This window comes from Cervus canadensis, chromosome 1, assembly GCF_019320065.1.
Source record: "Cervus canadensis isolate Bull #8, Minnesota chromosome 1, ASM1932006v1, whole genome shotgun sequence".
NCBI classification, from domain to species: domain Eukaryota; kingdom Metazoa; phylum Chordata; class Mammalia; order Artiodactyla; family Cervidae; genus Cervus; species Cervus canadensis.
The window spans coordinates 29,637,888-29,782,066 of NC_057386.1; the positions used below are offsets into that span (position 1 = coordinate 29,637,888).

The 144,179-nt window shown below is 42.6% G+C and overlaps 1 long non-coding RNA gene across 5 annotated transcripts; it reads left to right on the forward strand.

Annotated features, from left to right (window-relative positions):
- Window positions 1–23,846: 23,846 nt before the first annotated feature.
- Window positions 23,847–75,931, forward strand: LOC122444982. Of its 5 annotated transcripts, XR_006270407.1 has the most exons (7): window positions 23,847–23,982; window positions 25,299–25,456; window positions 25,958–26,026; window positions 53,352–53,461; window positions 62,825–62,876; window positions 74,443–74,503; window positions 75,838–75,931. It is a non-coding gene; the product is annotated as an uncharacterized LOC122444982 (long non-coding RNA). The 5 variants fall into 5 exon arrangements; XR_006270412.1 differs by lacking the exon at window positions 62,825–62,876; XR_006270406.1 differs by lacking the exon at window positions 75,838–75,931 and having other exon boundaries at window positions 74,443–75,753.
- The last annotated feature ends 68,248 nt before the right edge of the window (window positions 75,932–144,179 follow it).

Consider the following 144,179-nt stretch of genomic DNA (forward strand, 5'->3'; position numbering starts at 1 on the left):
TGTGAAGGCTGCCTAGAATTAAATCCACGCTTAATACAAGGGAAATTGTTGCCCTGTAACTGTTGATTTTCACCTTACAGTTCTAAGTGGAAAGGGTAATGAGATTTTGCTCTATCTATGAGAGTTTATAGGAAAAGTCAACTAGCTAGCGTGTGACATGAAAAACAGCTCATCTGGAAATATAAAATTTCAGGTCCCACTTCAGACCTTCTGAATCAGAATCTGCATTTTAACCATGCCCCCCAGACGATTCGTAGGCACAGTACAGTTGAGAAGCACAAGCATTCTGACTTGAGTTGCAGAAGAAGAATTTGCCCACTAAGAATGTGCCTTTGACGGTCAGCCTTGTCCCCCCTCATAACTGATTGTAGGAACTGGATGCAGAAGCTCAGTGCACTCACTAAAACCATCTGGCTGTGTTTTAGGCAGCTTATCTCTGTTCTAGCATGAGAAAACAATGGGTGTGCACGCTGGGTGTTAGCACACCCATCTATATAGATATGCTTCCTAGAATTGATTTCAGTTTGTGAATTTTTCTTCTCCCTCTTGACTTGGTGTAAATTTGTTAGACCTCTTATAGCTCTATAACCAAAGACTTCCTGCTGTTCAGCTGCTAAATGGTGTACGACTTAGACATCAGCATGGACTCAATGGACATGAATTTGCAGCAAACTAGGGGAAGTAGTGGAGAACAGTGGATGCCTGGCGTGCTATAGTCCATAGATTTCCTCATGCTTTCAGACTGGATTTTACAACTTGCTTAGGGATTGTTGACTTCTCGGCCATAGCTGACTGGTTCCCATCCTTTCTGCCAAAAGACTAAATCTTCCTGCTTTCCTATAATCTCCTGCATATGAATTTTTTGCTCTTGATGGAGTTACTAAGCTGATCAAATTGTCATCTTAAGTCAAATATCAACATCAAGGATTATTTCATGTTACAAGTATTCTTTTCCCAAAAGCAAGACGATCTTATCCCAGGTTCCCAGAAGGATTTGAATATGTGTTTACTTAGCTCATGTTGTCCAAATGTTTCTGGATCTCACCAGTCCAGGGTTGGTTATAGGGTTTTTGAAGTTGGACAAGACTGAGGGCAGAAGGAAAGAGGGCGTCAGAGAATGAGATGGCTGGATGGCGTTAGTGATGCAATGGAAAACTTTGGGAGATGGTGAGGGACAGGGAGGTCTGGAGTGTTGCAGCCCATGGGGTCACAAAGAGTCGGATATGACTAGGTGACTGAACAACAACGATCTGTGCACAAATTCTAATCCTTGGAACTCAAGTAAGAACAAAGCCTCCTCTCCTTTGTTCATGAGTTACTTTCAAGTGGTCCCCAAGAGGTTCCTCCCAGGTGTGTCAAAACCAAGCAGTCAGCTATGGTTGCTGTGCAACCTCTTCTGTCCTTCCTTGTCCTGTTGCAAAGCCTAACTATTAACTACATCTTCCCTAACAAGTAGGACTTCCCAGGTGGCTCAGTGGTAAAGATGCTGCCTGCCAATGCAGGGGACACGGAAGACTCAGGTTCGATCCCTGGGTTGGGAAGATCCCCTGGAGGAGGAAATGGCAACCCACTCCAGTACTCTTGCCTGGGAAATCCCAAGGACAGAGGAGTTTGGTAGGCTACAACCCACGTGGCCACAAAAGAACTGGACGTGACTTAGCGACTAAGCATGCATGCCTTCCTAGTAAGTAGACAAATGCATTCGGGCTTATTAGTGAATAAGATATCTGAGAAGTGTGTGGCAACTGGCACTATTTGAGCTTCAGTTCAGATGGTGCCAAATGCAAAGTACCACCCTCGGAGACTTTATGGTTGGACCTTGATTATGTGTGACAATAAAGGGGAAGGGACAGTGAGTGGCCTTGTTTCCATCTTTTCCAGATCTACATGTGTTCTTGAAGCAAATTCAGCCACGCTTTCAACAAAGACAGTCTTGTTCTTCCATGCTGTCAGGAGAATTACAGTTCTAGGGCCCCCTGCAACAGACGAAGCATCAGGACTGTTCTGAGAAGGGGGAACCATATGATGGTTTCTACTGACCAACAGAAGCTTAGTACAATATAGGACAGACACTGTAGGTACCTAGCAATCACCGGTGAGTAGGGAAATCCTGAATATTCACTGGAAGGACTGATGCTGAAGCTGAAATTCCAATACTTTGGCCACCTTATGCGAAGAACTGACTCAATGGAAAAGACCCTGATGCTGGGAAAGATTGAAGCTGGAAGGAGAAGGGGACAACAGAGGATGAGATGATTGGATGGCATCACCAACTTGATGGACATGAGTTTGAGAAAGCTCTGGGAGTTGGTGATGGAGAGGGAAGCCTGGCATGCTGTGGTCCATGGGATCACAAAGAGTCGGACACAACTGAGTGACTGAACTGAAGGGAAATCCAGGTCCTCTGGTGGACTCAACATCCCAAGCCTCCAGGAGATGGGTGTGAGGAACTGACTGGTCTGGAACCAGACGGTGGTTAGCAGAAGGGAAGGAAACCATGACATCACTTACCTTGTTTTGCGCCCTCATTTCTGTAATGAGCTTAGGAGTCTGGATGATAAAAATCATGCTTATTTTTCTATTAGGCTGCTCTCTCTCTTTTTTTTTAATCTTATAATTTTATATTGGATTATAGCCGATTATCAATGCTGTGAGTTTTCAGGTGAACAGTGAAGGGGGTCAGCTCTATATAAACATGTATCCATTCTCTGCCCAACCCCCTCCATCCAGGCTGCCACACAACATGGAGCAGAGTTCCCTATGCCATACAGGGAACCTGTATGGGACCGTAGGACCTCGTTTGTCATCCCTTTTAAAGACATCTCTTATGCTCTTTCCTTATTTTACACAAGATTCCTTCTGTTCCTACCAACCTCTGTTGTTTAAAATAGTGACTTTTCAATCATGACCTTTGTGAAAGTTTTACGTCTTCACACAACCAATTCCCTATTGAAAAGTTCCACGTGGACAACCTTTCTTTGGTTTGTCAAACTCGAAGCCAAAGCAGACTCCATCATCCTCTCCAATCCAGTTCTTCCTTCTCGGTTTCATATGTGGTTGGCAGGTGTACCCATCCACTCATGCAATTGCCCAATACTGAAAACATCTTTACCCTTTATCCTTTCTCTCACTGGTAGCATCCAAACAATTTTCAAAAATCACTGAGTCTAGGACTTCCCTGGTGGTCCAGTGGTTAAGACTTCGTGCTTCTAAAGCAAGGGGCACGGGTTTGATCCCTGGTTGGGGAAGTTCCGCATGCCATGCAGTCAAAAAAATCACTGAGTAGTCTCTAAAGGTGTTTCAAATCTATTCACTTCTTTCCATTCCTTGACCTGCCTACTGGCACCAGGGCTGCCTCGTATAGGTGTGGTTTGTCTGTAACCCCAAGCAGACACGAGCCATTGTGTTCTGAGGCAGGCCCTTGAAAATCATAAAGTCTCAGAGATGCACAGAAATTAATTCTAAAGCACAGCCCATGCGAGTGGGAGGCCCATGGGGGCAGGAGGCGGGCAGATGGGTCTCTGGGCTTCTGAACACACTTTCATCTGCTGTTGCCTGATTTCCACGAACTTAAAAGCTACTGGGAACTCGAATGTCATGTGTTATTTACATTCTTCTAAGTCCAAATGACAGCTTGGAAACCCTCCAGCTAATTCATTTCTGGGATAGGCAAGCATCTGAAAAGATTGCAGGATATGGATCCGTGTCCAAAATATTATAATAAATTGTCAGTCACATTTGCATTCAAATGTTAGGCTATTTATTCCAAATATGGCAGGGCTGTGATTATGTGATCAACATGAAGTAGGCTAAATGGTTATTTACGTTTTTTTCTTCAGTTTTCCAATAACAGTGTTTGAGCTTAGCGATCTTGTTTTTTTCTCTCTCATTCAGCTGGTTGTCATCTTCTCTGAAAAATCATATAAATAACCAACCCAGAAGGAAATAATGTTTCCTGCATTTTCTCTTTCTTTTTACTTACATCACGACTCACATTTTACCTTTCCATCTTGTTTTTGTTTTGACCGCATGACTTGGGGGATCTTAGTTCCATGACCATGGATGGAACCCAGGACCCTGGCTGTGGAAGAACAGAGTCCCAACCACTAGACCGCCAGGGAGGTCCCTACCCTTCTTTCTTGAATGGACTGCCTTAAGCAAAGGTAAGATATGTTGGGTCATAATTAGAATAATGGAATATTTACTTAAATATATCACCAGACGAGACAAACTATCTGTGGCCCGAAAGTTACAAGGAGAAGGTGTATGGCCAGAAAACCCTGGATCCCAACTCATGAGACCAGAGGCTTGAGAACTGCACCTGCCCCATGATCACCTTCAGGAATGTTTTAAACTTTATTCTGTATCCTATACATAATGCATATTTTTGTAATTAGAAAATAAGAGTTAAGCAAAAACAAACCACCAACGTGAAAACCATTTCAATAGAATTATGCTGTATTATTTGTTTTTTTCACATTATTCCATGTTCACAAATAAATTTCTATAATATCACTTTATTTTTAAATGTGATCATTCTTTACTAAACAATATTGATGTGTGTGTTAAGTCGCTTGTTCATGTCCTTGGACTGTAGACACCAGGCTCCTCTGTCTCTGGAACTTCCCAGGCAAGAATACTGGAGTGGGTTGCCATTCCCTTCTCCAGGGGATCTTCCCGATCCAGGCATTGAACCCTGGTCTCCTGCATTGCAGGCAGATTTTTTAAAAATTTTTTAAATTTGCAGGCAGATTCTTTACCATCTGAGCCGTCAGGGATCCCATGACTGCAGTACATTTGTCGAAATCAAGAACCTGATGTTGATATATTAAGCTTAACTAAACTCCAGGCTCTCTTTGGATTTCATCAGTTTCCCACTGAGGTCCTCTTCCGGTTCCAGGAGCCAGTCCAGGGTGTAGTGTGGTAGTCGTGCAGTTGTTGTATCTCCCAGGCACCCCTGGTCTGTGACACCTTCTTGTTTTTCATTATTATGACAATCCTGAGGAGAATGAGTCTTGTGGGGAGAATTTTTTTTTCACTTTAAACTTTTTATTTTATATTGGGGTATAGCTGATTAACAAACAATATTGTGAACAACGAAGGGACTCAGCCATACGTGTACCTGTATCCATTCTTCCCCAAACTCCCCTCCAGTCCAGGCTGCCACATAATGCTGAGCAGTGTTCCCTGTGCTACACAGTAGGTCCCTATTGGTTGTCCATTTAAAATATAGCAGCAGTGTGTACATGTCCATCCCAAACTACCCCTCCCCCACATTGTTCCCCCATGGCAACCATAACTTTGTTCTTGTAAGTCCGTGAGTCTCTTCCTGTTCTGTAAGTAAGTTCATTTGTATCATTACTTTTTAGATTCCATAAGGGATCATTCATCAATATTCTTCCACTATGTGTGTTAATGTGCTAAAATATAGCAAGATAAAGAATTTTGACATATATATATATGACATACTATACTTCTGTTTTATAATTTTTAAATTGGGATATCATCCTTTATCATCACTAAAACAAACAAACAAAAAGACTGGTTTCAGAATATTCCATTGTGAAAACTAAATCTTAATCTTTAGCCAACCTTAGATGACAGATAGCTCCTTAACTTTTTATACTACGATTCCCAACTCTGCTGCAATGCACATCCTTGATCTAAATTTCCAGGTGTGTCCCTGATCATTTTCTAAGGATAAATATTAAAAGTTTCTAAAGACTTTTCTCTAAAAAAAAAAACAGATCTAATTGGCCCACCAGGTCTCCAAACAGTTTTTATTTACCCTGCCAGCGTCCATGCATACACTTGCATGTCACCAAGTTATGCTTTCATCAACAACGCAGAGTGTTGTTGCCCTGAAGCTTAGACAACGTGACAGAAGAGAAGTAGCTGATTACACGTGCGGCTGAGTTCTCCTCATGTCTATCAGCCACAAGGCTTTCTTCTTTTTAGAGCCGTTGGGCTTCCCTAGTGGCTCAGATGGCAAATAATCTGCCTGCAATGCAGGAGACCCAGGTTTGATCTCTGGGTCGGGAAGATCCCCTGGAGAAATGCATGACAACCCACTCCAGTATTCTTGCCCAGAGAAGCCCACGGACAGAGGAGATGAATGAGCTGCAGTCCACTGGGTCGCAGAGTCAGACACAACTGAAGCAACTGAGCTCTCACGTTAGGGTAGGAGGAGAAGGAGACAGGTCATCTCTTCCTAAGTCATTTATAAAAATCTTATTCTGTACTGAGAGATTCTATATTGATGATATTTTGAAGTTATTTCTTCCTCAGTTACTGTTTTCCTTATTTTGCCTGTATTTTTTTTAGAAAGGGATCTTACAAATATATCATGCACTCAACAATCATGTTTCCTGTGACAATTTCTGCTAAGTATCATAGTCATAAGGCCTTTTCTCATAATATTTTTCTGTTGTTATTCACCTGTATTTTATTCTGATATTTTCATGTCTCTTTATTTCTAAATATTTAACCCACTTGGGGTTTATTTTGGTTTGAGATCGGGTTCTAACTTTGTTTTTCCAAATGGTTCGCCAGCTGTCTCAATACTGTTTGATGAACAACCCAGCTTTTCCCCCACTGGTTTGAAAGTCTATTTTAACACCTCATATTTGGGGTCTGGCAGTAGACCACCTGTTAAGCAACCAGGAGAAGATTCCAACAAGGAAAACAGGAATAGACGAGAGCTGGAAACTCTTCCAATTTTGTTTCTATGGCCACTTCCAGTTAAATTATCAGTGTCTGCCAAAAGATAAGAGTCCAAGCCAAATCCAAAAGGACATTTCTATTTCTGCTCTTTCCACACCGAATCTCTCTCTTGTTCTATGCCTTCTCCCCAGAGGTAGAGATATCTGCCTTTGGGAGCAGCTCAGGATTTTAAGGCTTCCCTAGTGGCTCAGATAGTAAAAAGTCTGCCTGCAATGCAAGAGACCCAGGTTCAATCCCTTGGTCAGGAAGATCCCCTGGAGAAGGGCATGGCAACCCACTCCAATATTCTTGCCTGGAAAATCCCATGGACAGATGAGCCTGGCAGGCTACAGTCCATGGCGTTGCAAAGAGTCAGATATGATTGAATGACTAACACTTTCAGGACTTTAGGCACCTACTGTTTGCAAAACTGCACATGTCCTCTGGAATGAATTCTATTAAAAGCTTCCCCAAACTTTATGGTAAACTACTTTATGGCCTACTTCTGCCATTTCTATACCTTTCTGCAGAGAAGAAACTCTATTCTCCTAATTGAGAAGCCTGTCACAAGTAGTTACTAAGTACATAACAGCTTATAAGCTTAGTTGCAAATTCATTGATTTGAAGAATTAAAATCTACCTGATAATAACTATCTAGAGACCAGGCATTAGAATAAAAATTTTAAATTTCCCCCAGTGCCATTATTGTTCCCCCATTGTACAGGTGAGAACTGGAGGCACAGAGAGGTTAAATAACTTTCTGAATGTCATGCAGTTCTAAGCAGTGGAGGAAGAATTCCAACTCTATCACAGCCTATGCTGAAGGCCACCACCTTTATTCAAAACTGAAGGTTGATATGTTCCCTTGGGGACAATGTCAGGTTCCTTGTATGGCCTCTGATTTCAAGTCTGAAAGATTTTAGTAACTACCAGTAATAACTTCCTGATTATCACTTGCTTCACTCTTGGAGTGTTTTTTTTTTGTTTTTTCTAGTTTGTGAAGTGAAATCTGCAGGGACTCCAAGTCTTGAGTTAGAGTGTGGTTTCCATAGATTGCAGTGCTAAGCCATTTCTTTAATGAAACAAAAATAACATCGGTAGAGTTTTATTGAGTTTTGAAGCTTTATACCTGCTCTGGTTCCCTTGTGGATTGTACCATGTAGCAGAGCCAATGACTCCTCATGTTTCTTTCTCCAGACCTCTCTGTGTGTCCTCCTGTCTGATCACAATGAGAAGCTTTATGTGATTCAGTACCTTTGTAGTTATTCATTTTCAGAGGATATCAATTAGAATAGGATCTAGTCATTTCCTATCTTGTACAGTTCTGTGTAGTCTTGCCCCCGCCCCTTCTTAATCTTTCCTGTTTCAATTAGGTCTTTACTGTTTCTGTCATGTACATGTGTGAGAGTTGGACCATAAAGAAGGCTGAGTGCTGAAGAATTGATGCTTTTGAACTGTGGTGCTGGAGAAGACTTTTGAGAGTCCCTAGGACTGCAAGGAGACCAAGTCAGTCAATCCTAAGGGAAATCAACTCTGAATACTCATTGAAAGTATGCTGAAGCTTCAGCTCCAATACTTTGGCCACCTGATGCAAAGAGCCAACTCATTGGAAAAGACCCTCATGCTGGGAAAGATTGACGGCAAAAACAGAAAAGGGCAGCAGAATATGAGGTGGTTAGATATCATCAGCAACTCAATGGACATAAATTTGAGCAAATTCCAGGAGATAGTGGAGAAGAGAGGAGACTGGTGTGCTACAGTCCATGGGGTCACAAAGAGTTGGACATGACCTAGCGACTGAAAAACAACAGTCATCTCCTGCTCAAAGTGCTGAAGGGGTCTTTTCCACTCACCCTCTGATCTTACAGATTAGGAGGCTGAAGTTGGTCAGAGTAAATGATGTGTCCAACGGACCCCAGCCGTAAGCAGCAGAGGGTGATGGATCCCTCAGATCTTCTGACCTCCGGACTTTCCTTTTTGTCTGACAGCTTGCTGCCTTCAGCCCTATGGCCAATCCTGCTTTTCGATGACTTTTTTTTTTTTTTTTTTTGCAGTCACTGGATGGCTGACTCAGGTTTCATGTAACCAAACACAGCTTGAAAGCTCTCTTCCCTGTCGCTTACAACAAAGTGCCCGTGGAAGAGTTTATGGTGCAGACGTATGTGCTTGACTTCAACCTTCTCATCTTTTCTTAGTAAAAAGACATACAATATATACTGCCGCACCGCCCCCCTCCCTCAACTCCACAGAGGGATCAGAATCTGGATAATTTGTAAGTACATCTCCTCACTCTCTTTAATGGTGCGACGTCACAAATGCTCTTTCCAAGGCCTGCGAAACACAGTTCTTGCATTTTTGGTTGTCACTGCATTCGATCAGTGCACTCTGCAAAATATGCTTTTAATTTTCTACACAAAATACTGCGTAGGAAAACTGCAGTTGGCTCACTTGGCATCCATTTCCAGCCTCTTCGTTCTTGCCATCATTCACTCTGCAGTCTGGAAAATTGAATACTTTCTCCTCGGCATCCTTTGTTGGCATGTGGGATGGAAACAAGTCTGTTGAGGGGGTTACTGGGAAATGGTCCTGATGAGGAGGAGGTCGAGAGGCAGAAGGTGGGCTCTCTTCCTGTTTCTTTCTACCAGGAGTGTTAGTGGTGATGCCCGGAGGTATGACAGCCATCTTGTAGCAACGAAGCAACAAACATAAAAATCAAAATCGAAAAGCTATGGAAAGCAGTATCAAAAGTTAAGAAAGGCCGGTGTCTCAGATGACATCACTAAGCATCTCAAAGAACTAGAGATCTCTAACATATATTGATTGTTTTAAGGACAAAAGGGTGGTATTAACAATATATTTTGAAAATAGGAAAATATATAAACAGCTGATGAATAAAAATCATAGTTGCAGTACCTGATTTTAAAATGCTGATATTTTATATATTTTCTCAATATGGCATTTCTCTGAACATTTTTAACCTATTAAAGTAGCATTAGTGTCTAAACTGTTGTAATTGACTTTTTGTTTTTTATTTCACGATGATTATGAATGTTTTCCCATGGCATTAAGTATTCTTATATAACATGGCTTTTAATAGCCCCAATGTATTCTATTCTGTGAATATACCAGTATTTCTTTGACCAATTTTTCATCATTGGATTCTCTAGTTTTTCACCTCTTCCTGCCATTATTAATATTTACATTATAAGCACTCTTATTCACTCATCTTTATGTTAATCTTCTTTTCTTTAGGGTCAGTTCCCCAAAGTGGAGTCATTCGGTCAAAAGGAATGATCTTTGTTACTTTTTATGCTTATTGGCAATGTTTCTGCGAAAAAGTGTATTAAGGTGGTTCCTACCACGACTGTATTTGGAAGTTAGTACCTAGCATAGAGCACTCATCTAAAGTTTTGTCACTTTCATCTTATTAAAGGACTAATTATGAGGGCTCCCTTTGTTCCACATCCTTGCTAACATTTGTTATTTGAAGACTTCTTGATAATCACCATTCTGACTAGTGTGAGGTGATAGCTCACTGTTGTTTTGATTTGCATTTCTCTAATAATTAGTGAAATAATTAGACCTAACAGAAGCAGAAGATATTAAGAAGAGGTGGCAAGAATATACAGAACTATATAAAAAAGATCTTCATGACCCAGATAACCATGAAGGTGTGATCATTCACCTAGAGCCAGACATCCTGGAATGCAAAGTCAAGTGGGCCTTAACTAAGCTAGTGGAGGTGATGGAATTCCAGTTGAGCTATCAAATCCTAAAAGATGATGCTGTGAAAGTGCTGCACTCAATATGCCAGCAAAATTGGAAAACTCAGCAGTGGCCACAGGACTGGAAAAGGCCAGTTTTCATTCCAATCCCAAAGAAAGGCAATGCTAAAGAATGCTCAAACACAATTGCACTCATCTCACACGCTAGCAAAGTAATGCTCAAAATTCTCCAAGCCAGACTTCAACAGTATGTGAACCGTGAACTTCCAGATGTTCAAGCTGGATTTAGAAAAGGCAGAAGAAATATAGATCAAATTGCCAACATCTGTTGGATCATTGAGAAAGCAAGAGAGTTCCAGAAAAACATCTATTTCTGCTTTATTGACTACACCAAAGTTTTTGACTGTGTGGATCACAACAAACTGTGGAAAATTCTTAAAGAGATGGGAGTACCAGACCACCTGACCTGCCTCCTGAGAAATCTGTATGCAGGTCAAGGAGTAACAGTTAGAACTGGACATGGAACAAACTGGTTTCAAATCGGGAAAGGAGTACATCAAGGCTGTATAGTCTCACCCTGTTTATTTAACTTATATGCAGAGTACATCATGCAAAATGCTGGGCTGGATGAAGCACAAGCTGGAATCAAGATTGCCAGGAGAAATATCAATAACCTCAGATAGGTAGATGACACCACCCTTATGGCAGAAAGCAAAGAAGAACTAAAGAGCCACTTGATGAAAATGAAAGAGGAGAGTGAAAAAGTTGGCTTAAACCTCAACATTCAGAAAACTAAGATCATGGCATCTGGCCCCATCATTTCATGGCAAATAGATGGGAAAATAATGGTAACAGTGAGAGACTTTATTTTGGGGGGCTCCAAAATCACTGCAGATGGTGACTGCAGCCATGAAATTAAAAGACGCTTGCTCCTTGGAAGAAAAGCTATGACAAACCTAGACAGCATATTAAAAAGCAGAGACATTACTTTGCAGACAAAGGTCTGTCTAGTCAAAGCTATGGTTTTTCCAGTAGTCATGTATGGATGTGAGAGTTGGACTGTAAAGAAAGCTTAGTGCTGAAGAATTGATGCTTTTGAACTGTGGTGTTGGAGAAGACTCTTGAGAGTCTCTTGGACAGCAAGGAGATCCAACCAGTCAATCCTCAAGAAAATCAGTCCTGAATATTCATTGGAAGGACTGATGCTGAAGCTGCAACTCCGATACTTTGGCCACCTGATAGGAAAAACTGACTCACTTGAGAAGACACTGATGCTGGGCAAGATCAAAGGTGGGAGGAGAAGGGAACAACAGAGGATGAGATGGTTGGATGACATCACCAACTCAATGGACAAGAGTTTGAGTAGCATCTGGGAGTTGGTGATGGACAGGGAAGCCTGGCGTGCTGCAGTCCATGGGGTCATAAAGAGTCAGACATGACTGAGCAACTGAACTGAACTGAATAATTAGTGAGGTTGAATATCTTTTAATCTCTATGTCTTCTTTGTTATTGATGTTTAGTTGCTAAGTCATGCCCAACTCTTTTGTGACCCCATGGACTGTAGCTCGCCAGGCTCCTCTGTCCATGGGATTTCCCAGGCAAGAATATTGGAGTGGGTTGTCATTCCCTTCACCAAGGGATCTTTCCTACCCAGGGGTTGAACTCATGTCTCCTGCATTGTCAGGCAGATTCTTTTCTACTGAGTCAACAGGGAAGTCCTGTGTCTTCTTTGGAAAAGTGTCTATTCAGGTCTTCTGCCCATTTTTTGATTGGATTGCTTATTTTCCTGATATGGAGCTGTACAAACTGTTTGCATATTCTGGATATTACCCCCTTCTTGATTTGAGAAGAGTATTTTTTCATATTTGTTAGCTACTTGTATCCTTTATGCAAATCATCTCTTTGGGACGTTCTCTAACTATTTTTTGCTTACAGTATTCATGTTTTTCTTAGTGATTTATAAGAATCATTTATATTTTAAAGATAGCCATCATTTGTGTATACATGTTACAAATTTATTCCTATCCTGATTATATAATGTGCTTTTATTCTCTCCTATATATGACTTGTTTTTATAATTAATTAATTAACTATATGATTAATCTATCTGGAATTCATTTGGGAATATTATATCTGAAGACTCCTAATTCTCTTTTACCTGTTAGTTAAGTAATTATTCAACATTTGTTGAAGAAGTCTTGCTGATTTCTGAAAATGGTTTTTCTCTACTTGACTATTCTGTGATGTGAAACACTTTAACATTTTACACTTGTAAACTATTAAAGCCTGGACATCTACTTTGAGGAAGATGGAATAGATGTACACTTTCCTATTCCCCCTGCCAAATACAATGATAAGACCTGGAGATTTTATACAAAAAAAAATCATAAGAAGGCTCTCAAAGATGAGAGAAGGTAAACTGGCTGGGACCTGAAGATCCAAGGAAAAACACAGTGCTAAATCCTCTGGGTTTTTCTTTTTTCCTTACATATACCACACTTAGAATTAAAAAAAAAAAACACAAAAAACAGTAACTAAGAAACACCAACAGGTGCATACAAGAAAACCCAAACAGAAACACAAATCAAAGCCACAATGAGATGTTACCTTATACCTGCCACCATCAAAAAGAACACATATTGGCAAGGATGTGGAGAAAAGGGAACCCTCATACACTATTGGTGGGAATGTACGTTGGTGCAGCCACTGTGGAATATAATATGGAGGTGTCTCAAAAACCTAAAAATATAGCAACCATATGACCCAGGAGTTCCACTTCCAGGTATAAAACTAAAAAAACAAAGGCACTAATTTGAAAAGATACAAGTACCCCCACGTTCATAGCAGTACTACTTACAATTGCCAAGATGTGAAAGCAAGCTAAGGTCCATATAATGGATAAAGAAGCTGTGGTATACATACACAACGGAATATTACTCAACCATACAAAGAATGAAATTATACCACTTGCAGCAACATGGATGGACTTGGAGGGTATTGTGCTTAGTGAAATAAGTCAGAGAAAGACAAATACTATATGATAGTGCTTATATATGGAATCTAAAATATACAACAAACTAGTGACTCTAACAAAAAAGTAGCAGGCTCACAGACTTAGAGAACAAACTCGTGGTTGCCAAGGAGGATGTAATATAGGGGTGGGGAGTAAGAGGTACAAACTCCTGGGTGTAAGCTAGGCTCAAGATGTATCATACAACATGAAGAATAGCCCTTTCTTATATCTGAGAAGTCGTAGAAATACATTGCTGTAGAGATTTTGAACCCTGGTAGATTTTTTTTTCACACCTATAGTTTCTTTAAACTGTGTGTTTTATTTGCTTCTTTATTTTCAGGGTGGGTTGGAGAGCTGTATGGACGAGGATCTGGATGTTGTAGGAAACTGTAATGAACAAGGCACAACAAATTTAACAGGCACGTTTTGGTTGATTATCCTGTACCAATTCTTCTTGAAGACAGGGTACCTGTTCCATCATAAGACAGGTAATTACCTTTGCTTTATAGAATGTTCCTCTCTTGTATGTTTGAATATTTTAAATCTACTTCATTTGTTTAGTTTCCTTTTGGGGATTTCACCCACCATGTGCTTGTTTATCCCCCATGTCTCATTTTCTTTGTCACTCTTCACATATTTTGTTCATTTCTTTTTCCTAAGCCTGTCTTTCATGTCTCTCTTACTCAGCAATATTTATTTTGATTTCTGAAGATTCTGGGTTCTTGAACTGATTTTTGGAGTGATTTTTTTTTCTCGTCCACGTTTTCCCTGGCACTCTTTCAGCTCACAATATTTCTTTCTGTTGCCTCATCACATCTCCTTTGATCCTGTATCTCTTCTTTGAGTTCTGAGTTTCACAGATGCCATCAAAAATTCACTGACCCTGAGGATAAATGTTTGTTTGTACTGTTGTTTGCAGAGTAATTCTTCTGATGTATATTCTCCATCTGGATTTTGTTTGGCATGTTTCTTTCTTCTTCCTCTCTAGCTATATCCATGCCATGGCTCCTTTCTGATTATGATTTATCTCTATATGGGGCTTCCCTAGCGGCACCTTGGTAAAGAATCCTCCTGCCAATGCAGGACATGCAAGAGATGTGAGTTCGGTCCCTGGGTTGTGAAGAGCCCCTGGAGAAGGAAATGGTAACCCACTCCAGTAATCTTGCCTGGAGAATTCCATGGACAGAGGAGCCTGCCCGGCTCCATGGGGTCACAAGGAGTCAGACGCAACTGGGCATGCACACACGGAGAGGTGAAAAAACAGGGAGCTGGGGAGACATGCTTTGTTTTTTTCCCCTTGGGTGCAAGCTATCTTTGTGTAGGAAACAGAAATAAATACAGCAGAGAACACTTTCTGCTAATTCCATTCAATTTTTGGAAGTGTCTCGACAATACAGACATTTGTCAGATTTGAGGATAGTTTTTGGGTTCAGGGACCCATGCTCAGTTTTAATTAAATCTGTCCTTTCTAGATAAGCAGTGACATAATTGCCATAAATAACATCATATCTCTTTTCAAATGCAATTGCTGGGGTTTTTTTTGTTGTTGTTCGAAGGGAGCCTGCCCATTTGAAAAAATAAAACAAACGAGTGTTGGCATCTGCAGCACCACTGCTGTAAGGCACAGCTGATAACGCTAATGTGGTTTAGATAATAGTTGCCATTTATTGTTTCAGTATGTACTATTTGAACATAACTATATTCATAAGGTTGGAAGGAAATGTGGAGACCAAGAAATAATCGGCAGGAGCCTGAAATCACGTTGAGAAGACAAGATAGAGTAGTGATTAATTAATTGGTTAATTAATCAATTCTTGTATCTAGTCACTGAGTGTGTGCTGCCAGACATCATGGTAAATAATGCAAAACCAGACTCCATCTTTGAAGCCTTCAGTCTGATGCTGGAGACAGGAATCAAATGACCATAGACACAGACATAAAATTAAACTGTGAGACAGCCAAAAATTAAAAATAAATAGTAAAAAAGTTATTAAAAAGTAGTAAACCATGAGGAGTGGCTTGCCATGTGTGATGAGAGTACAAATTTGCAGTTACTGCCTCATATTTGCATGCAGTGCTAAGTCACTGCAGCCATGTCCAACTCTTTGGGACCCCATGAACTGTAGCCCGCCAGGCTCCTCTGTCATGGGATTCTCCAGACAAGAATACTGACGTGGGTTGCCACGCCCTCCTCCAGAGGATCTTCCTGACTCAGGGATGGATCCCGTGTCTCTTTCGTCGCCTGCACTTGCAGGCGGGTTATTACCATGAGTGCCACCTGTTAATAATATTTGCGTGAGGGTTTGTCAAGTGTTATGAGAGTAGTGTTTTAGCAGTCTCAGAGGTGTCCAGATTAAGACATGGTGAGCTGATTCCTTCAATAAACAAACACTACTTAAAAAATACATATGAGATGAGAAGTCTGAGAATTCGTTAGAAAAGCTGGGGTCTGTATTTAGGACAAAGGTTTGGAAGTGAGGGTGTCGGCATGTAGTTGAGGATCAGTCACAAAACAAGAGGACTAAAACTCAAAAGTGTTTTACAGAAGAGGAGAAAGAATTCACGCTGGAGGGGTCAGGCTATATGGAGGTTTGAGTGCCAAGCTCAAAGTTTTGTGCACAAGCTCTAAAGGTTAAGTTTCCCCAAACTTGTTGCTCTCAAATCACCTAGATAATTTTTTTTGTTTTATAAAATATATAGCTGTCCAGGTGTCAAGTTAACCCAGTTAAGGAAGCTCAGGTGTCAAGTTAACCTCGGGCGATTTTGCACCAGAAGACATTTGGGAATTGCTTTAAATTTAATGCATTCATAGCAGATTTGAGGCACAAGAAGGCCAAGAGATCAGAAAACAATGTCCGTAAAAGATAGTTTATTACTCACAGTTCTCAAGGGGAGGGGGCACACCATGGTGGGAGGTCAATAGGGAAAGCACCAGGGTCAATCAGGGGACAAAAGGAGAAGCGGAACCATGGAGTCGAGCCTTTACTGAGATTTCCATGGGAAGGAATGAGAGGCAAGGTAAGCAGGTTTAGAATTGGATTTAGCGTGAATCATTTCACCAGGCTCAGGGGCTACAGGGGTGTCCCTAACTGTCTGATACCTGGTCCTGGAATGAGCAGAGCAGGTGGATAGTGGCCTGAAGTGTGGGAATTCCATATAAGAGGTAGATGGAGTTTGGGCTCGGGTTTGGTGGATTTGTAATTGAAAAGTATGCCTGTGGGTGATCTGTTTATTATTTCTTAGAATTAGCTAACCAGTATTTGGAGGAACATTTCCAGAGTTAGCAAGACCCTGGATGTCAAAGTATCAGAACGACAGAAAATAGAGGATGTGGTTGTGATGGGGTGCATGCTACTGGCGTCCAGAGAGAGGAGGCCGGCGCTCTCACTAGACATTCTACACGCACAGGACGGTCCTCCTGCAAACAGCTGTGCAGCCTCAAGGGTCAACGTTTCCCAGGCCAAGGCACCTTGGAAAATTGAAGAGTCCTCAAGGGCAATCCTGGAATTTCTTCATGTAATTTTGAAACTCCCAAGGGGATTCAGGAAATTGTGAAATCCATCAGAAGTCGATGTTTCTCTATATCCTAATATGAGAGATCGCAGCGAGCTGTCTGTGACATTTACGCATAGATGTTTATCATGAAGGAATTAACCCTCCATCCTTTCATCACACCCCACTGAGAGATACCTCTTCTACCAGCATCACTCCTCATGAGATGTGATGTATGAAAAGTGCCTCGTCAATGTTTACGCGAGTCCAAGGTGGCACTTGTGGTTTTACTTTCATGACGCACATCGAAGCTCTAACTGTGGCTGGAATTTCACGTAGTTTGAAGGATGACTTCATCTGTGTCTGCCTGCTGGTGTATAAGCTGCCTGAGGTCAAGACAAGTACATTTTGCCCACAGTAGCATTCAGAGTACTTATCACAGTACCTGAACGCTTGAGGGAAAGTAAAGTGAACAAATATGGAGAGACCAAGGGGCATATGAAAAATAGAAAGATGTCAAGAACAGTGCCTAAATGGGGCTTCTCTGGTGGATCAGTGGTGAAAGAACCCTCCCGCCAATGCAAGAGACACGGGTTCAATCCCTGGGTTGGGAAGATCCCACATGCCACAGAGCAACTAAGCCTGTACACTGCAACTTCTGAGCCTGAGCTCTAGAGCCCAGGAGCAGCAACGACTGAAGCCCACGCGCCCTCAGAGCCTGTGCTCTGCAACGAGAGAAGCCGCACCGATGAGAAGCCCTCACACCGAAACTAGAGAGTAGGCCCCGCTCTTGACAGCTAGGGGAAAGCAACAAAGACCCAGCACAGCCAAAAAAATAAATAAATATAATTATAAAAAGTTACAGGCTTATTTTTTTAAGTGCCTAAATAAACCATGTGACCATAAAATCAAATAAGCCATCCTCTTTGATGACAATTCTTAAATTATCATTTTGTTTGAAAAATTCAGTGTATGCTGTTTAGTGCTAGCATTAGTTGGTATTTCATGAGCATTTTCTATGTGCCAAATACTACACTAGTTTTAACTGTATTATCTCACTGAACCCTTAAAACTGCTATAAGAAATAGGTATTATTAGTCCGTTTCCTCAAAGGCAACACATTTTAAGTGAAATTACTCAGAACAGCTGAAAGGAAAGCTGAGAAAGATTCACCCACAATGACAAAGACAGATAACTGCAAATATTTATACTGAAGTAAAATGAAAGATGCAACACTTTACACAGGAGAAAAGGAATAGTATTATGTCCTATTATATTTCAAGAAGAACACTCCACCATGAAAATATAACACATACACACAACTGAAAACATCAAATTAAAGCATATAAAGAACATCGATTAAAAATACAAGGAGAAAGGAATAGAAACACAATAATATACTATTCTTTTTTATAGATGAAGGAAGTCACAAACAATCAAGATTATAATGAATTTAAGTACTAAAACTAATGATATTATAAGCATACCAAATTTGAACCCTAAAGATGGGAATCCTCTTTATTTTAATAAATGCTCATGACATATTAATACAAACTGATGATACACTTTTTTAGCCAACCTTAGTATACTTCTTCCCCAAAGTGGAAATTTTAGGATAACATCATCTAAACATACTATGGGACTTTCCTGGTGGTCCTTAGTCTCAATGCAGGGGGCCCGGTCCAATCCCTGGTCAGGGAACTAGATCCCATATCCCACAGCTAAAGATCCCCCAGGCCACAACTAAGACCGGCACAGCCAAATAAATAAATATTTTTAAAAAGCCATACTATGCTTAAAAAAAAAAAAAACCCTGTAAATTAGTAATGCCAGTTAAAATAACACAAGCTCAATCTCATAAAATTAAGATAAGATACTGTTTAAATAGCTATTGTGCTTTTGAGGGGAAAAACTGTAATTCTGAACTACAGCCATCCCTTGGTACTGGATCCAGGACCTTCTGTGGAGACCAAAATCCACAGATGCTCAAGTCTCCTCATCAGTATCTATACCCATGGTTCTCATATTTGAACCTTATTATTGTAACTGGACCAATAACATGAACAAACTAACACAGCTAATTGAAACAAGAGAGAGAAAACAAATGTACAGAATCAGTCACAAGGGAATGACGCTGTGGACAAGAGTTTAAAAGCATTATAAGAGAACACTAGGTTACTGCTCTATGCTAATCAATTTGAAAATCTCAATGAAATGATGATTTTCTAGGAAAACAGAAATGACCAAAAGGGACTCAGGATAAAAGCAGATGACCTGAATAGGAAAAAAAAAAAAAAAACAGGGAAGAAATTGAAAGTGTCAAAGGCTCACCTCCAAAAAAGGCTCCTGACTCACATGTTTTTATGAACAATTTTTTCCAACTTTTAAGAACAGATAATTCTCGGACTCTGTAAACTGTTTGAAAGGGAAGATCTGAAGCTTCCTAGTTAGTAAAGCTATCTTAACCCTGGTTCTAAAACTTGACAACCACAGCATGAGAGAAGAAAAACACAAACTCTGTTCCCATTGTAGAGAGAGAAAACATCAGGAATGTGAGTCTGATATGACATCGAAAAATAACATTCGAGGCCAAGTTGCATTTTCTTCTAAAGAATGAAAGGGTGTGTTAAAGCTACTATTAAAATATATTACATAAACAGGCCAGGGGGCGGAAATCTTCTAAGTATGATAAGAAAAAAACCTATTAGGTAGAATCAAATACCGGTATTAGCAAATCAAAGAAAAATTTGATGTAAGAAAAAAGGATATGTTTGAACCCAGTGGAGATTACATGCAATGGTGAAGCACACGAGGAGTGTTCATTGAATCAGGTACATCTGCCATCACCACAATTACACACTATTTTTTGGAAGTTCTACCGAGAGCAATAAAACCAATGACTGAAAACAGAGTGAGTTTTAGTGGCAATAGGACCAACTTGTCATTTCCAGGTGATGAAGGATTTTTCTCCTTGGAAAATCAAGAGAATCTACTAAAAATCTACTTGGACTAAAAAGTTACATAGAACGTGGGTGAAACAAAATAAATAAGCACAAATTGAGTCACTCAGTCGTGTCCAACTCTTTGTTGGCCAAAGTACTGGAGTGGGTAGCTTTTCCCTTCTCCAGGGGATCTTCCCAACCCAGGGATCAAATCCAGGTCTCCCGCACTGCAGGCAGATTCTTTACCAGCTGAGCCACAAGGAAAGCCCAAACTAAGCCTCCACGACCCTTTAAAAATTTCAAAAAGCCAAGAAGCATTTTTTAAAAAGAGATTTATTCAAAGGAATAAAAAATACACAGAGTAGCTAGGAATGAATTGTAAAAGAAACATTAAGGGTCTATGTAAAAAAAGTACATGACCAAACTTTATCACAATGTAGTAAAGAAAGGAAGAAAAGTAAAATAAATTTTATTCCTAGAAGGAAAGATATTATTTTATAAATGTAATTCTTCCCTCCAATATTAGGTAACTTTAAGGCTTTTCTAATAGATTTCAGAATGGCATTACTTTATAACCTGGAAATGTGATTCTGAAGATTATCCGAAAACATAAAAGAAAAAATGCAGGCAATTTTACTTAAAAGAGGAGCAACTCAGAGACATGGCTAAACTGTTTATAAGACTACACTCATCAGAAAAACCTGGTAATATCATAGGATAAAGAGCACCATAGGAGAGAACAGAAAGCCATAAAAAAGCATATGATGGACGAAAATTTTCAAGAAACTGGAGAAATGATGCCTTAATTAGTAAATGTTACTGGAAAACTTGGTTATTACATACTCAAAGAACATTTAAAGACATGAACAATGCTTACAATAAAATATTTTGAAAAAAGCTAGATAAAAAATTATATATGAAGCATGAGTTTTATTTTCTAAATATGAACACATGTCCTTATATGTGTATATACTTATCAGAAATACTGTAAGCATAGAATTAAATATTAATTATGGTTATCTCTCGGTTGTGAGACTACGAATGAATTCAATCGCTACTTTTCTGCAGTGTTTTGTTTCAGTTTTCCAATACACAAAAATGATTTTTATAATCTGGGGAGGGGAGTCACACTCTCACTTAATCACTAATCCTCTATCATGAATGTTCCCCACACCTCTGCTCTGATAATGTTCAGATTCCACGTTGCTGCCATGTCTGATTCTGACCCAGGACTCCTCCTTGAGAACAGCCAGGAGCAGACCCTTCAGGGAACTGCATAGTCTTTGCAATCTTGTTTTTAGCCACCTTTCCCATCAGCTGCTCTGCTCAAAAGGCCACCTGAACATCATTTAATTATTACACCTAGTTCAACATACAGTTTACCTACCACTGCGCATAGCCCGGGCATTAGGGTCTGTGGGTTACAATTCCAAAGGACATAGCTCCTGTCTCCAGGAGTGACACACACATAGGAAAAGACCTGCCCAAAGTTCTATTCGGTGTCACATCAACGCTGACAAAGGTCACCCCATTATCTACCTCGCAACCGATAACCTCAACTTCTGGAGTGCCAGGGTGGCCAAATTTAGCAAACATCACGTGGGGCACCCTTAAACGATTATTCAAATTTATTCGAAATTCAAGTTTAACAGGGCCTCCAGTATTTTATCTGGCAACTTGCTCTGTTCTCATATCTAATCAGCAGAGTCTAAATTCGAACCTAATCTCTTGCTTTTAGTCTAATTGCCCTCAGAACTGCTGCATTTGGGGGTCTCGTTTGCTTTTGCAATTGTGTGTGTGTCTGAACATTTCAACAGGTTTGGCGCAGCTGAATTCTTGTTTGGCTTCTGCAGTGGCGTCAGGCGTCACCTCTGGTTAATGGCCCTCGGTGAATTAGCTGAGTAACCTCAGGGGCCCTCAGGGCACTCAGAGGGGAATGCAGGTCAGGGGAGCTCTGTGCTGTCCTGGGCCCTGTAGGCGGGCAGCTTGCCTTCCTGCGTCTCCTGGAGAGCTCTTCACCCCACCGCCGGGCTGTGACTCCCACAGAGAGCAGCGCTTTTCCTGCAAAGACGCCTTGTGGTCCACGTCCACCTCTGTGGGGTCTGGTCTGACAAGATGCTCAATGCTGCCAGGAGAAGCAGCCCCCATCTGCTACCTGCACCCCCTGCCTAAAGTCCAGGAGTGGAATGAATAAAGAAACGCTTCCAATGGCATCCATGTGGCTGCAAATGGCATTATTTCATCTACCTCCTCCCCCACCTTTTTTAAATAGCTGAGTAGTAGTCTGTTGGTCTTCCCTGGTGGCTGAGTGATAAAGAATCCACCTGCAATGCAGGAGGCTCCGGGTTCAATCCCTGGGTGGGGAAGATCTCCTGGAGAAGGAAATGGCAACCCACCCCAGTATTCTTGTCTGGAGAATTCCACGGACAGAGGAACCTGACAGGCTACAGTCCATGGGGTCGCAGAAGAGTCTAACAGTGACTAAACAAAAAGTATTCCATGGCATATGCATATGACATGTTTTTAAAAAATGGAGAATAAAGCAGTGCTTTACACTTCTGTGTCAGCTTCTGCACCACAGCCAAGCGAATCAGCCACACGCACCCGGGTGCCCTGTCTCGTTTGGATTCGCTTCCTGTTTCATCATACTAAGTGAAGTAAGTCAGAAAGAGAAAGACAGACACCTTTTGATATCACTCATATGTAGAATCTGAACTGTGACACAAATGAATTTATCTACAAAACAGGAACAGACTCACAGAGAGCAGACTCGTGGCTGCCAAGGGAGTAGGGGGAGGGGAAAGGCCTGGACTGGGAGTCTGCGATTAGCAGGCACAATCCTCTGCATCCTATATTACACACAGGATGGATAAACAGCAAGGTCCTAATGTATAGCCAAAGGAACTATATTCAATATCCCGTGATAAAACATAATAGAAAAGAATATTTTTTAAAAAAAAAGAATGTATTTAAAAAATTAAGAAATGCTTCCTGTTGAGCTGGGATCTCATTTCTGTGCTGGGCTTTGCCTCCCAGCATTCTCATTTGTTCTCTGAGAGGCGGACCCTGATCCCAGTGATCTAAGATGAACTGCTTCAGGATGGGGGGGGGCACCATCTGGGAAGCCCCCACTTGAGTGGTGGACTCGATTCTGAGGGATGGCATTTCAGGGGTCTGTTGAATCTATAGCGCTGGTGGATCCCATTCCAGGCAGCAGGATACACACGGGAATCCACGCAGCTCAAGGCCCCACCCGGCCCGTGGCCAGCAGGAATGTCATCGTAAACCCCAAGGTTTAACTGGCCCTGGGAGTGTGGCTTGCATATTGGCAGAAATCATCCACTCCCTTCCTAACGCTCAGTAAGCATGAGATCCCTTATGTATCAGGTGACCTCAATATTCAGAGAGATCTGGAGGCCAAGGAGGAAAAGCCACACCTCTTAAATTGTGCTGACTTTGTGCCCAGAGCAGGGACACACAGGGCACCGAGGTGGCAGGGGCTATTTCATCATCCTCGTCCATTTCTCACCATCCATCTCGTGTACTAGAACCTGCTAGAGAGGGGCCAGCCCTCTCCTCTCTGTTGTTCTCTATAATGTCTGGTGTAGGGTGCAGGTGGTGTAGGACAGATACAGTTATCTCTGAGCCTGGCAGGTGGGAGTCCAAAGGTGTTGTTTGCGCTTTTTCAAGTCCTCTGCCAGGGACAGCCTTGGCATCAGTTTGCTGGCTGCCTGGCTGGCATGCTGAGATTCTTGGCTGGGAAAGGAGCATTTCAGGGTCAACCAAGAGGACAGAGTGTAGAGATGGTGGCCTGGTGCCAACCTGGCATGCAAGTTGAGTGCTTGGTCACCTGGAGCGATGCTCAGCCACCTGCTCATCGGTCTCTCCGTCCCCACCCGCTTCTTCCGGCAGTGGAGGGGGTGCTTAGGCATCTGTTACACCTCAGCAGACAGGGGGTGGGCGGGCCTCAGACCCTGCTCTGTCTCAGAGCTGTTATCACTTCAGCATTCAAGTTCTATCAGGTAGGCGCTGAGCCTGAGACATGTGTGCTGTTTCCAGGACAGGGCGCCAGGGGACAAAGCCAACGTGAGAGGCAGTGACACTTCTGGTCAGTGCGGCCCCCTCTCTGTCTCTGTCTGTCTGTCTGAAGTCAGGGCTGGTGAGCGGCAAGCTGAAGGGGTGTCCAGGCTGGGGAGGGTGGTGGGCAGGGTCTCGCTAGAATTTCATAAGCTGAGCTTTGAGAGAGATTTGGAAAACAGCCGAATAAAACCCCTGAACCTGTGGCGAGCCTTGTGTTCATTAAAAGAGGGTTGATTCTGCTCCTACAAAAACAAACAACTCCTCCAGGCTCGGGCTCTTTCGTGTTATTGTTAAATGCCAGGATACTGTGACTTTTTGAGAAAAGAATTATTTTAAGGCCAGCCCCAGGAGGTGTGGCTGACTTCAGCTGCAAACATAAATTTAAAATGACAGAGTCCTTAGATTTATGGTTTGGCTTTTCGCAGTTCTTTAACATGCTGCATTTAATAAAAGTAATGGGGTCAGATTGAAGTTGTATGTACATCAAAGCTGAGTTCAACTCCTCTGACTTGACCTCTACTGTTTGTTACTGAACAAACAGTAACACCCTTCTGTTGTGTGGCTCAAAAAAAAGTTCACTATTTGAGGTTGACAATTCTTATCTTTCTCTATCTCTGTCATTCTACGACTTAATGAGCATCTTCCTTGTGTTGAAATCAGCCTTGCTATCAGTCAATCCTAGAGAAGCTCGTGAAGGGAGACAGATTCAAACAACTATGAGAAATGAAGTATTGAAAATGCAAGGCTGGAACCATGATTGGGGAACAATGGCAATTCTGGTGACTTAGTGGTCCAAACAGTATTTTTATTCTCTTCTTTAACGTTATCAAGAAGAAGGATTACTTTTATAAATGATTACTGCCTCCCACGCAGCTAGCATGTCTCTGGGTAGTTGGTAGTGAATTATAGATAAGGGCTCTGTGAAGGTCTCTGTTGGTTAAATCTAAGCAAGTTGTGTTCTGATGATGACGGTGGTGATGAGGCTGCTGCTGCTGCTGACACAGTTTATTGAAAACTCAGCATGTACCAGGGATTTGTTCCAAGTGATTTATGACAGTCAAACCATGAGAGAGACAGTGTGTGTGTGTGTGTGTGTGTGAGTGTGTATGCACTTGGCTGTGTCCAACTATTTGCGACCCCACGGACGGCAGCCCCCCAGGCTCCTCTGTCCATGGGATTTCCCAGGCAAGAATACTGGAGTGGGTAGCCATTCCCTGCTCCATGGGATCTTCCCGACCCAAGGACAGAACCCACCTCTCCTTCATTGGCAGGTGGATTCTTTACCAGTAGTGCAACCTGGGATAACATAAACCATGAGTAACTATTATTATTTCCATTTTGCAGTTAAGGCAACTAACCAGAGGTCACGTAACTAGCCCAAGGTCACATAACTGGGAAGTGACAGATTTGCTGTTTCATTCAAGACTATTTGACTCCAGAGGATTCATTGTTGACTACTATACTGTTAAAGAGGATGTTGATGGAAGAGGAGAATAAAAGAGGTAAATCATTTCCTGAGAGTTTCAAAAGTGGAATATGGCAGGTTTCCACATGATAAAGAAAGTCTAAAGGTCATTGGGATTAAAAAGTCTCATTGAAGAGAACATGAGTAAATGCTACTTGTTTTCAATTGGTATCAAGTAGTGTAGAAAGGAAGGGTTAAGTTTTCTTGTCATGGAAAAGGTGCTTACTTGTATCTAGGAACTTGTATTTTTATATCTCGCTCTAAATCTTCTAAAATGGAATGCCATGGTAACAGGAGTATTATGTTTTGCTGTTCAAATAAACTGCAAAGTTCTATTTTTGACAGAAAAAACAATTATTGAGAGCAAAATCAGGCTTATCTCTCTTTCTCAGTGAAATACTCTTAGGGGATGTTCAGCCTTTGGCACCCAAAGCTGTTGACTGTCGTGGTTAAGACTTGTTCTCGTTTTAGTTGGAATTCTGGCCCCAGCCATGGTGGTGCAACCTTGGCTAAGCTACTGAACCTCCTTGTGTTTCAGTTTCGAAGGCTGTGAAATATGGAGAAGAGTAATGAGACCTGCTACACAGGTTGTTAGAAGACCTAATAGGTAAGGTGCTTAGAATGGGGCTTGGCAAGAAGGAAGGAGAGATGTTAAGTATCATTAACTTTCACTATTATTTACCACCTGGCAATAAATAATCTGACTTGAAGATACTTTCCCTCAGGGAAAAGCAATCACAATATTAAAAATCATACTTTGAAAACCCATACTTCTTAATGTGATAGTAAATATGCCATGGGTTGGTTTTTTTTTTTTTGCCTAGGAACTTATGCCTGAGTGCTACAGGGGAGACAGATTTAGGAACAGGGAGAAATGAGGATGAGAATACAGATTCGAAGAGAAACCAGGCATGGTCTGCAAGTTGAAGACAGAACTTTTTCTGCCTGAAAACCACAACCCCCCAGTTCTCTTGCTTTTCTTCTCAGGTGAAAAACAGCTAATAATGCAGATTCCAGGGCACTGATGGGCCACCTTCACTGGGAACCAGTGGTTCAGGACCTTCAAGAATTAGTTTTCTTTGTCCTTGTCCACATATTACCCTGTATTTTCCCTTTGTGAACCCCTTCTTTTCTCTGCTGCCTAGAGGGACCGAGCCACTAGGTTTGGGGGACAAGGACTTGCTCTCTGTAACAGAGACTGACTAGGTGTTCACCTTTTCTCTTTCCTTCTGGGCACACAGCGAGGTGACTCGTTTACAATCCTGGCTTGCCCTGTGGCTGGGTTCTTGAAGGTGGGTTGAAGTGACCTATACTCTTCTCAAACTAGAAATTGCTCACTGATCTTTCTTTTCCTCCAGAACTTCCAGCAGGACTCCATCATATGAGTGCCCTGTAGATAGCTGAAGTGGCTTAAACTGTGCAGGACATCTTTAGAGTCTCAAAAAGATATACTTGAGAAAAGCAAGAAATCTTAATGCTAAGGGTCAGTTAGCATTCTGTTATTTAAGACAGTCTTTTTTTTTTTTTAAACATTGCACAGAGCTCCAAGGAAGTAAGTAACTTAAGGGCTAGTAGGGGAGTTTGGTGGGAAGAAAGATACACATCAAACTGAGAACCAAAACAGTTCTGCTTTCATCTGTTTAAATAATGAGGAGAAGGGTTTAGATAATTGCTTGGAAATTCTTAAAATCTTTTTTTTTATTTTTTGACCTCACCAAAAGGCCTCTAGCATTCTAGTTTCCTGACCAGGGACTGAATCCATGCTCCCTGCATTTGAAGCTAAAAGTCTTAATTACTGGACCACCAGGGAAGTCCCTAGATAACTGTTTTTAAAAGTTTTTTTTTTCTTTTAAGAATTTGAGCCACTGCTTAAAAGAAAGAAAATCTTTCACAGGGAAGGGACCTACTCTGTGTCAGCTACTTTATATCTATTATTTTCAATAACTATTACCACACCCTTACCAGTAACGAGGGCTTCCCTGTTGGCTCAGCAGTAAAGAATCTGCCTGCCCACACAAGAGACACAGGTTCCATTCCCTGGGTGATCCCCTGGAGAAGGAAATGTCAACCCACTGCAGTATTCTTGCCTGGGAAATCCCATGGACGGGGGAGCCTGGTGGGCTCCAGTCCACAGGGTCACAGAGAGTCAGACACCACTGAGCGACTGAACAACAACCAGTGATAACCACCTAGTTTGTAGGTGAAGAAACTGAGGTGTAGAGATTAAACATTTTGAAGGCCAGAACACGATATCAGCTAGAGCCAGAATCAGAATCCCCAGTTTATGTATCCTTGAACCCAACACTTAAGGACTGAGTCTGTTAATTCTTTCTTGTATGTATAATAAGCTTGTTTGTTTAAATGAATCACCCTGTGATGATGGTAACAATGATGAAAATGGTACCGTAAAAATAACTACCCTTTATTGACTTTCTGGTATTGTAACAGCATCATTTCCCCAATTTCCCTGGATATAAGAATTTCTGTGCTTGGCAAATACACAGATTCTCAGGTTCCAACCCACGTCTGCACTATCAAAATTCTCAGGCGGGGGAATTTGGTAAGTTTGGGAACCACTGCTCTAGGCTGGCTACATGATATGTGCTCTCCACCCATTAGCATATTTGATCCTGTAACAGTTGCACGAGGGTTATTATTTAGCCCATCAAACAGATGAGAAACCTAAGGCAGAGAGAAGTTAAGTGCATCGCTCCTGCTGGTAGCTGTGAAAGTGCGTCAAAGTCGCTCGGTCGTGTCTGATTCTTTGCAACCCCATGGACTGTAGCCTGCAAGGCTCAGGCTCTGGCTGTGAAGTTCTCCAGGCAAGGATACTGGAGTGGGTAGTCATTCCCATTCTGCAGGAGATCTTCTCGACCCAGGGATCAAACCTGGGCCTCCTGCATTGCAGGCTGGTTCCTTACCATCTGAGCTACTAGAGAAGCGTAAGCTGTAGCGAGGGCCATCTCAGGTGTCTTCCAGGTCTGAGGTCACACCCCAATAGAAGGGCTTAACTGGCTTCCAGGGGAACTGACATGAGAGTCCCGACTGCTTGGTGTCCTGTGCAGGGCAGAGAACATTCCAGCTTGGCCCTCTGCCCCATCCTTCCTGGTTCCTGAAGGATCTATCCCTAAGCTGCTGCTTCTCCTCCAGCACCTCAAGTTTCCCTCTCTCCACTGGCTTCTTCCTCTTGAGTCATAAGACCAAGATTTAAAGAGCTTGCCCTTTAGGAGGAGAGAAGTGACTTGTAAATACAAGACTGCCTTAAGGCCACTGAAGGTGATCAAATGGGCTTGGCAGCGATAGTGCTAAAGAACCCGGCTGCCAGCGAAGGAGATGTAAGAGATGCAGGTTCAATCCCTTGGTCAGGAAGATCCCCTGGAGAAGGAGATGGCAACCCTCTCCAGTATTCTTGCCTGGAGAATCCCATGGACAGAGGAAACCAGAGGGCTACAGTCCACAGGGTCTCAAAGAGCCGGACACGCCTGAAGCAATGTAGCACGCATACACGAAGGTGAGCAAAGACAAAAGGGACCATGAGACTCTGGAAGAGAGACCTAAGTCCTGCTGTGGAATATTTGAGATGGTGTGGTATGGCCCCATTCCCACAGGCCAGTTCTAGGATATGGGTAGGTTTTCCACTGGCAGCAGTGGGGTGAGGTCACCAAGAAAATATTCTGCCCTCTTCTTTACTTTGCAAGTTGGGTCTCTGGAACTTAGACCAAGGAAGGGAAATAAATCTCAACCCTAGAGATGGGCTAGTTGTCTTTGTCATCTGTTTCAAAATAGGACAGAATTACAACCAGCTGGTCGTGACTTTCCATCCTGACCTCTGCAGGAGGGGGTGCGAAGCCACTAGAAAGCCCACTGCTTGTCCAGGGCACCAGCCTGCATCTCCCTCTTGGGGTGGCGTGGTCGCTGTGGGGCTTTCTGCTTTTATTTTTAATTTTGTTAGTAACTGCAAGCCTCATTGTTCCGGTATTTTGAATACAACATTTTGTAAGTTGAAAATAGAAGGAGAGGACAGAATGTGCAACATTTTCTAGTTCATTGTTCCATGTCCATAAAAAAGAAAAAAAAAAAAACACTCCAAAAAGGAAAATTCTACACTCTCCAAGGTGGCAGCTTTAATCGCACTGTTCTCTCTGTAATTTACAGTGAAGGGTGAAAAATGAAGCTCCTTCAGGCCTCTCATGTCGGCACACACCAGGGCAGCCTTGCCCATCCTCACCACTGCTAACATTCTAGCATTCCACAGCTCATCGCCACCTGCTGTGGACTGAGGGTTCACCACACCCCCACACTTCAAAAAAGATACGTTGAGCTGCTAACCCCCCGTAGCTGGGAACATGATTTTATTCAGAAATAGGGTCTTTGCCGATTTCATCAAGTCCAGAAGAGGCTGTCCAGAGTTCGCCCTGATCTAACAGGAAGACGGCCTTGTGATAACACAGAGACACAAGGAAAAGCCACATGGAGATGGAGGCAGAGACTGGAGTCAAGCATCTCCAAGTGGAGGACAACCAAGAACCGCTGATGTCACTGGGGGCTAGGAGAAAGGCCTGGACCAGACTCTCCCCCAGACCCCTAGAGGGAATCAATGCTGCCGAGGCTCTGATTTTGGACTCCTGGCCTCCAGAGCTCTGAGAATAATTTTCTTTTATTTTAAGTCACTCAGTTGGTGGCCCTTTGTAACAGCCACTCTCCAGGACATAATACGCATCTCAACTGAGAACTGTCTACAAAAGAATTCTGTGTAATGTTACATATAAAATTTAACAAAAACACTGAACCTGACAACCGTTCTAAGTATGAAAATGGTGATCATGTGAGAGTGTGGGACCTTATAGAGTGGTTGCTAGGCTACTTGGATGGAGAAAAATAAGGTTTCTCAGAGAGAAGTTTGTTTCATCTTCAGAAGGAACCTCAGAGATAGATGGTCGAATCCACGAGAGGGGGAACTATGTCCTGCAGGGCAGAATCAGCCCAGGGTCCATCACTGCACAGAATGGTTTGTATATTTTTAAACCATTCTTAATGTAGGTCCATCTCTCTTTCCCTTCCATCCAGCAGAGGCCTCCCGATGGATGGGGAACCACCAGATGGAAGGACTTTTGGTCCCCAGAAGACTTTGTGGCATATGTCCCCTGACCCCCAACTCACGTTTTACTGGTACCTGGCAGTGCTAAGTCACTTTCAGTCATGTCCGACTCTTTGTGACCCCATGGACTGTATCCCACCAGGCTCCTCTGCCCATGGAATTCTCCAGGCAAGAATAATGGAGTGGGTTGCCATTTCCTTCTCCAGGAGATCTTCCCAACCCAGAGATCGAACCTGTGTCTCTTACAACTCCTGCGTTGGCAGGCAGGTTCTTTACTGCTAGCGCCCCTGAGAAATACCTCCTGTGTTCAGCCACTGACATGTTCTATGTTGTGACTGTTGCCCAGTCCCAACAAATACTCTTCTTCTCTGTGTGAGTCTGACCCTACTTCTACTCTAACCCTAATAAAAGCATTAACTTTTATTCTTTTATTAACTCTAATAAAAGAAAATGCAATGGAGACCACATGTGGCCCAGGAAGCTTAAGCTACTTACTCTCCAGCTCTTTACAGCAAGCTTGCCAACCCTTGATCTAGTCCAATAATTTATAGTATCATCATTATTTTTTAGTGTGGAGCATTTATGTTTATTAAAAATAAAACATAGACACAAAGAGGCTGTGTAAAGCAGGCACACCAACTTGAGCTCTCCTACCACTGAGCTGATCGGGCCTGATTGTGAAAGTGAAAGTGTTAGTCGCTCAGTTGTGTCCAACTCTTTGCGACCCCGTGGACAGTAGCCTGTCAGGCTCCTCTGTCCTTGGAATTCTCCAGGTAACAATACAGGTTGGGTTGCCATTCCCTTCTCCAGGGGATCTTCCCAACATAGGGATCAAACCTGGGTCTTCTGTGTTGCAGATGGATTCTTTACCATCTGAGCCACCAGGGAAGACCTGAAGGAACCCATGGTTCCTCTAAATGATCACTGCACTGATACAGGCAACGAATGATCAAGCCCTCAGTGTCTCAGCAGTCCTGAACCCAACACTTCGCACACATTCTTAAATTTAATTTTCCAAGTAATCACAGAAGTGCATTATCAGTGTCCCCATTGTTATGCATGAGGGAAGGGAAGCTTTGAAAAATTAAATACATTTACTGTCCTATATTTAGAGTTACAAGAATACTGGAGTGGGTAGTCACTCCCTTCTTTGGGGGATCTTCCCTACACAGGATTAAACCCATCTGGGTCTCCTGCATTGCAGGCAGAGTCTTTACTATCTGAACCACCAGGCATGCCCATATTTACATCTAGTCAATGACAAAGACAGGATTCACATTAACATCCTTCTGGCTCCAAACCTCCCCACTTTTAACAGTGTCGCATTGCTCTCCCCAAGTGCAGCTGCTGTCTAAGAGCTCTCCCACCTTCTGGGGGGTGGGTGTGCATGGCCTTCACAGAGAGGTGAAGGGTGTGTCCAAGGCCAGAGGCTCACTGGCCATGTAACTGGATCTCCAGTCCAGGTCTTCTGACTTCTGACTTGCAATCCTGTCATCCTGATCTGACTGGCCCTGGGATGCAGGGATGGGCAGGTGGGAGGGTCGAGGTCCCCACCTTCTCCTTCTCATCAGTTTGGTGGGCTGCAGAACGAGACTGTGTAGAAGGTGCTTGCCAGACCGTTGTCTCTTCCTCAGTTTCCTGTCTGGTTCTGGCTCACACAAGTAGCACCTCCCTCAGCAAAGCCCTTGCACAACTCACTCTCCGGTGGTGGGGGCGAGGTTGGGGGGATGGGGCAGAGGGTGAGCTCTGATCTCCAGGAGCTGCCAGTAAGGTCAGCAGAGCAGCCCCCGCCCCGCACGGACTTGGCCAGTCTTCCTCCAACTCTGTGCCTCCCCCTCCTCCCCGTTTCTTTCATGTCCCCTGCCCTGAAAGCACGGATCTGTCTTCTGATGCCAACTCTTGCTCCCTGAGAATCTGCCTCTCCACGCCGGCACCTCAGCACAGGCTTGACTGACATCAGCAGATTCCTTCTGAACCCAGCCTGGAGGACTGCCCAGGTTTTACCCCAAGGGCTACATTTCCAAGATTCTCGCCGCCCCCATCCCACCTCCGGGGAGCAGCAGCCCCTTCCTCCCCTGTGAACAGGGACTTGTGTTCATGGCATTGACTCCAGTGGCTTTAAGAGACAAGGAGTCAGAAGCAGTGGTAATAATAACAGAATTATTTCACGAGCGAGGCATACACAGAGTCCCTTGTAAGGCAGGTGCTATTATAATCTCTGTTTTGTAAATGCGGTAACGTGTTCAAGGACACAGAGCCAGGAAAGCTTGAAGTCAGACTCTGACTTCCACAGCCTGGGTTCTTATCGCTCCTCTAAGGTACCTGGAATCAAGACAGCGGTCACCTTTGTGGATGCTAGGCCTGCCTCTCGGTGCCCTGTCATCATGGTGGGCATCACCGGGAGGCGTGTGCTCACATGTTTTCTGTGGCATTGCCTGTGTTTTCTCCCCTGGGCAGCTAGGCCGTCTGTCTTCACTGCTCCAGGGAAGGGAAAACCAGCAACGTGGAGATAACATAAGAGTCATATTTTTAGCTTTTGAGTCTCAAATCCCAGGCTTTCGGCATAAACCAGATTGGGAAATTTACATGGATGGCTGGGAAACTCTTAATCTGGGCCTGATAAGACTTTTCAGATCTGGGAGCTGGAGGAGCTGGGAAGCTGATCTGATGGTGGGGTCTCTGGGAAGGAGCCCCGGGGGCCTCCCACTGCCCTGCAGCCCAGCATCCCCCAGGAGGGGTGAGATGTAGCAGTCAGACAATCCTGGAGATGGCAAATCAGAAGTCTAGCCTCCCTCGGATCTGCCTGAGGACACCCTCATTTGACTGAGGTTGCCTCTCCATGACTAAGAAATACTGGGGCTCAGAAGAGAAATTAAGTACATTTATAAAAACAAAAACCAATAAGGACCATTGCATTTCTTACACAGCTGAACCTGGGGCCCTGTGAACCCACCACGGGTGCAAGATCTTGCTCTAGGGACTTCTTTGGTGGTCCAGTGGTTAAGGTGTCACACTTTCAATGCAGGGAGTGCAGGTTTGATCCCTGGTTGGGGAATTAAGATCCCACATACCACGTGTGCAACCAAACAACAAAAAAGGAAAAGATCTCACTCTGCTGCACTGATCCTACAGAATTCATCTTTATTCTCCCCATAGGATAAGTTCTTCCCTAGTGCCTCAGATGGTAAAGAATCTGCCTGCAATGCAGGAGACCCAGGTTCAATCCCTGGGTTGGGAAGATTACCTGGAGAAGGGAATGGCAACCCACTCCAGTAGTCTTGCCTGAAGAATCCCATGGACAGAGGGACCCAGTGGGCTATAGTCCATGGGGTCACAAAGAGTTGGACATGACTGAGCAATTACCACTTTCATAGGATAGCATTTGATTACAGAGTGCAAACATTACTTCCCCGGGGAGCCACAGCTAATAAGTAGAGGGAAAAAACAGCAGGAGAAAAGTGGAAAATAAACCATGAAGGAAAAAGAAAATCGAAGGAATAGTCAGAGGCAGGTAGAGACTGCCTAGCAGAGCCTCAAAGGTACAACCATCCCAGAAACAGCATTCGCCTTCATCCCCCAGTCCGAGTGAGTGCTCCATCAGGATATACTTACATTTTATTTGGCAGGCTAGTCATTCCCTCCGTCCTTTTCCCCGAAGCTGTAGCTTGGGGTCGGACATTGTGAAAACGGAGCCAGCCTTCAGGAAGGAGGTATTTCAACTGCGTCGTTTCGGTGAAGAAAAAAAAAATGGCGTGTGGATCAGAGTTCTGTCTTGGAAATTATGCTTTGTGACAAATATGTTACGAATGACTCCCCCCGTAACCCGCGCCAGTGTGTAGGCTAACACAGCATTCAATTATTTTAACCTGCCATGAACTCGCCTGTGATAAATCATGGGAAACTGCAGAGAAGGCTTCGGTCACTGCACTGCTTCACTCGCTGGAGTCATTCACGGCTCTAAAAATACAGTTTCTATCATTGGATTCCTGGGATTCCTGCAGTGCTTACATTCTGATTTAAGTGGCATTAAAGCTGGGGTGATTAAGCGGAGAAGTCCAAGGCTACCAACCAACACAACGTCCCCTGAGTGTCAGCCGTGTATCGGTGGAGTGCACAGTTTAGCCGGCACGCAGCTGGGGTGCGGTCAGAGCCTGGCCTGTGGGTTTGGGAAGAGGCTGGGGGTTCTCAGCCTGAAAAAGGACCTGTTGGTGAAAGTGTGGACAAGGCTTTTGGTGGAACCAGTCTTGAGAGTAAGGGGATCAGATCGTGTCAAGTCCAATTTGGAACATGTCTGGAAGTGATAGGGGGTTGACTGTTCATATTTAAGCCTCGACTCAAGCATAACCTAGGGCTGTTTTGTTCAAACAGGCAAGGATTCTAATAATGGACTAATGATGTAGAATAAGGCTGCATCTACTTCATCTTTAAGACTACCTTCTCCATGCTCCATCTGGGGAGAGAGATGGGTCCTTTTGCCACTTTTCCTTGTGGTCCTGACAGTTCCACCCTGATTCTAGGGCCCCTCCATCTCCTGGAGGATTCTTGGGAAGGCTTGAGTGGATGCTGCTAACTCAATTTATAGCACGTCTATTTGCAAGAGGGTTTCCCTGGTGGCTCAGTGGTAAAGAATCGGCCTGCCAGTGCAGGAGATGTGGGTTCAATCCCTGGGTTGGGAAGATCCCTTGGAGAAGGAAATGGTGACGCGCTGTATTTTTGCCTGGGAAGTGCCACGGACAGAGGAACCTGGTGGGTTGCAGTCCATAGGGCTGGACACATCTGAGTAACTAAACAACAACTATTTGCAGGGAAAGAAAGAGAGGAGGGGGAGAGATTTGGATTTGTTGCTTTCATAAATAAAGGGTTATAAGATTTGAGACACGGAGTTCAGTAGTGCTACAGCAAGAGAACCACCACTGTCCTGGAAATCCATTGTTTGGGGTGGTAATTCCTCCAGGCTCAATTTCCTCTCCCAGTAAAATTAGTTAGCTGGGTTAGTTCTCAACCTGAGCTCTGTATTAAAATCCCAGGGAGAATTTTAAAAGCATGCCAATGTTCTAGCCCATCTCCAGATCTTATTTAATTACTCTGGGGTGGGGGGTTTCTCTAAGTAGTTCTGATGTCAAGTCTGAGGTCTCCATCAGCTTTTATGCAAAAGCCTCTGTGATGGTCTGAGCTTTTAAGGAAAAGGAGCAAAAGTAACCCATGATAAATGGCACTGGCCTGTTACAGCTGGGACCGTTCTGATACAGTATTTTTCTAGGATGCTTTGCAGAAGTTTTCTACCCCACCATGTGGTTGGGGACAAAACAGTAGTAAAATATATGATTTTGATACATTGGTTACTAGGAATACAGAGGGCATGGCTCTACATATGACAGGGGTTAAGTCTTGAGCACTTATCCGCAGAGCTCACATTCCCAACTTGTGATAAAATATATATATATATAGAGAGAGACAGACAGATAGAGTTCTTCCCGGGATTCCAGTTCGATGCTCTGCATTGACCAGGGTCTGATTCTGAAGAGCACATGAGTTATTCCAGGTCTGAAACTTACTCCACCATTGTTACACAGCTCGTATACTGCTATAGGATACTGTCTGTGACGTAAGCGCTGTGAGAAATGGTTGTGGACGTAAAAACGCTGTTAATGAGAAAAATCCTTGTCACCAGCCATCCTTTGGGGGTTTCTGGATTTGATTACCACTTTTTCGATGCTTGAGAATCTGACTGGTACTTAATGCTTTCTCATTTTTCCTGATAGGGACCGCTAAGCACATTATGTTCTCCCAGTTGGCAACTCCACAAAGGCCAGCAATAAAACCCCCCGCTTGTGTAATAAACCGTTGTACAATCTACTGCTTATGAACAAGGTCCCTGAAAGTGTGCAACCTTTCTGCACGTTAAACACAAAACAGATGGAGGGTTGAAAATAACTTTCCTCTTCAGGGGAGGGGGAAAGCCGAAGGACAGAGGGCCAGACTCACTGTCGAAGTCCTGAGTTACTAAGCTGGAGGTTGAGCTCTGGTTCCAGGCTGTCAGGGGCAGGTGCATTCTTTCAAGGATGCTCCAGACCTCAGGGACCTGCGGGGTGGGGGGAGGGGCAGCGGGGCTTCAAGGAAACGTGTGTGCAGCGGTGAGGCGGGCGGCCTCATCCACCACTTGCTAGCCGGGTAACCTGGGCAACTAACTCGCTCAGAGCCTGTCTTGTCAACCTCCTGCATCAAACGATGACCCTGAACCTTATTCCCCAAGTCGCTGGAAATGGAAATAATCATATTTTGTTGCTATTGCTGTATATTTGCTTTTGTTTATTTGTGTGTGTACACACACACACACACACACACACACACACACACACATATATAATATATAAGGGCTTCCCTGGTGGCTCAGATGGTAAAGACTCTGCCTGCAATGCAGGAGACCAGGGTTTGATCCCTGGGTCAGGAAGATCCCCCAGAGAAGGGAATGGCAACCCACTCCTGTATTCTTGCCTGGAGAATCCCATGGACAGAGTAATCTGGTGGGTTACAGTCCATGGGATCACAAAGAGTCAGACATAACTAACACACACACACATAATATATATACAAAAAATAATATATATATAAGTTTATATATATTACATAAAATTCATGATACAGGAGAAGGGATGGAGCCAAGAATTTATAAATGATTATTTACATATGCATGCATGTATGTATTAATCTAGATTTATTTTCTCCCTTGTTTTAGGGGAAAATAGTGGCTGTTTATAATACACATTTATCATATGCTGTTTTATAGTTTATGGTGTTATTTGTGGACATGACTGAGATTTAGTTATTAAAGAGAACTGAAAATTCACTTCAGGGTAACCAAATAGCCACCTTCCATTTGTACCCTGCTCCCAAAGACAGGAAAATTGCTGACCCCATGGTAAAGTGTCGGGTCTGAGAGGCAGGCAGGCAGTGTTTTATTGACACACACACTATTGACACTATGCAACTGATGAGAACCTACTGTGTGCACAGGGAACTCTACTCAGTTCTCCATGGTGACCTAAAAGGGAAGGAAATCCAAAAAAGAGGGGACATGTGTGTTTGTAGAGCTTATTCACTTTGCTGACTAACAAAACATTGTTTTGCAAAAACTAACACAACATTGTAAAGCAGATACACTTCAATAAAAAATAATTAAAAGCAAAACATAATAATGACACTTACAGAAAACTTTCCTTAAAACATAGAATCTTTTCAAGTGCTGATGAGGCATCTGCTAAAGGAACGAGATTTGGGGGAAAGAGAGGGCTTTCAACTAGTTTTACTTGTCAGGGTCCAGTCAGGAAATCAGAGCTCACACAAGGAATTTCGTAGGATGGGATTTTTAAGAGAAATCGATCACTCAGTTGGGGAGGCAGCTGCCACGCCTGAGCTGAAAGCAGCCAAAGGAAGAAGAGGCAGGCTGCTGAAGAGGCAGGTCCCTGGGGTGGGGGCATGGCCAGGGCCGGTGGCTCTCAGAGGCAGAAGGTTCTGTCAGAGCAGCTCTGACGAGGGGAAGCCGGAAGCTCCCTTCCCTCCTCGGGAATTCATTCTCTCTCTAGCACCACCTATCGGCAGCGTTAACAAGAGACCAACTCCCCAAGAAAGCAGGTTGCTGAAGGGATGGGTTTGGAGCTGAGATACAAGAAGAGGGACAACCCGTTAGTTCATGAGGCCAGCGGTTCGTTAGAGATTCCCAGCAGGTAGAATGGTGGGCAAAGAATCATTGACACAGGAGGAAAAAGAAGAGAATTAATAAGCTCTGTGGTCAGATTCCCCCAGCAGAGAAAAGAGCCTGCAAGAAGCTAGATGGAATCCAGGCAAACAGATCACATCAATTCCCAAGTCCTAGGGAGATCTGGTGGGGCTTCCCTGGTGGCTCAGACGGTAAAGAATATGCCTGCAATGTGGGAGACCTGGATTTAATCCCTAGGTCAGGAAGATCCCCTGGGGAAGGAATGGCTACCCACTCCAGGATTCTGGCCTGGAGAATTCCAGGGACAGAGGAGTCTGGTGGGCTACAGTCCATGGGGCTGCAAAAGAGCTGGACATGACTGAGTGACTGAGAACAAGGAGATCTCATCCCTGTTCTCTCATCCCCATCCGGTTCTCTGACCATTGGTCAGTAAGTGGGAGAGACCTGTTCTCTGCGGCCACTGGCTTCCTCCTGTGAATGGTCAGAGACTAGAGCCAGTGACCGTATTTCATGTATACGACCGCCCTTCAAGGATCACAGCCTTGCTGTGGTGGAAGGGGCTTGTGTAACTCAATGAGACACGTGGTGCAGAGCCATCTAAGATGGACAGGTCATAGTAGAGAGTTCTGATAAAACCTGGTCCACCGGAAGAGTGAATGGCAAACCACTCCAGTATTCTTGCCTTGAGAACTCCATGAACAGTATATATTAAACATGCATTATTTTTTTCCAAAGTTATTATTTTATTTAATCCTCCTGTAATCCATTAGAGGTAAACCAGACCATTTTTGTTTATTTTTTTTTATCGAAGTATAGTTGCTATTGGAGAAGGAAATGGCAACTCACTCCAGTATTCTTGCTTGGAGAATCCCATGGATGGAAGAGCCTGGCAGGCTACAGTCCATGGGGTCGCAAGAGCCGGACATGACTTAGCGACTAAACCACCATATTTGCTATGCAATATTATTTGTTACAAGGTGCACAATATAGTGACCAGCCTGAAAGGCAGGTATGCATGAGTCCATTCATACAACATTCTGGAAAAGGTAAAACTACACGGATGGACAATCCTTTATCAGTCCCCCTGGACCATGGGGGAAAGAGGCAGCAGCCGATTACAAAGGGGACACCTAGGGGGATGTTTAAGGGTCGTTATGTATGGCTCTCCAGTGGCGACTAAACAACACATATATCTGTGTCAATGGGAATTTGCTGTATTACTCAGGGAACTCAAATGGGGGCTCTGTGACAGGTTGAAGGGTGGGATGGGGAGGGAGATGGGAGGGGAGTGGGGAGGGAGGGGACATGGGTGTACCTATGGTTGATTCTTGTTGATGTTTGACAGAAAATCACAAAATTCTGTAAAGCGATTATCCTTTAATTAAAATTTTTTCTAAAAATAAAAAAAAAACCCCACCCATCAAACTTAATGACACAAAAAGTGAACTTTAATGTATGAAAATCAAAAATAAAAATTTTTAAGCAACACATCAGATTGGAGTCAGAGAATCAATGTATAGCATAACCTCACTGAAGGGGCTGGGGGAAAAGGGTGGGCATAAGTAAGCTTGGAAAACAGGCTTCTTTTTTTTTTTACATTTTAAAAAATTTAAGTATAATTGCTTTAGAATGTTGTGTTGGTCTCTGCTGTACAATGAAGTGAATCAGCCATAAGTGTACATATATCCCCTCCCTGTTGAACCACCCCCGCCATCCCACCCCTCTAGGTCATCACAGCACCAAGCTGAGCTCCCGTGCTAGACAGCAGTTCCCCCTAGCTATGTTTTACACCTGATAGTGTATAGACGTCAATGCTACTCTCCCAATTCATTTCACCTCCCCTTCCCCCACTGTGTCCACACGTCCATTCTCTACATCTGCATCTATTCCTGCCCTGCAAACAGGAAACAGTCTTCTGACTGAAAACTGGGAGGCTAAGACAGAAACAACTGTATACAAACACCACACTTCAGTTGGGGACGTGGTTTCTCCTGGTTAATGCTGGCTACCAACTCTGAAATTGTGTTCCATGTCTACTGGGCTGGACAAGCCAGTCAGTGGATGGTGGCTGGCTGGAGCCCATTTTCCCACTGTTGGAGAGGGAATGTCTAAAAAGGCAAGGGAACCAAGCTAGAATGAAACCAGTTGAGCTGCAGTGGAGTTGGTGACACTGCTGTGAACTCAGCTGAGCTTGAGAGAGATACAGATGGATGCATTTGGAATTGATTCCAGATCTGTGTGTCTCCAGATCTGTGTATCTCCAGATCTGTGTGTCTCCAGAGTGCTTACTTCTTCTTCTTCTTCTTTTTTTTTTTTTTTTTGCTGTTAGTAGTTTTTATTTCCACTGCTTTTAAGATAGCAAACCTAGGAGTTAACTAACCTAACTGAGAAAAGACATATTTGGGACTTCTAAATACTATTTCAACTTGAAAATACTGTTTCATTGCATTTGTTATTGATAACATATCTTAAGTGTCTACCTCCATCTTAAACCTAGAACTCAGAACAAATGCAGAATAGATGATTTTAACCTTCAGCTTTAAATATCATTTGGTTTTCTTCTGTCTTCCTACTTGAACACTTTCTGTAAAGTGAGGGCCTTGTTACTGCATTTTAAATATGCCTTACACCGTGCAAAAAAATTATAGTAAAAATATTTTTTAAAAAAGAAAATAAACAATCCATATCTTATATCCTGTGAAAACTCAGTCTTGGCATTGCCATGGTAACAGGACTTTTAAAGGGAGTTAACTGAAATGCAATTGCACGTGTTATTTCTTTGTGATTCATACTTCATAAAAATGCAAACACAACACTAACACATGTTTTACCTTAATGTTTTATATCACCCTTTAGTCTTACGTGGAATTTTTTATGTTAAAATGACTGAAGACATTTTTAAAAATTGAAGTACAGTTGATTATGAAGTTGTATGAGTTTCAGACATATAGCTCAGTTATACATGCATAAGTATTCTTAGCACAGGAAACTATTCATTATTTTGTAATAACCTATAAGGGCAAAGAATCTGAAAAAGATTACAGGTATTTCTTAGCTCTGCCCACTGAGAGATCTTAGAGGCTGTTAACACCAGAGTAGCCATGAGCACACAAAGTACCCAGTTATTCTTCTCCAGTAAAGGAACCAAGGCTCCTTGGGGGAAAATAGCAGATCCCAGGGCATCTTGTAGAGCCAGAAAATACTTAAAAAAAAAAGAAAGAAAGAAAACAAAGGACAAGGACACAGGAGCCATATTGAAAAATCTCCCAATGGCCAAAGCTGGAACAATTTGATAACAAAATAATGTAAAGATTTTATTATAACCCTCCAACTAAAATAATGATCCATGAGTCCATGCTGGTCTTAATAAGTGAATAAACAAACAAATAAATGAGAAGAGACATCTCTTTTTGCAGAAGAATTACAATAATTTATGCAGATACTGCCTCCTTAAAGGGGTAATGTGCTTTCACATGCAAAGGCAGGTGACTTAGTGGAGGAACCTGGCAGGGGCTTCTTTGGCCAGATGATCAAAGTTGACATCACCAGCGATGTCTCACTGATAATATGTGGCTCTGATACATGATGAGAAGAGTGCTTTACCTCTGTAGCATCCTTTCCAAAAGCCCATTGTTGTTGTTTAGTCAAGTTCAACTCTTTTGCAACCCCATGGACTATAGCCCACCCAGGCTCCTCTGTCCATGGGATTCTCCAGGCAAGAATACTGGTGTAGGTTGCCATTTCCTGGATCTTCCTGACCCAGGGATCGAACTAGAGTCTCCTGCATTTGCAGGTGGCTTCTTTATCACTGAGCCACCTTGGAAGCCCCCCAAAGTCTATAATCCCAGTCTAACAGTGAGGGAAAAAACAAACAAATGAACAAACATAAAACAGACAGACTCCAGTTGAGGAAAATCCAGCTAAATACCTGACTGATACTCTTTAAAACTATCATGGTCACAAGAAACAAAGAAAGACTAAGAAATTTTTGAAAATGAAAAGAAATTGAAGAGAAATCTGTAAGTAGATGTTACATGGTAACCTGGAGCAGAAAAAAGGCTGTTAGTTGAAAAATAGATGAAATCTGAATAAAGTCTGAGTTTAGTTCACAACAACGTTCCAGTGTTGGTTTCTTGGCTGTGACAAATGTAAGATGTTAACAGTAAAGGAAAGTGGGTCAAGGGCATAGGGAATTTGTACCTTCTTTGTGACTTTTCTATACATCTGAAACTATTCTAAATAAAAGAATGGGTTAAAATATCATTTTCAAAATACCCCCAAAGGTTTAATACAAGATGTGAGAGATTGCTACCCGGAAAACTATAAAACACTGTTAAGCAGGAAATTACATTCAATATCCTGAGATAAACCATAATGGAAAAGAATATTAAAAAGAATTTATATATATATATGGGCTTCTCTGGCGGCTCAGATGGTAAGGAATCTGCCTCTAATGCAGGAGACCCAGGTTGATTCCTGGGTCAGGAAGATCTCCTGGAAGAGAAAATGGCAACCCACTCCAGTATTCTTGCCTGGAGAATCCCACAGACACAGAAGCCTGGCAGGCTATAGTTCATGGGATCACAAAGAGCTGGATATGAGTGAGTGATTAAAATAAAATAAATTTTAAAAATATATAAAACTGCATCACTTTGCTTTACAGCAGAAATTTAAGAATTAAGACATTATAAATCATCTGTACTTCAATAAGATAAAATAAAATATAAAATATTGCTAAGAAGCATTAAACATAATCTAAGTGACTAGAAAGATATTGTATACTTGGATAGAAAGGCTCAATATTGGTAACATGGCAGTTCTCCCAAACCTAGTTTGTATATCTGAAAACACTTAAAAAAATATTTGTAGAAATTAAGGCAACTCTAAAATTTCTATGTGTGTGTGTATATGCTCAGTAGCATAGGCCTCTTTGAGGCCCCATGGGCTGCAGCCCTCCAGGTTCCTCTGTCTGTGAGATTTCCCAGGTAAGAATACTGGAGTGGGTTGCCATTTCCTTCTCCAGGGGATCTTCCCGACCCAGGGATCAAACCCACATCTCTGGTATCTCCTGCATTGGCAGGTGGATTCTTTACCATAAGCACCACCTGGGAAGCCCCCAGATTTTTGTGGACATGCCAAATTATCCAAAACAGTTATAAAAAAATGGAGAGTTGCAGCATTTATTCCACTCTTCAAGATTCTACTCTTGATGACAATCAAGACAGCACAGTAGTATTAAAAGGATTGACAGATGAAGCAGAACTGATAGCCCACAAATAGGTCCATGTACACAGTCAAACAGTTTTTGACAAAAAGGCCAAAGCAATTCAATGAAAAAGGAAAGTTTCTTCAACAAATGAGGCTGAAACAAGCAAACTTTTGTATTATAAAAAAATACCTTAATCCCTATCTCACAACATTATCACAAATTAGTATAAGATGGATCACAGATCTGAAGGTAAAAACTGGAACTCTGAAGCTTCTTTAAAAAAAAAAAAAAAGGTAAAAAATCTCTTCAACCTAGAGATAGAAAGATTTCTTAGAGAGAACACAGAAAACACTAACCATTAAAGAATGATAAATTGGACTTCACCAAAATTTAAACCTTAGCCTCATCAAAGAAACAATTAAGAAAATTAATGGTCAGGCCACAGATTGGAAGAAAATATTCACAACACATATATTTCACTAAGGGTCTGTATCCACAATATATAAAAGCTTTTACAGCTCAATAATAAAACACAAATGACCTCATAAAAATGGGCAAAAGATTTGAACAGATACTGAAAAAAATAAGACAAGAGGATGGAAAAAGGTGCATGAAAAAGTTCTCTCAAGACTGTTAGTGATTTGGAAAATGCTAACAAAAACCACAACAAGATGGTACCACACAACCAGTAAAATGGCTGAAACAGAAATAATTGATCACACCCAATGCTAAAGAGGATGCGGAGCAAGTGGGATTCTCCTGCATGGCTGGTGGGAGAGTCAAATCATACTGTCACTAAAATTTGTATGGGAGTTTCTTAGAAACATACCCCTACCTTATGAGCTAAAAATCTCATTTCTAGGTCTTTACCAAAAGCAATGAAAACATACATCCACAGAAAGCCTCGTCCAAGGATATTCAAAGCAACTTTATTCCCAGTAGCCCTAGACTTGAAACTGCTCACCGTCATCAATCAAGAACGGAATCATCATATAATGGAATATTACTCAGTAGTAAGACGGAATGAGCTATCGATGACACTTATGTATGAATCTTAAAAACATTATGCTGAGTGGAAAGCCAGATGAGTGGTTCCTTCTGAGGACGAGTGACTGGGAAGGGGCAGTCGGGCTCCTCTGGAGTAAAACAAACAAACGACATCTTGGGACGAGTAAGGGTCACTCAGCTGTATACGTTTGTCAAAAGAGACTGAAATTATATGGACTTTATGTGAATTATACTTCATTTTAAAAAACTGACACAAACTAGGTATTGTTGGTCCAGTGGCTAAGACTCCGTGCTCCCAGTACAGGGGGTCTGGGTTCAATCCCTGGTCAGGGAACTAGATCCCACATGCTATAGCTAAGACCTGGTGCAGCCAAATCCATGGGAGGTGAAGCACCCATGAATGAGATTAACACCCTTTTGAATGAGACTCTAGAGAGCTCCCCAGCCCCTGACTCCCGGGTAAGGATACAACAAGACATCCCCAACTTAGATGCAGTCCCTCACCCAACCCTGCTGGCACCCTGATCCCAGACTTCCAGCCTCCAGAACTATGAGAAGTGTCTCATGTTCACAAGCTGCCAAGTCTGAGGTATTTTGCGATAGTGGCCTGAATGGACTAAGACACTTGGATGAGCCATTTCCTGTCTCATCTTCAATGGAAGGTCACTTGCTTACACTTCTCATGGGGTGATTATGAATAGCAGTGTGGGTAAACACTTGTTAGAACTAGCACAAGTTCTCCTTCAGTATAATTCAACAAATTCCACGGCTGGTTTACCTTGACGAATAAACACTCTTCATCGTAGCCTGATACCATTTCTTAGCAGCATGCCTGAGCCTCACAGATGCTTCTGGAGGGACAGGTCATAAAATAATGTAGCAACCCCATGTGGAGAAACAAAACGTGGCATTGCTCTGCCTATTCCATGTCACATTGAAAAGGGATCTGGTAGGAGCAGAGGAAATGTCTTGCTCAATTTCTTCTAATTACCCTCCTTTGTTGTTGTTCAGTCACTAAGCCACGTCTGACTCTTTGTGAGCTCATGGACTGCAGCATGCCAGGTCCTGTCCTTCACTATCTCCTGGAGTTTGCTCAAACTCATGTCCATGATGCCATCTAACCATCTCATCCTTTGTTGCCCCCTTCTCCTCCTGCCCTTGATCTTTCCCAGCATCAGGGTCTTTTCCAATGGATCAGCTCTTCATATCAGGTGACCAAGTTATTGGAGCTTCAGCTTCAGCATCAGTCCTTCCAATGAATATTCAGGGTTGATTTCCTTTAGGATTGATTTGATCTTCATGCTGCCCAAGGTACTATTAAGTGTCTTCTCTAGCACCATAGTTAGAAAGCATCAAAGTTTTACTTTCTTTAGCATTCATTTTTCATTGCTGCAAAACAAATGACCACACCCTCAATGGTACATTTATTTCATGGTTTCTGTCAGGTAGGAATCTGGGCACATCTAGCTGTGAACTTTGCTCAGGCTTACAAGGTAATAATCAAAGTATCTGTCAGCCAACATTCTCATCTGGCAGCTTAACTGGGAAGAATCTGCTTTTGAACTCACTCTGAATTTTGGCAGAATTTTGTGGGCTGCTGAAGACTCTCTCAAATGATAAATCACCTCCTATCTTTTTGTACCTCTCATGTTCCATGTATTCAGTTCAGTTCAGTCACTCAGTGTCCGACTCTGCGACCCCATGGACTGCAGCACGCCAGGCTTTCCTGTCCGTCACCAACCCCCAGAGCTTGCTCAAACATGTCCATTGAATCAGTGATGTCACCCAACCATCTCATCCTCTGTCATCCCCTTCTCCTCCCACCTGCAATCTTTCCCAGAATCAGGGTCTTTTCTAATGAGTCAGTTCTTTGCATCAGTTGGCCAAAGTATTGGAGTTTCAGCTTCAGCATCAGTCTTTCCAATGAATATTCAGGACTGATTTCCTTGAGGATTGACTGATTGGATCTCTTTGCAGTCCAAGGGACTCTCAAGAGTCTTCTCCAGCACCACAGTTCAAAAGCATCAATTTTTCAGCACTCAGCTTTCTTTATAGTCCAACTTTTGCATCCATATGTGACTACCAGTAAAACCATATCTTTGACTAGATGGACCTTTGTTGGCAAAGTAATGTCTCTGCTTTTTAATATGCTGTCTAGGTTGATTATAGCTTTTCTTCCAAGGAGCATCTTTCAATTTCATGGCTGCAGTCACCATCTGCAGTGATTTTGGAGCCCCCCTAAATAAAGTCTCTCACTGTTTCCATTATTTCCCCATGTATTTGCCATGAAGTGATGGGACCGGATGTCATAATCTTAGTTTTCTGAATGTTGAGCTTTAAGCCAGCTTTTTCACTCTCCTTGTTCACATTCAATAAGAGGCTTTTAACTTCTTCGCTTTCTGCCATAAGGGTGGTGTCATCTGCATATCTGAGGTTATTGATATTTCTCCCAACAATCTTGATTTCAGCTTGTGCTTCATCCAGTCTGGCATTTCGCATGATGTACTCTGCATGTAAGTTAAATAAACAGGATGACAATATACAACCTTGACGTGCTCCTTTCCCAATTTGGAACCAGTCTGATGTTCCATTGTCCAGTTCTAACTGTTGCTTCTTGACCTGCATACAGATTTCTCAAGAGGCAGGTAAGGTGGTCTGGTATTCCCATCTCTTGAAGAATCTTCCACAGTTTGTTGTGATCCACACAGTCAAAGGCTTTGGCATAGTCAATAATGCAGCAGCAGATGTTTTTCTGGAACTCTCTTGCTTTCTTGATGATCCAATGGATATTGGCAACTTAATATATGGTTCCTCTGCCTTTCCTGAATCCAGCTTGAACATCTGGAAGTTCACGGTTCACATACTGTTGAAGTTGGGCTTGGAGAATTTTGAGCATTACTTTGCTAGTGTGTGAGATGAGTGCAATTGTGCAGTAGTTTGAACATTTTTTGGCATCGCTTTTTTTGGTATTGGAATAAAAACTGACCTTTTCCAGTCCTGTGGCTACTGCTGGGTTTTCCAAATTTTCTGGCATATTGAGTGCAGCACTTTCACAGCATCATCTTTTAGGATCTGAAATAGCTCAACTGGAATTCCATCACCTCTACTAGCTTTGTTCGTAGTGATGCTTCCTAAGGCCCACTTGACTTCACATTCCAGGATGTCTGGCTCTAGGTGAGTGATCACACCATCATGATTATCTGGGTCATGAAGATCTTTTTTGTGTAGTTCTTCTATGTATTCTGGCCACCTCTTCTTAATATCTTGTGCTTCTGTTAGGTCCATACCATTTCTGCCCTTTATTGTGCCCATCTTTGCATGAAAATTTCCCTTGGTATCTCTAATTTTCTTGAAGAGATCTCTAGTCTTTCCCTTTCTTTTGCTTTCTTCTATTTTTTGCATTGATCACTTAGGAAGCCTTTCTTATCTCTCCTTACTATTATTTGGAACTCTGAATTCAAATGGGTGTATCTTTCCTTTTCTCCTTTGCCTTTAGCTTTTCTTCTTTTCTCAGTTATTAGTAAGGCCTCTTCAGACAACCATTTTGCTTTTTTGCATTTCTTTCTCCTGAGGATGGTCTTGATCCCTGCTTCCTGTTCAATGTCATAAACTTCCGTCCATAGTTCTTCAGGCACTCTGTCTATTAGCTCTAATCCCTTGAATCTATTTGTCACTTCCACTGCATAATCATAAGGGTTTCGATTTAGGTCATACCGAAATGGTCTACTGGTTTTCCCTACTTTCTTCAATTTCAGTCTGAATTTGGCAATAAAGAGTTCATGATCTGAGCTACAGTCAGCTCCTGGTCTTATTTTTGCTGACTCTATAGAGCTTCTCCATCTTTGGCTACAAAGAATATAATCAATCTGATTTTGGTATTGACCAGCTGGTAATGTCCATGTGTAGAGTCGTCTCTTATGTTGTTGGAAGAGGGTGTTTGCTATGACCAGTGCATTCTCTTGGCAAAACTCTGTTAGCCTTTGCCCTGCTTCATTTTATACTCCAATGCTAAACTTGCCTATTACTCCAGGTATCTCTTGACTTCCTACTTTTGCATTCCAGTCCCCTATGATGAAAAGGACATCTTTTTTGGGTGTTAGTTCTAGAAGGTGTTGTAGGTCTTCATAGAATTGTTCAACTTCAGCTTCTTCAGCATTACTGGTTAGGGCATAGACTTGGATTACTGTGATATTGAATGGTTTGCCTTGGAAATGAACAGAGATGAGTCTATCACTTTTGAGATTGCATCCAAGTACTGCATTTCAGACTCTTTCATTGACTATGGGATTCTTGTCCACAATAGTAGAAATAATGGTCATCTGAGTTAAATTCGCCCATTCCAGTCTATTTTAGTTCACTGATTCCTAAAATGTTGATGTTCATTCTTGTCATTTCTTGTTTGACCACTTTCAATTTACCTTGCTTCGTGGACTAACATTCCAGATTCCTATGCAACATTGTTCTTTGCAGCATCGGACTTTACTTCCATCACCAGTCACATCCACAACTGGGTGTTGTTTTTGCCTTGGCTCTGCCTCTTCATTCTTTCTGGAGTTACTTCTCCACTATTGTCCAGTAGCATGTTGGGCATCTACTGACCTGGGGAATTCATATTTCAGTGTCATATCTTTTTGCCTTTTCATACTGTTCATGGGGTTCTCAAGGCAAGCATACTGAAGTGGTTTGCCATTCCCTTCTCCAGTAGACCACGTTTTGTCAGAGCTCTCCACCATGACCCATCCATCTTGGGTGGCCCTACACAGCATGGCTCATAGTTTCATTGAGTTAGACAAAGCTGTGGTCCATGTGATCAGTTTGATTCATTTTCTGTGACTGTGGTTTTCATTCTGTCCACCCTGTTCATTTCATTCTGTCCATTCCATGTATTAGGTGCTCAATTAAAATGAAATGAATGATCAAACAAATGTTTCCCCCCTCATCAAGACTTCCATCTTTCCTGGGTATGAAAGAGAGAAATAAACCTTTCTGTCTCTTCTTTGGGCTTCCCAGGTAGTGCTAGTTAAGAATCTGCCTGCCAGTGAAGGAGACACAAGAGATGCGGGTTTGATCCCTGGTTCGGGAAGATCCCCTGGGGTAGGAAATGGCAACCCACTCCCATATCCTTGCTCGGAGAATCCCATGGACAGAGGAGCCTAGCAGGCTACAGTGCATGGGGCCCCAGAGAGTCTTACACAACTGAGCACACAGGCAGTGTCTCTTCCTCTCAATGCCCCTGCCACCTCTATGCATGATAATATTAAGGACCAGAAAACAAAGAGTGAAAACCTATCCAGACTCTGGGAAATAAATCAAGTGCAAGGAAGGGTGTAAGTAGAAACATTCACATAATGCATCAAACAGAATGAGCAAGAACAAAAGTACTATGTAAAGTGACTTGGGTGAGAAATACATTTACAGTTATTTTAGCATTTCACAGATATTTCATCCTCTGCGTGCACTTTCATCTCTCTCTTTTTTCTTATTTAATTACGCAAGCATTTGCATTAACCCTAGGTGTAAACTCAATTCTGCCTGGAGAGCCCAGCTACTGTTTAGCATGCCTTGGCCGGTGTAAAGACAATGAAAAGTAATGAGTCTGGTCCTCAGAGCTGTGCAGACAGGGACCCAACCCCTATCCTCTGTAACTTCCAGGAATGCCCTCCCTCCTTCCGGCAGGGCCCCAGAGCCGGCCCGGGAGCTGTTCTAAAGGACTGTACCAAATTCCAAGGGCGGAAAGGAAACCACAGATATCAGAGTTGAGCTCTTCAATTAGCTGCCTCTCCATCACCTTTTGATCCCAGGATCCTGACACTGCCTGCAGCCCCGCCAGAGCCCCATTGTCTGGCTTAGCAACACTCCACTCCTCCCCTCCCAGCCTCTGACTGACAACATTTTCATTACAGTACTTTTAACGCTCTAGCAAATTCCTCAGTTGCGGTTAGGACACCAGACTATTTAGACAGAGTCCACAAACTGTTTGGACTGCAGGGGAGGTTCTGGCATTTGCCTTTTCAAATGGGTTCAGATGGCAGAGGACCTAATGTTTGCAGGAGGATCTACAAATGGGCTTTGCTAATTAAAACATCATCCACAAGGCAATCTGGAAAATCAAGATGCTCAAAAACCATGGATGGTGTTAGCACTCCAGCAGAGGTTTTTAAATAAAATCACATCATACATCATCTGATTTTGCCACAGAGAAGGGGAAAAAAAAAAAGCCCGACTCATAGATGTGCTGTGGCAACAAGGGAATTATTAGGAACTTCAGGCAAACAGTACACTCTGTGGCTTCCCTGGTAGCTCAGTTGGTAAAGAATCTGCCTGCAATGCAGGAGACCCTGGTTCAATTCCTGGGTGGGTAAGATCCCCTGGAGAAGGGAATAGCTACCCACTCCAGTATTCTTGGGCTTCCCTGGTGGCTTAGCTGGTTAAGAATCTGCTTGCAATGTGGGAGACCTGGGTTTGATCCCTGGGTTGGGAAGAACCCCTAAGAAGGGAAAGGCTACCCACTCCAATATTCTGGCTTGGAGAATTCCTTGGACTATTCCATGGGGTTGCAAAGAGTTGGACATGACTGAATGGCTTTCACTTTCTTTCTTTTTCTTGGTACACTCTGTTGATCCCAGACCCAAGAAGGCCAACATTGTTTGTAGGTTTGTCTCATTAGTCTTGTTTGGTTAAGAGGATTTTAGATGCTCCAAAGACTGTCCAGGCCTGGAATGAGGCAGTTGAGTACTTGAAATGAAGTACTCATTCATTTCAATGAATGAGTTTAATTTTTTGTTTTACTGAATGTTAATTTCAGTGCAAAAAAACTCTATTCAATTCAGTTCTTGGAAAATCCTTAAATATATCTTGATAAAACTTGAGTATGTGAATCTACTTTTTCAACTGCAAATTTTATAAACACAAAATCAAGTATTTCTGGTGAAATTTATTAATCAGTCTGAAATGTGTAGGCCTTCCCTGGTGGCTCAGATGGTAAAGAATCTGCCTGCAATGCAGGAGACACAGGTTCAATCCTTGGGTTGGGAAGGTCCCCTGGAGAAGGGACTGGCTACCCACTCCAGTACTCTTGCCTGAAGAATTCCATGGACAGAGGAGCCTGGCAGGCTACAGCCCATGGGATTGCAAAGAGTCAGACAGGACTGAGTGACTAACACTTTTTTTCTCTGAGATGTGTGCTAAATATATAATACACTCCAGATTTTGAAGATTCCATATGAAAAATACATATAATATATTGAGATTTATTTTTGACAATAAAGAAATGATGTTGCAATTATAATATTTTAGATAAATTGAGTTAAAGGAAATATATAATTAAAATGGATTTCATCTATTTCTTTCTCACTTAAAAGTGGTTACTAGGAAAATTTAAATTATAGGAGAGGCCCACACTACATTCCTATTGGATCACATTGCACTAAAACATTGCTACTCCCGTTGGCCTAAAAGGATAGGCAGTGCATACAGCACCATTTCTGTATCAGATATCTATAGACATCTTTAGATCATATGAGCTGGGTCCTCTAATGCTCTTGGCAATTTCAAACCTGTTGCCTAGAGTGATATGAAGACATCCATATTAAACTGAATTAATACATTAAGCAGAACATCAGAAACGCTGCCTTGATTTCACAGATGGACTACCGTGCTCCCTCACATACCTTTTTCATTACCAGTCCTGCCTTTTTGAACGTCTGCTGAGTGTGAGCAGGTGGTAGCACTCGGGTGCCTGCAGAATGCTGTGTTTCACTCAGATCCTTGAGCTGACTGCTTTATCTCATGTATGTGATTCTTTCCTTGAATATGTCATATTCGAGATTGTCTGGGCATTTCAAAGAAACTCTCCAGAATCCAAAAAGAAGATCAGTTTGATTTAGAATTTTAGAATTTAATTTTTAATTAGGATGCATGACGTGCTGGCGAGTAGGATCATCTTCAAACAAAATCCCACAATTCCAGATGAAAGCATCCTATGTGCCTGAGTTTCTGAGTCATCCTCATCACTACTTTGGTGGCCCATTGTCACACCATGTGTCAGACTACAGGCTTTTATATTTTGGCTCAGGAATGCCCACAATGACTAGGCTGTAAATTCAAAGGGATTACAAAACACTGGTAAAGATTTTTAAGTCATACTCTTCTTCATCCATTTACCCCAAAGGAACATGAAACTTAGGTTTGTAGCTATCTGAATATAAATATGGAAACCTTTTTTAAACATAAAAGGTGTATAAATATGTGGGCACATTTATATGAATTTTGACTCTATAAATCAATAATGATAATGCCTCAATATGTTTTTTATATTTATTTCATTTATTTGTTTGGCTTTGCCAAGTTTTAGCTGTGGCATGTGGGATCTTTAGTTGTGGTGTGTGGACTTTTAGTTGCAGCATGTGGGATCTAGTTCCCTGACCGGGGATGGAACCCTGGTCCATCCCTGCATTAGTGAGGAGTCTTAGCCACTGGACCACCAGGGGAGTCCCTTAGTGAGTTTTATTTTCTTAATATTTATTTATTTTTTATTTGACTGTACTGGGTCTTAGTTGCTGCATATACGATCTAGTTCCCTGACCAGGGATCAAACCCTGGCTCCCTATGTTGGGAGCACAAGGTCTTACCCACTGAACCACCAGGGAAGTCCCTTAGTAAGTTTTAAAACATAGAAAGAATCGAGATGGAATGGAATCAGCAATGGGTAAGGAGTCAAGTACTTAGAGTGTCCTATGGGTTTTGCTCTTCTCAGTAGGAGGGTGAAAATATCAACTAATATTAGGTGTTTGATACATTATAAATATGTGACATATCCTCATATCCTTCATATTCTCATATCATATATATATATATGATATATATCTCATATCTCATAACCTCTGACTTTTATCTCCAAGGTAAGAGAAGAATGAAAGTGGAATAATAAAAAGTAACTTGAAAGAAGGCAAGAAGAAAGGAAAAAAAAAAAAAAACAGATCGGAGGAACAGAAAGCACACAGAATAGAAAGTAAGATGGGAAAGTCACTCAGTTGTGGTATATTTGTCATATAACATTGTGTCAGGTTTAAGATGTGCATGTGATCTGATACATTTACATACTGCAGTATAATGGCCACTTGTAGTGTTAGCTAATGCCTCTACACATATAATGATCATTTCTTTTCATGGTGGGGATAGTTAAGATCAGGTCTCTCCACAATGATGTTTATAATATTGTTGTCTATAACCACTATAATGTACTTTAGAGCTCTAGAACTTATTTATCTGCCAGTTGCTAGTTTGTAGCCTTAATGTCTCTCCCATTCACCCATTCACAACCCCTGGTAACCACAAACCCACTCTGTTTTTACAAGTCTGGCATTTTTGGATTTCACATGTAAGTGATATCAAACAACATTTGCCTTTTTCTGCTTGACTTATCTCACTTAGCATATTGTTTTCAAGGTCCATCCATGTTGTTGCCAATGGCAGGCTTTCCTTCCTCCTCATGGCCGAGTAAGACTCCACTGTGCTTGTATGCCACATCTTCTAAACCCATTAATCGACAGGCTCTTAGATTGTCTCCATATCTTTGCTGCTGTGAATAATGTTGCAATAAATACGAGAGTTCATTTCTATCTTTTTAATATATATTTTTATTGAGGTATAGTTAATGTAAAATATTATATAAGTTTCAGGTGTACAACTTAGTGATTCACAATTTTTAAAGGTTATATTCCAATCACGGTTATTTTAAAATCTTATCTATCTTCCCTGTGTTGCACTATATATTCTTGTAACTTATTTACTTTTAAAATGTATTTTTAATTGGAAGATAATTGCTTTGCAATGTTGTATCGGTTTCTGTTTGTAAGAACGTGAATCAGCTGCAAGTAAACATCTATCTCCTCCCTGCTGAGCATCCCTCCCATCCCTCTAGGTTGTCACAGGTCACTAAGCCGAGCTCCCTGTGCTACACAGGAGTTCCCCACTAGCTAGCTACTTTTTACAAGGCAGTGTATTATGTCAGCGCTACTATCTCAACTCACCCTACCCGCTTTCTCCCACTGTGTCCACAGTCCGTTCTCTACATCTGTGACTCTATTTCAGGAGTGCAGATGTCTCTTTATATGGAGAAATGGAAATGCTAGATGATATCATAGTTCCATTTATTTGGGGCGGGAACCTCCATATTGTTTTCCATAGTAGCTGAGCCAACTTCAATGATGCCTAGACAGGAAAGGGTGTGAAATCTAGAACTGAGTGATTTATGCTGAAATGAGTTTCCTGAGAATTGACTAAGTTCTGTTTCCCGCCAGCAGAAGAGATAAGGTATTGAGATAGCAAGTAAGTGAACACAATAAATAAAGTTGCCCATCTCCAGTGGGGTTTCTTGGATGTCCAACTTTAGGAATCTGGACTCAGAGGGAAGAAGCATAGATGTGGTAGTCCAAGGTCATGGCTACATTGTAACAATCAGGATAAGGGGAGGAGTAGTGCAGGGTTAGTCGCTCAGTCCTGTCAGACTCTTTTTCTGATGCCAAGCTCCTCTAGTTCATGGGATTCTCCAGGCAAGAGTACTGGAATGGGTTGCCATTCCTTTCTCCAGGGGATCTTCCTGATCCAGAGATCAAGCCCAGGTCTACTGCACTGCAGGTGGATTCTTTACCATTTGAGCCACCAGGGAAGTCTCTAACATTGCAAGGTCATGGCTATGCTGTAACAGGATGTGCATGTGTGTTAGTTGCTCAGGGGTGTCCAACTCCTTGAGAATCCATGGACTGGAGTGCATCAGGCTTCTCTCTCCATGGGATTTTCCAGGCAAGAATACTAGAGTGGGTTTCCATTCCCTTCTCCAAGGGATCTTTCCAACCCAGGGATCCAACCTCAGTCTCGTGCATTGCAGGCAGATTCTTTACCATCTGAGTCACCAAGCAAGCCAGGATAAAGACCAAGAAATGGCACTTTGAGAAACACAGGCTGGGGTCATGGTCCTCGAATTGGGGTCCTGGAACTGTGTGTCTTGAAGGTTCACTCCTTCCCTACATCTTGTTGAGCTTGCCTCTGAGTTCCACTCAGGACATATTTAAGCTTACCATGTACGGGTGATCTTCATTGTCATTATTCCTTTCTAATTACTCTTTGATTCTACAGTTTTCTTGGCTCTTTCCTCATTTTCTTCCCCAAAGAAGACATTTAAGTTCCCCCTAAATCTCATTGTAGTTTTTTTGAAATTGCTTTGGACTTACAGATTATTGAGGCAAAAACAGACGTCTTCTAAGAGGAAAGGGAAAAAGCTGGCTTAAAACTCAACATTCAGAAAACTAAGATTACAGCATCTGGTCCCATCACTTCATGGCAAATAGATGGGGAAACAGTGGAAACAGTGAGAGACTTTATTTTGGGGGGCCCCAAAATCACTGCAGATGGTGATTGCAGCCATGAAATTAAAAGACGCTTGCTCCTTGGAAAAAAAGTTATGACAAACCCTAGACAGCATGTTAAAAAGCAGACATAACTTTGCCAACAAAGGTCCATCTAGTCAAAGGTATGGTTTTTCCAGTAGTCTTGTACGGATGTGAGAGTTGGACTCTAAAGAAAGCTGGGCACTGAAGAATTCATGCTTTTGAACTGTGGGGTTAGAGAAGACTCTTGAGAGTCCCTTGGACAGCAAGGAGATCCAACCAGTCCATCCTAAAGGAAATCAATCCTGAATATTCATTGAAGGACTGATGCTGAAGCTGAAACTCCAGTACTTTGGCCACCTGATGCAAAGAACTAAGACCCTGATGCTGGGAAAGATTGCAGGTGGGAGGAGAAGGGGATGACAGAGGATGAGATGGTTGGAAGGCATCACCGACTCAATGGACATGAGTTTGACTTAGCTCCAGGAGTTGGTTATGGATAGGGAAACCTGGCGTGCTGCAGTCCGTGGGGTTGCAAAGAGTTGAACACGACTGAGTGACTGAACTAAACTGATCCTCCAAACAGGATCTGAGTTTCAATATACTTAAATCCCATTCTAAATTCTTCAGTGAACTTTTATGGTTTTTCTTCATCTGTACTTTTATTTTGGAGCATATTCCCGGGCAGTTTATATTTGAGGATTGTTTTAGTGATTAGGATCTTTTCCCACTGTACTTTCTAAATGCTTCTTGGTGATAAATTGGGAAAGCTATTGCCTTTTTTTCCTCTATATTTATTTTATTTCTCTGTTTTGATATTTGAGATTTTATTTGTGGCTTAATACATAATACTTAAAGTTCCATGTTCCCTGGAAAAGTGCATACTCTCTGTTTGTAGAAATATAGCTCAAAATGTACCTTTTAAATAAACTTACTCATTTTATTAATTTTTTCTACATCATCATTTACTACTTTGAGATAGGTATGTTTCTATAAATTTCTTCATGTATTTTTAAGAGTGTGAGTTTCACATTATTTGATCCACTGATTTTGGAACATAAAGGTTAATTGGTACTCTATTATCTTTTAGTTTTTACAATAAAAATGGTGGTCTTTGTTCATAGTTCCATTTGATGCTATATTAAATTCTATATAGCCTATTAATATTATAACTTTTTGTGTGTGTGTGTGTTTGCTATACTTTTTACCTGGATTCATTTTAGGTATGTCTTTAGTCAACAGTAGATAACTGGACTTGGTTTCATTACATATCAATTTCAGGATCTCTTTAATAACTGAATTTATCTCATTTGCAATCACTCTTCCAAGTACTATATTTGGTTTGTGTCTACTTTTCCTTTTCTGTTTTTGCTTCCTGAGCTCTCCTTTCTTTACTTTCTTTTTTTCCTAACAAAGTCAGCATTTTTTTTTCCACTTTGCTTTTCTCTGATGAATTACTTTTGAGTTTTCAAATGTTTTCTTTAAACTACAATTTGAAATTGTTATAATTAAGAAATGTAATTTGTCGGCCACTCTAATTTAAGCAAAATGTTTAACACACTTCCATTTCTTTTCCTCCATTCAGACTATGGCCCCTGTTAATGTAGTTTCATAGATGGAGATTATTCATATCACTCTATGTTAAAGTGTTTTATCTTCTTTTATGTGGAAAATTCTCATTTATAACACTTTTAGGACAAGTTTACAATTATTGGGCTTTCCTGGTGACTCAACAATAAAGAGTTCACCTGTAGTGTAGGTAACATGGGTTTGAGACACCAGTTTGACCCCTGGGTCAAAAAGATTCCCTGGAGAAGCAAATGGCAACCAACTCCAATATTCTTGCCTGGGAAATGCCATGGGTAGAGGAGCCTGGCAGGCTACAGTCCATGGGGTCACAAAAGTCGGACACAACTTAGCAACTAAACCACCACCACAATTACGATCATTTGGATCCCTCTTAATTTTACTTCTGCAGAAGGAAATGGCAACCCACTCCAGTACCCTTGCCTGGAAAATCCCATGAACGGAGGAGCCTGGTAGGCTACAGTCCATGGGGTCGCAAAGAGTCAGTCAGTGCAGATTGCTGATCATTTTTTATTGTTATTTTCCCAGCTTCAAACAATTAATTCTGATGCTAATTTCTATTGATGCTAATTGTTTCTTCAAGGGACATTTTCCCATGAAGCTTACATGGCTGATATTTTCTCACTTCTCCTATTTGAGGATGCATTTTTGTTACCTTCACATACAAAAGGCAGACTGACAAGGTATAAAATTCCTGATTCACAACCTTTTCTCTCAAAATTCTTATGAGGTCTCCACCACATTTTGGCATTTAGTGTTGCCCTAAAGAAGTCTGATACCAGCTTAATTCTTTCTTGTTTATCCATGGGTTACCTTTTCCTTATTATTTCCTTATATAGAAGCTTAATAAATTTTCTTCATTTAGGGAGTCAAACCGTTTTCTAGAGTATGTCTCAATGTGTAAAATTCACTCATACAGTGAACTTTATGCTGCAGAGACAACTCTTTCTTGGACTCAAGAAATATCCTATCATGTCATTTTCTATGTCTTTTGGGTGCAGGCTAGATGAGGACAAACAAACAAAACAAAATCTTTATTTTCATGGAGCTAGTTATTATTAATAGTCCTGTAAGCAAAAAACTTAATAGAGGCGGAAGCCTCCACCATACCTGTACTAGTGTTATTACTGAAAGTGAAAGTGAAGTCATTCAGTCATGTCCGACTCTTTGCGACCCTGTGGACTGTAGTCTACCAGGCTCTTCCCTCCATGGGATTCTCCAGGCAAGAATACTGGAGTGGGTTGCCATTTCCTTCTCCAGGGGATCTTCCTGACCCAGGGATCGAACCCGGGTCTCCCGTATTGGAGGCAGATGCTTTAACCTCTGAGCCTCCAGGGAAGATAGTGTTATTACTACCTGATGTGTATTGAACACTTGCTACATACTGAGTTTTGTGTTAAGTTCTATATATGGTCTGTTTAATTCTCATGACGAGAATGAGAAGAAGATTCTGTTATCAATCAGATTTACAGATGGGGAGACTGGGCTGGGATTTGAACCCAGCCAAGTGAAGAATAAGGCAGCATTCAGTCTGGTCAGAAGAAACAGCTGTCTTGGAAAGCAAAGAGGTGGGTGAATTTGAGAAAGAGAAAACAAAACCTGTGGCTGAAGAATTGAGGGGCGAGTGGTAAAAAGTGAGCCTAAAGAGGAAGGTAGGCGTCAGATCATGCCCTTTCTGGGAAATGCACAAAGTTGGCTTCTGTGCCATTGTTTTGCTTTTTCGTGCCTTTGAGGCTAATTTTAATTCTACTACCATGTCTTTAATTTCTTGCAGACCTCCTACATCCCAGTTTCAACATCCTGAAAGCAATTCCATCTTCTCTTTCTTGAATTTCATTGCTCAGGCCCAAGTCCCCTTTTATCTCAGGCTCTCCTCTCTTTATGATACTATGTAGAGATTATGGCATCTTTAAGCAAGTTGAGAAACCCAAACAGTTGTCTGAATTTTTCACATGGGTTCGACATGAGATAATCTTCAGACTTCCCTCGATTCGTCATCTGAATGCTGTCCTTGTATGTTGTCCCAGAGTATTTTTTAAAACCACCCTAGTTTCAGACTTTGGGAGGAGATGTTTCTCTCTTCATATCCTTGAACAAGATGAAACCTGCCCAGATTCCATTCTCATCTGAAGATTTAGAGGAGTGTTAAGGATGCAGGTCTTCTTATCTACCCACTGTGTGATGGTGAATCCATGTTTGACAACTAGAGCAGGTAGGATACTTTGATGTTGTAGCCTAATCCTGCTTCTCATCACACATTATTTTCTGTTCTTTAAGGCGGGGGTTGGGGGGAGCATCTTTTACCAGTTGGTTCTTGGATTTTTTTAAGCTGATGCAGGATTTGCACAAAAAAATCCCCCATATGTATAGTCCCTGAGAGTTCTCCCTGCTTTCATCTTCACTTGGATCAATTTCCTTTTAAAGACAGCACCTCTGGAGTCCCTTGGACAGCAAGGAGATTGAACCAGTCAATCCTAAAGGAAATCAACCCTGAATATTCATTGGAAGGACTGATACTGAAATTGAAGCTCCAGTACTTTGGCCACCTGATTCAAAGAGCCAACTCATTGGAAAAGGCTTGATGCTGGGGAAGATTGAGGACAGGAGAAGAAGGGGACGACAGAGGTTGAAATAGTTGGATGGCATCACTGACTCAATGGACATGAATTTGAGCCAACTCCAGAAGTTAGTTAAGGATATGGAAGCCTGGCGTGCTGCAGTCCATGGGTTGCAAAGAGTCACACACGACTTAGCGTCTGAACAACAACTGGTAACAGACAAGTCCACCCCCAGACTTCCCTGTGCTGCCCAGACACTTTTCTAGATTAAAAAAACACAAATCTTTACAGGGACACAGGTTGATAGGTGTGAAATTAGAAGAATGATTTTCTTGCCCTGTAGAAGCACACTTACAGGTGTGAGAGGGGCTCCGGCTCTGCTTTTTCATTAGTATTGATCAACAACATGTTCCTGAGACAAGATGCAGATGTGGGAGGGAAAGGGGGAATAAAAGCATCTTCTTGGTTTTTTGTTAAGGATAAAACTTTATAATTTTGGGTTGCCATAAACTGCAGCCTGAATGGGGTTTTACTCGGCCTGGCTCCCTGTACTTTACAATTAGGTCAGTTGCTATCAGAATCTGACATCTTTTCCTCTTGTTGATTTTAATTCTCAGTGTTACTCTGAATTATTCCCTTTATACAAGTATTCAGAGGAGCCTGCTGACCTTCTACCATGTTTTCAAAACTTTTATCTTTGGCCGCTCTGTGAATGCAGTGTAAGGTCTTCTCATTGTGGTGACTTCTCTTGTTTCAGAGCTTGGGCCTTAGGTCTCTAGGGCTCTTAGGCATCCCTCGGCATGTGGGATCCTAGTTCTTGGACCAGGGGCTGAACCCATTTCCCCCGCATTGGTAAGTGGATTCTTAACCACTGGACCATTAGGGAAGTTCCCTTCTACCATTTTTCATTTGTAACTTATTTTAGTAAAAATTTGAATTTGACGAAAGCACAAAGAAAGTTTTCTGGAGGATCATACCTAACTTCTAATCCTTTGTATTATTAAAAGGACCACTCCCCTCAAAAGAAAGGCAAAAGAAACCTTTCAGGTTTCAAGTATCAATCAATGTAACTTGAATTGGGAGTCTTTCTTGATGGTTATCTGATCAAAGGCAAAATTGACAGAGTATTTTTCCAGCCTACAAATTTATTAACTGTGAAAAAATGTAGAAATGGAATTTCTTAATCTTTGCAAATGTGGTTTATTCCTCCATTCTTTACTGCTAACCCTTGGAGTCAAATACTCAGTTTGGAGTGACACATCTTATTTTGTCTTTTCAGCCAGTGATGACCTCTGAAATCTGATCAGTATTATTGAATCTCTTACTTTACATGTAAGATTTTTTAAATAACATTTTCTATGTAACATGGGCTTCCCTTGTGGCTCAGTTGGTAAAGAATCCGACTGCAACTCGGGAGGCCTAGGTTTGATCCCTGGGTTGGGAAGATCCCCTGGAGAAGGGATAGACTACCCACTCCAGTATTCTGGCCTGGAGAATTCCATGGACTATACAGTCCATGGGGTCACAAAGAGTTGGACACAACTAAGCAACTTTCATATCATTTCATGTAACATTGCTTTTCTAACACCTTCACTTTTCTGCCTTAAGCTTCCTTCTTCACCTACCCCATTCTGGCTCCCTGGTTTATTTGCTTTTTTGATCCTGGGCTTTCTCTAAGACTTTTCTGTTGAAATCTGAAAGAATTAAGCAAGTGAGTCAGAAATCACTTCTTGTCAAGAACAGTGCCAGAAAACTAGCGGTTTTGTGTTCAGTGGGAAAGCATTTACCCTTTCTTCACTTCTTGCCACTTGAAAGGAAATCCATCTCTTTCTCCTCTTTGAATTTAATTCCCCAATCTCTATTCCAAAATAGAAAAAGATCAGGAAGAACATACAAATGTTGGACATCCAGTCTCGGCCACATATCATATTTATCACCTTTAATGTCCCCTTAATGTCTTTGTGTATTGCCTTCCTAACTGAGCTATGACTCTGCTAGTAAAAATTATGTGACTCATGTCCAAGTCCACATTTAGCAAAATTTCTAAAGCTTTGTTAGTGTGCAAGGCAATGAATATGAAATGAGGTCTGTGTTCTTTATTTGGATTAAGTTTAAAGCTTTTCAAATAACACCATCTGAAAATGTCAGTATGACAGAGCCGCTATCCCTATGTGGGGCCGGGGGCGGGGGGAACATACCCATGGGGTGCAGGACCGAGGAGGGAGATCCACTGTTTATCTTACTATCTTATAGCGCTCTTATACGTGCTGCCACACGGCATTTTATGTATGAATGAAGTAAAGTTACAGATAAACATCAGGGGAAATTTTCAGATGGAGAACAATCTGGTTTAATCGTTAAGTCATGTCCAACTCTTGCTTTACATGTAAGATTTTTCTTGCATTCCCAAGGACTATAGCCCACCAGGCTCCTCTGTCCATGGGATTCTCCAGGCAAGAATACTGGGGTGGGTTGAACGATCTAGAGAAGGCTCAAATGATAGTAATTAGTATGAGACAGTGTGGGTCAGGGGCCAAAAAATTCTGGTCCAAGGGCCAAGTTGGGCCTATTTTTGTAAATAAAGTTTTATTGGAACACAGCCATGCTTTTCATTTACATATTGTTTTCTGGCTGCTTTCCTATTACAAGGCAGGGTTGAGTAGTGGTGACAGAGACTGTGTGACCCACACTGCCTAAAGTATTTACCATGTATCTCTTCAAAGAAAAAGCTTACCAACCCTGGTGTAGAAGATTGCAGGTTTCTACCCAGAATCTATTCTTCTCTCTTTCTTTCCCAACAGGGTCTTGATTTATCTATGTTCCTCCTCTTCCCCCATGCAGCTCAAGTGTTCCAAGGCACGTGCACCCTCCTTCAACCCTGACTGGTCCACAGGTGGGTCTATCAAGTTTGCCAATTCCAGAAGGATGAGAGCCAGTCAGTGCATGGAAATCTCCCAACCACAGAGATGGTTTCAAAAATGGGTATAGACTCCAACTGGAATTATGTGAGGAGAAGACAGCATTGTCTCAGATATTATGCAGTGCTGCAGCCATTTTGCCACCATGAAGAAAGCCAGGAGGAACTATAGACAGTTACAGAGGGGGGTGCAGCTGAGAGAAATGCAGAGAAAGAGAGCTGGAAGCCACAGATTCAGATATCTTTGGTGACTGACTTATTTCTGGACTTCCAATTACTTGAACCAATTTTTTTAGGTCATTTGCGTACTAGGTTTTTCTGTTATCTTCAACACAAAGACTTCTAACCAATAGAAATATTCCATTTATCTCATAAAAGTATCACAGAAGTTTGAGTTCACCTTATTTTTTTGTAATGGGCTTCCCAGGTGGTACAGTTGTTAAGAATCTACCTCCAATGAGGGAGATGCAGGAAACATGGATTCAATCCCTGTCAGGAAGATCCCCTGGAGAAGGAAATGGCAACCAACTCCAGTATTCTTGCCTGGAAAACCCCATGGACAGAGGAGCCTGGCAGGCTACAGTCCATGGGGTTGCAAAGAGTTGGACAGGACTGAGCTCACGTATTTCTTTGTAGCCCGAACAATGTCTCCCCATCTGGACAGAACCTCCACCCACTCCTTTCTATTAGTATCTCCTGGCAGCTGCCTCTTTGAGTGATTGTTCAGCAATATGTTTAAAGGAGGACACCCTGGCCCAACTCTTCAAATCTCAGGATCCAAAGTGGTCACTCTTTGGTATCCTGTTAGGTCTCATAACTGTTGTCCTCTTAACTCTTTGACTGCAGGTCAGGATACCTGTGTGTAATGCCCCAGGTTTGCATCTTCCGCTAGTTTCCTAGTTGTTACTCTCAGAAGTCCAACATTCTTAATATGGTTCACAGGATGCTCTGTGTTCTGTCCACCGCCCTAGCTTCATCCTGAAGCCATTTCCCTCTTCCAATCTACTTTCCAGTTACACTGTTTTCTAGTACTTTCTCAAAGGAGCCACACTCTTGGGTCTCTAAACATTTAAGCATTACTGTTCTATTTGCCCAGCATCCTCTTCTTTCCAATTTTCACCTACTTTGGTTCATCCTTCCAATTTCAGCCCAACGGTTGCTTCCTCAAAGATGACTGATGTGACACCAGGACTAGTGTAGCTCTATGACCAGCTCCCATCCACTGCACCCTTCCATCTTCATAACATCCTCATCTTTGTAGCTACTAACTCAAAATCCATATTCACAGGCATGCTGGAAGCTCCAGAAAAGCACAGTCCTAGTTATGTTGTTATTGTTCCCTATCAGGTCCTGGTTCTCAGCACAGTGTCTGGCACAGAGGTGACCCTCAATATATATGGCTCATGACTAAATGAATAGTTTTGACTATTTTAAAATGGAAGTTATGGACCCGATCCATGTTTAAAGGCAGAGTACATTTCTGATGACTCATGTCTAGTGACTTGAAGAGAATGTCGAGAGTAATAAATATTCCCTGACTCCCTGTTTTCTAGAAAACATGCAGAGCATCAGCCTTATGACAACCATTTATATCTTAATTATAAGATATCAGGCTCTCAACCAGTCCTTCAGTACCCATGAGTTCCAGTTTCTAAAGTTCCTCAAAGTACATTGTATTCATCTTGCTCTTCTGATGAGAAAACTGAGATGTAAAGAGAAGTAACTTAACTTGCTAGTTATGTGCAAACCTTTTCACTGCCACAGACCATCATGTTGATTTTCAAACCTAGAGAACAACTTTGCTCGTCTAGTAAGTGAAGAGTCTGTGGTTGCTTGGGTTACCTTGTATCCAGGTCTGGACTCACGTGTGTGTGTCTACACAAGCTGCCATGGAGTATTATACCCTCTCAAAATTCCTATGCTGAAACTCTCCAAATGTACTAATATTTGTGTTTTTTAAAATAATTTTTACTGGAGTACAATTGATTTAAAATGTTGTGTTAGTTTCAGATGTACAGCAAGGTGAATCAGTTATACATAGATCCACTCTTTTTTAGATTCTTTTCCCATATAGGCTATTACAGAGTATTGAGTAGAGTTCCTTGGGTTCATAATACATTTGAAAATACATAGAGCTTAAAAATTTCATTGATCAGAGGTATAGACTGTCTCAGTTTCAGCCTCAGCTTTATGGACTCCCAAGGTTCATGTGTGTTAGAACACTCTCTTGTGGGTCAACCAGATGTCAATTTGCCTGTGGAAAGGTAGAGCTCCTTGAATGAGTTTATTCTAAGATAAAGAAAATCCAGGGGTATGGGATTTTTTGAATAAGCTTCTTAAAGTTTCAAGTCAATATAGAAGCAGGACCATTCTGAGTTTTTTAGACTCTTTTACTCTGCCGAACCAAATGGACCATTTGCCCCATGTCTGAGTCCTTTGTTAAAGGGAGGACAATACATGGAAATAGAATGAGCCAGTCCAATAAACCTTTTAAGAGAATACAGCACAAATGATATTAAATCAGATCTATTCCAACTGACTATTATAATACACTGGAGAAGGCAATGGCACCCCACTCCAGTACTCTTGCTTGGAAAATCCCATGGATGGAGAAGCCTGGTAGGCTACAGTCCATGGGGTCACACAGAATCAGACATGACTGAAGTGACTTAGTAGCAGCAGCAGCATTATAATACACAGTCTACTTCATTACACATCCTAGGAAGTGCTGGCACCTTGAAGATGGAGAAAGTGATGCTTATCAAGAGATGCTTGTGCATGGTAGGATGGCAAGTACTGAGGTGTGCTCAGGAGAAATAAAGGTGTTCAGCAGATGATGGGCAGAAGACAAAGGAACCCAGTGGGAGATAGAAGTACCTGGTAGCCAGGACAGGCAGAAATGGGACTAGAAAGGAGAATGGAAAGGAAAAGCAAGCGAAGAAGGTACCTAACAAGATGGTTGACTTATTTATGGAAATACGTGAGCCACACCACCATAACATGCTTGGGGTGGATTTTCTGGGGTCTGCAGTCTGTGTGGATAGAGGGCAAGCAGCAAGACCTGGATATGAGCTAAAGAAACTCGTTTTAGTCAGGTTACTGAAGAAGTAGTTTACAGAGTGATGGGAGGACCAGGGGAAGAGATACAAAAAGCAGGTGTGGAGCACTGGAAAATTTCTTAATTCTCCTTAAAAATTAAGCACTTACTCGGAATATTGATATCCTCAACAAAATAAAATAACTTTAATAATAGAATTTATTTTTAAAATAGAATAGCTAATAACAGATTCTGGAGAACCTGGACTTCTAAGTGAAGGAGGAAGGGAAAAGAGTAAAATCAAAAGAATGGACCAGAGGGAAATTCAAGAGAACCTGAGCTTCCAGGAAGAAGCACAGAAAGGAGCCCAGAAGTCGGGGGGTGGGTGGATGATGCCTGCCCTATGATCACTGTCAAGGTAACCATGGCAATCAACATGGAGCAGGCATGCTTCCCCTTGGGTGGATTCACAAGAAAGGAGTTTTACAGACACGTCCGGTATAATTTGGTTGCCTAAATATTCTATGAAGTATTAGGAACGTTGAACTCTGTTCAACATTCCTGGGGAATTTTCATTCACATAATAAAAAAATACAAGCTGCGACGTGGGTGATGTGACAACCCCGGAAAGCCCATTGGATCCAAGCATCCAGACTTCACTGCAGCAGAGGATAATCTTTGAAAAATTAGTCCGGGATTTGGTGATGTACAAATTCAGCTAAAGTGACAGATTTATGTGGCCCGGGATGATCCTGGTTTTGAAATGTAACATGAAATGCCAGACAGTGAGTGTTCCGAGACCACCAGCATCGGAGAGGCCTCTCCACTGGGCTGACGCATTATTTACGTTCAGCCCGCTTTGCACATCGAGCAGTTTCATTTTCAAAGTGAAGACCGGGGTCCTTGACTTCTAAACGGGAATTCTAGGCTGACCTCGGAGACATGTGCTTTCCTAACACACCCGGTTGGCACTGGTTCTAGGGTTGAGTTTGGGCAGAAGACACACCACACACTGTTTGCTTGTCATTGTTTGACTTTATTTACAAATCGTAAGCACGGCTGGGCCGCTGAGCACATCTCTCACTAAGGCTCTTGCCAGCCCAGAACAGATGGAGACATAAGTCAGGCCCAACTCTCTTCCTCTGCACCATCCCGTGGGAGGGTCCCAGGTCCCCTTGTACCATGTAAGTAGTTACTCTCTCCCCATGCACGCCCAGGGCTGACCCCACTTTGGGGCTGGAAGGAGAACAAGGGCTGCCAACTCGAGAGAGTGTTAAAAAGATGTTGATGCTTTACATGTATTGTTTATTTAAAAAAAAAAAAAAAGTACACTAAAAAAAACCCCTAAATGTCTGAGGGGAAAATAGAATGGATAAGATTTATTCAGTCCTTCAAAAGAAGAAAAGAAATGCGTATAATAAAATGGCAGAAATAAACTCAGGCTTATCAATAATCACAATAAGTATAATTGAGTAAAAGTCCTCATTGAAAAATGGAGTTAAAAATATAAAAATAAATTTTTTTTTGCTTTTAGAAGAAAAACACATGAACACCAAAAAGAAACATATTGAAAGATAAAGATGGAAAAAGAGTCAAATACAAACTATACAAACTATTTCTGTTTGTATATAGAAGAAAAATGTAATTTGATAATTCACAGAGGAGATAAACCAGAAGGCCATGAAACAATGGGGAAAATAGTTCAGCTCTACTAACTCTACTAACAAGTAGCCAAATACTAACCGCTCCAGTGTTCTCGCCTGGAGAATCCCAGGGACAGGGGAGCCTGGTGGGCTGACGTCTGTGGGGTCGCAGAGAGTCGGACACGACTGAAGTGACTCAGCAGCAGCAGCAGTCAAATTAGAGAGAGGAAAGAGAGGAGGGAGAAGGGACGTGAGGAGAACAGAGAAAGAGCAAAGGTTGGGGGGAGGTGGGGCGAGGGGGTGATGGCACATGTCAGCACAGTCTCATTCAAGGCAGTTAAAGTTACGCAGTTGATTCTACTTTAAATAAAATTATACCTTTCTCAATGAAAACCCAACAGGAAATATACATAACATGGTTATATACATAACTGGCAAAATCACCAAGCAGAGCTAGAGCTCCATCACTAGAACCCATGAGGTCTGAGATTTAGCTCCGTGCTTCTCCTACACCACAGGCCTCCCAGGTGCCACAAGTGGTAAAGAATCCACCCACTGGTGCAGGAGATGCAAGAGACACGGGTTCGACCCCTGGGTCGGGAAGATCCCCTGGAGTAGGAAGTGACAATCCACTCCAGTATGCTTGCCTGAAAACATCTCATGGACAGAGGAGCCTAGTGGGCTACAGTCCATAGGGTCACAAGGAGTGGGACACAACTGAACACCCCTTTCTTCCTTCTCCTGCATTACAGTAGCTCCAAAACTTAGCCAGAGAGAATAGTCAGGAACCTTCATTAAAATTCCCAGTTACATGACCTGTTCTTTTTCAGATGTTTAAACCACAGATGTGAAATGTTCACTCATTTTTGATATCTGTCCAGTTCTACCAAGATACCTAGCATCTATTTTTAAAGAGATTGCTGGGGAGCCCTCGACAGTGGGTGATAGAGAGCCAAAAGATTAAATATTTATCTTCCAAAAGGTTCCGACTTCAGATATTGGCTAAACAATGAGATTCCTGAACTGGAAGGTTGGGACAAGCTCTTGCAACATGGAAAATTTGCTCCCTTCCACCTGGTAAACGCTGCCAGGCTGGCGGTGGCATCTGGGTGAATAGATCCAGAAACCAGTTTCCAATAAACAGGGACTCTCGAGCCACAAAACTCTAGGCAAAGGGCCATCAGGGATGGCTATTAAGAGATGGTCTGGAGCCATGTCCCCCTACCATGGGTTTAGAGGAAACTTTCAAGTAATTTCCATCTTGTTTGGTCTAAGGAGGGTATTTATTAAAAGAAAGCTGCATGCTCTCACCCAAGTGGAGATGTGGTTTCTGAAGATACCAAGAGGGCAAGGACTGAGATGAGTATTTCATAATTTCTCAAGCTTTAAACTAAATTGTGAATAAAATGGTGAGTTGATCAGCCTTGTTTATCAAATCAGAAAGTGTCATGAAGCAGAATTAATGAGTTTATTACAGTGCTTTCTCTCTAATCATGGGATGATCAAAATACCAAGGAAATTTCGAATTCTCAGACACAGAAATGAGGATTTGCTTATAAAGGAAGCGATTATGTTTGAAAGGACTCACTGACCCTGTAAGCCACATCAATAAGAATGAACATTCAAGTAACCCTGAATCCACACTGACAACCAGAGATGCAAAGGTGCTTTGCTTCAAAATGCAATGATTTTCCTGAGTGTTTGTTTCACGCTGTGTCTCAAGGAATCCTTGATATGGGCAATTTAACTGCCTAACCTGTCTAACTGGGGCAGCTTTAAATAAAATACAATACACTGTCAACAGTTTTAGAAAAGTACAATGCTGGAAAGAATATGAGAAAGAATAGTGATATATATGTATAGGCTTCTCCAGTGGTTCAGACAGTAAAGAATCCGCCCACAATGCAGGAGACCCACCACATTCACTGACAGACTGCACCCTGCTTCAGTCACACCAAATTAAGACAATAACAGGAGGCTCTGTGCTTAGGACAAGCAGGCCCCTTAGATAGTTAGATGTGTATTTCAGTAACCATTTTAATGAACTCAAGTGCTTGCATATTCCCATACATTGCTGTTTTTGTTCAGCCACTAAGTTGTGTCCGACTCTATGTGACCCCATGGACTATAGCCAGGCTCCTCTATCCTTTGCTACTTCCCGGAGTTTGCTCAAATTCATGTCCATTGAGTCAGAGATGCTATCTAAACATCTCATGTTCTGCCTCCCCCTTCTCCTGCCCTCAATCTTTCCCAGCATCAAGGTCTTTTCCAATGGGTCGGCTCTTCACATCAGGTGGCCAAAGTATTGGAGCTTCAGCATCAGTTTTTCCAATGAATGTTCAGGGTTGATTTCCTTCAGTATTGACTGCTTTGAAATCCTTGCTGTCCGAGGGACTCTCAAGAGTGATCTCCAGCACCACAATTCCAAAGCATTAATTTTTCAGTGCTCAGCCTTCCTTATGGTCCCATACATAGACAAGCGCTAGAAGCACTGAGATGTCAGTCCTTTGTGACCAGCATTAATCTTTAGCTGTGACATATTCCCTAGCCCTGTCCCCCAACCCCCCCCAAAAAATCACATATAAACTGGCTTCTCCCTCTACCTCTTTGGAACAGTTCCCTCAAGCTACTGAGAGGCTATCTTCCAGGCTCTGATTCTCAGCAAGGCCCCAGAGGGACTTCCCTGGTGGCTCAGATGGTAGAGAACCCACCTGTCGATGCAGGAACCACGGGTTCGATTCCTGGGTCGGGAAGATCCCCTGGAGAAGAAAATGGCAACACACTCCAGTATTCCTACCTGGGAAATCCCATGGACAGAGCAGCCTGGTGGGCTGCAGTCCACGGGGTCACAAAAGAGTCAGACATGACTCAGAGGCTAAAACAACAACAAAGGCTCCAGCTAAGACAAACTCACAGCTCTGACACTGTGCACTTCTCTTTCAGCTGACAACACAATACTGAAGCCAGGAAATCGACACTGGTATAATACTGTTAACCGGACTACAGATGTTATTCGGTTATCGCCAGCTTTTACCTGCACTCATACCTGTGTGTCTATGCAGTGGGATCCCATGTGTAGATTCGTGTGATCACCATGGTAATCAGTGCGCAGGACAGTCAGTCACCACAAAGGAACTGCCTCACGTTGCCCCTTGCTGGCCCCACCCAGTCCCCACTCAATTTCTTTGAAATCACATGCATTCTCCATTTTTATATTTGGAGAATGCTTCATAAACGGAATGTATGCCACCTTTTAAGACTGGCATTTCTCAGTAAGCACAAGCTCATTGAGAGGCATCTAAAATGTTCCCTTTCTTCTTTTTAATAATATTTATTTGGCTGCACCAGGTCTTAGTTGCAGCACTCTGGATCTTCAACCTTCATCGTGGCATGTGGGATCTAGTTCCCTGACCAGGGATTGAACCTGGGGCCTTTGCATTAGGAGTGCAGAGCCTCGGCCACCAGACCACCAGGGAACTCCCTGTTTCCCATCTTTCTATCACAGATTAGTATTCCATTATTTAAGTGTACCAGAGTGTCTTTAACCATTTCCTTGTTGAAGGACATTTTTGGATTTTATGAATAAAGCTGCTATGAACATTAGTGTACAGGTCCTTGAGTGAAGCTTTTATTTCTCGGGGATGAATGTCCAGGAGTAAGATGGCTGGGCTGCATGCTAAGTGTATGTTTACTCTGGTGAGAGCCGGCCAGTTTGTCCAGCAGCTGTCACATCTTACATTCCCACCAGCAAAGAAGAAGAGATCCAGATTCTCCACATCTTCACCAGCATTTTGTGTTATCGCTACTTTTTCTTTTAGCTGTAACAGGTGTTGTTGTTTCATCATGGTTTTAGCCCACATTTCCCTAGTGGCTAGTCATGTGGACACCTTTTCATATGCTTTTCTGCTTTCTGTATGCTCTTTGTTGAAATGCCTCTTCTTGTCTGTATGTGTTTGCTAGGGGTACTGTAACAAAATACCAGAGACTGGATAGCTTCAGCAATCAGTTTTTCTGCAATTCTGGAGACTAGAAGCCTCAGATCAAGGTGTTGGTGGGTTTGGTTTCTCCAGGGGCCCCTCTCCTTGGCTTGCAGGATGCTGCCTTCTCACTGTCCTCACATAGGCTTTCCTGTGTGTGTCCAGATTTCCTCGTCTTATGAGGACACCCCAGTCAGATCGGAGCAGGACCCACCCTAATGGCCTCATTTTAAATTCATTTGCCTCTTTCAAGGCCCTACTTCCAATTACAGTCACATTCAGAGGTCCTGGCTGTCAGGGCTTCTTCAATTTCTATCAATTTCTGGCTGCTCATTTGCTCAGTCGTGTCTAACTCTTTGCGACCCCATGGACTGTAGCACACCAGGCTCCTCTGTTCTCTACTATCTCCTGGAGTTTGCTCAAATTCATGTCAGTTGAGTCAGTGATGCCATCTAACCATCTCATCCTTTGCCACCCCCTTATCCTTTTGCTTTCAGTCTTTCCCAGCATCAGGGTCTTTTCCAATGAGTAGGCTCTTCATATCAGGTGGCCAAAGTATTGGAGCTTCAGCCTCAGCATCAGTCCTTTCAATGAATATTCAGGGTTGATCACCTTTAGGATTGACTGGTTTGATTCCTTGCAGTCCAGGGGACTCTCAAGAGTCTTCTCCAGCACAGTTCAAAAGCATCAGTTCTTTGGTGCTCAACCTTCTTTATGGTCCAACACTCATATCTGTGCATGACAACTGGAAAAACCTTAGCTTTGATTATACCAACGTTTGTTGGCAAAGTGATGTCTCTGCTTTTTAAGAATAGGATTTTTACAATAGGACTCCTCAAACTCAAATGTTTACATGAACCAACTGGGATCTTTTAAAAATGAAAATTCTCTTCCAATAGGTCTTGGGTTGCCTTGATAGTTTTCATTTCTAACAATCTCCCCATTGATGCCATTGCTGCTGGTCCAAGAACCACATTTTGAGCAACAGAGTTTTAGAATTCAATGTTCCTCTGATATCCAGTAATAATAACTAGGTAACAAATTGTGGCTTCTTTTTTTATCAGCGAAAAGAACACCTAAATTTAAAGTATCACTAGAACACATGGGTTAACTTATGTTTGGCATCTTTGTGTCCTTATTTCCATGGTTCTAATTTTCTATTTTTATTTCTAGTCTTTATTTCTGTACATGTATTCTTGTAAATTTTCTCAAAACCTTTCTAGAACAAGGTGAACTATAAATAAAGATACGTGATTAAATGTACCCAGGAAGAATTCCATCCATTTTTCCCTTCAACTTTCAAAATCAACGTTTCTTGGCTTATATTATAAATGAAGAAATACATCATTTTGTACAGTATTACAGATTTGGAGTACACCTTGGCTATTTTTCCTAAATTATTCATGACTTCCATATTGACAATTACTTTCTCCTTGTTAAAAGAGGTTCTGGTGTGCTAGGCAATGCTTAGGACAGAATCTTCAGTATGATATTGCTTAATACATATTTGCAAGATGAATTACTTGCTACAAATATTATATCCTTATTATTAGCAACACAGTTCAAAATGCATTTGGTTGGAGCCCTTGTGGGACTTTCCTGGTGGCTCAGTTGGTAAAGAACCCCCCTGCCAGTGCAGGAGATGCAAGAGATGCAGGTTCGATCCCTGGGTTGGGAAGATCCCAAGGAGGAGGGAACGGCAACCCACTCCAGTATTCTTGCCTGGAAAATCCCATGGACAGAGGAGCCTGGTGGACTATAGTCAATGGGGTCACAAATGAGTCCGACACGACTGAGCTCACACGCACGCGTGGAGCCCTTGTGCACCATTGGTAGAAATGTAAAATGGAAAGACCACTGTGGAAAACATTATGGTAGTTCCCCCCAAAATTAAAAACTAGATTGACCATGTTATCCAGAAATTCTACTTCTGGGTATAAATACAAAAAAAAAAAAAAACTGAAAGCAGGTTCTCAGAGATATTTGTACACCGATATTCATAGCAGCCTCATTCACAATAGCTAAAACATGGCAATAACCCAAGTGTCCGCTGATGGATGGATAAAGAACAATGTGGTCTGTACATACAATGGAGTGTTATTCAGCCTTAAAAAAGGAAAGAAATTCTGACAGCTATTACTGCTACAATGGATGAACCTTGAGGACAATATTTTCAGTGAAATAGGCCAGTCACAAAAGACAAATGGTATTATTCCACTTAGATACGATACTTAAACTATTCAAATTCCTAGAGACAGAAAATAGGATGGTGGTTCCCAGGGGATTAGGAGAAAAGGGAGAGTTATTATTTAAAGGAGACAGAATTGTTTTGCAAGATGAAAGGAGTTCTGGAGATGGTTCACAAAACAGGAATCTTTAATACCACTGAAGTGTACAGTTAAACATAACTATAGTGATACATCTTATGTGTGTGTGTGTGTGTGTGCTCAGTAGCTCAGTCATGTCTGACTCTTTGCAACCCTTTGTACTGTAGCCCACCACGCTCTCTGTCCATGGGATTTCCCAGGCAATGATACTGGAGTGGGTTGCCATTCCCTCCTTCAGGGGATCTTCCCAACCCAGGGACTGAACCCACACCTCCTGTGTCTTCTGCATTTCAGGCAGATTCTTTACCATTGAGCCACCAGGGAAACCCCGTCTTACATATACTTTGCCACAATTATAAACAGGGGGAAATGTATTAGGTATTCAGTGTTTTTAAATGAAATCTAATGTTCATCAGTTGCAGAAAGAGATGCTTCCATCATGATAATACTTGGCATCTGTGCCCATTTTTAAATTGTATTTGCACTGCCTTGGTTTAGCCATGCAATTCACAATGGATTTCAACAACAATTTAACTTCTTTCTTTCTTCTTTTGCCAGATGACTTCCCATTAGGATGCTCTGCCTATGAAAATCTCTTCCATTTGCTTTTTGTTTAGTGGTAAAAGCCAATTTTAAAAATTATTTTTTTAACTGAAGTATAGTTGATTTATAATGTGTTAATTATTGCTGTTTAGCCAAGTGATTCCGTTATACATGTATATATGCACTGTTTTTAAAAATATTCTTTTCCACTGTGGTTTATCACAGGATATTGAATATAGTTCCCTGTGCTCTATAGTAGGACCTTAAAAAAAAATTAGCTTCAACTAATCCTTCAAGAAAATTGCTTTATGAAGTTGTGTTAATTTCTGCTATTCAACAGCATGACTCAAGTATAAGTATACATACACCCCCTCCCTCTTGAGCTTCCATCCCACTCCCCGCATCCTGCCCCTCTCGGTCGTCACAGAGCACAGAGCTGAGCCCCTGTGCTATAGAGCAGCTTCCCACTAGCTGTCCACTTCACACGTGGCAGTGGACACACGTCAATCCCAATCTCCCAGTGAGTCCCACCCTCGCCTTCGCCGCCGCGTCCACAAGTCTGTTCTCTACATCTGTCTCTCTTCCTGGCCTGCAAGCAAGTTCACCAGTATCATGTTGTTTATCCAGTCTATATATAAAAGCTTACATCTGCTAACCCCAACCTCTCATCCCCTTCACAACCACAAATCTCTTCTCAATGTCCATGATTCTATTTCTGTTTCCTAGATAGGTTCATTTTGTGCCCTATTTTAGACTCCACATATAAGTGATTTCATATGGTCTTTGTCACTTTCTGACATACTTCACTTAGCATGATAATGTCCAGTTGCACCCATGTTGCTGCAAATGGCATGATTTCATTCTTTTTTATGGCTGAATAGTATTCCACTGCTAATCCTAGCATTTGGCAAAGTGAGTTGAGCTTAGTTGCTGCTTAATAATGTTTAAATAAGCAAGTGGATAACTATGCCTTTTAAAACCAAGGAATGCAACTTTCTGCCCTTCTATTTGACCCAATTCTTATAAAAAGCTTTATACTTTCAAATGGAATGTCTTATCACAAATTTGAAAATGTCTTTCACAGTCTCTTCAACGAATGGTGCTGGGAAAATGGGACAGTCACATGTAAAAGAAACAAAATTAGATCATTCATTAACTCCATACACAAAAATAAGCTCAAAATGGATTAAAGACCTATTGTGAACCCAGATACTATCAAACTCCTAGAGGAAAAGAGAGGCTAAGCACTCTCTGACATAAATCACAGTAGCCTCTCTTCCCATCCATCTCCCAGAATAATGGTAATAAAAGCAAAAATAAATGAAAATGTCGTTCAGATTATAAATTCATGCCTGTGATGTATTTCTGAGTTCGCTGGGCTGTATTGTTTTCTCACACTCTTTGCCTTAGGATACACAGATCTCTGAGACCACAGAATCGTCCTCACGTTAAGAACCATGAGCAACACATTCTGTGCAGACTTTGTCCTACTGTCACCCTAGGTACTAGTCTGCATTTTTATGTGAGTTTTTCTGTTTGTTTTTGTACAGAAAGCCCAGTGTTGAGTGATTAGTAAGTGGTCTATGGACAGGCTTTTGAAATCACTGTGAATGCTGGAGGAGACTCCTTTTCATTTACTGAGACCACTTTACAGCTTTTTAAATGTTCAAAGGGGTTAGCAGCAAGTCACGTCTGCATATTGAAAACATCATGAATGCATGGAGAACTTCCCGTTGTTCTACCTCGAAGTTCATCCCAGCGACACATGTCCTTTGGCTTCCTTTCAGATGTGGCATTTATTCATTCACTTCTGATCCTGCAGCTGCAATGGAGGGACGGGTGAGGCTTGGCACATCATGTTCTTCTTGTTAAAAAATACAGGCCCCTTCTCAACCTAGCCAGAGGATCTTCACACAGCTCTCCTGAAGCAGACATGTCTGATCCACCACGACTCTTCCTCAGGCACAGGGACAAGTTTCCTTCTCTGTAGGTGATCCACAGAGTTTTTAAATTTTTTGTTGGACTATAGTTGGTTTACAATGTTGTGCTAGTTTCTTCTGCACTGCAAAGTGAATCAGTTATACATATACCCACTCGTTTTTATGTTCGTCTCCCACACAGGTTATCACAGAGCATTGAGTAGACTTCCCTGTGCTATACGGCAGGTCCTTATTAGTTATCTGTTTTATGTAGAGTAGTGTGTACATGTCAATCCCAGTCTATCAACTTATCCCTCCCTCGTCCCCCCCCCCCATAATCATGTCTGTTTTCTACATCAGTGACTATTTCTGCTTTGTAATAACTTCATTTTGTACACGACTCACAGAGTACACGTTGATGTCTATTTTTCCCAGGTCCTAGAATGTGAACGATGGGAAGAGCCCCTTACATAGCCTATAGCTTCAAAGACATGGGCCTCCTTTTCAATGTGTCCCAAGCCAGTTTTTTTTTTTTTTTAACATCAGTGTCCTTGTACAAACACAGAACATTTCTTTTAGTCCAAGTACTTTCGCTTTCAGACCAAGTAAGTGGGATTAACTAATGTTGATCTTCAGGAATATGACAAACGTTTTCTTTCCCCATAATAGCTGCCAGGTTTCCCCTGAATTCCACTTAGCTTGAATCTCCAAATGGGCAATAGATTTCATGACCAGGCCCCCGCTCCTTCTGGGAGCCCTAAATTGAATGAACCAAGATCTCTTGGCCATAAAGGGCACCAATGACCAAGGATGTCTGATTCTGGCCTAATATGAAGCCCCTTTGGAACCAGTCACCTTGGCAATGACATCAAGGCTTTGGGAACAAGGATTGGATTATACCCAATAAATTAAAAGAAACCAGAATCTTGGGAACTTACACACGGGAAGAAAAAAACATTTCAGCTGGTGTAGTGATATAAACTAGCAAGTTATCATTCTAAAGGGGATTGTTGTTGTTTAATCATTAAGTCATGTCCAACTCCGCAAACCCATGCCTGCAGCATGCCACGCTTCCCTGTTCTTCACTATCTCCTAGAGTCTCCTCAAACTTGTGTCCATTGAGTCAGTGATGCCACCCAACCATCTCATTCTTTGTTGCCCCCGTCTCCTCCTGTCCTCAATCTTTCCCAACATTAGGGTCTTTTTCAATGAGTTGGCTCTTTGCATCCAGTGGTCAAAGTATGAGACTCATCAAATTAGGCAGGACCAGTTTCCAATGGAGTTTCTCTAGTAGGATGACACAACAGCCAGAAAATTCTAGAGCTCTCCATGCCTCTCACTGAGAAGCAGAAGTTACCCCTTTGGACTGAGACTCTCATACATTTCAAACATGAAGGAGAGGCTTCACTGGAGGGTCTCATGAGTAGGTGCAAGTTCTTAAGTTTAAAATGCAATTTTACCTATGCATCAAGTTGATGAGCCCACATGTAACGATTCATATTAAAAATTTTATATTAATACAGTTTACAAACAATGTTATACAGATAACATGAATGCTAAGTGTGTATGCTTGGTAGCTCAGCTATGTCTGACTCCTTGTGACCCCATGGACTGTAGCCCGTGAGGCTCCTCTGTCCGAGATTTTCCAGGCAAGAATACTGGAGTGGGCTGTTCATTTCCTTCTCCAACAAGAATGCTAAGTAAGCATCAATGTAATAAAACCCCCTCAGATGACTTGCAGTTCTAAGGTAGTCTCTATGTAAGGAACTCAGACAGACAGCCCTAGGTCATAGTCCTAGGAAGGTCAAAGTCAATTTAGAAGGTAATTCTAGATGGATTCCAACTACTCATACTTATCTCTAAGCATTGACTCAACTGGAAAAAAGCCACAAAACTATGTGTAAAATAAAAATAATAGATAAAGATATAGATGGTTCAAGTACAGATACAGATGATCTCATGTGCCTGGGAAGGGATTTCTTGTTACTCGTAAATCAAAGGAAAGGCTGAGGGAACCAACATCTGGGCCTTGGGACTCAGACTCTGAAGGGCCAGGAAAGAGAGAGATGCTAGTCGAGTGCGCAGACCCTGGGACCAGAGGTCCTGTGCAGCAGCTGGCCCCGTTACTTAGCAACCGTGTGATTCTGGACAGTTACTGAGCCTTTCCGAGCCCAGTGTCTTTGTCTTTAAAATTTTTATGGGATGGCTGGGGATTCCCTGGCAGTTCAGTGATTAGAACTCAGGGCTGTCAATGCCGTTGAGCATGGGTTTGATTCCTGGTCAGGGAACTAAGATCGTGAAAATTGTGCAGCATGGCCAAAAATAAATAAATAAAATGAGGATGGGTAACGTCGGCAGTTACCTCAAGGGTTACTAGCAAGCATTAAATCTTTGTGCAGGATGGAGCTCCAATATTATTCATGATGTCTCTTTTTCTCGCAATTGCTTTTTTCCCACAGGTTTACCTCATTCTCTCCTGCAGAGAGGGGTTCTCTACCTGATAGGCTTCTGAGTAGCTCTCAAGTCAGAATTTCCCGAAGGGAAAAAGCATCTTTCACTCACAGTTAACATGTGGATCTGAGAGGACTCAGATTGGCTGTGCCTGCATCACGTGCTCAACTCTTGAGCCAATCCCAGCTGCTAGAATCTGCCTGAAATGCAGGAGACCCCAGTTTGATTCCCGGGCCAGGAAGATCTCCTGGAGAAGGGATAGGCTACCTACTCCAGTATTCTTGGGCTTCCCTGATGACTCAGTCAGTAAAGAATCCACCTGCAATGTGGGAACCTGGGTTCAATCCCTGGGTTGGGAAGATCCCCTGGAGGAGGGCAAGGCAGCCCACTCCAGTATCGCTGCCTGGAGGATCCCCATGGACAGAGAAGCCTGGTGGGATGCAGTCCATAGGGTCACAAAGAGTCAGACATGACTGAGCTACTAAACACAGGTGCTAGAAGGATGGAATACTGGACCACATCACATGGCAAAGGTGGGGACAGACTATTATTGGAAGAGAAATGGAAACTTACTGGATACACAGAGCAATAGCTATCACAAGTCCTCAAAGGTCCCTTCAGGGCTATGCACCCCTCCCTGCACATGATGATCACCAAATAGTGACTATGTTGCTACAAGTCACTGTATTTAGCTAATGCAGCTGAATATTTACCAAATGAAAGATGTTACATTCTTTTGTTTTTTTAATTGAAGTATAGTTGATTTATAATGTTACTGTGCTACATTCTTTGCTTTGTTCTTTTTTCCGATTTTTTTTTATTATAGTATAATTGCATTCTTATCTAATGCTGACAACATCACTAGGAAGGAAACATTATTATTCACACTTAACTCGTGCAAAAGCAAATACCTAGAGAATTGAAAAACTCTATGAGATTTTGTTGAATTGCCCGCGTTCCCCATGGAATTTAAGATCTAGGAGAGCAGGTATTTTATTTTGCAAATCTCTATATCCATGGTGGCTGGGACAGAAACTCATAGGTAGTTCATGCTCAAAACTTTGTGGTGGAGTGAATGAACAAATGAATGAAACTGCCTCGGATCCTGGAGCTAGTGAGCTGTGCTGGAGAGATTGGCCGAAGTCACAACTCTCAGGTCCTGGGTCACGCTTTTAACCTGAACCAGGTTCAGGTAGAGGTTGGCATGTGGTATGGCTCAAGGGAATTAAGACTGAAAAACGGTTCACATGTTCTCTATGGAAAACCAGACACTCCTCACCTGGGAGGGTAACACACTGGACACCTTAATAGCCTTTGTCCATGGAGCAGCACACGTGGTCCACATGCAGGGATGGGACCCGGGACAGAGATGCTGAAATGGGGAGATGAGGGCGGTGGGGTGGGGAGGGAAGGGCTCTTATAAAAGACTGGCGAATTCTTACACACACAGAGGAGTCTGCGGAGAGCTAGGACGAGGGCAGGTGCAGGAGGAGAAAGGATCCCAAAAAGCTAGAGGAGACAGAAAGGAAGGACACTGGAAGAGGAGGAAAGCAGGGGCCCCCAACGCTTCCCTCGGTTCAGAAGAGGCCCCCGGAGTCAAGCTCAGCTGTCCTTCTTTGCATGCCCCTGGCCAGGCCCCAGCCCGTCCCTCCGCGTCTGAAACAGTGATGAAAGAACTTGATGATCTTGTTTGGCAGCACGTCTTGAGGACGGTTTAGCTGGAAGGAGGCATCTGCTTTATGCCAAGTAACACGTTCTCTGGGCTTAGAGGGAGTTGTCCTACAAGGGTGCCACAGGGGAGGGGCGAGCCAGGCTGCCCGGCCAGCTCTCTGCTGTGGATTAAGGCCCTGGAAGGATTGGGGGATCGCAGGCAGTTTACAAGTTACACAATGAGCAGATTAACTGTACACGAGATGACTATCCCAAACTTTTTTTACACCACCCACTGGAGAAATGTGAACCCCAGATTCATGACCAAAATGGTGATTATGTCAAGCTGGTATTAAATTCTTATTCAGAGGGAAAATGTATATATATTCTCATTTATACAAGAGTGTATTATATGTATTACATATACATACATATTATCTCTACACGTTCTCTCTACATATATATTCTCTCTCTACATATATATATAAACACATGTTAGAATGTATATATCTATTCTTATTATATATAATGAAAATGTGTATACATTCCCCCTGCATGAGTTTTTAATGATAAATACATTTATAATTTATAAACACTATGTTTATATTATATAACAATTTATATATTTAATATGTATTGTTTTTATTAAACAGTAAGTGTACATAGGCATTTACTCACATTACATAAACATCTTATCTAGAGACGCACACACGCTTTCTCATTATGAGTTGAAACATTTCTGCTTCCTTCTCTGCCCATTTCACAGGTGCACTCCCTCCAAATAGAGCTTTCAGTTTCCAGAAAGAGGCAGAAGGGCAGGAAGAGGGGAATGAGGAAAGAAAAGTAGAGAAAAGCAATGTGGCTGATGAGAGAGGGAGAAGATGGGCAGGCAGACCTTCCACTGCTCAGCACACCTTAAAGCTCAACTTGGAGGTCAGCAGCAGAATTTTGAGATGAAGGTCATTCTGAGATTTCCTCTGAGAACATCTGTGAGGAAACCACTTTGAACATCACATCATTAAATAACTGTTCTGCCTGCTTAAACAGCTTTGAACTAGCCAGAGAGGATAAGCGTTAAGCATTTTTGAGAAGCCCAGAGACCACGGTTCTACATAAAAGGAAGCAATAAAGCCGAATGGAGATGTGGTTCTTTGCCACCTGCCCAACTATAAACTTCTCTGTCTTTAGAACTCACTTTCCGTGTGAATGAAACGTTTATCGCTAGGGTCCAAGAAGTGAAGATAAAGGGGATTAGACATGGAGACAACTGCACGGTACTTTCCTGCATGTCAGAGCCCTGTGGGTCCCGGAGGAGAGGGGTGGGAGCAGTAGAGAGCCCAGTGCTTGGAATGTGTGCACCTTTCCTCCGAAAAAGGAGATTGAATCTCAGATAAGTGAAAAAGGAAGCCCAGGTGCCTTCCAAGCCCCTCGTGTGTTTGGGATGGAAAGACCCGGAGGTGCGGGAGGAGCCTGACCTGAAGCTTTTCTCCACTCCTGCATCCTCAGCTTCTTTGCCCTGGACCACGGATGGCTTGGCTGTCATCATCCATGTCCCCCCTAACGCCTGTCATTTGTGTTAGTCACCCAGTCGTGTCCCACTTGTTGTGACCCCATGGACTGTAGCCCACCAGGCTCCTCTGTCCATGGAATTCTCCAGGCAAGAATACTGGAGTGGGTAGCCATTCCCTTCTCCAGGGGATCTTCCCGACCCAGGGATCAAACCTGGCTCTCTTGCACTGCAGGCAGATTCTTTACCATCTGAGCCACCAGGAAGGAACCACTGATTCACATGCCAGTGAATTTATTTATTTACCAATAATAAAATTGAAAACCCACTGGCAATAAGATGATGGTGTTTGATACCTTCATGAGAGTCATGAAGGACGTAATAAGCCACAAGCCTCACGGGGCTTGGAAACTTTTCACCTATCTTGGAGGACTTGGTAGTTTCTCCTGCCTTCAGTTGCATTGTTTAGCTTACAACAGGCATCATCTACTCCATATTCTTTCCTTAGGTTCCACAAAGCCTGACTGATTTGAGAGAAAAGATGGAATGGTACCCATTTCTCTGACCATAAGCATCTGCTTCTTTAATACCCAATGTACGTATGCCCCAACTGCTGTGCCTTTGGTCCTATAAAAAACTGTTTCAAAGCCAAATCATAATGTAGTCTTTCTGAAAATATTTTAAAAGATCATTAAATTAGACATGGGTAACATCAGCAAACATGCCGCTAACTCAACTGGACGGATAACAGCACAGGAGTTTTGGCCAAGTCTGTACACGCAGACTATGAGAGAGGCTTCTCACATAGCTCAGTTGGTAAAGAATCTGCCGGCAATGCACGATACCTGGGTTCAATTTCTGGGTCCCAAATATCCCCTGGAGAAGGAAATGGCAACCTACTCCAGTATTCTTGCCTGGAAAATCCCACGGACAGAGAGGAGCCTGGTGGGCTACAGTCCATGGGGTCGCCAGAGTCCAACTTAACGACTAAAACCACCACCACCAGACAGTGAGAGCTATGTCATGACCTGGGTCTGACAGCAGTGATGTGATGTTGTCTACTGTAAGATACATTCCAATTTCAGAGATGTTAAAATGGAAAACCCCTTCTATGGAACACTGTCACTCACAGACATAGGACACAGTTTTGGAAGGTGTCTGAACATATACCAGCGAAGAGTTCCGTATACTGAGTCTTCTGGCTTTAGAAGATATCTAAGTAACATCCTCTCCTGAGTTTTTTTAAATCAGATTCTCACTAAAATTACAAGAGAAAACTTCACAGTAATGTTGACAAACAAAACAGCTGTAGAATTTAATGCCAACGTACAGGGAGAGTTGGGTCTACTATAAGACAGATGGGGCAAGGTTGAGAAAAACTTGTGCAGGGCTCATTGTGTGGTGTGGTTTAGCTTTTCTTTATAAGACCAAGTCTACCTGAAATGATTCTGGACTCAGACATCCCACAAATGTGGCCTCAGACTCAGAGATGAAAGTTAGACTGAGGCAGATCTAGGCTTTCTTGGGGCTTGAACTTGTACGACGTTTTCAGCTTCTTTAGGTAAAAGAAGACAAAACTAGCCACAATTGAGAGCATGCACACATGCACGCATGAGATTCTGTTTAGAATGAGAAAATAAATCACAACAAATTACAAATTTTAAAAAAATGTGTAAAGCAATTATCCTTCAATAAAAATAAATTTTAAAAAGTGAGAATAAATATCACAAAGAGACAAAAATTTGCATAGTATTGTAATAATTGCTCAACATGATTCTGTAATACTTTCATTACATTTCTTGTCAGTACCTTCTTCAATCACCTTCTCAGTTGACAACTGAAAGCTTTTTTCAGCTTCCCAGGAACACTTGGGAATATCATGTAAATTGTTAGGATTATTGTGAATTTGGGAAATCTTTATTTTTTTACACTGGTAAGATTTAGAACTTTCCATGGACCAGCTTTGGTTGCATACATCTATATCTTCTCATTCTAGGTGGCATGTTCTGGTATGAGGTGATCTACTACCACTGTCTCCTTCAAGAGTAGTTGGCACAGTCGCCCGCAAGGGTCCCTTAGAAGCCATTCCTATAGCTGGACAGCTAAGCAGTAACCTAACTCATGCCAAACACAGAAACACAGGCTGTGAAGTTAAAATGAAATGAACTCCCCTTAGACCTCCAAATCCCTATGGCCATGCCCTTGTCATTCTATAGAAGGCGAAGTATGATGGAAGAGTAGGTGTGGAAAGAGATAGTTTGTTATAAGTAATTGTCATTGAAATATTGTACAGATGCAAATTTTATGAAAACATATAAGAATGTGAACACTCGTCCAGGGCCTCCTCCAGGACGGTGGAAAGGGCCACTGTAAGTAGAGGCCTCGTAGCGTAAGCTTCACGAGTTAAACTTGACTTTGCAGCTGGGACTGATGCTTCTGCCACCAATACGCCATCACCCCAGCTTCAAATGCAATGAGGACACCAGGCTTCTATGTATGTAATGAGATCAACAGCCAACAGGAGAAAAGAGGCTGGGGTGAAAACAGAAAAACAATAGAGGAAAAATGGTGCAGAATTAAAGAGGCAACTGTACAAAAAGAAGGAGGGAAAGACATAGCCGAGAAGATAGAATTGAAATCTTTTACCTCAAATAGCATCCTCCTGTTTTGGGGTAAGGGCCTAAGTGGGTGATATAGGAAAGCACAGGTGGGTCTAGTGATCAGCAACACAGGTGATTAAATTACAATCATGTTGTCTACAGGCACTAAGAAGCATGTCTCATCTACACAGCTGTCCAAATGGCCTTTTTTTTTCGCTCTGAGGATGAGAACTGGGTTGATTTAGGAGCCATGTCTTGGATTTCGTGTTTCTTAATCTCATGCTCTGCCTGATAGCTCCAGGTCAAGATCTCTGGGCCAGCACGGCAGTTCCCCTGGGCAGTGGACATTGGAAGATGGTCTTGGAGAAGAAAGCCCACCTCCCACGTTCACACCTCACCTTCCTGACTTGGAAAACACCTCCAGTTAATGAGCAAACCTGGCATCTGTCAGCTTTCTGTAAGCAAGCATTTCACAAGGTTTACAGAAAAGTAAAGTAAACAAAGTTCTGAGTAACAAAAGAGTGGCGTTTATGCATTCTTTGATTCACTTTAAAGGATGGTATAAACTGACTTTTTAACCAAGCATTAGGCAAGATCTGGGCCCAAGCCATTCTATAATAAACAGTGACATGGCTATATTAAAATATTTACTTAGTGTGTTAAAGTGACTTATAGGAAGAGTGGCTACTACATAGAAGGCCTAAGTATTAAGGCGTCAGGTGCCACGGGCGGCATAAATATTCCATGCGCACTTGTTTATAGGAAAACCCCATCTGGATTTGGCTAAAACAGCAGGCACCCCGGTGACCCCAGTTTTGCTATTGGAAAATATAACACAAGTGTTCACTCATCTAGAATAACTACAGTGCTAAGTGCCAAATGACAGATGGGAGGGGATTGGCTTTTCTCAATAAAGTGCAGGCACTCCATTGTGAAGGGCTTCATTGTCAGGGCTCCTCGGCATTTATAGACTCTTGGAATCGATGGGGCAAGGTGCTGGGTCAGGCTGACCACAACCTGCCTAGTGGGGATCACTGGGCCTAGATGCATCCATGCAAGCTGGACAGGCTTTGGAAGACTTGGCCTGGGAGAGCCCATTAACATGAATGCCATCAACTCTTACCCTACTCCCACTCTCCCCTCAACTCAGTTATGTTGATCATGCAGCCCAGTGGGATCAAAAGAGCACAGCGTCTTGAGACAGAAAATCTGGATTTGGAGCGTGGCTCTCCCACTTACATGAGTATAGCTTTCAGGGTTAAAATGCAGAAGAAAGAAGGCAGTGCCTGTTGACAGGGATATTGGAGGCTTTTCTTTGACAGGGATATTGGAGGATATTGGAGGTTACCTCATTGATATCCTTATGTTCATACTGTGGCTCGGGGATGACCTCCCCCTTTTACAGATTCACTTAAAGCTGAGGAAGATTTCCAGGGAATGAAAGGTCTTCCTGGGCTGGGCCTCAGCCATCTGTTGAGATGAACCCATCAACCTTCTTGGAAGGTTGACTTGAGTGTAGTGGGAGTAGTAAAAACACAGTAAGAGTGGAGCTGCCCTCTGGGGTAGACAGTTGATTGGGGAGAAATCGAATGTCTCTGTGTGACAACACGCCTATCCAACAGCACAGAGCTCAGGGAGACAAAACCCCAAATTGAAACCCAACTGTTAACTGAAACCTACAATCTCTGTGTGACTGGATCAAGGAGCTCCCTCTTCCCCACTTTCACCCATGGCAAACTTTCCCCAGTTGAGCTTGATTAATAGATTCCTTTCACTCATCTGCTCACTCAACAAAGTTGTAATGAGCACCAATCATGCCCAGAGCTCTTTATACACAGTGAGAACACAGTGATAAGCAAAGTCCCTGATTCCTCCCAGTTGACCTCCTAGTGGAGGAACAGATAAATGTACAATTGCATAAGCATTTAACAGGATTGGAGGCAATGATAAGGAAAGAAACATTGAGCCGGAAACAGAAATAAGGGATGACTAAGAATGTCATTTTATGTAGGGTGGTTAGGTAAACCAAAGCGATTAGCTTAAAAGGCATAGAAACTGGGGTGGGGGTGGGGGGAATGGGGGAGAATTAATCTAATTAACCATCTTTGGCATCATAGCTCAAAGTTTAAACTATTCACATGCATCATAACACAAAGGAACCCATGCTGAGAATGATGTAAGCCTCCGGTCTAAGCTTTAACATGAAACTATTATGTAGTCCTCAGGAAGTGGTATCATTCATTGATGGGGAAATGGAGACCTGGAAAGGTAAGGTGCTGTGTTCATGGCAGCAAAAACTATGAGTCTTGAAGGTTTCTTTCTGCTCTGTATTTCTATAATCGTGTAGTCCAATAGGGAAGCCATAAGCTTCCACTAGCCACATGTGAATATTTACATTCAAAGTGACTCAAAACAATTCAAATTCAGTTCCTTGTTGCCGAAGGAGGCTGGTGGCTGCCATGCTGGATAGTGCAGACAATAAACATTTCCGCCCCTCTAGAGAGTTCTCTTGCCTGGAAAATCCCATGGACGGAGGAGCCTGCTAAGCTGCAATACATGGGGTCTCGAAGAGTCAAACATGACTGAGCGACTTCACTTTCACTTTTCACATTTATGCATTGGAGAAGGAAATGGCAACCCACTCCAGTGTTCTTGCCTGGAGAATCCCAGGGACGGGGTCGCACAGAGTCGGATACGACTGAAGTGACTTAGCAGTAGCAGTAGCAGAGAGTTCTACTGGAGAGCCCTGTTCTGGCGTTCTATGGGTTTTTGAGTTCTTGAGGAGAAAACACAAATATTTGCTTATACATTTTCTATTTCTACTGGATGGTTTGGCATCTGAGAGATAAATCATGTTGGGTGGTTTTAGACCAAGCATTTTATGGCCAGCTGTCTTTTACATGCGGAAGTGACAAAAAGCTTAAGAACTCATACCACCTATAAAACCTTGAGGGGGTAAAGTTGACCATGTAGTCTAACTGTTTGAATGACAAAGAGTGAGCCCAAGTGTGGGGAATCAGAGTACAAAAGATTGGATGGTGTGCACTGAAAGCAATTAACACAAAGATTCATATAAATAAATGTGATTACAAGTTAAATACAACCTCTGGAACACTCAAAACAAATAAAACGCAAAGATGATTTAACATAAATTTGGGATTTTAAAATGAGAAAAATTAATAACATTTCATGATGACACTTGAGGTTGACCTTGACAGTGAAGGGGTCACACTGACATAGTTGTGGTAAGAGAGCATACAGGTGCAACTCTTTAATATGCACTAATAACCTTGAAAACTGTTAAACTCTTCCCACTTCATTATTCCACTTATAGGAAACAGTCCTGAGACCCAAATAAATTAATTGTGCCACTGAAAAATAATCCGTCTTTTAAGATTTTCAAGGAAACATCAAGTACAGAATTCATAAAAATTGAAAGGATATTCCATAAGAGAGGAATAATTAAATTCTAGTACACCCATAGAATAAAATTTCATGTAGCCATTAAAATCATGATGGAGAAAAAATTTAGTAACATGGAAAATTTGTGTGATATGAGGGGAATAGTGATAACAGCTAACATTTATTATTATAAGAGTCCAGCAAGTGTCAGGTACTTCTCGAAAGGCCTTAGGTCTTTGCATCATTTACTCCTCAAAAGACCTAAAAGCAGTTGTATGAGTATCATCCCCAGTGAAGTACCGAAGAAACAAAGTCTTAGAGCTGATTTGCCCTGTGCCCCACAAATCACAAAGTGATGTGCTAAGTCATGACTGTCAGCTCACCTGATGCAAAGTCTGTGCTCCTGAGAGCCCTTCTGCCCAGAAGACTCAGAACACCATGCTCTCAGCTATATTAAAAGAAAAAAAGTATATGCACATTCAGAAAAAATCCTGGCTGGACACACACTGAAACCTTAACAGTGATTGCCTCTGAGTGATGAGGTTATAGATCACTTTCATTTTCTTCTTCAAATCAGTCTTTCATTTTAAATCATCCTGGCAGCGAACATTAGTCAATAATCAAGAAGAAAAATTTTCATGAAGTGGAGAGGCCATTTCCATACACAGATTTGTACACCCGGGGGAAAAAAATAATAACTCAAAAGGCAGAGCTAAAAATGGAATTCCAAAGTGTTGCCTGGAAATTAGTGGGAGTTCAAAGGAGTTAAATAAAAGATGGAAAATTGGAGAAGGGCCATTGCTAAATCTTTAAGCTCTTCCAAAAGGTTTCTGTGTGCGGTTGTTGGTTTCTATCTCTCAGCCCTCAGCTTAACTGATGAGCGTTTACGCAGTTACTGAGAACTAAGGAGCCATTCTGAGGCTCCAAACGTAGGAGTCTGCTGGTCGCTGTTGTTATTTTGTTTTAATGGATTTGTTTATTGGCCTGACAAGTGAATTTACTATCAACAAGCCCTTTTTTCCCCTTTCAGTTTTATTATCATTTTTTTTTAAAATCAGGCAACACTTTGTTGAACAATCCTGACCCTGAAGAATGCTTGCTGGCACGTTGTCCAAGAAATCTAGCAGAAGTTTGTATGATTATCTTTATGAGTGAGTACAGTTTAGTCTAGTGCCTTTTTTGTTGAATAACACCATCACCCAGAGCCCCTCAACAAATAGAAGAGTTGGTCTTACCTTCGATTGGTAGTTCACCAGCCATCATGGTCCAGAGAGGTCCTGGAAGAGAACTTGACATGGTGCAATCAAACTACCATCAAGTTTGTATTTATCAACCTCTAGATCACGCTTCAGCTCCTCTGCGACATCTGGAGGTCTGTTCCAATGCTGTTGCCCGTGTTCAGCGTTCAGATCCAGGGAGGCAAACTCGAGCATCAAAACAATGCCATGTCAGCCTCCTTGCTTTTTAGACCCAACTGAACAACTCATGTGGGAGGAAGAATGGGTCATGCAAAAAGGTCAGGAAGTAAAGTCACCCAGACTTGGGTTTAACTCCTGCTCCATCATTTACTAGGTAAAACCTTTAACAAAGGGTTGAACTGCTTTGGGGCTCCTGTTGTTTTTTTTTTTTTGAGAAGTGACTGTTAGCATTAAGACACAAGAGCTAACACATATGTATATAAAGTTGAGTATGAGCCTGGCACATAGTATTTGTTTAATAAACATGCTGTCTCTACCCAGTGTCTTCCTCTCAGCAATGCACCTGCCCTACAATAAGCTTCTTGGAACCTGAAGCACAGGAGGGATGGTTTCAAGCCATGGTTCTCTGTTTTCCACTTCACTGGACTTGCAAGAGCCTCTTTGAGATGCTAAGCATTCCATCCTAAAGCTGGAAGAAAGTAGAAATTCTGCTGCTCTTTCCTCTTGGTTCCAGTTTACTTCCATGCAACATCATTCCCTAAACAGTGAGACTGTAGCCCATGCATAGAAATTAGTATTATCCATACAATGAGATGGCCCACCAGCACCCAGAGCCAGTGCCCTGGAGGACTCTGGTCCCTCTCGTTTCCCTTCCACTCCTCATCCTGTATCCGGAGTGGGAGATGCTGCAGATCCTCAGTCACTGTGGGTCCACTCAACATGGGCCACCTTGGAACTCAGTCTCACTCCTTCATTTCACAGCAGGTAAGATCCTTTAAAGTCATCCTATCTTTCTGAATTTTGTAGACAACTGGATGGGTTCGGTCACTGTGGTGGTTGTTGTTCAGTCACCAAGTCATGTCCGACTCTTTCACAGCCCTATGGACTGTAGCCCACCAGGCTTCTCTGTCCATGGAGTTTTCCAGGCAAGAATACTGGAGCAGATTGCTATTTCCTTCTCCAGGGCATCTTCCCAACCCAGGGATCAAACCCATGTCACCTGAATTGGCTGGCGGATTCTTCACCACTGAGCCACCAGGGAAGCCCTGTTGGGTTATGTTGAAGTAACAAACATCCTGAAATTCTCAGTGGTCTAAAATGACAAGAGTTGACTTCTTGGCTATGTGATGTGTCCACTGCAGATGGCCTAGAGGCTCTGTTTGAGTCTCTCTCACTCCAGGATCCAGGCTAATGTAACACCCACTCTATGGGACATTGCTAATATCTGTGACAGAAAGAAAAGAGCAAGTCAGGTTGATCCTTGCAAGTTACACCTGGAAGACAACACGTCATCTTTTAGTGATGAAAATAAGACATAGAACCATGCTGGACTTTGAGAGAACAGAAACACCCACCACCATCATGTGTCTTAAGAAAAAAAAACAAAACACAGTTATACTATACTTGTCACACACCTGTAAGAAAAGTTAATCAGGAGATAATAGCCCCATTTAAAAATATATGCCCCTGAAAGAAAGAATTGGTAAGCTTCACTTCATTAAAATTAAAAATTTCAGCTATGCAAAGGACATTGTTAGGAGAATGAAAAGGCAAGCCATAGACTAGGAGAAAATATTTGCAAAAGATGTATCTGAAAAAGGACTGTTGCCCAAAATATACAAACAATTCTTAAAATTCAACAATAAGAAAATAAACATGATTTAAAAAACAGGCAAAAGACTATAATAGCCACCTCACGAAAGATGATATATAGATGGCAAATAAGCATATGAAAAGATGCTTGGCTTTACATGTCATTAGGAAACTGCAAATTAAAACACAATGAGATACCATTGCACACTGATGCAGTTCAGTTCAGTCACTCAGTCTTACCCAACCCTTCACGACCCCATGGACTTCAGCACACCAGACTTCCCTGTCCTTTACCATCTCCCAGAGCTTGCTCAAACTCATGTCCATTGAATCAGTGATGCCATCCAACCATCGCATCCTCTGTCATCTCCTTCTCCTCCTGCCTTCAATCTTCCCCATTATCAGGGTCTTTTATAATGAGTCGACTCTTCACGTCAGGAGGACAAAACATTGACGCTTCAGTTTCACCGTCAGTCCTTCTAATGAATATTCAGGATTGATTTCCCTTAGGATTGACTGGTTGGATCTCCTTGCACTGCAAGGGACTCTCAAGAGTCTTCTCCAACACCACAGTTCAAAAGCATCAATGCTTCGGCTCTCAGCACACCTATTAGGGTGGCCAAAATTCAAAACACTGACAACACCAAATGCTGGTGAGGATGCAGAGCAACAGGAATTCTCACTCATTGCTGGTGGGAGTGCAAAATGGAACAGTCACTTTGGGAGGCAGTTTTGCAGTTTCTTAACATATAGTCCAAAAATCACTCTCCCTGGTGTTTACCCAAATGAATTAGAAACTTACATGGATACCAAAACCTGCACACAGATGTTTATAGCAGTTTTATTCATAATTGCCAAAACTTGGAAGCAACTACAATGTCCTTCTGTGGGAGAATGAATAAACTGTGGTACATCCTGACAATGGAATATTAGTCAGTGTTAAAAAGAAATGAGCTATTAAGCTATGAAAAGACATGGAGGAACCTTAAATGCATACTACTAAGTGAAAGAAGTCAGTATGAAAAGGCTCATGTTGTATGATTCCAACTATATGACATTCTGGAAAAAGCAGAATTACGGAGACAGGTAAAAAACCAAGTCAGTGGTTGCCAGGGTAGAGAAGGATGCAGAGAGGAATTTTGGAGCAGTGAAACTACTCTGTGAGATATTATAATGATGGACACATGTCATTACAAAACTTTCCAAATCCATGGAATGTACAACAGTATGAGTGAGCCCTAAAATAAACTATGGACTTCGGATGTAATGACATGTCACTATAGGTTCATCAACTCTTTTAATAAATACATCATTCTGGAGGGGATGTTGATAATGGGGGAGGCTGAGCATGAGTGTATGGGGGGGGGTTGTAGAGGAAATCTCTATATCTTCCACTTACTTTTGTTGTGAACCTAAAACTGCTCTTAAAAGAAAAAAATCAAGCCTATTTAAAAAAAAATGTACATGTCATAAAGGTTAAGTGGCATGAGTAAGGTCATACAAAAGAGTGCCTTGCATACAGGAGATAATAAATATTTGTTGAACCAGTGAGTGCATGCACGTGTGAACAAATGAGAAAGTAAAATGATGAAAGCCAGGGTGCAAATCCAGGTGACCTGATTCTTGATACAGGACTCTCTGTTTCCAGCCTATGATTACCCAGCTTCTCCCCCACCCCTGCCCCCAGCCAGGCTACTAGCAACTAAATTCCACCCACAGAAAGTTTGTGAGTTTTATTTCTCTGTGTTTGTAAAAATAACTAGGATTTCCTGAGTTATAGAATAGGAACTAGTATGCAATTACCCTTGTAATAAGACACAAGCACATGGACATACTCCCATAGACACCCCAAAATCATCAAGTTATCATGAGAGCCACAAGGGCATAAGGCAAAGGAGAGATTAACCCACACAATTCAGGCTGAAACCTGCTACCAAGGATGAGGCTGCAACAGAGATGCCGGAGTCCCCAGGTTGTTATTATTGGGAATTTTGCTTCACTTGGGCAGTGACACCAAGTTTCCAGAAGTGGTCTAAGTCTTAAAGATATAACTGTGGCACCCAGGGTTAAACTGAGAACAGAAGACTACAAAAAAATGAAAGAGACAGTGTGTTTAACTGAAAACACCTCCAGAACCAGGCAGGACAGAAAAGATAGAAGATTCCTCATCTCTCAGAATCAAAGACGGCCTGTGAGCCAAATGCATCTGCTGGATGTTGAAAGTGACAAAAGACAGCTCAGAGAGAGAATGCACTGAATCATTAAAAAAATTCCTAAGAAACTTAACAAGTACATCGAGACACTGCTCAAGTATGCACTTCTATGGCTCATGGAAATGTCCTGGGGAAGTGATTCAAAAGGTCTGTAAGATGCAGCCTCTCTGTGTGGATGATTCACTGGTCAAGGAGGTGGCAGAAAGTTAAAGTACTAGTAATTGGGAGTTTCATGGGATGAGGTGGAACCCTGTAGGCTGTGCCCACTGAGGCACCTAGACATTCAGGTAAATAGCGTGCAAGGCAGGTGGATGAAAGAAAGAAAGATGGATTATCTCCTTTTGAATTTTCAACTTATTTTTAATGGATAAATGTTATGATCCCCAATTTTTGAAGCACAAAGCAGGGCACAGTGAAAAGTTCCCCTGCAACTCCCATCCCAGTCTCTCAATCCTCCTTCTCAGACCAAGGATCAATCCCTAGTATGTTCTTCCACACATATTTCTATGCAAATGCAACAAATCAATGTTTTACATTTTCCTTCTTTTAATTCAAATACTAACAAGATTGAAGGCAGGAGGAGAAGGGGATGACAGAGGATGAGATGGTTGGATGGCATCATTGACTCAATGGACATGAGTTTGAGCAAGCTCTGGGAGTTGGTGATGGGCAGGGAAGCCTGGTGTGCTGCAGTCCATGGGCTTGCAAAGAGTCAGACACAACTGAGTGACTGAACTGAACTGAATCAACTGTTATCACCTAAAACAGAGCTTGGAAGTGAATCTTAAAATTAAACACATATAAAAGAACCAATAAAATGACTGCCTCAGATTGCTATCATGTCAGTACAGAGAAAGAAGAAGGAATTTCACTAACTTATAAACCCAATATATTCTGACTCTATACACTTACAGAGATATGTATTAAAGATTTAAAAAACTGTAAAGAAACCTGAATTTTACTTTTTATTTGTTGTTTGGTAATGGTACAGGGCAGTTATTCTGAAATGATTTTGAGTATATTGTGGAATACAGAAAAATAGACAAATTGATGTAATTGATAATTACAGGTTCTCATGTGAGAGAGGGATTCCCTGGTAGCTCAGCTGGTAAAGAATCTGCCTGCAATGCAGAAGACCCCGGTTTGATTCCTGGGTCAGGAAGATTCCCTGGAAAAGGGATAGGTTACCTACTCCGGTATTCTTGGGCTTCCCTGGTGGTTCAGCTGGTAAAGAATCCACCTGCAATGTGGGAGACCTGGTTTTGATCCCTGGGCTGGGAAGATCCCCTGGAGAAGGGAATGGTTACCCACTCCAGATTTCTGGCCTAGAGAATTCCACGGACTGTATAGTCACTTCATGTGAGACAGGGAGACACAGATAAGAGAAAAGTGAGAAAGAAAACCCTGTGCCACTGTATTAAAATGATAGTGTGGATTGAACTTTTGTGTCTCCATCCCCCACTTAGATTTTAAAGCCCTAGCATCAATGTGATGGTGTTTGCAGCTGGGAGGTGAGCAGGCTTTAACGAGGTTACAAGGGTTGGGCCTTGGTCATGAGATTAGCGTCCCTGTAAGAGGAATAAAGACCTGAGCTTGTCCTTTCTCCAGGATGTGAAGACACAGTGCTGAAGGTGGCCATCACAAAGCCTTCACTGGGGGGACTGAACCGGCCAGCACCTTGCTCTTGGACGTTCCAACCTTCAGAACTGTGAGAAGTAACTGTCTGCTATTTAAGACAGTTGACTATGGTATTTTGTTATGGCAGCCTGAGCAGATGAAGACAAATGAGAGTTATTAATATAAACTAATTCCATTCACTGAAAACCATTGAAACTGTGGCCACTCCACAAGCAACGAGTACCTCTTGGGTGTGCCCAGATCTTGGTTTCAAAATTCTTTTCCCTACTTAAAAAAAAAAAAAAGAATAAAGAAAAACCTTGGAAATCTTGGGAAATGACTCTTTCTGGGTCAAGAGCATAGAAACTTTAAAGAAGTTCTGGAATATTTTATCACCATGTCAGAAAATAAGGAAGTGTCCAGAGATTCCTGCAGAAATGTCAAGGTACACACAAATCAGCATGAAGGGGCCTCTGATGGTCAGGTATGGAGTAATCCAAGCATTAAAAATGTTAGCAGTGGATGATAACATACTGAATTGTAAAAAATAATTAATGTATAGTACAGTAAAAGAAAATAATAAAAAGAGGGTGGTACCCTCCTCTCACAAAAATATCAGACAATAAAATTAGATTAGTGGATTTAGAAAATGACTATTTTGCCACCTCCAGTATACTCATTGGTTCAGACAAGAATCCAGAGACTGGAGTCAGTCGAGTCCAGTGGCTTGTTCAAATCTAAGATCACATAACCCAAGTTTTGACAAGTTTCTGTGAAGAGTAACCAGAACCCGTTGAGAGAAGTGTTGTGGGCATATTCACATGTCCAAGGACCACCCCTCAGATGCTGTATTCCTTTGCTACTGCCATATAACTAAGCACCAGAGACAGGGTGGTGGGAAGGGTCCTTCAACAATTGAAAATTATTTTCTCACAGTTCTGGAGGCTGGATGGAAGTCCAAGGTGACAGCCGAGTTGGTTTTGCCTGAGGCCTCTCTCCTTGGCCTGCGGGTGGCTGGCTGCGCGCCCTCCCCTTCTGCCTCTTCATGAGCTTCCCTCTGTGCCCAGAGGACCCTGGTATCTCCTAGTATGTTTCAGTTTCTTCTTCTTTAAAGGATACCAGTCATATTGGACTAAAGCCTGCCCATACAACCTCATTTAATTTTGATTACCTTTTTTAAAAACCCCAACTACAACTACGCTCACATTCTTAGGAATTTTTTGGGTGGCGGATACAATTCAGTCTGTATCAGACGTGTTAAATGCATAGGGAATTACAATGAAGTCTGGGAGCCACTGGATTAACCAAATGAGGAAACTTATAATTAAGAGTATCTCCAGATTTCTTGACAAAAATGTTTCCCTGCATTGTATTCGTGAGACAACAATCAGATAAATCCAGATGATGAAAGTTTCTATAAGACAGCGGCTGGTGTTCTCCAAAAAGATCACGGTTATGAAATACAGAAGGCAGGTAGGCTAGATAAACAGAAGCTAAAGAAACCTGATAACCAAATTCAACAAAAAAAGAAAAAGCCATCAGATCTCAAAAAAGAAAAAAAAAAAAAGCTGCAATTTTTTGTGAGTGATAACCAAGAAGATGTGAAGAAATTTCTTAGGTTTGTGGTGGTGTGGCTTTGTATTTATGTTTGACAACAAACCATGAATGTTATGGTTTCTACAGTTTGAAAATAAACTACTTTCCCAAAGATGTCTGCAATTAGTAATGAGTGAGTCTACAGACATACAGAGCAGACTTGTGGTTGCCAAGGTGAGGTGGGTAGTGGGGGAGGTAAGTATTGAGAGTTTGGGATTAGCAGATGCAAACTATAATACATAGGACTGATAAACGACGAGGTCCTACTATATAACAGGGAACTATATTCAATATCCTGCAGTAAACCCTAATGGGAAAGAATATGAAAAACAATATACATGTGTAACTGAATCACTTTTACATACAGCGGAAATTACACAGAGTTGTAAGTCAAGTATGTTATCAAAACTAACCAATTAGTGAGTATACTGGTAAAGTATATATTTATTTATCTGATTATACTGATAACATTTCTATTTTTTTTCAAAATATAAAGTTAGAGGGGATGATGGATAGATAGATAACACCTACGTCACTGGAGGTAATTCCCTATCATTTATAAAGAATATACTGGCTCTGTTTCATATCTATATTTTCCCCATGTATATCCATTAATTAACCAGTTCTCTATTACTGAATATTAAGATTATCTTTAATCTTTTTTTATTAAAAACAGTGGTGTGAAAATAATCTTGTACATACCTCTTTTTGGACATGTGTAAGTATATCTTTAGGATAAATTCCTAGGAGAGGAATTGCTTAAGCTTGTTTCTTGAAAACTGTAAGCAGGCACTGAATTTCTAGGCAAAAGTTATTTTTTTCAGTTTGCTGGTGTTCAGAAATGAAGTCAAAGAAGTGGTTTAAAAAGCAAGCCTCCTTAATTCACAGTGAAGGGCCAATCTCTTCACCTTAATGGTTTAATTCAAGGCTTGAATTATTTAGCTTTAAATGCAAAACATCTAACACAGTGTGTTGTACAGAATGGATATGGGCATTCATCAAATGCATTTGAATGAATGAGTGAATGAATGAATGGAAGTTCTAGACACCAGAAGCATTAACTGTGGAATTATAAAATAAACACGTCCTCCCTCCCCACATTCCAGAGAGGCTGCGAGAATCTTAATGGCATCTCACTGTAACACACACACACACAAATTAGATGTCAAGGCACATCTCCTATGGACCTCATCCAAGTCACCAAAATGACTTCCTTATAATGGACTCCCAAGACAGAATTATAGTGTAGCGGTTGGGAATTTAAAAGTTTATAAAACACTGAGAATTCTCTAGCTCCTCGTCGACTGCCTGCTGCTGTTTTTCTCCCTGCTGGTCTGACTCTTCCATCACTGCTCCACATCGAGGCTATTCAGAGGGAATGGCAAATTTAGAGCTCACTGTCGCCCAAGCCCATGAAGGATGGCGGATTAAGGGACCATGAGCCAAGTCACTTGATCCCTCAAGGGTTCTATTTTATCATCTATAAAACAAAGGGGTTGAAGCACTGAGATTTTTTTTTACACATCTTGTAGCTCTTGGTGGAAACTATTTATTATCCAAATCTTAAAGAGTTAGACCCTAAAGAAGGCTGAGCGCCGAAGAATTGATGCTTTCAAACTGTAGTGTTGGAGAAGACTCTTGAGAATCCCTTGGACAGCAAGGAGATCAAACCAGTCAAACCTAAAGGAAATCAACCCTGAATATTCATGGGAAGGAGTGACGCTGAAGCTCCAAGACTTTGGCCACGTGATGGAAAGAGCTGACTCACTGGGAAAGACCCTGATCCTGGGAAAGATGGAGGGCAGAAGGAGCATGGGGTGACAGAGGACGAGATGGTTGAATGGCATCACTGACTCAATGGACATGAGTTTGAGTGAACAAACTCTGGGAGAGTTTGAGTGAACTATCTCTGGGAGACAGTGAAGGACAGGGAAGTCTGGTGTGCTGCAGTCCACGGGGTGGCAGAGAGTCGGACACGAGAGCAACTGAACAACAACAACACTGAAATTACCTCCTCAGGCCAAGACAGGTTAGCTCAAGGAATCAAATATGATTGTGTTCATATTTTAAAAGAACAGTTAAAAGTGATTTCTAAAGTAGAAGAACCAAAATAATAAAGAAGATGGGAAGCCATGTCTTCTCAGGAATATCTCAAGGTACTGGCATGATTAACCCAGTAAAGAGAGAGACTGAAGAAGGAAACAAGATAGTTGATTACAAATATACAAAGAGCCAGCAGGTGGAAAATAAATGAAGGCTGTTTCTTTACGGATCTGGAGCACAGAATTTTGAGAGGTGAAATTTTCAGAATGGTGGATCTTGATTCAGTTTGATGAATGACTTTCTAAAAAGTAGAGATCTTCAACAATGGAATATATTTTCTTTGACTTACTGAGTTCTGGAGAATGTGAAGAATTCAAGATAATGTTTGATAGTAATTCTCAGGTGTGGAGGAGGATGGGAGATAAAGCCAGTAAATTTTAACATATATCAAATCCTACAACACAAGTAAAATTTGACATATATCTTCCATGAAGTAATAACCAGATGTCAGTAATATTTTCCATCTTCACAAAAGAGAAAAATAGAATTTATTTATTTTTTTTCCATTTATTTTTATTAGTTGGAGGCTAATTACTTTACAATATTGTAGTGTTTTTTGCCATACATTGACAGGATGGCTGCTATCCAAAAGTCTACAAAATACAGAATTTATTATAAGATTGTTCAGATTATGAAAAAGAAAGCAAAATGTAATGATTCAAGTAGAGAATTAAAAGTAATAAAATATGACTACAAAATTCATGGCCAAACAGAAGCATAATCCTGAAAGCAAAGTGGGAGGGTACATTGAGGATTACAAAGATCCAGAACTTGCAAAACAAGAAATATAAATCTTTCATACTGAAAAAGTATGACTCATTGAAAACTGAAGGGTAGTTTTTCCATGAATTAAAAATGATATATTTTATTACAAAAGATTTAAAACTAATGCAAATCAAACATGAACAAAACAACATGAACAAAATTAAAAGGAAAGCATTAATACAATGAGATAAGGAAATAAGATGAACACAGATTGGGGAGGAAGAAATAAAACTGTCTTTGTTCACTGATGACATAATTGTCTATGTAGAAAATCCAAAAAAAATTGACAAGAACTAATAAGAATTTCTTAAAAAGGTGTAAAATTAAGTTTAATGCATAAAAGTAAAGTCAGTCACTTTTCTATATACCGACAATGAATACATGAAACTGAAATTTAAAAACAACACTATTTACATTAGCACCCCCAAAGATGAATACTCAGTTACAACTCTAACAAAATAAGTATAAGATCTGTATGAGGAACACTACAAAATTGATGGAAAAAAAAATCAAAGAACTAAACAAATGGACAAACATTCCATGTTCATGGATAGGAAAAATCAATATTATTAACATAATAGTTCTGTACAACTTAATCCATAGATTAAACACATTTCCAATCAAAATCCAGCAAATTATTTTATGGATATCAACAATCTAATTCCAAAGTTTATATTGAGTGATAGAAGACCCAGAGCAGCCAACACAACATGGAGGGAAATGAACCAAGTCAGAGGACTGAGGTTAATTTGACTTAAGACTTGCTGGAAAGCAACAATAATCAGGACAGACATGGTACCGGCAAAAGTAGAGACAAACAGATCAGTGGAACAGAATGGAGAGCCCAGAAACAGAGCCACATAAATGTAGTTAGCAGATCTCTGAAAAAGATGAAAAGATAACCTTTTCAACAGATGATACTGAAATAACTAGACCTCTACAGGCAAAATGAAAGAAGTCTGGATACAGACCTTACACCTTTCATTAAAAAAAATTTAAAAATGGAGCACAGACCTAAATGCTAAACACAAAACTTGAAGACTCCTAAAAAATAACTTAAGACAAAATCTGAATGAACTTGGCTCCGGTGATGACTTTTTATCTACAACACCAAAGGCATGATCCATGAAAGAAAGGAATGATTAGCTGGATTTCATTAAAAGAACTTTGGCACATAGGACTCTTTGTCTGACTCTTTGCGACCCCGTGAACTGTAGGCCACCAGGCTCCTCTGTCCATGGGATTTCCCAGGCAAGAGTACTGGAGTGGGTTGCCACTTCCTTCTCCAGGGGATCTTCCCAACCCAGGGATCGAAGCTGGGTCTCCAGCATTGCAGGCAGACACTTTAACCTCTGAGCCACCAGGGAAGCCCTGGCACATAGGAAGCACCTCTTAAATGCCAGTTGTTCATGTTCTTATCATTATTAGTAACAATTGTGTATCTTCTAAAAAGCTACCAGAATTATCAAGGAAAGCCTTTGATTTGGATATATCCAAATTCTTATATTTATAGGTTTTGTGTTGATTCTCAAGTATTTTCCAAGTATCCAATTTTCAAACAGCAGTTCTATTTGCTTTTAATTGTCCCACCATTTTATTTTCTTGTTTAAATTGTACTGCCTGAAGTTTATGGTGAGATGTTCAGTAAAGGAAGTAAGAATGAGACTCTCAGATTTCTGACCTCAAATTCCATGAAAACGGACATAGGTCTCCAACTTCCCTGTTAAGCCGATGGCTGGATTTCAGGGTGTGTGTGAGCGCCCAGGCACACATGTGTATAAAATAGCAGTAAGAAAGTACCCCCTACTGTTACTTTACTAACAAGTTTTCAATACGAATGCGTGCAGGTCTTATCCAACACAATTTAGGCATTAATCGGTCTGATAATACACTTTTTCCCCCTTTGACCAGTTAAAATGCTAACTCAGTGATTTTTCCTAGAACTAAATGCATTTGGTTGTAATGTCACATTCGATTAGTTTATTGGAGAATTGCATTTAATATGCTAACATTTCTTGCCTCAATATAATTGATTTTGTTCCTAGTTTTGGGCTGGTGTATGCGTGTACCACACTACCATAGCTTTGAAGAAGAAATCTGACACCTTCCGTTTCCTGTCTTCAGGGATGTTCTGTAACACTGGTTCTTTTTACTCACTGAAAGTTACAAAGAATTTCCTTGTGAAACTGAGTTTGACACAACCTCTTTAATTTTTGAAAACTTGCAAATCCTGCCCATGATTATAGATTCTATTTGGGTTTTCTCTCTCTTCTGGGGTCAATTTGGGCCATTTACATTTCTCAAGGGAAAAAAAAAAAATCATTGTATCAGGTTTTCAAATTTTGCCTGAAGTTTGAAACACATCCTCTTCTATTTTCTTAACATTGTCTTTATCTGCTTTCCCTTCACTCATTGCTAAATTTGCCTATTTCTGCTTTCTTCCCCTTTCCTTAATTAATATAGATTTATCTGATTTTTTTTAATTTAAACTTGCCACCTATTGGTTTTATTTACTACATCTAGGTTTTCTTTCCTCAACCCCACAATTCGAATGCCCAATTTGTTTATTTGCCTTTTATTTTTTTGTGATGTATGCAGACTGTGAGTGTTGTTTTTTCCACAAGAGTGTTCTCTTCCTAGTGTGGTCTGTTGTTGTTTTATTTAAGAAATGAACAATTCTGCTTTGAATTTCCTCATTGAATTAAAAGTAACCTATGAGTTTTTCTTTTCTTTTTTATTACCAAGTACTTGGGATTTTTGTTGGTTGGATTCTATTTTTGCTATTCCATGCTTTATTGCAATGTAGTTGAGAGAAAGAGGTCTGCATTATTTCTACTTATTAGAATTTGTTGAGTTGTTTTTTAATGTCCTAATATATCATGACACTTGGGGGTAAATGTCTATTTTTTGCTTCACCAGGATCTGGAGTTTGTTCTACATTTATTAGATGGTCCTTGTTACGCTGATCAGACCCACTACACACTTACTTCTTTGTGTCCCAAGCTGTGTTGTATACTGAAAAGGGTGAGGCAAGCTGCATGTCACTCTGTGTTTCTGCCTACCACTCCGTCTTCAGTTATCACCTTGTACATGGGGAGTCTGTTGGGTTTGGATTTATGACAGTTATTGTTATAAAGTACCACTCTGTTCTTTTATGTTTTTTTACCTTACATTCAGTCTTGATTCTAACGCTTCCTTGAGTTTTTTTAATGAAGTGTCTTCTGCTTTATGATCCCCATTGTTTTTTGTTAAAAAACAAAAAAGAGGATCTTCCTTTTTGATAATTTCTAACATTTATACTCTTTTTCCGTTCCTGTAGTGGTTATAACTTTAGACGTGACATGTACCTGCAGGGTTTCCCTTAAATGTACTGTATTAGACATGGTCTTAAAAAGAGGGGAAAATCAACATTATTTTAAATAGAGAGGGTCAGGGACTTCCCTTGTGGTCCAGGGGCTGACTCCCCACTCCCAATGCAGGATGCCAGGGTTCAGTCCTAATCAGAGAATTAGATTCCACATGTCACAACTAAGAGTTTGCGTGCCACAACTAAGATCTGGAAAAGACAAATAAGTAAGCAAATAAAAAGGTTTTACTTTTTTTAAATAATGAAGGTCATTTCCCCCGTCTCTTATTGAGTGATCACATGACCCAGAAGGAGAACACGATGAACTACTGTTCCCATTATACTGGAATCACTGGAATAGTATTTCAGGTGGCCATTCTTTACATAACATGGCACCTAAAAGTAGGCATATGATCCTGGAACTAGAGAATATTATACTTAGTGACATAAGTCAGACAGAGAAAGACAAACACTGTTTGACATCACTTATATATGGAAACTAAAATATAATATGAATGAACCTACATACAAAACAGAAATAGACTCACTGGAACAGAAAACAAATTATAGTTACCAAAGGGGAAAGGGGTAGGGGTAGGGAAAAATTATGAATATGGGAATAGCAGACACGAACTACTATACATGAAATAAACAAGCAATAAGGTTCTACTATATGGCCCAGGGAATTATAACTAATATCTTGTAATAACCTATCATGGAGTATAATCTGCAAAATACAAACAAACAAAAAGAACAACTGACTTGCTATGTTGTCCACCTGAAACTAAAGCAATAATGTAAATCAACGATACTTCCAATTAAATGTTTAATTAACAAAAGAAAAAACAACATATTTTAAGACTAGCGAGAAATTTCACTATGATGAACTTATCAAGAGATAAGAGATTGATTTCTAACAATCCACCTTCCTTACAGAGTTTCAGAACAACCTTGATTAGGTTTTCAGATCTTGATTATGTTTTAGGATCAGTATGTCCCACTTTTTAAAGTACAAGTATGTTCCGAATAATATGTGTGACATACTGATCCTAAAATATTAGTCCATGTTTATCTAAAATTCAAATTTCACTGAACATTCTATATTTTATCTGTAGTTTACCTGGAAACCTTATCTTGTATGAACCGTGTTCTGAGTTCTTGATTATGTGGACATGCTAGGTAACTGCCTTTCATATCTAAATGACAAATTAGCTGGGCTTAAAAATTCTAGGGCCATTTTTTTCCCCATTTAGAATCCTATAGATATGACTCCACTATCTCTTGACTTTTTAACAGAGAGTATGAGGCTGTACTTTTTTTTTCTCTCTCTCTCTTTTTTCCTTCATACAGTGAACTTGCTTTTTGCAGCTGAACACTTACTTAGAGAATTCTTTATCCTTGAAGCTCAGAGAATTCTTTGGCTATGTCTCATTTGTGATTGTTTGTTCTAATTTCCCTAGAACATAGCACGCCTTTTCATTTGCAGATTAAATTCTTTTATTTCAATTCATTTCTCCCTATACCTATGAATATTTTCCTGTTGCATTTTTCCATTTTCCATTTGTTAAATCATCACTATCTGTCCTATGTATTTATTAACTAGTCTTCAAATCAGTTCATCTCTTTGCTTTTTTTCTCCTTCACTTTCGGTGCTACTGTCTCAAGCCTTTTCTCCATCTTACCGACCTGTTTTCAGCTGGATCTATTTTTTGTTTGTTTGTTTGTTTGTAACATTTCCCTTATTTTCTAATCGTCCTCTTTCTCTAATGCCCCATTGTTTCCTTGTCATTTAAGTCATTCAGTCGTGTCTGACTCTTTGAGACCCCATGGACTCTAGCCCACCATGCTCGTCTGTTCATGGGATTCTCCAGGCAAGAACACTGGAGTCGGTTGCCATTTCTTAGTTTTTCAGTTTCTCCTTTTCATCTCATTTTGTCTGGTTGTATATCCCTTGCTTCAAAGGTTTCTTGTTTATTCAAATTCTTGGAGAGAAGAAAGAATTTGCTGCAGAATTTTTGGTCCTATTTCCCGGGGTAAATTGGAAAGGATTCTTCATTGGCCTTTTGTAGACTACATTCATTTTGTGGGTATAAGAGCAGGGGATCTCCATGGCTGCCACTGAGATTCACATTCATCTCACTCATTTTTGACATAGGAAGCTCTGTGGGCACTTTCTAGAGTGGAGTGTGCCTTATTTCTTTGTTGGCAGGGCTTAGCAGTGAGAGGAGCAGAGTGGGGCTCACCTGGGGCCATCAACAGTTACGATAGTGACTTTAGTTCCTGTCACTTTCCATTATGAATTTGTATCAATTCCTATGCTTGAAACTGAGCAGGAAGCTTTCTTAGGGTCAAATGCAATAATATAGGCAGAAAGTTTTAGCACAGTTCCTGGCCTGGAAAAACAGTGCTCATAGATGTCAGCTAATTATTATCTTCATTCCAATTATGTCTTTGTAAAATCAAAAGGAACAGCAAATGGTGTCAATGTGCCACTTCTATTCCTTTATCCTGAAATATTTGTTCAGGTTCCCCCATGTGTGTATAGTATCCCTGCGACAACCGGATTTTAAGCCTGTATTTAATTTTCCTTCTAACCAGTCTAGTACAGGGCCTTATGTTTAAATAGAAAGGATGTTCCTTGCTTTCACCTACTAAATCAATAAACCAACGGATTTAGGCTCACAAGACACAAATGAGAAGGCACTGAGCTAGGACTGGATGGATAAAACTGCTTTGACATATGATTCTGCCACCAGAGAGAAATGAACATTCCCTTGGGCTCTGATGGGAGAGAAATTGGGGCACTTGAAGCAGCTGAACAGTTTAGACGTGAGCTTCAGCCGCGGTCAGACCTCCCTCAGGACAATTAGACTGTTGATGACCAACATGCAGGAGTTTACAAACAGTCCCCATAAAACCAGGCGTTCTGATACAGCATCCAGAGTTGGGAGGGGTTGGTGGGGAAGGGTAAGCAAGAAAAGTTAACATGTTTCCTGGAAAATAGGGCGGGGGGGGGGGGCACAGTAAAGAAACCAGCATAATTAGAGTAAAAACAAATGCCACTTGTGGTTGCCACGAGGTGGGGGGTGGGGTGGGGGGGGGTGGAGGGGAGCAGGAGGAAGGGAGGAGAGGACTGGGAGTTCAGGATTAACAGAGGCAAACTAGTATATATAGGATGGATAAACAACCAGGTTCTACTGTATAGCACAGAGAACTATATTCAATGCACTGTGAAACACCATAATGGAGAAGAATATGAAAAAGAATATACATATATATACATACACACACACCACACACACACTATATATATATATTACTAAGTCTTTTTGCTGTCAGCAGAAATTAACACAACATTGTAAATCAACTATGCTTCAATAGAATTTAAAAAATACTATTAGCAAACAGAAATAACAATAAAAAGTATTTACAGAGCATTTATTATATCCTAGATCCTGTTCTAAGATATGCATAGAGATACATATAGATAAATATTCATTTAATCCTACAAAAATTCTACCACAAAGATCAAAATACAGAGAGATGAGGTAACTAAGACACATAAAGAGTTAAGTGCCTAATAAACATGGGCTCATGCTAGCTCTCTGTGGGAGCAGCTTTATTATTCAAGGCTTACACAGTAACATAGGGGAGACAACAGGCAGCAGGTGGTCTAAGATGACTTTGGGGGAAAAACAACTTTCTAATGAGGATTTCATTTATGCCTCATAGATAGAACTGACTCATTGGAAAAGACCCTCATGGTGGGAAAGACTGAAGGCAGGAGGACAAGGGTGCGACAGAGGAAGAGATGGTTGGATGGCATCACCGACTTGGTGAGCACGAAGTTTGAGCACGCTCCGGGAGTTGGTGATGGACAGGGAAGCCTGGTGTGCTGCAGTCCATGGGGTCACAAAGAGTCGGACTTGACTGAGCGACTGAACTGACTGAAGAAACAAAGGAGTCTTCCAGCCATAAGTTCTGCTTCCTGGAGAAATAATCATCTTGAAAGCCAGACTTTGTTGAGAAATGAAAAGAATTACCAACTGCCGAGATTTCCTCTGACCTATTAAAAGCAGAGTTTAGAGATTCCATTTCAAGTTTCGCTGCCTGCCATTTGTAAGTAGATAAAACCCAAAACCGTGTGAGTGAGGTTTCCCCTCTGCCCAGGGAGGACATGGAGAATGAACCTGGGTGCATGTGGAAGAGCTGTGAAGGCGAGGAGAGCAACAGGAAGTCAGGAGCATGAGTCTTGATCATCCCCTTTGAGTTCAAAATCCTCCTAAGGGCCTTCATAGAAAAAAAAAAACATGAATGATGGGGGTTATTCCACGGCAGGGCTCACTTTTCTCTAGCCACACAGTGGCCACCCTTTAAGCATCCTTCCCAATGCTTTATGTTTCATGGAGCCCATGAGCTGAGGCAGACATCTATGCAAGTGGGTTACAGGTAGACTCTGGGTTCTCTATGCTTGGTATATGGTGTGGAGGGTATTAGAGGTCCTGTAAGTTCTGATGTTGAGGCGGCGGGGGGGGCAGTACAGAAAGGCTGAAAATTCCAGTATATTAGCAAAGGGATCAGAAGAGAATGTAGAAACTTTATGACCAAAGGCCAGGACCAGGACATGAAGAGTAAATGCAGCAAGATGTTCTAATGGATGGGACTGGACCTATGTGAGTGGTCACTGGTATGTGGGTGCCCCAGGGCCAGGTCAATCAACTGGGGGCAGAGACCAGTGAGGACCCAGAGGTTGTCATGGACCAAGGCGTCTTGAAGATACGCAAACTTTCCATTATCGTCATATGCAAGCATCTTGATCAGAGGAGAGGGATGAGGGTGCTTGTGAGGAAGTAGGCAGGGAAAGCCTGAAAGGCTGAGCAGTTCTCCAGGAAGTTCAGTTCAGTAGCTCAGTCATGTCCAACTCTTCGTGACCCCGTGGACTGTAGCACACCAGGCTTCTCTGTCCCTCACCAACTCCCGGAGTTTACTCAAACTCATGTTCTTTGAGTTGGCGATGCCATCCAACCATCTCATCTTCTGTCATCCCCTTCTCCTCCTGCCTTCAGTCTTTCCCAGCATCAGGGTCTTTCCCAAGGAGTCAGTTCTTCGAATCAGGTGGCCAAAGTATTCAGCTTCAGCATCAGTCCTTCCACTGAATATTCAGGACTGATTTCCTTTAGGATTGACTGGTTTGATCTTCTTGGAGGAGGCAAAACAAATCCCCCAATCACCATCAACGACAACAGGAACTCAAGAAACACCATAGATACCCAGCACGAGTGTGAAAACATAAAATATAGATGATGAATGTTTGACCTTGTTATGAAAATCAAGACAGTGATCTGATGATTACAAGTCAGTCTGGAAGCAGAAAAAAGAAAAAAACAATAAGGCACAGCTTCCTTTCACTATGAATAGGTGATAATAAGCAACCTGCAAAAAAAAAAAAAAAAAGAAAATGCTTAAAAGATGGAAAGACATTCTCGCACATTTCTTTGTTCTTAATTATATGAGCACACTTCATCCATCCTTCACACTGTCACTGTAGTATCATGATACCAAATTAAGATGAGTACCCAGAAGCTCCTGACCAGAAGTTAAAGTTGAAGGGGGCAACTCTGCACATTGCCCGTGTTGCTATGGGAAACACCTGGGTTAGTTAGCAGGATTAAGGGAAGAAGAAGGTGAGTCACCCAGGGGTCGGGATGGTGGGAAACTCTTTTCAGTTCAGTTCAGTCGCTCAGTCGTGTCTGACTCTTTGTGACCCCATGGACTGCAGCATTCCAGGCTTCCCTGTTCACCACTATCTCCTGGAGTTTGCTCAAACTCATGTCCATTGAGTTGGTGATGCCATCCAACCATCTAATCCTCTGTTGCACCCTTCTCCTGCCCTCAATCTTTCTCAGCATCAGGGTCTTTTCCAATGAGTTAGACCTTCACATCAGTTGGCCAAAGTATTGGAGCATCAGCATCAGTCCTTCCAATGAATGTTTAGGGTTTATTTCCTTCAGGATTGGCTGGTTTGATCTCCTTTCTGTCCAAGGAACTCTCAAGAATCTTCTCCAGCACCAGTTTGAAAGCATCAATTCTTCAGCACTCAGCCTTCTTTATGGTCTAACTCTCACATCCATACATGACTCCTAGAAAAACCATAGCTTTAACTATACAGACCTTTGTTGGCAAAGTGACGTTTCTGCTTTTTAACATGCTACCTAAATTTGTCATAGCTTTTCTTCCAAGCTTTTACCTTGGCCAAAAAGGGACAGTGGGGTGAGGGGAGGGGACTATGTAGGGAGTCTGGACAGGGCTGGAGGCCTGGCAGAGGAGAAGAACAGTCCCTGACCTCTCTCTTCTCCTGACCACCAGTTTCTTGCTGTGGTTTCTGCTGGCCAAATCCAACCAAAAGTCCAAGGTAAGGGGAGCCTGGGTCACATAGTCCATCACGGCCATTCTCCAAGGACACAGAGGGAAGCAGAGAAAGACAGGGAAAGAACTGGGGGGCGGGGGCAGGTTTGGAGGGAGGTACGCAGAAAACACCCAGCATGTCTGATACCCATGATCCTTAGACGTGGCCGACACCTTCTGCGTCTCTGTGTGATTTTCTAAAACCGAAGAACAGCAGCCCAAGAGCTGCACTTGGGTGGCCAATCGAACACCTGAGAGGAATCTGCTTTTTTCAGTTTTCCAAAGAAATGGAGAAATTTCCATCATCTCCCCCAAGGCTGTGATGTCAGACTGTTTTAGTGTCAGCTCAGCTACTTCAAACACTGTCACGTATTTCTGTAAACTTGAGTCATGGGAGTTCTGTGTTCACAGTTTCAATACACAGTCCAGACGCAAAGGCTGTGTTGACGTGTCACAGGCATCCTGGTCACAGGACACACTGCCACCCAGCCTGGACGACGAGCCGCGGGTCCTGCCAGGCCCGGCTGGCCCTGTTCTGCAACACTGGCCTGGGGGGATTTTATTTTAAAACCTGAGTATTTATACAGTTTGCATTCTTCGGGAGGTGAGAGATTCTATGAACCTTCAAGAGCTCTCTCGTTTGCTTTATCTTCTTGCTAAGAGAGGCAAGGCAGCCTGGCGGAGGGGACCTAGCCGACTTGGCTTGGCTGAGCCATACCTGTTGTTATTAAACACAGAGCAGGATTATTTGAAGTTCAATTTCTACGTTAAACATAATAATTTTGCTCTGTTTGGATTCCTGAGGGTTCTTTGGACACTGTAATTTATTTCATTGTTCTGATGCCGTGCCTGCCCCCACCCCCCCTTGAATTCCACCCTCTTCCCTAAGGGGGTTGTGGGGAAGGGGTGGGGGAAGGGGTAGGGAAGGGGCAGCTGCAGTGGGAGATGGAATGGAAAGAAGATTCCAGAACCATCACTGAGATCCCTGGCCTTCCCTGGAAGGGCTGAAGTGGGAGAGCAAAACTCAGGCAAGTGGCACACTGTCCTGACTTCTTGTCTCTTCCCACGGAAAATTCATTTGAAATCTGGCAGCTCTGGCATAGTTGCTTCCACAGCCTTTCTCACTGTTGCTAAACTGTAAGTGCTGGAGTTATCCTGACCTGAAGGCAGATCTCAGGTCTTACCATCTACAGGACCACAGGCAGGTGGCTGACTTCCTCTGACCCTTGTGCGCATCTTGTTGCTACGCAGAGTGCTGCTGATGCAGAAGGAAAACCCCTGGTCTTCCCCCGGAGACAGTTTGAGGAGCAGGGGAAGGATGACAGCCTCCACACCTCTCAGATAACACTTGGGAGGCCTGGCCAGTGTCTGGCACGTTGTAGGAGTTCAAGAAAGGGCAGTTCCTTCCTTCTCTCTGTCCCCCAAAAGACTTATGAGGACCTTGCAGTCAATACCTGAGAACTATGAGCCCTGACCTTGCTCAGAAAAGGCGGGGAGAAAGCTTGCCAGAATGCATGGTTAGAAGCCTTTGTTGGGGAGGGAAAATGTGCTTGTGAATCCTTGTTCCCAAACTCCTTGAGAACATAGCGGGGTCTCCCTATCTGGGAAGAAGCCCCTCACAGGGCCCACAGACAGTTTCAAATCAAGCTTCAGTTTCTATAACTCCATCTTTTCCCAAGAGTGAGGATTTTTCCCAACTGAGCCCTGTGTTCTCACCATAGGTAGTCCTTTCATTTGCACTAAACAATCTCTTCTAGGCTTCCTTTAAAAAAAGAAACTGAGTAGCAAAGAGAAAACAAAGGTTCAGACACAACCACCAAAGTCCACTTTTATCGGAGCAGTGACCCTGTGTGCTCAGTCGTTTCAGTCATGTCCAGCTCTTTGCAATGCCGTGGACTGTAGCCTGCCAGGCTCCTCTGTCCACGGGATTCTCCAGGTAAGAATACCGGAGTGGGTTACCATGCCCTCCTCCAGGGCATCTTTCCCAACCCATGGATTGAACCCCCATCTCTTATGTCTCCTGCATTGGCAGGTGGGTTCTTTACCACTAGTGCCACCTGGGGCCACCAAAGTCCACTTTTATCATAGTAGTAACCCTAGTGTACTTATTTTTTTCTAAAGATTTTACTTTCTTAGAGAAATGTTTGGGACACAGCAGAAATGAGCAAAAGGTACAGACCTTCCCTATGACTCCCTGGCCCACACATGCAGGGCACCTTACAAACCTTTGGTCTTTTCTTCCTTCCCACTCTGATACAGCTCAGTTATGAGATGTCAAAGCTACAGGCAAACTGCCTACTCGACACAGCACAATGCAGGCCCCAGACCATGTCTAATCTTGTGCAGAAAATAAGTGTCAAAAGCCAATGACCAGCTTGCTGATGGAGGGGAAGCTTGTCTTCAACCTGGTAGGTTCACGGGCTGTGTCAGTGTTGCCTCGTACCATAGCCACCATGGACGCTGGGCGGACCTGGAAACCTTTGAGAAGCTCAGCAAGGCCCTGGCCAGGGCATCTGAGATTCCCCGCTTTCCAATGACTGCTCGTGTTCACCACTTCAGAGGGAAATAATGAGCATGAAATTCAATTATTCAGGCGCCCGCTTAGCCATCTCAACCAGAACTGTGTCCCTAATCTTTTATTTGGAAGATAAAGTGAAAAATCTAAAGCTACTCTCCTTAGGATGGCATTTTCTTCCCTTTGTGCCTCGGCCAAGAGAATTCCCTTCAACCTATGGCTCTCGACTTCAAAGTCAGTGCCCCTCTCCTGCTGGCCTGCGCTTGAACCTGCCGTCATGGTCTCTGTGTGCCAAGAGGAGGAGGCTCAAGCAGACTGAGCCCAAGGGGGCAGGAGCTGCTGCCCAGGGCCGGGACCTGCCGGCTGGGCCTTGGAGAGGGGACTGGGCCTCATGCTCTGCGTGTGCAGCTGCCACGCTGGGACAGAGGGGGTCAGGCCCTTGTCCCTGCGGGCTCTGGAAGGCACTGGCCCAGCCATGATGCACCCCAGGCTGAGACTGAGGCCGGCGGTCCAGAGCACCTGAAAAGGCGCTGCCCTGAGGACCCTATCTGGCCTCCTTTCACAGACTTTTCTTCCTGCTCTGCCCTGTGTCATTCTCCACGCTTAAGCCCCGCCCACAGGGCTCACATTTCACATCACCTGCCCGGTGGGGGACCCTGTTTCATCTGCCTCCATGGCTGAGTCCCCACCAAGCAAAAGGTCCAGCCTCAGAGCCACACCTTGAACTGCTTGTGGGAGGCGGACTTCCCTGGGGGCACTGTGGATTGGAATCTGCCTGCCAAAGCAGGGGACATGAGTTCGATCCCTGGTCCAGGAAGATAAGCCCATGTGCCACAACTACTGAGCCTGCTTGCCTAGAGCCCAGGCTCTGCAACAAGGGAAGCCACCGCAATGAGAAGCCCGCATGGCGCAGCACAACCAGAGTAGCCTCTGCTCGCTGCAAGTAGAGAAAGCCCATGGACAGTGATGAAGTCTCAGTGCAGTCAGAGATAAATAAATTAATATCTAAAAAAAAATTGTGGGATGTGCGTTGCACAGCCAAGCTTCCAGAACAGCACCCCCAGAGTGTGAGAAATAAATTTCCATGCTCTATGATACTGTGTTATGGTAGCCCAAGCTAATACAGGTGACTAGTATGTTTGGCACTCGATTAAGAGTCTGAATTCTCTTTAATGAACAAGTAATGGAGTCAGGGGACCATGGCCCATGCCCCCTGGGTCCTGCATGACTTGCACCCCATCCTGCCTCAGAGGGACCTAGAACCCTCCACTCAAATCTTCAGCAGATATTTTCTGGAGATCCTGAGGGAGCCTCCCGCAAACCATATAAAGTCATGGTACACTCTTCCACTCCAGGCCTGCAGCCTGGCCAAGCCGCTTTCAAAACGGGGCCACACTTCTGTCCCCATAGCTAAGACCCAGGTGTGCACACCAAGGGTGACAGCCACCCTCTAGTCGCCAAGGCTCCGAGTGCCAGCCGGAGGCCAAACTCCCTGCAGGCCCCCTGAGGCATGAGGCAGGCCTGGGGAGAACCACAGGTTCCAACTGTACCATTCTCACCTGACCGGGCACTTCTCCTTTCGCATCTGCTGAATTCCCCTGGAAAAGAGCTGCTTCCATCTCTGCCTGCATTTGAGCCTGGTCTCCGCTGAGTTCTCCAGCCCACAGCGACTGTGTCCACCAGCCCATCAGGTTACGTCTGGGGGCAGTACCTGCAGGTACCCAGTCACCCCTCACCAACTAGTCAGTCATGTCCAAGGTGACTGACTCCCACAGTCAAGCTACATGTTGAATAAGAGACCTAACATCTCTGGGTTCTTGGACTCTGTTCAGGTCTAGCCAAGAACTCCAGCAGGCTCTCTGGTACATGGGGAAAACAATGAACAAACCGACTCTTCCTGCAGGAGAAAGTGTATATGTCTGTGTGTGTGTCTGTATGTGTGCGTGCTCTGTAGCTCTCTGGGGCTAGAATCAGGATATATGTCCTCGGCAAGCTGTTGCCAGTAGACGTTTGACTCGCACCCCTACACATGACATTTGTTTGCTCAAACGTCACACAATTCATGGTCCGAGAGGGAGCATGGCGGGGCTGTGACACTGAGCAGCTGAGGACTCTGAGCCTGGCGGCCTCCCGGGCGTGCTGCGCCATGGCCGGCGGCCAGAGCCTGCACGGCAGAGCGCGTGGGGCCCCACACACGTGCACACCCCACACGTGCATGCACACACACACATACACACACATGTGAGCAGGTGAGAGGCACCCTGCCCTCCGCAGACGCTGCGCTTCTTCTGTATAATTTACACCCCCACACCATGCTTCGTCCGGTCTTGTCCTGGGACTTGATTTCTTTCATGTGGTTCTCTGCGCTAACGAGATTAAATCAGCTCCAATAGGTACCGGTTTAATGGAGATGATAAACTTTTATTGAACTTGAGCACATTAAAATGAAATGTAAGCAGTAGGTGATCTTGGCATTCTCCCGGGGTCTCTTCCAATTTGAATGAAGCCAGTGTGCTTCTCTGGAAAATAACAGCTCGCTTTATGCGCTTAATTAAAAGCTATTTTTGTGGCATAAAAAAGGAGCTCAGCTCTTCCATGGAAGTCTAAAGAAACCATGTCTCCAACTGTGAAAACGGAGATGGACGGGTCCTTTCCTGAAAACTGTAAAAGCAGATCTGTACACTGCACGCAAAGTGCAGGTAAGGCGCTGTTTTACAGCGGCCTGTCTGCTCATCTGTGATGTTTTGTCTGTGAATGGGATTATCATGGTGGTTTATTGAGAAGGAGCCAAAAACTATGTTAAGTAAACTGTTTACACAAAGCCACCAGGCTGAAAAAGCCAAACTCAGACTCATTTCAGGTTCTAACCAAAATAAACTTTACTATCGTTTGAACTGGACAGTTAAACCTTTCGGACTCTGTTCAGCTTGCTGAAATGTGTAGAACCCCAGCCCACGGCTCTCCATGAAGATGATGAGATTGTAAATGTTGCGGTTCTCCACTGAAGGTTGACCTTCTCTGCAGCACCCTGCGAGGCTCTCCCTCGGGCCAGGCCATCACTGCCCCTGCCAATCTGGCAGGTCAAGAGAGGAAGGCTTGGAGCTCTTGCTTAGCTAGGGAGTCAATGCCAAGCTGTCAATAACCCTTCATGGGACAGCTTTATGTCTCTGGAGGGCTGGCAAGGATGTACCTGGCCTCTTTCAACCCTCATGATGGCCCCCCCGGTTCACCAGGGTCAAAGTGATTTCTTTCTTTTTTTTTTTTTTTAATGAAAGTCAACTCTTGACCTTTTCACATCTTAAATTCTAATCTGGGGCCAGAACATTTCACAAGATAGACTGTGATCTGCTTGAAAACAGAGAAAAGCCCAGAAGAATAGAAACTTCCACTGACGAAGCCCGAGGTGAACACGTTTTGTCTCCTTGGGGTTCTATAACAGGCAGCCAGAGGGTTCCCATCTGTGTTCACCACATCCATGAAGGAACAAGACAGCTCACTTCTCAAGGCCTTGTGGTTCCTTGATGAGGAAATGGGCTCACAGCAATGTTCCTGGACCATTTCATTTTCCTGACCTGTCTGATTTTCCCCAGAATTGTCTTCTGGAGCCCCTTGACTCTGCAAAGGCTGTGTCCCTTTGTCTCCATGCCAATCATCTCCTAACCTCCTCCATTCATTCATCTGAAGGATCCATTGAAGGATTCCCTCATTTGAATAATTCATTCATTTCAATGGGCCATCTGTCCATTCACTTATTTAAAGAATTCATTTGAAAGATGCTAGACACTGAGTTAGAAATCAGTGATACAAATTAAGACAGTGCCCCCAACCTCAGGGGCTCATGGTCCAGTTGAGTGACAGGTGGCCCTACAGAAACTGCAATAAGGAATGATAGTTAAATGAAAGTACTAAGTATCATAGGAAAACATGTGCTGCTTCATCTCCATCTCAGTTCCTCCTCTTCCCTGGCCTCTAGACTCCTTCAGATTCAGTCCTGGATCTTCCTTTCTCCTTTATCTACATTCTTCCCCTAGGTGATCTCATGAGGTTCTAGAGCTTTGAACAATTGCATGTTGATGACTATTCTTCTGTCTCCAGCCCTAACCTGTCTCCAGAGCTCCACATGCTTACTGCCCTCTTCCTGTGTGACCAGCTCCACTTGAATGATTAAAGAGGCAAGTCTCTGTACAATAGAAAGTCTTGATGCCTGTCTTCCCACTATGGCCCTGCCAGGGCTTTCCCCACTGGCGCAGTTGTTTTAGGAAAACACTCAGGAGGCAGCGTTGACTCTTCCCTTCCCTTTCCTCTTTCCCCTTTCTCTCCATATCCAAGTCCAGTGGATTCTGTCTCCACAGGCACCTGGACCTGTTCTCTGTTTGCACATTCCCTGAAAAAAATGTGGCTTCAAGACCCATTACACTTTCAGTCTGTTTTCTACATTGCAGTTTGTATGATCTTTTTAAAAACTTCAACTGGTATAACAAGATTCCTCTACTTAAAACCCTTCAAAGAAATGAGACTTTCATTTCTGATAGAGATGGAATAACTGGACTTATCCTCCCATATGAAATAACTTAAAAAACAATACAAAGTAAGACATGGAAGCTACCTAAGTGTCCTTCGACAGATGAATGGGGTACATGGAATGCTGTGTGTGCTCAGTTGTGTCTGACTCTTTGCGACCCTATGGGCTGTAGCCCACCAGGCTCCTCTGTCCACGGAGTTTTCCAGGCAAGAATACTGGAGTGGAGTTGCCATTTCCTACTCCAGGGGGCCTTCCTGACCCAGGGATCGAACCCATGTCTCTTGTGTGCTTTGCATTGGCAGGTGGATTCTTTACCACTATCACCACCTGGGAAGCCCATATGGAACATCAGTTCAGTTCAGTTCAGTCACTCAGTCGTGTCCAACTCTGCGACCCCATGAATCGCAGCACGCCAGGCCTCCCTGTCCATCACCAACTCCCGGAGTTTACTCAAACTCATGTGCATAGAGTCGGTGATGCCATCCAGCCATCTCATCCTCTGTCGTCCCCTTCTCCTCCTGCTCCCAATCCCTCCCAGCATCAGGGTCTTTTCCAATGAGTCAACTCTTCACACGAGGTGCCCAAAGTACTGGAGTTTCAGCTTCAGCATCAGTCCTTCCAATGAACACCCAGGACTGATCTCCTTCAGGATGGACTGGTTGGATCTCCTTGCAGTCCAAGGGACTCTCAAGAGTCTTCTCCAACACCACAGTTCAAAAGCATCAATTTTTCGGCACTCAGATTTCTTCACAGTCCAACTCTCACATCCATACATGACCACTGGAAAAACCATAGCCTTGACTAGATGGACCTTTGTTGGCAAAGTAATGTCTCTGCTTTTTAATACGCTATCCAGGTTGGCCATAACTTTCCTTCCAAGGAGTAAGCATCTTTTAATTTCATGGCTGCAGTCACCATCTGCAGTGATTCTGAACATCAGTCAGCCATAAAAAAAAAAAAGAATGAAATAATATCATTTAAAGAAAAATGGATGGACCTAGAATATCATATTTATGGCAAATAGAGGGGAAAACAATGGAAACAGTGACAGACTTTATTTTGGGGGGCTCCTTGGAAGAAAAGCTATGACAAACCTAGACAGCATATTAAAAAGCAGAGACATTACTGACAAAGGTTCATCTAGTCAAAGCTATGGTTTTTCCAGTAGTCATGAATGGATGTGAGAGATGGACTATAAAGAAAGTTGGACTATAAAGTTGGACTGGAGAATTAATGCTTTTGAACTGTGGTGTCAGAGAAGACTCTTGAGAATCCCTTGGACTGCAAGGAGATCAAACCAGTCAGTCCTAAAGGATATCAGTCCTGAATACTCATTGGAAGGACTGATGCTGAAGCCACTGACTGATACTTTGGCCACCTGATGCAAAGAACTGACTCATTTGCAAAGACCCTGATGCTGGGAAAGATTGAAGGCAGGAGGAGAAGGGGACGGCAGAGGATGAGATGGTTGGATGGCATCACTGACTTGATGGATATAAGTTTGAGGAAGCTCCAGGAGTTGGTGATGGACAGAGAAGCCTGGCACGCTGCAGTCCATGGGGTTGCAAAGGGTCAGACACAACTGAGCAACTGAACTGAACTGAGATTATCATAAGTTAAATAAGCCAGACAGAGAAAAACAAATATATGGTATCACTTATATGTGGAATCTTAAAAAAAAAAAAAAATGGCACAAATGAATGAAACAGAAACAGACTCAGAGACAGAAGAACAAACTTATGGTTACCAAGGGGAAAGGGAAGGAGATAAACTAGGAATTTATCAGAAAAGAAATGGAATACATAAGTAATAAGATAAGAGCAAAATCATTAAATATAAAACAAAACACAAAAAATAAAAATTAATGAGATCAAAACCTGGTTAATTGTGAAGATCAATAAATTCAGTAAACCAGACTCATAGGGGTGGGGTGATATTAACACTACCAGGAATGAGAGACATGGCATTACTACAGAAGTTAAAAAGGATTATTTCTTATGTACAACTTTATGCCAATAAATTTGACAACTTAGAAGAAATGTATAAATTCCTTAAAAGGCATAGATCAAAACTTGCTCAAGAAGGAAGAGATAACCTGAAAAGATACCCCTTTATCTATTTTTAAAAATTGAATTTGTAATTTAAAGCCTTCTAACAAAAGAAGCTCCAGCTACAGATGGCTCTGCTAGTTAATTATACTGAACATTAGGAAGAAATAACATTCATTTGAACAAACTCTTTAAGAATACTGAAGAGACACAAGGCTTCCCAAACCATGCTACAAACTCAGCATTACTCCGATAGCAAATGCAAAAAAAAGATATTACAGGAAAAGAAAACTACCTAGGTACAGATTTTCTAAACATAATCTTAGCAAATTTAAGCCAATAATATATAAAAAGGATACTACATAATAGTCAAGTAAGGATTATTTCAGGAATGTATTTTTGGCTTAACAATCAAAACAATCAATTAAAAGCCTTAAAAAAAAGAGATGACTGTCTCAAAAGATTGAGAACAAACATCTGACAAAACGCAGCACCCAATCCTGATAAAAACTTTCAGTAAAGAATAGGAGACTTCCTTAACCTGATAAAAGATATCTGTAAAAAGTCTACAAGTAACACACACGCACACATACACACATGCACAAAAGTATATATGTTAGAGACCCAAGTAATCAACCCTATTTACACAAAATGCTAAAAAATGCAAAGTTATTTACAGTAATAGGAAGAAAATCGGTGGTTGCCTGAGGCTGTGGTTAGGGAATGTTCCAAGTAGGGGGTTACAAAGCACCATGACAAAACTGTGGGAGATGACGGGTATGCTTACTATCTTGAGTATGATGATAATTTCATGAGTGTACATGTGTGTTTACACTTGTCAAATTGTGCCCTTCACGTATTTTCAGTTTAGTGTATGTTAATTATACATCCACAAAGCCCTTCTGAAAAATCCTTCAAACTCTTGCATTGCTTTCAGAAAAAAACCCAAAGTGACCTCAAAGTTTGACATAATCTGGTACCAATCTACCTTTTCAATCTCATCTGTTACCACTTCAATAAAAGTATCCCCCCAACATACCAAGTTCTTTCCTGTCCCAGGACCTTTGCACACACTTCTCCCTGTGTGTGAAGTGTTCATCCTCCAAGATGTATTTTAGCTCTTTCTCATTTTCTCAGGGGCCTTTCCTGATTCTCTGGATTTTAAGTCGGCTCCTTGTAGATACTATCACCTGCAACTACCTTACCTGTTACTGCCACAGAGTTTACCCCACTAGTTTTCTTGGCTATTTGTTTAATGGTATATTATCCATCTCCCCATAAGAATGGAAGCTCCTCGAGGGCAAGAATGTGTTCTGTCTTATTCCTGCTCTTGGACCAAGCATTGTACCTGGCATAAAGCACATTCTCACTAAATACTCATACATCAATATATATAAATAAGGGAATGAGAGCAATGAATTAGGAGCAAGTGGAAAGAGATTTCATGAAAAACTGACACGTGAGCTCAGTTGTGGAGAGTTTTTTAATAATTCCGTATTTTCAGACAGGACTATTTAAACCATCTATTTTCTTATATATAATACAGGGCTGCAAGTAAAGGTTTTAAGGTCTATTGACAGACGTGAACTAATCACACCTACACACACACACACACACACACACACACACATACTCCAGGCACACTCCAGTGCTCAGAGTATAGAAGCAGCTCAACAAACCAGTTTCCCTTTTCCTTCCCCAATTCCAGCCATGGAGAAGGCAACTGCATGGGGGGAAAGCCATGATCCCATCAAAGGACAGAGCATATCTGGAGGATCGGGACAACACAGAAAATTTAGGAGCACCATGGGGAGAAATCAAAGTCAAAAGTGAAGGCACACTTTAGTGCCAGGTTGTACAGGGACTTAGTGATGCGCTTACCTGTTCTGGATTTCCATTTGCGAATAACAGGAGGCTGCAAAGGAGTGGGGGAGGGGGAGGGTGGGGGAATCAGGCTTGGGAGATTTAGAACTGACAAGGGTAAACCTAGTAACAGAGCTAATAGAGAAGCGAAAGGGGGTAAAGTCAACGGAAGAGGAGAGGCAGAGAGAACTGCAATTTTTTTTTTAACTGCCTAGATTCCAGGGCTGGTGATGAAGAGAGGTATAGATTCTAACTCAGACCCTGGGCCTTCACCTCCGAGCATGTGTTCTGCTTAGTCACCGCCACTTCCCTTTCTTAGGAGATCCCCCCCTGCCTCCCCCAAACCCACAGCATCAAAGCCGAGACTGTGCATTAGCACGGAGGGAGCTCTTTACAGTTGCTTGAAGACAAAATCAGAAAAGGAGATGGGAAGGCATCTGAATGGTCATGACCTTTTGATATAATTATTTATACCCAGAGGTTGCTGACAAGAGTCATGCAGAACATCAATTCCTTGATTAAGGAGGAAGAGAAAGGGGTGAAGTGTTTAAAATCCCCAAGGCTACCAAGACACAAAACAAGAGAATTGGCAGCAGAGACCCAAGCAGTCAGCCTCGCACAGAACAAGGGGATCAACAGGGGAAGAAGGGACTTAGTGTCAGACATGGAAACTGGGGGCCTTGAAGGTCATGACTTGCGCTTCCTTAGCAGGCCCATGAAATGGGAAAGTTCCCTAATGACAGATTCAACAGGGACTTAGTTGGTGAGCCTGGAGGTGGCTCCACTTCTCAGGAGGAGAGAGAATTAATGAAAGAGAAACCCTCGTGACAAATAAAAACGTTTTGTTGGGATTTACTCCCAGTGGAGCTACAGAGGAGACTAGAGTTTCCTAAGTCCAAGGACTTAGGAGAGTTTCCTAAGTCCAAAGTTATAAGACATGCTCATTGGGGGCTGTTTACATCCCTGGAGGTGGCACTGGCATTTCTGACAAGCTGTTACCAGGAGCCCTGTGAACCTAGTTATGGACGAGAACCACGGGTGAAGCTTGAAAAACATACTGATGGCCTGGCGGCTCTGACTTCGCACATCTGGACCAGATCCTGATGTTAGGCTGTTAAATAAGTCCCTCAAGCTCTAGCGATGTGCTGCCCAGTTTGAGAATCGCTAAGTTTTTTAAAAAGATGTTTTTTGATGCAGACCATTTTTAAAGTCTTTATTAAATTTGTGATAATATTGCTTCTGTTTTATGCTTTGGTGTTTTGGCTACAAGGCTTGTGGGATCTTAGCTTCCTGCCTGGGGATCAAACCTGCACCCCCTGCATTGGAAGGTGATGTCTTAAAGACTGGACCACCAGGGAAGTCCCTGAGAATCACTCGTTTAGATCATGGTCTTGTTCAAACAGAGAGATTTTGCACAAGTATAGACAACTGCCTTAGAAAGTATACAGCCTGATTTTTCCTTAAGATACATTGCTAAGAAGAAATGCAATTCCTAATTATACTACATAATTTACAGAGTAGTATAATTTCAAGGAAAACTATGGGTATCTTTAAATCAGTTAAGAATTCTCAGTTAAAATTTTTTTTTAAATTTCTAATTGGGCTGCCCTGGTAGCTCAGATGGTAAAGAATCTGCCTGCAGTGCAGGGAACCTGGGTTCGATCCCTGGGTTGGGAAGAGTCCCTGGAGAAGGAAATGGCTACCCATTCCAGTATTCTTGCCTGGAGAATCCCACAGACAGAGGAGCCTGGGGGACTAGAATCCATGGGGTTGCAAAGAGTTGGACATGTCTGAGCGACTCATTGGTTGGTTGATTTTTAATTAGAGGATAATTACTTTACCATATTGTGATGGTTTCTGCCATACATCAACATGAATCGGCCATAGATACATACATATGCCCCCTTCCTCTTGAACTCCCCCACAACATCCCTTCCCATCCCACCCCTCTAGGTTGTCTCAGAGTTCTCACTTTGGAGACATGAAAATGGAAGTTCTGACTATAAGACTTGGGGGGATAAAGGATTCAGAGGAAATTCGAGAGCGTGCATTTCCACAGCTCCATTGCAAAGAGAAAGGGAAGACTTCCAGGGGAAAAGATGCTGCTGGACTAGATTCCACTGACCACAGATGGGGCAGGGATAGGTGGTGCTTCTCCTAAACCTGAGTCTGGTGGGGATGGCTAGAATGAGACCACTCAGAGCTTTCCAGATGAGCTTCCTGTCATTGGAAGGAATGTGCAAGGCAGAGCAGCCTGGGTGTCTGGGAGCTGATCTGCTCTTCCCAGTGGAAGGGGATCAGACCTAAATCTTAAAAAGGCATGTTGTCCTGAAGCTACTTTAAATCCTGTATATGAGGATGGCTTGAGTCCTACAAGATAGGTATTGGATTTTCTTTTTTTTTTTTTTTAAATATTATTTATTTTATATTTTACTTTTTGGTCACGTGCAGCATGTGGGATCTTAGTTCCCGGACTAGGGATCGAACCTGTGCCCCCTGCACTGGAAGCTCAGAGTCTTGACCGCTGGACTACCGGGGAAGTCCCAGGTATTGGATTTTCTAACTGCGTGGGCACTGCAAGCACTTCAAAGAAGCCATTTGGGCAGGATTGTTGTTGTTCGTTGTTCATTCATTAAGTCATGTCTGACTCTTTGCAACTCTATGGACTGCAGCACGCCAGGTTTTCCTGTCCTTCACTAACTCTCAGAGTTTGCTCAAACTCTTGTTCATTGAGTGGAGGGTGCCATCCAACCATCTCATCCTCTTTCATCTTTTCCTCCTGCCCTCAATCTTTCCCAGCATCAGGGTCTTTTCCAATGAGTTGGCTCTTTGCATCAGGTGGCCAAAGTATTGGAGTTTCATCTTCAGCATCAGTCCTTCCAATGAATATTTAGAACTGACTTCCTTTAGGATTGACTGGTTTGATCTCCCTGCAGGTTCAAGGGACTCTCAAAAGTTTTCTCCAGCACTACAATGCAAAAGCATCAATTCTTCAGCAGGTCGGGGCAAAAGAGACAAAGAAGAAATCTGTTGATGAAGAAACAGTATCAAATGGTGCAGAATGCTTTGCACTCATCATATGAGAGACAAAAAGGAAAGCAAGCAAGCAGTGTGACTTCAGTAAGATGGTAGATAAGACAGAAGTTATTGTACTGTGTGAGATTTGTTTTTGTTTTAATGGACAAGAGAAATAAATATGCTAGTAGACAGGAGAGAAGAGACCAAGGCGGGGAGAGAGAGATCTAAGAGATTGGCCTGCATTCCTGAGGGACTTGGACCAGCCTTGGTTTCTGACAGCACGGAAGTGGACATTAGGGCTCCCACCAAGACGATGCATTTATCTGAGCTCACATGGCTAGCATAGGGCCAGTGGAGATTGCAGACAGCTGGCCCGTGTACAAGGCAGTAATGCTAGAGGGCTCTCATCTGGGGCTTGTCTTTGTCTGTGTCTGACTTCCTGCATTCTGCGTATAGAAGGCTCAATAGATTAGAAAAAAGAGAGGAATGTTCCTCTCATGTGGGAAGGGTGCATTAGTGTCCTAATCCATTTTTTTTCCCCATGTTGAGAATATGTTTATGGAGGTAAAGCCTTTAGGAACCACACCCCGAATAAAACTCAAACAACCTTTGTTTAGAGCAATGATGATAAGTTGGCAAAATCATTGGGGTTTGATGAAGAGAGCCTCTTCAAGAATGTCAACCCTAACAGGCCCTTAGATGCCAGAAAGAAAGAAAATGTTAGCTGCTCAGTCATGTCTGACGCTGTGACCCCAGGGACTGCAGCCCACCAGGCTCCTCCGTCTCTGGGATTTCCCAGACAAGAACACCGGATAGGGTTGCCATTTCCTACTCCAGGAGATCTTCTCAACCCAGGGATCAAACCCAGATCTCTTGCATCACAGGCAGGTTCTTTACCATCTGAGCCACCAGGGAAACCCAGGCTGAGTGCTTATCCTCAGAGCCAGCTTGTGCTTAATCAATACACCCTCCTCCCGCCTCAGACTGCTTACTATCTCTTATACCTTGCTGTAAATACATAAAAGCACCCCTCGACAGACATGGAAACTTACCCATTACAGGTCAAAAAAAGAAAACAAAACAAGTGTCAACCTATTTTGTTCACTCCTATAAAGATCACCATCTCCATTTCATCAAGAAACCACACCAATGCCACAAAGACAATAAGAAATTTCCTTTCGAATATGTTTTTAAAATTCACCAAATGTTTTCCAATGTTATTTCATTTAAATCTCTCTGAGTCTGGTCATGAGTCCCATGATTGCTATTTTAGAGAGAAGTCAGGTTGGGAGAGTTCTGTGTAAGAAGGTACTGAAACCTCTCTGTGAGACGGGCTGGAACATGGTAGAACACGAGGATAAACATGCGATGTAGATGCTAACTGACAGGACTGGAGGAGGAAATCTCCAGAAATGCCCTTTGCCCAGGGGTGTCCTGAGACAAGGGTCAACATGAAAAGCGACAGCACATGAGCTTCGCGGGCTTGATTTCTAATGGGGAATTCAGGCTGCAGCATGACTCTGAGGCCAGCTTACACAGAGTGGACAAGAAGAGAAGAGCCAGAGAGAGTGGTGTCGAGTCACTCTATTTGCCACTAATGAACAGGGCGAGGCTGACTTTGTCTCTAGACAGCCCCTGGCTTGTTGCGGATGTGAGTGATGAGAAGGCAGACAGAGAGGCCTTCACACTCTACGCGTACTCCTGCCTCTGCCTGGGAGGATATGATAGACACACACATGCACACACACACACAACCAATGTACATGCACAGACCCACAAATCTACACACACATTCACACAGACACATGTATGCATATACAAACATGCATACATTTGTGTGCACGCATACACACACAGACCTACAAACATACATATGCATACAAACACACATGCAAATTCTCTCACCTGCAGACTGGGTCTTTTTATGCATGGCCCCTAACGCCTATTTTGATCCCTGGGTTGGGAAGATTCCCTGGAGGATGGCACAGCAACCCAATCCAGGATTCTTGGCCTGGGAAATCCTATGGACGGAGGAGCCTGGCGGGCTACAGTCCATGGGGTCGCAAAGAGTCAGGCACGACTGAGCAACTAAGCGCAGCACAGCACCCAACACTTGGCATCTGACATGGCCAGATTCAAACTGCCCTCCCCCGGAAGGACCTAGGGGGGCCTGGAAGGAGTGTTTCTCTCCTTCCCTCCATTAGAACTCAGACAAAAAGCCAGGACCTCTGACTCAGATCCTGGGCTTTTTCTACCAGGAAGACAAAAACAAGTGTAATGAGGACTTCTGCCATCATCTTAACGATCAGGAGAGGAAACGATCCAATAAAAGGGGAGCCCGAGAGAAGGGGTCCAAGTCAGTAACACAAACCAGCGGCTTAGGAGGAGTGCACACTTGGGCTGCATCTCCACAACGCCCGCCCCGCACCCCCTGCCCCCAGCAGAGGTGGGGCTCCTTTTAGTCTCAGAGCATCAGTTTCCACTGACCCAGAAAGGCCCGTGTGTCCGCACAGAATGGACACAGCCGCCATGGCCGGCCTCCCGCTCGCCTGCCGCCGCATCGCTGGAGCTTCGGGCCAGAGCATCCCCTTCTCAGGGAGCCAAGCGTGCACAGCAAGAGCATCTGAACTTGGAAGGACCTTTCGTCCGGGAGAAAGCAAACCATGACAAAGTCTGGCACAGAGCTGGGCTGAAGCTCCAGACGTCCAGAGCCCTAATCATCCACAGACGTTTCAGGACCCATCCCAGGACAGCGGAGGGTTCTCAGGAAAGAGGGGGAGGGCCGCTCTCCTCCCCAGGGCCCCTTGCCCCACTCCAATGCACCCTGACTAATCGTCTTAGTAGGTGTTGGGTTGGAGTCAGCAAGGGGTTTGCCGAAGGTCACTGACTTGCTTTGTTTACACGGCTAATTTTATCGCTGCTTGGAAGGCTAATGGTATTATTTATACTTTAACTGTGATAAATGTCCAGTTAAAGCAGAGTTGGGGCAAGTGAAAGACCAAGGCAACAAATCCCGAACTTCTTCGCACAGGAAATATTCCCATTTGTGAGCTCCCCAATCTCTCCTGAGCCCTGTGTTCCAGTGGGAGGAGCAGTGCTTCTAGACCAGAGCGTCTCAGACTCTGGTCTCAGAGCAGCCAGCATCAGAGCCCCTGGGAGTGGTGGCGGGCAGGCCGTGAGAACATGCCCTTGTCTGTGAGACCCTCTGAGACCCCATCTCCACAGAGGATGTGGGGAGATGCTGGAGAAAGGCAGGGTCCGGGCCATGACTCAAAACCCAGCTGTGAAGCCATTATTTCAGAGCCATCTGTTCTTGTTTAAGACTTCAGGGGAGGCTTGGACTTTTAATCGTCTGTGTGATAGACCAGTGCTTGTCAGCATTTAATGTGCACGCAAGTCACCTGGGAAAACACAGATTCTGTTTGGAGAGGTCTGGGGTGGGGCCTGAGATTGTGCATTTTAACAAACTCCCAAGGGAGGCGACGCTGCTGGTCCATGGACCATACCTGGATCCTCAGGTCACAGGAGGACACTGAGGGATGGAGACATCATTCCAGACATTACTGTGTGTTGGCCTCCTGAGCCTCCCCAGCTGCTTCTCACCCTCTGCCTGCCCACAGCTCTCCCCACCCCACCACGGTCCACACTTTCCAACAAAACGGACTTCTTAATGCTGAGCAAACCATGTGATTCCATATCCATGAACTGACCTCTCACAGCATTCTCCTTTTCTTGACTAGTCTTCTCCTGGCCAATTCAAATACTAGAACATCCACTCAGCCTCAGAGACCTAGCTTGAATGCCTCTTGCCACATGATGACCTGGGTCCCACCCTGGGTGAGCGTTTTGCTTGTTTTCTTTTTTTCCCCTTATAACAGGAAATTGGTACCTTTTGGCCACCATTCATCCAATTTCACCTAGTCCATTCTGCCTCCACTAACCATTCATCTGATCTCTTCCTATGAGTCTGTTTGTTCATTTGCTTTTAGATTTCACATATGAAATCATATAGGTTTTGTCTTCCTCTTTGTCTAACTCAATAAAACTAAGCCATGACATGTGGGGCCACCCAAGACAGACGGGTCATGGTGGAGAGGTCTGACAGAATGTGGCCCACTGGAGAAGGGAATGGCAAGCCACTTTAGTATTCTTGCCTTGAGAACCCCATGAACAGTATGGTTATGACAAACCTAGACAGCATATTAAAAAGCAGAGACATTACTTTGCCAACAAAGGTCTGTCTAGCCAAGGCTATGGTTTTTCCAGTGGTCATGTATGGATGCAAGAGTTGGACTATAAAGAAAGCTGAGTGCCGAAGAATTGATGCTTTTGAACTGTGGTGTTGGGGTCGCAAAGACTCAGACACGACTGAGCAACTGAACTGAGCTGAACTGAACATTTCACTTAGCATGATATCCACAAGATCCATCTGCATTGTCATAAATGCAAGATTTAGTTATTTTTTATGGTTAAATAATATTCTATTGCATGTATGTGTGTGTATATACATCACAACTTCTTCAGTCATTCATCTATCAATGGACACTCAGGTTGTTTCCATGTCTTGGCCATTATGGTTGTTCAGTCACTAAGTCGCGTCTGACTGTTTGGGATCCCACGGACTGCAGCACGTCAGGCTTCCCTATCCTTCACTGTCTCCTGGAGTTTGCTCAAACTCATGTCATTGTTATCTTGGCTATTATATCTCTTCCCTTTTTAATGATGACCATTCTAACAGGCAGGAGGTGAAACCTACTGTGGTTTCCATCTCCCTTTCCGAGTTCTGTTGAGAAGGTGAGGTGTATAACTTGCCCCCTACCACATGCCGGATCACAGGTGAGGAAACTAGCGTGGCAGAGCCAGGTTCCTATTTACTAAGTGACTAGATTTCAAAACAACTTTACATTAAAGCAGGATGAGCCACTGGCTGAGTGAGTCGTGCAGACCATGAATGCTAAGGTGCTCTGGGTGTCCAGAATGGTTCCTGAGGACCAGTGAAAGAGACAGGGGAAGGGGAATGGAGGCTCCTGAGCTCTGACGTCAGGCCTGGGTGCTGGCACCCACAGCAAACGGGAACTGGTTTGCTGCTTTATTAGTGGTTGGGCAGATCTCCCAATCTCCCTCACATTCTACCTGCCCCCAACTATAAGCCAAAGCAGGACACTCTGCCTGAGGTGTAGCTCCTCAGCTGACCTGCTCATGCAACAGGGGGAGTCCATCTTTTGTAACCTGGAGCCCAGGTCACAAAATCCTTCTTGGGGCTAGAGAAGACACACACTCAGGCCTACAACCCTTCCCGAAGGAGGCCCGGCACTGGGGCCGTGGGATGCTGGCAAGGAAGCCTGCTGAGATGGAAAGGAAGGTCACCCCTTCCCAGGTGACCAGGTGGGGCAGGACAGGGTCCCCAGCTCCTCTGGTGGGGCTACCCTCCTTCACCTTCTACCCTCACCTCCTCCTCCAGGCTCTCTGCCCAGGATCTGCCCTGGGAGCACCACCTGATTAAATTCTGGGGGAGGGGGCCACACTCGCCCAGCAGAGGTGAATGTTTATGGCAGGGGGAGGGTGGGCTGGGGCTGGAGTGTGGGGGTATCTCCCAGCCTCTCCTAAGGCGGCAGCCCAGTTCCCAACCCTAGGGTCTGGATGCCCAAGCTAGCTGTGACCCCCTGGTCTGCCCCTCCCCAGCTCACTTCCCCTGGGCCTCAACGACCATTTCCTCCGCCCCCAGGACACCATCATCTGGGGCCTTCACCCCTCACGCAGCCCTTGGCCTGCTTTTCCTGGATGTGGTTTGCGAATCAGGATTGCACAATGAAGACTATAAACCCTTCTGTCACAGAAACCACGTCTTAGACATTTGCCCCTTTAGCTCCCAGTCCTGTTCCCTGGACACAGATGGTACTCAATAAATACTTCTGGGGGCAAAGAAAGCATCCTTGGAGGATCTGGAGAATAACATCCAGTGTAAGAACTACCAGCCTGGGGATCATATGAACTGAGAAAAGACAGAAAAAAAAATCTACGTCTGAAAGATAAGGAGGAAGTGGATCAAGATGGGATGGGGCCACATTCCAGTGGATGGTATGTGTATGAAATTCATCATAGCCTGTTCTGCAGAATCGGCCACCTCAGGGCCCTCAGCCCCATGGGTGGCAGGGTACAATTCTGGCCTGGGGGAAGTTGTATTAAAAATCCCATGTCCCTACTGGGCTCACTTACTTTGGAAGCTGTGTTACAGGACCAAATTCTGGGATAGAAGGGTGTTTCCAATTCCCACTAGATGATAAAGCAGCAGCTAAATGGGGACTCTTAGGAAGCAGCTGGAATCTGGCACTCGCTGATGTCATGGTTTTCAGTGGTTTTTTTTTTTTTTTTCTCTTTTTAGGAACACAGATCCCTGGGAATGGACATCCACCCTCATCTCGGAGATGTGTTGTGTCTAATCGCATGTCCTCTGACGCTGCCCCAAATGCCAGACCACTGGTGGAGATGCTTCTTTGCTCCTGCCTCTTGGGAGGTCCCCTTGTGCCTCTTTAGTGACCTAATCCTGAGAATCCTCATGTATTTAATTTATATGAGTCACCATTTGGGCAAAAGAGACAATCTCTTTTGTGTGGGGGTGTCTCCAAGCCTCTCTTAAGGCAGTACATTTGTTCATCAGAGTTTGGTAGAAAACTAAACTTACTACAAATGAGAAAACTGTATGAAAGGAGATATTCCCCTTCACTGAGAATCACAGAAATTATCTTGACCAAGACTTTCATAGGAATCAAAGTGCAAAGGCAAATTCCACAGAAACATTACAAATTCAGTATCACACTGCCCACGTACTTCATGTTTTCCAGAATGAAATCACATCATCATGCCTCTAATCATACATCACCATCTTTCTATTTATTCAAGTTTTCTTTTGTGTCCCTCAGTACATCAGTGCACCCTGTACCACCGCCTCGTCATTTTGTTTTCTGAGGACTCATGTGAATGGGACTTGTTACATCTTCCAAAGACAACTGTTCTATTATAATGGCATTAAGATTTCACATATTTATTTTATAATTGACCACATTACTGTAGTTTCTTGGAGAAGGAAACAGCAACCCACTCCAGTATCCTTGCCTGGGAAATCCCAAGGATGGAGGAATCTGGAGGGCTACAGTCCATGGGGTTGCAAAAGAGTTGGAGACGACTCAACAACTAAACAACAACTGTAGTTTCTACCAAGTCTAGTTTTTTTTTTTTTAAGTGTATTTTAGAAAGGATAAGTGTATCTTATCCCATGGACAGAGGAGCCTGGTGGGCTACAGTCCATAGAGTCGCACAGTCGGGCACAACTGAAGCGACTTATCACGCATGCACGCATGATTCCTTAGTCAGGTATATTTATTGTTATTATTTTGATTCCAATAGTTAAGAAACTGAGGTTCAGAGAGATTGTTTTTCCAATATACAATATACAATCAGAAAGTGATAGAATGTGGAAGAGTTTTTACCTGATGGAGGTTATCTGTCCCTTGAGAGTTTGAAAGAATTCACCTATCTAGAGTTGACACATTTATTGGTGGTAATACCTTGACTTTTTTCAATTTTTCTCTTAAGTATTTGTTTCAGATTTCTTGTTAAGTAAACTTTTATAATTTATATCTTTCTAATATTTTCACATTTATTAACTTTAGACTTTATAGTATTATCAGACTTTATACTATTTAGACTTTATACTGTTATTGTCATAGTATTTTATCTCCTTAATCTCTGATTATACATATTTTCTAATGCTTAAAGTTACTTTTTTGAGTGTGTTTCCTTTTATACTTGACAAACTAAGTGTTACCATTTACTGTTGTAGTATTTCTAAATTCAAATTTATTGATTTCTGCTTTTATGTTTTTCTCTTTTCTCTTATGTTTATTCCTCTTTCATTTTTTTCTATATTCTTTGGTTTATTTCTTGTTTTAGTTCCTTGTTTGTTTTTCTTCTTCCGATTTCTTGAGTTAGTCTATTTTTTATTCCATTTTGGGTATTAAAGTATTTATGATTATGAATTTGTCTCTGAACAATGCTCTGCTTGCCATTTCCCATAAACTTTTAATTTGTTGTGTTCACAGCACTATTGCTTTCTAAATATACTTTAATTGAAGATCCATGTTTCCCTTTCTTCCGAGAGCTACTTAGGACAGTGCATTAAAGATTCCAGATGATTGAGATTATTCTATTATTATGTTTTGGTTATTTCTAGCTTTACAGATTCATAATTAGAACGCATAGTCCATAGAATTTCTGTTTAATAGATACCATGCTGATTAAAACCACATTATTAATCATTTTATATAAATTCTCTTTCTATCCTTTCCCTCCTGTTTCTTTTGCTTAACAATGAGAAAAGAGCTTTGCTAATGCCTCCAGAGTTTTTGTTTCCACCAACTGTTCCTTCAACACTTTTTATCTGTTTTAATGGTGTTTGGGAGGCACAAATACTCACAATTTTATATTTCCCTTGTGTACTACAAGCTTCAATTTAAAATAATATTTGTCCTATGTAATTTTTTTTGCCTTGAATTCTACTTTTGTTTTAATATCACAGTGTTTTCCCTTGGCTTGTATTCACATGATTTATATTACCATCTCCTTTATTTTTAGAGTTTTAAACAAAGTATTCTATTCCAATCATGTTAAAAGTTAAATAATGCTAAAAGGCATTTAGGAAAACAAACAAACAGAAAACCCCACAGATAGTGAAGAATCATATATATGGAGGGCTGACTGTAAGTCACACTCAGATTTTCATTGTGCACTTATAATTTGCATAATATTATACATCAATATGCACTCGCCCTCTGTGATGGCCCACACTCTGGAGTGTGCTCCTTTCTGTATCCGAAGAAATCCACTCCTTACCTATCACTTTGTCTCTCACTGAATTCTTACTGCAATGAGACATCAAGAACCTGAGCTTCATTAGGTCCTGAAACCAGGTACCGTGGGTTTTGGCTGGGCTTGAGTCCCAGCCATGTGGGTTCAAGACCCAATCTGAGGTAAACGGTTTCAATACCAAAGCCTGTTCTACAGGTACAAGAAAAGAATGATTCTTTACCATTTAAGTACAAACTCCAAGTTGAACAAAATTCAGCAATGGACAATTCAAGAGACCTTAAGCATTACACCTCAGTTTTGCATCATTCCTTACTTTAAAAAGCTTCTGGAAACAACAGGGATAGAAAAGGACTATTAGCTCAGTCGGTAAAGAAACTGCCTGCAGTGCAGGAGATATGGGTTCCATCCCTGGATCTGGATGATCCCCTGGAGAAGGAAATGGCAACCCACTCCAGTATCTTGCCTGGAAAATCTCATGGACAGAAGAGCCTGGTGGGCTGCAGTCCATGGGGTCACCAAGAGTCGGGCATGACTGAGCGACTGACACTTACACTTACTTATACATCAATATAACTTCAATGAAAAGTCAGTTGGACTCAGATTTTCAAGTATGAGGGTCAATACCCCAACCCTTTATTGTTCAAAGGTCAACTGTGTGTATATACACAAACACACATACACATTATATACATTGTGTGTGTGTGTGTATAAGTAGAGATTTATGAACTGGATTGCTGATAATGCTGATAAAAATTGTTGATAATGTTCTTCTTAGGAGGAAGGAAGGATGAGCATAGGTATTTTAGTATTGCATGCATGACCAGGGCCATGTATCAGCATGAAAAAAAGAAGTGACTATGAAGATGGGTTTCCCAGGGGTGCAGTGGTAAAAATCCACCTGCCAAGGCAGGAGTCACAGGAGTTGCAGGTTGGATCGATCCCTGGGTCAAGAAGATCCCCTGGAGTAGGAACTGGCAACCCACCTCAGTATTCTTGCCTGGAAAACCCCATGGGCAGTGGAACTGGGCAGACTATAGTCCGTGGGGTCGCAAAGAGTTGAATGTACTGAGTGCACATGAATGAATATGAAGACTATGCAAAAGGATGAACTTACAGGACCTGATGCTATTCCACACTCTTATCCATACATGTGTATCAAGGAAGCCACATTTCTAGCTTAGAGACTGAGAGAGATCATTGTAATGCCTTTTACTGATACTGGAAATTTGGGAACAGGCACCAGTTTTTGGAAAAGTGATCAAGAATATAGATATGTTTAAATTTGATTTACATGACTCAGTCCATCAACAAATCTACTGAGCACCAGAGTATACTCAGAGCCTTGCCCAATGGCAGACACATGGCAACTTTTCAAGAATTATTAACTTATGCCCAAGGCCACACAGTCCTGTGGTGCTGGCTGGGCATGGAGAAGTGAACCAGCCAGGCTTGGGGCCATCTTCATGGAACTTTGGAGACTAGAAGATAAAAGCAGCCCCAAGAATGCACATGGAGGGCTGTTTTTTTTAAAACAATGGATTTCCAAGGTTGCTATCAAGGCCAATAATGGGGAAGTGACCTAGCAAAGGGAGGACTCAGCAGAGGTGCCAGTGTGGAAGAGGCCTTTCAGCAGAGGTTGAAGGAGGCCCAGTCTGCCCTACCTTGGGCAGAGGCTCCATGCGAGAGACTGAGATATCAGGCGAGGTGAAGCTGGTGGGAGAACGGGCACCAGGAGGAGGGGACTCCTGCACAGAGACCCTGAAGCACAAGATGGCAGGCAGGTCCCTGGACTTAAGAAGTGAGGGCTGAGACAGAGCGGTGGCAGAGGACAGAGACAGAAGGAGCTTCCTCGTCCACCTGGACCAAGCCTTAGCCTAGTGCGTGCCAGACTTGGGCCAGGGGAGGCGCCCAGCCAGAGGCAGCGACACTTGAATGTCTGGGTGGTGATTTATGGGACCAAGACTCAGCCTCCTGAGGTCAGAGTAACGCAATGTTTGTCCCGCTGTGCGAACGCTGCACGCGGGCTGTTCTGAAGCTGTCAGTGCCTCATCAGGAAGATGGGAGAGGGAGGGAGCAGAGGAGGAGAAACAGCTGGATTCAGTTACACTTAAGATACATATAGTTTAGAAATAAATGACCTGTCAAAGCGTGTCTCGTTTCTTGCTTATTCCAACATGTTTGAAAAGGTTTAAATTGTTTGGTTGAGGCCAGAATTCTCTAAGGATCAGGCTTTCACTTTGCTTCGTGTCTCTGTTAACACTTAGGGTCCTTTTCTGCTTGGCCTTGTGTGATCTGAATCAAATAAAAATGATTTCTAATTAACCCTCTGACTGGATGGAGCCTAGATCTCCAAAATTGACTGTATGAAAACTGTCATGAGGACAGCAAGGAGATCAAGTCAGTCAGCCCTAAAGGAAATCAACCCTGGATATTCATTGGAAGGACTGATGCTGAAGTTGAAGCTCCAATACTTCGGCCACCTGATGCGAAGAGCCCACTCACTGGAAAAGACCCTGAGGCTGGGAAAGATTGAGGGCAGGAGGAGACAGGGGCGACAGGATGAGACGGTTAGATGACAGGATGAAGACAGTTAGATGGCAATGGACATGAGAGTGAGCAAGCTCCAGGAGATACTGAAAGACAGGGAAACCTGGTATGCTGCAGTCCATGGGGTCGCAAAGGGTCAGACATGACTGAGCAACTGAACAACAACATGAACCCAACAGCAAACACTGATGGCCCTACCTTCAGAGACAAGGCGTACTCCTCCAATTTCCCAGCAGCTCCCTGCCACCTCTTGCCTGGGTAACTACAGTGTTTTCTCAAGTACTCTTCTTGCTTTTACCCTTGACTCTTCTATGGTCTAAGTTTAGGACAGTAACCAGAGATTTAATCCAAGAGTTAACCAGACTTTAATCCCTTCTCTGCTTATATTCCTCCTGTATTATGGTTCTTCTGAGAGAGGGCTTCCCTGATAGCTCAGTTGCTAAAGAATCTGCCTGCAATGCAGGAGACCCTGGTTTGATTCTTGGATCAGGAAGATCCACTGGAGAAGGGATAGGCTACCCACTCCAATATTCTTGAGCTTCCCTTGTGGCTCAGCTGGTAAAGAATACACCTGCAATGTGGGAGACCTGGGTTTGATCCCTGGGTTAGGAAGATCCCCTGGAGAAAGAGTCAGACATGACTGAGCAACTTTCACTTTCACTTCTGAGAAACAGTACAAGTAGAACATGTAAATAGAGAGGGATGTAAGGGATTGGCTCATGAATTTCTGGAGGCTGACAAGACCAAAATCTGCAGGGTGGGCCAGCAGGCTGGAGAGTCGGGGACAGTCAATGGTGCATTACAAGCCCAAAATTCTGCTGGCAGAATCCCCTCTTGCTCTGGAGAGAGGTCAGTCTTTTGTTCCACTCAGGCCTTCCACTGATGGGATGAGGCCCACCCACATTATGGAGAGCAATCTGCTTTACTCAAAGTCCACCAATTGAAATATAAATCTCCTCCAAAACACCCTCATGGAGACATCCAGAATGATGTGTGGTTACCTGTCTGGGCACTGTGGTCCAGTTGGGTTGCCAGACATAATGAACCATCACATCTCCTAACAATGGCCCACAGGCTCCTCACTGCTAGTTCTCAGCCATGGCTGCACAATGGAATCACCAGGAGGACTTCAGAAACCACTGACCACTGGGGTCTCAACCCCACAGAGTTGAATCAGGAGTATGAGCTGGACATGAGGATTTTTACAAGGTCTTGGGTAGTAGTATAGGAAAGTTTGAGAGCAATCATCAGGCACAATTGGCCCCTCCCACCACTATGACCTGCCACTCTGCTCTTCACTGGATTCCCTGCAGCCATACTGGGCTTTCTTTGACCATTCTAAATACACACACACGCATGGGCGCACGCGGGCGTGCCCACCAGGGATGCATGGCTCACTTCCTTCAGAACCGTCCTCCAACACCCTACTCCAATCCCATCACATCTGTGAAACCTTTCTTGATCACCCCAAGCAACAGAGCAGTCTCACTTCTCACCCTGGCTTATTTTTCTCCATTACACTATCAATACCTGAAACACTCATATTTCTAGTTATTCACTGTTATTATATCTGTCCATCTTCCACTAGAATATAAATGCCATGAGGATAGAGACCATGTTTGTCCTACTCACTGCTGAGTTCCCATGGCTTGGAACAATGTCTGGTATTGTGCAGGAGCTTAGTAGATATTTGTTGAATGAAAAAATGAGTGATAAGTAATATGATTTTTTTTTTCCTCCAACAATTCAACTTTTATACACTGTGGGATGCCTCACTGTGACACATTTGAACCCATTTCTGCTATGTGAGAGTTCTCACATACGGTCAGATGGAGGTGCTTTGGACAAGCCATCTATTTGGTACTTTAGAGATGCCACATCTTCTCAGAGATTAGAAGGGTGGTTACCAGAGACAAGATGAAGTGGGAAATGGGGACGAATTCTCCAAAGTGTAGAAAGTCTCAGTTAAACAAGAAGAGTAAGTTATGGAGATCTAATGTATAGCACAATGATGTTAATGAACAAGACTGTATTGGATACTTGAAATTTACTAAGAAGGTAAAACATAAGTGTAGAAAGAGAGAGAAGGAATGGGAGGGATGAAAGGAGGGAAAGAAGAAAGGAGAGATGGAAAGAAGGAAGGGAGCAAGGGGGGATATCTAAGATAATGGTTGTAGTAATCAGCTTCACCATGGAGATCATTTCACCGTGTGTATGTATATCAAGACACCAAGTTGTACACCTTAATAATACAAGTTCTCTTTGTCAAGCATTCCTTAATAAAACTGAAAAAAATAAAGAAAAAAGAAGAAAAAGATGCCTGACTTTTTAACTAGAATCTTGAGTTATTTTGCCGACACTCATTTTAGCAGAGGCAGGGCCTGGACAGGGGAGAAGTGCATTTTTTATTTCTATTCTCAACTGCTGTCTCCTTCAGCCCAAGAGGTGCACATTTCCAGTATGTATAAAAGCACATGTGAAACCCTAAGTTAACTAGTGATCCTATTTCCACTTTACACCAGTGTTGGTTGGTGTCCTCTTGGCTGGGCATGGTGGCTTTGCTGACTCAAGATTCAAGCTTGTTATCACAGCTGGGAATCTTCCAGAAGAAGTTCTGCAACTTTATCTCCCTGTTCTTAGCCTGGAAGGCTCTCACTGGGCATTTGTTAAATTGATGTTACACTACTTAGTTGTGCCAAACAGTCTCAGGAAAGCTTTTGAAGGAACTCATGTAAGGCCACCACTAGACAAAACCAGAACCAGAGCTCAGACAGAATGCTCTTGACTGTCAGGTTCTCTCTCTGCATCTTCACAACACAAAGGAAACTTCTGGGTTCAGAGGAGCCCAGCATCTCCTCCCCTCATTTCAGTTTATCCTGGGAGCATGTTCTTAATAATAAAAGACTTGCATGGAATCCTTGACTCAGGTCTTCTGGGGGATCCAAACAAAAAACATCCAGCACCAAATACTGTACATTTGCTCAGTATGCATTTTCTATATGAAGGAACAAATGAATCACTGATACTTTTTCCTTAAAACACAGTCTCGGTGTCACTGTGTGATCAAATTCCTCTACTAGGATCATTGGCATGTGTAATAACACACATGTAATTGAGGGAAAGATACTTTTCACAAGCCACACATGATGACATGCAATTTTCTTGGAAATTAAGCTTCTGTTTCTACTCTTGTTCTTTTGGTTACTGGGCAGGTACTGCAAGGTCTATCCAACTGTCTATTCATTTGCATCAGAGAATTATCCATTCTGAGCTCATGAAACATAATACCAGCTTCTGAAAAGCTGGATCCATGGGAAGCTGTAGAGTAATGCGCATTGAAAACACCTGCCCTCCAATACTTGCTCCAGTCTCCCTGCTTCTCTGATGCCCGTTGGTCCTGCCACATAAGGGAACCATCTTGGACCTCTCTTCCACTTGACTCAACGTCTTCAGCAGCAGCATTTTGGCTCATCAAGTCAGACAAGCCCATGGAGGATCCAGAGTCCATCTGTGTGTGAATATGTGTGTAGCTTAGGGGTGACACAACAATACTAACAATGCAAAAAAAAGATGATTTAGCTTTCAGAGAAGATGTGATGGGAGAGAAGGAGAAAGAGAGGTGAGTTTTGGACTGGAGCCTTGAAAGAGAATATAAAGTAGATAAATACAAAAATAGGGAGAGATCAGTCATAAAAAAAAAAAGAATGAAATAATGCTATCTGCAGCAACATGGATGGACCTAGAGATGATCATACTGAATGAAGGAAGTCAGACAGAGAAAGAAAAGTATACAGGATATTGCTCATATGCAGAATCTAGAAAAAAAAAAAAAGATATAAATGAACTTATCCACAAAACAGAAGCAGACTCACAAACATAGAAAACCAACTTATAGTTGCCAAAGAAGAAAGGCTGGGGTGGGGGGAGGGATAGATTAGGAATTTGGGATTAACAAATACACACTACTATACAAAAAATAACACAGGGAAGTATACTCAATTTTTTGTAATAACCTATATAGGAAAAGAATCTGAAAAACACCTCACTACCTATACACACACATATAACTGAATCACTTTGCTATATACCTGAGGCTAACACAATATTGTAAATCAACTATACTTCAATTTTAGAAAGCAAAAATGATTTAAAAATATAGGGGCAGGTAATTTTAAAAAATAGCAACCTTATACACAAGGATCTGGGTTGTGTAAGAGTGACAGGGAAATTAGGTTGTAATAAAATATGAAATAACTAGACTGATCTCATAATTCATTCCTTCTCTAGCATTTCATTCTGCCTCACCCCGAATCCATATCAATTACCCAGCTCCACCTTCAATTCCTATCTCCCTACCCCCAATTCCACTGCAGGTATGATGGGTCCAGGTCATACCTGTTTGATGCTCAGCACAAGCCAGTGACAAGATGGAGCCAAACCCTTACAGTGAGGGGAGATGGTGTGAACCCATGAAGGGAAGAAGGGGCTCACCAGAAATCTGTGGCTGTTGTAGGGCCAGACATCCACCAGAGATGTAGAAAAGGGAGGCAGGAAGAGAAAACACTGGCATCTGAAATTGTGGAAGGCTTTGAAGTTATACTGGAATAACCACTTTGGGAAAGTAGAAAAGGACATGACCCCAATACAAATTTGCATGGGGCCAAAATTAGGAGGGACTAGAATTTGCATGGGGCCAAAATTAGGAGGGACTAGAAATAAGAGATGGAGAAGGAAATGGCAACCCACTCCAGTACTCTTGCCTGGAAAATCCCATGGACGGAGGAGCCTGGTAGGCTACAGTCCATGGGGTCTCGAAGAGTCAGACACAACTGAGCAACTTAACTTTCACTTCACTTTCATGCATTGGAGAAGGAAATGGCAACCCACTCCAGTATTCTTGCCTGGAGAATCCCAGGGACAGAGGAGCCTGGTGGGCTGCTATCTATGGGGTCGCATAGAGTCGGACACGACTGAAGCAACTTAGCAGCAGCAGAAATAAGAGAAGTGGGATTGTGGGCATTAACATTCCCTCTGGTGGGAATCGTCTGGAGAGGAAACAGTGATGGAGAGAAAGAAGTGCCATGCATATCAGGGGACGGTGGGACAGCACCTAGGGGTCCCACTATTTACTACTACATGACAAGGTAATCCCAACTCAGGGGCTAAAGACTACAATCAGTACGTTTATTTGCTCATGATTCTGCAGTGAGAGCTGCGTTCAATGTGGACAGTCTCTAATGAGTTAAATAGTGCCCCTCCCAGAAAACAGGTTGAGGTCCTAACCCCCAGGACCAAGGAATGCATCTTAATTAGGAAACTGGGGCTTTGCAGATGCAATGTAGTTAAGGTGAGCTCCTTAGGGTGGGCTCAACTCCAATGACAGTTTCCTTACACGAAGACAGAACTTTGGGCACGGACACAGAAGGGAGACAGCCACGTGACGCCTGGAGTGGTGTGAGGCTGCCAAATGCTGAAGAATACTCGGGGCTACCAGAAGTTGGAAGAGGCAGAGAGGGAACCTCCCCCAGAGCCCTGGGAGGGAGCAGAGCCCTGCCAACTCCTTGATTCCAGACATCTAGCCTCCAGAACTGGAAGAGAAGAAACGTATGTTGTTTTAAGTTCTTTATTATAGCTACTCTAGGAGGCTAACACGCAGCTCATCAGCATTCCACGTGGCATCAACTGAGGAGGCTCGGGTGGGGCAAGAGGATTGATGTCCGAGATGGCGTTCCTCCCATGGCTGAGTTGGCAGTGCCAGGTACCAGCCGTGAAGTAGCTGGACCTGCCGAATGGGAACTTCGGCTGTCCTCCACATAGACGCTCAGCGTGGCTGGCTTGGGCTTCTCACAGTGTTAAGGTCTTGGGATCTGAGGACTTCTTACATGGTGGATGGCTTTCCCCATCTTTTAGGCCTGCTAAAGACACAGCTGAAGAGCTGGACCAGCTTCATTTCTCACCCATGCCACTGATTAAAGCAGGTCACAGAGGAGCTGAGGTTCAACCAGCAAGGATACTCTAGAACTTGTGAAGGCCAGGAGCCAAAACAGCCCAGAATTCAAAATATTAAAGAGGTTAAGTGGTAGAAATGGAGAACGTAGTGAGAAATAATTGAGGGAGGAGAGGGGAAGCAGCCAATGGAGCAGATGGATAATAATCATTATTCCTTCTATCCACGTGGCATTTTAACAGCTTACAAAAATCTGAGCAAATCCAATCCCCACTCAAGTTCTACCACATGCATGTATAAACACGGTGAGTAGATAGGCTACTAATGACCATCTTTCAACAGGCTTGACCCAATACATATGTGTGTGTGTGAGAGAGATACAAACTATTCTTTTTTTGCTTTCCTAGATCCTAAATGGAAAAGTGTGTTGGGGTTGGCATATTGCATGAGGATGAAGTGTGTGAAAATGGCAAAAAATTAGCTTCTTTTATTTTGTATCCTTCAAGTTCCAATAAGGAAGAAGGCCAAGCAGAGCTGGCTTAGACAACAGTGATGAAAAGAGGTCTCTCCCACCCTGGGTGTTTTTGAATTGATGCCACGTGACAGAGTTTGGACCATGGAATGAGAAGCCATGAGAGGTTTCCCATATACCAGACCCCATGTCTCAGGTCAAGAGTTCCACTGCTAGATACAGTTCAGGTGCCTGCGTGAACTGCCATGGCCTGTTCTCTGGACTGAGGCAAAAGTTTCCCAACAGAGATGAGACACCTCCTAGACAGCCCTTCCTGCATCCACAAGATAACCCAGCCCCAGCATATCAGCTCCCTCCCTCTGTTCCTGCCCGTCATCCCACTGCAGCTTCTGAATCCCTTTCAATTTCAAAGGAGAAACATTCTCCTTCAGAAATTCTCAGGATGCTAAAGGAAACGTCTTCAAAGGTTTCAACCTATTAAATTCAAGAAACGTCGGCGATCACCAGCTTGGTGTCAGGCGCTGGTACATCATCCTCGGCCAAAATAAACACATAAGTTGTGTCTGTGATGGCAGCTCCAGAGAGAAAAGTCCATAAAAATTTATGCTTTTCTATGGGGTGATCACCTTCCACGCATCCATAAAAACCCATTTAACATATTATATGTTAATGTTCTGCAAGACAAACTTACAATTAAATGTTTGGCAGAAGTCAGGGTTTGCCAGTCCTGAGAAGAGGCTGGGCCAGACACCTCTGAGAACCTTCCTCTCCCCTTCCAGCTCAGCAGAAACGACCTCAAGCCCCAGAAATGACTGTTCTCTGAGATTCTGACAACCTAGTGCAGTGTGTTCTCAAAACATGGAACAGACTCTGGAAAGAGTTTTCCAGAGGCACACGGACAAACGTTTTCCATTTTGATGGTTATGTACTTATTTTAATATGCATCTACAAATGATTACTAGTAAATTAAGTCAATTTTATCGTCCATGTTATTACTTAGAATCAGGACAAGAAAGTGCTTGCCTTTCTACAAACAGTCTATTTAAATGACAAAAGTTAAGTCATCTTACAGATGGCACAGATGTTAAAAATCACAAAGGTGGTCTGTGGATGTAATTATTTTGTCAAAAGTTTCGGCATAGAGACTTCCCTGGTGGTCCAATGGTAAAGACTCTGAGCTTCCAATGCAAGGTGGCCAGGTTTGATCCCAGGCTGGGGAACTAAGATCCTTCATGCCACACAGCCTGACCAGAAAAAAAAAAAAAAAAGAAGTTGTTGCATAATCTTGGCATCTCTCAAGTGGTCCTGAGTCTTAAAAATCATGGAAATACCTACATTTATGGTGATTATATAGGTCACATTTCTAAAATGTCTTGATTTTCTTGAATGTCTTCTGTATTGTCCCCATAAATCACTTAAGTGTCCTGTAAATTTAGACATTTCAGCATCTAAACTACAGCTCTGAGACTGTATACTGGAGTGGGTAGTATACTGAATACTGGAGTGGGTAGCCATTCCCTTCTCCAGGGGATCTTCCCAACCCAGGAATTGTACCCAGGTCTCCCACATTGTAGGCAGATTCTTTATCAGTTGAGCCACTAAGGAAGCCCAAGTTCTGAGACAGACCAAATAGAACATACATCCTTAAAAGACCCTGTGCCCTGAGTCTTGGAAACACAAACACATCCATTGACATCTTGAGATATTCACTAACCAGGGCTGGAATCCAAGCTCCCATGGATTGTGTGTGTAGCAAAGTTACACAAAGCCATTCCACCCATCTGCCCCAGGAGTCCCCCATTCCTCTTATGCTGAAGATTAAAGACACTGTAAAACATTTTTCCTCAAGTTAGGAGAATCATCTGCTTTATCCCATTACAAAAGCAAATAATGGTCACTATAGAAAAATAAGATAGCCAATATGAACAAAAAGAAATGTACACCACTTATAATCCTCATCCCAAATTACCCACTTAAAGATCTCAGTGATTATCTCTTGCTGTTGTTCAGCTTCTAAGTCATGTCTGACTCTCTGTGGAACTCCATGGACTGCAGCACGTCAGGCTTCTCTGTCTTTCACTGTCTCCTGGAGTTTGCTTAAACTCATGTCCATTGAGTCAATGATGTCATCCAGCCATCTCATCTTCTGTCACCCCCTTCTCCTCCTGCCCTCAGTCTTTCCCAGCATCAGGATCTTTTCCAGTAAGTCAGCTCTTCACATCAGGTGGCCAGAGAATTGCAGCTGCAGCTTCAGCATCAGTCCTTCCAATGAGTATTCAGGGTTGATTTCCTCTAGAGAGCTATCAGGGAAGCCCTTCACTTTTAAACTAAAAGTGTCCAAAACCAAACTCCTGATCTTCCTCATTAAATCCATTCTACTGCCCTTCACATCTCACTTAATAGTAACTCTTTTATTCTAGTTTTTGAGGTCAAAATACTCAGGATCCTGCACTATCTCTTGCTCTCATAACTCACATCCGATCTACCAGGAAAGCACATATGCTCTGCCTTCATATCGTGTCCTGAGTCCTTCCATTTCTTACTGCTTCAAAGTGTATCCTGAGTCCTTCCACTTCTTGGACCACTCTGGTCCCACCCATCCTCATCATCCCTCTTAACAGTGACTATCATCTCAGCAGCCAGAGGGATTTTTTTTTTATCTTCATCATTTTATTTTTATTGAAGTATGGTTGATGTACAATATAAATTACAGGTTTACAATATTGGCTGTACATTTGCAACTAACACAACATCATTAATCAACTATACTCCAATATAAAATAAAAATGAAATAATCAAAAATAAGTAGTATAAGGGCTTCATTGGTGGCTTAGTGGTAAAGAATCCACCTGCAATGCAGGAGCTGCAGGAGACTCAGTTTCTGTCTCTGGGTCGGGAAGATCCCCTGGAGGAGGAAATGGCAACCCACTCCAGTGTTCTTGCCTGGAGAATCCCATGGACAGAGGAGCCTGGTGGGCTACAGTACATGGGGGTCTCCCAAAGAATCGGACACGACTGAAGTGACTTAGCATGCACAGTATAAGGTAAGCTACAAGGATGTATTGTACAACACAGAAAATAGAGTCAATATTTTATAATAACTATAAATGGAGTGTAACCTGTAAGAACTGAGTCACTATACTGTGCAAAGTTTAAATGTAAGTCAAGTGAGGTCACTGCTCTGTTTACGGCCCTCCGTGACTCATGGCCAAAGCACAAACCCTTACAGACCCAGTGGGGTCTAGTCCCTGTGACCTCAACCCCATCTTCTCCTCTAACCCAAGCTCCTCCCCTTCCAGGCCTCCTCCACGACTCTGCCTGAGCCTGACATCCTCACCCGCTGGGACCTCGGATGCTCTTTCTATCTTGA